Genomic DNA, 141647 nt, shown 5'->3' on the forward strand with positions numbered 1-141647 from the left:
GGATCACCAGGAAGGTCCTCTCACATTCCTTTTGAATTGAGCCGTTCCAGCCAATGCTATCGCTACTGGCTTAGAATGCTGCAAATCTGCCCACTTCAGGAAACCTGAGGGTAGGGACTGCTGCTCAGAAAAGTGCTTCTGGCAGTGTAGACACAGACCATGTTCAGCTTCTCGGAAGTTTAAGTGGATTGCATGTATCCCCTGGTCACACTATGCTCTCAGATTTACAGTGATCAAGCTTCAGAGAAAAGACAGCAATAAATTCAATCCACATGGCTCCTGTAAAAAGGCATCTAGTTGGCTTTTAATACAAAATGAGTCAGAGAAACAAAGAAAGAAAATATACAAGTTACTGAACTAAACAAACAAAAAAAACCCCCGACAAATACATTTCAGTCACATTCCCTGTCTTCAGCCTAGATTAGGAAACAGGAAATGATGAACCAACCAATGTCTGTCCTTTTGAAGAAACATTAAAAAAAAAAAAAAGAGGAAAAAATAAAACAATCCCTAAAATCTGGCAGGTGGTTTTAAGAGGCCACTGGAAGCTTGCCTTAGTCATCCTGGTGAACTGGGACACTGGTGGTTTGGAACATGGCTACCTCCTCCTCATTTCTTGCTGCTAACAATCTTCATCTGAAGGGAGGATGCTGGCTTGGACATCATTTGGTGCCACTTATGCTGTTTGAGGTCTCAGGGTCAAGCAGTCTTCTGGAGTCTTCCATTCCATATCTTCACTGAATCTCCCCCATATACAGTCTCTTGTCACTGGACGCTGAGAGAACTGAGGTGAAGAAAACAGAGAAGATAACTGGAAGTATGAAAGCTCAAGGAGACTTGGTGTTTAAGGGCTCTTATGTCAAGAGGCAATTTTGGTATAAAAGAGCAACTGGATTTAGCTTACATTCCCTTCCTCCTCATCACCATTCACAGGAAACTATAGCTTGGCTTTTCAATCTGAATTCTTTCAAAACTATCAGGATGGACCGTGCTAAGGGAAATATATTATCAGGGTCTAAATCTTGATTTTCCTTGTCAGTCAAGCCTTAAGAAAAAGATCTCAATCATTCTAGAAGAGAAGAATCAATGTCTATGCTAGTCATTTTGTAAATGTGCTTCTGCTTGTTATTCTTAGCCCTGGAAAATTATATTTTCTCAGAAATTCAAGTCCCATTATTTAGCTTAGCTAGCCAATAAAAGGTAAGTTAAGTTCCAGTTTATATCTGAACATTAAGAAACATCATTCTTTTATCCAATTATATCACTGAATCATAGACCTGAAGCAAGTAAACTCCAGTCAGGACAGACTTACTGATGGGTTCATCGGGATGGAAAGCCACTTCATTGATGGAGCCAGCGTGGCCCGGGAGCTTATACAAAATCCTCCTGCTTGTGGTATCCCAGACGTAGACAAACCTGCAAATATCATGAAGAGCAAGGCTAAGGCATCCCGGAACTGAGGCTAAGGAAGAAGTATGGCTTTTTAAGGGAAGTGGAAGCAACCTTTTAGTCACTCCATACTTACTGAACTGTGCTCTGATGTTTAGAAACTAGGAATATAGATTACAAATAAGGCATGGATCTTGCCCATTAACTGAGTGGAGAAACAGGAATAGTTAAATTATTGGTATTTTCCAATAAGAGCTTCTGAAGTAGGAAAGATCCCAGAGAAGACAGACAAATGGTTCTTCCTACAGCTCCCACACAGAAATCTTTAAAGAGCACCCAGGGACTTCCCTGGTGGTCCAGTGGTTAAGAATCCACCGTCCAATGCTGGGACCATGGGCTCAATTCCTGGTCAGGCAACTAAGATCCCATATGCTGCTGCTACTGAGCCTGTGTGCCACCACTAGAAAGAAGCCCACATGCCACAATGAAAAATCCCGAGGGCCGCAACTAAGACCTGATGCGGCCATAAATAAGTAAATATTTTTAATAAAAAAGAGCACCCAATATAATTAGGGTGTAGTTAACTTCATATGTACCTAGGAACGTCTTAAACCCAAATACACACTCGATCCAGATCTTGCACTGAATTCATGGGCAGAAAAATACTGAATTCTAGCATGGGAAGGGGCCAACAGATATTAGCTAGTCTAAACTTATTCTACAGAAAAGAAAACTAAGGTACAGTGACTTCTCCAAGGTTACACAGTTCACCAGTGGCTCAGTGGCAGAATTAAAATTAAAATTCTTAATATATATTCCAATATTCTCCTTTCTCTTACTACCTTCAAATGCCTTGCGTCCCTTGCCACTTCTCACTCCCTCTACCCCTGGCAAAATAAGTTTCTTTGACCTTCAGCCTTGTTTGGGTCATTTTAAGCTGAAAGTAAAATAAACAAATGTTATCTTCACATGACCATGCAAAGAAAATATGCTGGTACATTTAAAAGGCTGATGATTTTCAAACAGGTTATACCAATTATTCACATATTTGTTTTGTTCAATTAATACCTAAAAGCGTATACTCATTAGTACGTGATTATAAAATGCCTAGTTCTGAACATTACATTTTTAGTTTAAAATGAAGGAAAAAAAAAAAAAGAACTTCTTAATTACAGTGTAGCTCACAAGGTTTAGGCTCCACAGGAACTAAATAAAAACTCCATGCAAAGTGGAAGAGAGGGAACCCCATCTGTCTACAGACTCCTTGGCTCTAATGCTCAGGTTTTTCCTAGTGTCTTGTCACACACAGTAACTGTCCTCATTAATCCAGCTAATGCTATGTGGCATAGTGAAAAAGTGTGTTAAGTTCTGGGTTCAAGTCTCAATTCAACTATTTAATAGCTAAGTAGCCTTCAGACATTTATCTAACTTCTCTGAGGGCCCCTTTTCTTAGACATATGATGGAGTAATGATGGAGACAATGCTGATCTCACAGCTTGGTTGAGAGAAATAATGAAATAATGTATGCAAAGTGCCCAGTACACAGAATTAATGATAGCTATTGTTCTGATGAATAAATTGTTACCAAAACACAATCACATGAAATCAATACACTGAATAAATCACTCACAGCAGAGACTGACCAGTCATCTCATAGTCCTTGATAGGAACTCTTGAAAGGTTTAAAATCTGAACAGGAGGAGCTAGGTGAACTACAAGTAGGGAGGAGAAATTTGCCAAATTCAGGCCAAGCTGAAAAGCAGTTTTCTGAGAAGGATACATTATCCAGGCATATAAAAGCCAGCAGAAGCCCAGATCTCCAAGGGTTTACTTTAAGGCCTCACTTTCCATGGCTGCCAATTAGATGCTAAATTTAGAGGGGCCTTATCCTTTCCTTATTCTGAGATGGCAACATTCGGCAGGAATCAGGGTCCTTATGTAACAGAGCGCTTGTTGACTTGAGGCTAATTGGTGAGGTGGCCTGTGAAATGTGGCCAACCCTCAGCAGGTAGACAGACAGGCTTTTCCCTAGACCAGAGCCATGCTTCCACATGCAAGGTTTAAAGGAACAGTGGGGAGGGAAAGAGGGAAGAGAGGACACCAAAAGCTAGAAAGAGCCAGTGTCGGAAACAAACTGCTCAGAATAGCTAGGTAGATATCATTTAAAAGCTTAATCACACAGGAAAAGATACATCTCTGCTGAAAATCATGTACAAATACATAGAATGGTTCTTACTCTGTCAGAATGTAAGACATCTGAGCAGTGGACCTATTTTTCAAGGTCTTCTTTAGAAACCTGGCAACTGAAAATCCTTTAGATTCCCTCTTCAAGGTAACCTGCTAAACCACCAGGACTCAAACCAGCAATGTGGCACAGTTTTACCTGGGTCCTTTCCCCTGCCATAAAATACTCAAATATTCACCCATTTTCCCCTGGCGTTAAACATGCCAAGGGGAAAAAAAGGATTCTGGAATCTTCTATTCAGAATTGTTCACAGGTCAGAAAGGTGTGGGACAAATCAAAGTGAGGCTTCTTTATGGTTGTGCTAGAGCCCCAAGTAGGAGAAAACTCCAGAATATGCTGAAAGCCCAAGCTATCCTGGGAAAGGCTTACTGCTTATACGATGATGCCTGTTTTCATTGAGTAGCAGGAAAATCTCTAAGTTGGGGTTAAGCAGAAGAGGGCTAATAACGTTTCCCAATGGGAGCTAAACCCAGAGTCTGCCATCCGAGTGCCTCGTCATTCTTTTTTTTAAGTAAAATAGTTATTTATTTGGCTGCGCCAGGTCTCAGTTGTGACATGAGGGATCTTTAGTTGTGGCATGTGGGGTCCAGTTCCCCAACCAGGGATCGAATCCGGGCCTCCTGCATTGGGAGCAGAGTCTTAGTCACTGGGTCTCCAGGTAAGTCCCCAGGGCCTCGTCATTATTTACCATCCCACACTGTGGCCCAAAAGCCTGGGCATTTGAATATCCCTATTCAACATGATTCCTTCCCAAATAAGGTCACCGTAAGCATACCAAATAAAATAGCATCTCACTGAAGAATTCCTACCTTCTCTGTTTCTCATTCATCATTTAATTCCTCAGGCAGTTTAAACCGATTCAGCTCAGGGTTAGAAAATATCTAGCCTGCTTTCTGCCTCACTCTCACCAAGCAATCTTGACACTTTTCTCACTGAACTCAGATCCAGCTCTGAATCATCCCCAACACAGTCGGCTATTACTAATAGCTGAGCTGATACGCAGGACGAAATCTGACCATCTTTGAGCTAGGAATTCATTCATGCAATATTGCTTAGAATAGGTCAAGCACTTCCCTGGATTCAGAGATGAGTAAGATTCATTCCCTGATCTCTAGGAGCAAATAATTTAGTAGGGGTTGCCCCACTATATTTGTCTTACTGTAAGATGCAATGACTGCTAATAAAGGTTAGGTGTATATAATGTGATTACAACCCAGACAAAGAGCAATTAGTAATGCCCAACAGGTAAGGGAGAGAGAGAGGGCCAGGTAAGTTTATACATACAATATAGGTAGATTACTAGGGAAATATAGGAGTTTGGATAATGGAGGAGGCAGACGGGATGTAAGAACAGGAGAAGTTCCATGTGAGTGAAGCACTGTGATTGATTGATTGATGGTGGGGGAGGAGTATGTAATAACACAACATGTCTGTGAATGAACTAAAGCATGGCAGAAGAATCTCATGAAGAGAACTGGAGCCAGATTAGGAGTCTGAATTTTATTTCACTGGCAAAGGCAATCTAACAACCAAAAAAAAACTGTATACCTTCCAGGTTTAAAATGTATCCAAAGAGGGTAAAAACGATGTATTTGTCCACATGATCTTTAAACCCTTCAGACTGCACTACATACAGCTTCATCTCTGAGTACAGCTATAACTCAATGTTTGCTCTGGCTCGGTACTGGCACTTAATGTATTAAACATAAGATAGCTGCATAGCTACATCATTCTTTACCTCATGTCCAGTATCCTTACCTGTCAGCTGAGCCAGCTGCTATCTTGCTTCCATCAGGTGACCAAGAACATCTCAGAAGATTCTATAATGATGAACAGGTAGGAATCCAATGAATACAATAATGTACCAAATGTACTGTACCCCTCTTTATTAGACTATAGCATCACTAAGAGATTTTAAATTCTTAAGTACAGTTTTTTGTTTTCTGGTTTTTTGGGGCTGTGCTGCATGGCCTGCAGGATCTTAGTTCCTTGACCAGGGAATGGACCTGTGCTCCCCTCAGTGGAAGTGTGGAGTCTTAACCACTGGACTGCTAGAGAAATCCCCCTTTGAGCAGGGTTTTAAGTATTCTCTGCAACAGATAATCAACAATTGTCTTATATTCTGTGGCCCAAGACAGCCTATTTTGATATATTTCAAACCAAAACTGCTTAATTTACAGTAAATTAACAGTGGAGTTGGCTGTAAAATTTTGTTCTGCCTACTAATGGGGGCTTCCTTTGCTCATTTATCTGGATGCTCATTAAATTTTTTGTTTATCTTGAAGGAAAATAAAAATAAAATCAACTCTAACAAAAGATAAAATTTGATTTATCTTTAAATAAAATTCTTTGATTTTGAAATCAAATAAAAGATTCAGTGAAACCGAACCTTAATGGGCTCTCAAAAGGAAAACATTAGTCTATATTAACAAAATGTCTGGAGGAAAAGCTGCTTTGAAGAGCTCATCTGAGAGTTTAGGAAAAATTTGTCTCTCAGAGCTTGGCCTGTGGTTCTTACTGAGGGAAGGGATGTATCTGAGGACTCTAATAGCTGCTCACTGGGAGGGTGAGGGAGGTCATCTGGGTAGCAGCCATGGGAGTCCAAGTCCCATATGGAACACTGACCTGTGAGAGTCAAAGTTCCCAAAGAATAAGAAGACACAAGCATCTTGTTGAAGTGGAAAGCCCTAAATTTGAGAAGGACTCCATCACTATCTGCCTATGTGATTGCCTCCTTGCCTATGCTGCTGTCAGTTTTATTTCTGGCAAGAGCAGTTTTGATGGACAAAAGTGTTACCAGAATGCTGCTCCTTCTAAGTAGAGCTATTAATCTCTATATCCTTAGCATCATCATAAATGTTTCTTTGAATCAAATGGACAGTAAAATTCCTCTGCTATGCAGAACTCACCTTTTCAAAGTTGTGCACATTTCCTTGAAATATCTTCACACACCGCTCTTTGGGAGCAAACGGCCGGACATCCCAGACCCGCACTGCAAATTTAAACAAACAAAACAAAACAGTTATCAGACAGCAGCCTCCTGAGAACCCAGCTGAAATCAGTATCATGTCAATGACAGATGCTATTTCCTGGGTGGAGAAAGACCAAGGTGGTACAATGCTACTTGATAAGCCTTTTTTCTTTTACTAATAGGAATGAAATGCATCCAAGTTTCATTCATAGGGACTAAAGACACAGAGGTAGGAAGGGAAAATGTCAAACACACTGCTGGGTATTTGCAACAGAAAGTAGTTGAGTGTGATACTGATTTCAACAAAGCATTCTGCAAATGATTCCTCTGCCAATCCTGAGTCACATCTAGCAAAGTTTCAACATGACAATCTAAATACCACTGACTACTGTGACAATCAATTTATAAAAATCAAACTCGGGACTAAGCTTTTCCAATTACACTCACAGGAAAATCTGACAGTTTAACTGTAAACAAGGCCAATATAGAAAAAGTGAACTTTGAATCCAGTCCTAGCTCTGCTATATGTATATGGGGAAAATATCAGGAAAACAGTGAGATTCTCTGTGCTTTGGGTGTCTTTGTAAAATGAGAATGCCACTTGCTCTTTTTAAAAAAATATTTTAAAGATCAAATAAGATGATACATGAAAGGGCTTTAAGATTGGCAGTGATAAATAATAAAAAGAATTTGTAATTTTGATTATATACCTATAATGAGAAATTATTTTTACTTTAAAAACCATGTAGGGAATCTCACCCTTCCTTTTAGTGACTTCCCTGGTGGCTCAGACGGTAAAGCGTCTGCCTACAATGAGGGAGACCCAGGTTTGATCCTTGAGTTGGGAAGATCCCCTGGAGAAGGAAATGGTATACCCACTCCAGTATTCTTGCCTGGAAAATCTCATGGATGGAGGAGCTTGGTAGGCTACAGTCCATGGGGTCACAAAGAGTCGGACACAATTGAGCGACTTCACTTTTTTTCTTTTTTTTATCTTTCCTTTTAACAAACAATGCTAGAATTAGACAATCAAAAATCTACTGAAACAGGATATAAATACCCACAGCAAGCAGTGGCCACAGCCATTGTTAACTAAAGCTGAATGTACAGTGAAATTTGAGTGATGTCATTTTACTTGAGTATGGGAAAAAAAGCCAACAATCCTTGAAGTCAAACAGGCATAAAAAGGTGAAACTACACATGGAAGTTTGCTATTCAGCTGAGAATACAGCCAAAAGGCAAGGATGTTCATTCATTCAGCAAGTATTTATTGAGCACCCCTTGAGTGCTAGGCTCAGTTGGAAAAGAATCTGCCTGCAAAGCAGGAGATCCTGGTTTGATTCCTGGGTTGGGAAGATCCCCTGCAGAAGGGATAGGCTACCCACTCCAGGATTCTTGGGCTTCCCTTGTGGCTCAGCTGGTAAAGAATTTGCCTGCAGTGTGGGAGACCTGGGTTCAATCCCTGGGTTGGGAAGATTCCTTGGAGAAGGGAAAGGCTACCCACTCAAGCATTCTGGCCTAGAGAATTCCATGGACCATGGCCTGTACAGTCCATGCGGTTGCAGAGTTGGACACGACTGAGCGACTTTCACTTCACTTTGAGGGTTAGGCACAGTTTTCATTACAAAATGTTAGTGAAAACATTTTAGTATACCAGAGGGGCATTTCCAAACTCTTCCAATATTAAGCATTTAATCCAAGATGTTATCTTCCTTTTCTGCTATGGAAAACATATCCTCCCACCCAACAACTCAAAAACAAGCAAAGAAAGAACAAATGTCTTAGTGTAAATCCAGAATATTGAGGTGTTTTAATGAGGACCTCTCGTCACATCAATGCTTTTGGAGTAGGGGGGAAGACAGACTGGCAGAAAGAATACAACTGAGATATCAATAGGTCTGTTGATTGTCTGAGCTTGGTACTGTCTACATTATCAGTATAAAAACTGATGCCCAGAAAGAACAAATGCTATGTGTAAAGATGTTCAGGGATTAGATGGAAGATTTGGGACTATCATCCTGGCTTCTTGACCATCTCTTCTAAAGCTTTTTCTATTACAACCTGTTTTCCTAATTGCCTTGGTGGACACCTGCAAGCCATCCTGGGCTCTTTCCTTGGACTCTCTTTTACCCCAGCACATATTTCCAGTACCTAATGCCCATTTTATTTAGGTTCTACAGCGACTGACATGGAGCGCTTTCCTTTCCAAAGTTACCTGTATTGTCCATTGCATTGGACAAGAGGTAAGAGCCTTCAGAACTTAAACTCAGGCCAGTCACTGAATCTGCATGACCTCTCATCGTGTAGGTCAGCTTATTTTGGCGCAGGTCCCAGACCTACAAAACAAAACAAGGTGACACTCCCAGAAATCAAATTGTGAACAGCAAAGAAACAGTTATTAAAGAGTCAACTGCCTGGGAAAATTGGTATCCCTTCTTAATCTGCCTCTGGGCCAAGCACTCCTTTACCACAAAATATAGAATGTCTATCAAAGAAGGAAAAACTCCTGTCTTTCTAAAAACAGAGTTAAAGTTACTAAGTTTGGCTAGAAAAATATAAACTAATGACTGTCAAATATTAAGTTTAACAAAAAATTAGAGGATTTAAAGAGGTTATTTTAAATTCATAACAAAATGTATTAGGAATTAAAAAAACAAAGTAGCTTTTAAAACACAATCTATGATTCTTTGCAACTAGAAACAAACTATTACAAACAACTATATAAAAACAGTTAAATGACTTCATTTGAAAACGGCATTTTGATTGCATGTAAAATGTACAAAACACAGTAATATGCAAAAATAGAGGTTTAAAAATGTTCATTTAATGTCATAATACATATGCACACACATACATCTGATGGAAAAGCATATTTATTAGAAGAAAAATAAATTGTAAGTTCACGGTTTTCTGGCTAGGAAAGGTAAAGGAAACAGTTCAGCTGAAAATAACCTAATGTCAAACAGAAAAAAAAAATGGTTTATTAAGTTATGCCTCATAAACACACTGTAACACAATGAGCGCTTATGCTAGCGTTTGAAGACCAGAGTGGAATGAGTGAGGATTTAGGGCCAGACTGAATCAGTCACTGCAACTTAAAGAGTTATGTATTATATTATTGGGCCACTAACCCTTCTGAGCCTGTTTCTGGTCTGTAAGATGGGGATAACATTTACTTCCTAGGGCTTTTGTGAGGATTACAGATAGAATGCCTGGTACACAGCAGGCCCTCTAACTGGTTGCTATTATTAAGCAAATCCTAAAAACACTCTGAAGATGGAATGTAAAAATGTTTATAAATAAACTATTATTAAGCAAATAAGAAAAACATAAAAGTTATTTATAATTACATAAAAGAAATACATTAAAAGCAATAGAAATGGTCTGGAATGTCATATGGAAAAAGAACAGCAGTTTTGTTAAGGTCACTGTTGTTATACAAAATTTCATCCAAATTTGATTTAATATGGCCACAGTTTTTCTAACTTTAACAAATTTTCTGCTGTCCCTTTAAGCAAGGCACCTTCCTCATCTAGAAATGAGTTTGTCAAAGCAATACATATGGCAGACAACTCCACTTTCCCCATCAATAACTCATTCGTGTGTGGAATCCAACATACTTCATACACAATCATTTTTGTGTCAGGATGTTTGCTGCCTCAATAATCAGGAAAGCTTGAAGTGGCTGACATTTTTTGTTCAAGCCATTGTTCCTTCTCTTCAGAGAAGGCATTGTTGAAACCTTTAGCTCTTTAGGGAATGAAATTCATCATCCTTCACAGCACTTGGGAGCTATTTCCAGACTTACCACTTTGGGGCCTGCACACATTGTTTTGTATACCCAAAATGTATCTGGGACTTGCTAGAGGAAGAGTGAGTAGGGCAGTAATTTAAGCAAAATATTTTGCAGATGTCCTAATCAGCTGTTCAGTGATTGTGGCAGGCACTGTTGGAGATAAAAGAAATGTTCTGTTCTCAAGGAGCTAAACAAGTGATAAGAGGCCTGCACAAGGGGCAATAGCCACGAGGGCAGAGGGATTAATGTTGCCATGGTACATGGATGGGCGTGAGAAAGGGAAGGTTTCACAAAGAATAAAGCACTTGAGCAGGGCATGGAAAAAGAATTTACTGATTTATTGCCATGCCACGCAGTTTGTGGAATCTTAGTTCCCCGATCAAGGACTGAACCCAGGTCCTTGGCAGTGAGAGCACGGAATCCTAACCAGTGGACTGCCAGGGAATTCCCAAGAAGTACTTCTTTATTTAGACAAAGTAGAAGGTTATTCCCAGGCAAAGATGATGCATGAAAGCAGAGGGACATGAAAAAATTGCTGGGCAGAGAGGAAGCAGACAATGCCTGAGTGATGGGCAGGCAAAGGGCAGCTCACGAAAGGTTTTGAATGACTGGCTTGGATTTTACCTCCCTCACTGGGGAGCCACAGAAGGGTAGAGTAGTGGAATGAGTTTATCAGATTCTAGAAAGAGCCTTCTGGCCCAAATAATTGGAAAGGATGAGAACACAGATGCGACTACATTAAAAAAAAAAATCACCAACTGACCTCCCATTCTGACTAGAGCTCAAGATTACAAGAAATGCCAACCAGATCTTCAAGCCACCAAGCAGAAGCACATTTTCTTCTTTTATTCATTTTCCTCTGACTCCACAATCCTATACCTAGGAAGAAAATCTCAAGAGCCCAACAGGAACTGTGTGTTTGTTCACAAATATAATCAGAATTTGCTCACTCCAGATTTTAAGAGGGGCTTCCATTCCCTATTTGTTCCTCCTGTCCCAGAACAGGCAGTGCTCTCTGAGAGACTGAGAAGCAAACAAAAACCAGGCTCTTCAGGAGTGCTTCCTGATGTAGTAAGGCAGTACAGCAGGATTTGTCAAGCAAGCCCAAGACTGGTAAGCCCCTGTCTGCTTAAAGGATACTTGTTAATTGAGCAGAAGCAATATGATAGAGTTGTAAGACTACTGGCCCTCTGGAGAGTCCTGGCTCTACCACAGACTATTTGATCTTGGCCAAATCACTTAACTTTTTAGGGCTTTGCTTTAGTCACCTGTACAATAAGAGAGATAATGAGATGTCTAAAGTCCCTTTCAGGTTTGACATTTTCTGAGTCTATTTCTGATGGAAAAGGAGCCTCCCTTTTGGATTTTTAAAAGAAACTTATGAGGGCCTGAGTACTATTAAGAATCTTTCTGGGTCCAAGAACAGTTACTCATCCCTAAGCATGTCAGAACAGGATGATGTTAAATAGGGAGAAGACTGAAATTCTACGGATGGTTTCACATTTCTCTAACATACCCCTTAGTTATACAGGAGCAAAATAAAATAACTAAAGCAACCTAATTTCAAATAGCATCTTTATTAACTGCTATCATCAAAAAATAACCTGGCAACTGAATCCAAAACATGAACTATACTTATATTTGCTAACACACTGATTTTTATCTAGAAATCTATTCTAAGGAATTAATTAAATATGGAAAGCTTCACACGCAGATATATTGGATATATTGCATATAGCAGCATAATTTGTGATAGTGATACATATGAAAAGCCTGTGCAGCAACGAAGATCCAGGACAGCCAAAAATACTAAATAAATCGCCTGCCCATGCCAGGGACACAGGATGGATCCCTGGTCCAGGAAGATTCCATACACCATAGAGAAACTCTGCCTGTGGGCCACAACACCTGAGGCCCATGCGCTCTAGAGCCTGTGCTCCACAACCAGAGAAGCCACCACAGTGAGAAACCTGGGCACCACCACAGAGTAGCCCTGTTTGCCACAATTAGAGAAAACCCGAGCACAGCAATGAAGACCCAGGGCAGCTGGAAAAAAATAAAAGGTATGTCTGAGCTGATACTTAAAGACAACACTAAGCCAGTCAAGGCAATATCCAATATTGGGGATTCTAGGCAAAGGACTAGCCATATATATGTGTGTGTATATATATATCCCGTATGTGTGGAATCTATGCCACAAATAACCTTATTTACAAATCAGACTCACAGACATAGAAAACAAACTCATGGTTACCAAAGAAGAAAGGGAATGGGGGAGGTATAAATTAGGGGTTTGGGATTAGCAGATATAAACTACTATATGCTTCCTTGGTAGCTCAGCTGGTAAAGAATCCACCTTTAATGCAGGAGACCCTGATTCGATTCCTGGGTTGGGAAGATTCCCGGAAGAAGGGCATGGCAACCCGCTAGGCTACCCACTCTAGTACTCTTGGGCTTTCCTGGTGGCTCAGTTGGTAAAGAATCCACCTGCAATGCACGAGACCTGGGTTTGAACCCTGAGTTGGGAAGATCCCCTGGAGGAGGGCATGGCAACCCACAGGCTTCCCTAGTGGTTCAGATGTAAAGAATCTGCAATGTGGGAGACTCAGGTTCAATTCTGGGTCAGAAAGATCCCCTGGAGAGGAAACAGAAACCCACTTCAATATTCTTGCCTAGAGAACTCCATGGACAGAGGAGCCTGTTGGGCTACAGTCGATGGGGTTGCAATAAGTTGGACATGACAGAGCGACTAACACACACATTATATAGAAAACAGATAAACAATGAGGTCTTACTGTATAGCAGAGAGAACTATATTCAGTATCTTGTAATATAACATAATGGGAAAGAATATGAGAAAGAATATATATGTATAACTGAACATTCTATTTTATACCAGAAACTTGCACAACATTGTAAATCAACTATACCTCAGCTTAAAAAAAAAAAAAAAAGCCTACAAGGCTATGATGACGAGTCATTAAGTGCTGTACACATAGGACTATTTATATATTTCTCATATTTGAGATAAATTTGGACTTCAGAACAAAATTGGTATATATCAACAAAGACTGAGATTAGCTATGTGAGGAAAAAACTGATCCAAGAGACGGTACATCTATGTATCTGAGAAGACATGGAAAACCTTCAAAACCTAAAAAGAAACAGTCCCTTCAGAACTAAAGTACAACTGAATATATTTGTTTATGAAAGTTGAAAGTGCTAGTCACTCAGTTGTGTTTGACTCTTTGTGACCCAATGGACTGTAGCCTGCCAGACTCCTCTGTCCATGGAATTCTTGTCCAGGCAAGAATACTGGAGTGGGTAGCCATTCCCTTCTTCAGGGGACCTTCTTGACCCAGGGACTGAAACCAGATCTCCTGCATTGCAGGCAGATTCTTTACTGTTTGAGCCACGGAAGCATACTTGTTTATAGAAGGTCCCAAACAGTTTAGACAAAGAGCCCAGAATAAGCCCCACTATTTGTTTTCAGAAGGACTTACTAGCACAAGATTATTATTCTTAGGCTTGTCTATCCCCACAGTTATGAAAAGATCAAATTCTCATAGTTTAAAAAGTCAGTCTCAGTCAGTCAGACGTTGTATGATTCTATTCATATGATATTCTGGAATAGAAACTATAGGACAAGGAAGAGATCAACGGTTTGTAGGGATTAGGAATGAGCAGAGGGTTTGATGCAAAAGAGTACTATAAAGTTTTCTGGGGTGATGGAAACTGTCTGTCCTGTCTGTGGTAGTTACACGAATCTGCATAAGCATTAAAATCCATAGAACTGTATACTAAAAAGAGGTTAATTTCATATGTGTCCCCAGTTGCTCAGTTGTGTCCAACTCTTTGCAACTCCATGGACTATAGCCCGCCAGGCTCCTCTGTCCATGGAATTTCCCAGGCAAGAATACTGGAGCAGGTTATCATTTCCTACTCGAGGAGATCTTACTGACCCAGGGATTGAATCTGTGTCTCTTGAGTCTGCTGCACTGGCAGGAGGATTCTTTACCACTATGCCACCTGGGAAGCCCAGGGGAAAGGCTGCCCTGACTGGGAATTGAACCCCGGCTACAGCAGGGAGTGCATCAAATCCTAACCAATAGACTACTGGGGAGCATCTAATTTCACAGTATGTACATTTTTATAATAATAACTTAAAAGTATGAAAATTACCATGGCTAGATGACACTAGTGCACCTCCATGTGTATTAGAAGCTGTCTAGTGATTCTAATAATAGTGGGTTCCCAAACTTCAATCAGGGAAATAATGCATTTGCTATTAAGGTGATCTACTTAAGCACCCACATTCTGACTGTAGTCTCCAAAGAGTTATAGGGTGGAAAAGGGACGTGAAGTTGAATTTTGGAAATGGTGAATTTTTAGGTACTCCAAATGGGGATGCTGAGTAGCTGGCTGTATATATGGGTCTGGATCTGAAGATCTGGGTTGAGAACATAGAGTTATCTGCATAGAAATGACAATTACAGTCACAGAATTAGATGGGAATTGCCCAGGGAAAGGTATATAATAAGAACACTGAGGAAAGAACCTTGGGAAATAACGACATTTAAAAAATGCATAGACAGAATAGCTTGCAGAGGTATCTGATGGCTATGCCTGATGAAAAGGGTAGGAAAGTATATTGTCAGAGCAAGTTAAAAAAAAACCAAAGACTAAAAGGATCTACTAGATTTAGTAACAGGGAGATCATTGGTGACCTTGAAGAGAACAGTGTCAATAAAACAATGGAGGCAGAGCCAGACTGATGAGCAGTGGTCAGGAGACATGGAATCGATAAATGAAAGGGAGATAAGGCATTAAAGACAGTGAGTGTAGAAAATATTCAGGGGATTTCTCACAGGTAATAAGAGCAAGACTCTGGGCCCAAACTCTGGGTTTTGAATCATTGGTAAAATGGCATCGTGTGTGTGCTCAGTTGCTCAGTCCTATCCGACTATTTGCGACCCTGGGAAGCCCATTAACAGCACTTATTTCATAGGTCCATTGTGAGACTTAAAAGAATTATAATGTAAGGCTCTAAGAACAACAGGTGGCACAGTGGTAAGCAATTCACCTGCTGATGTAGGAGATGCAAGAGATGCATGTTTGATCTCTACATCAGGAAGATCCCCTGGAGTAGGAAATGGCAACCCACTCCAGCATTCTTGCCTAGAAAATTCCAAGGACGAGGAGCCTGGCAGGGTTTGCAAAAGAGTTGAACATGACTTACGGACAAACATGCACAGCATGTATTGAGAACAATGCCTGACACACTTAAGTGTTAGAGGATGATGATAACAGTATTATGATTATAACCACTATCACCATCTTTAAAGAAGTTTGGCTGTAAAGGGGAAGACTGACAGGGCAATAACAAGACAATGTGGAACTGAAGGGAGACTCTTTCCCCTACCAAGAGAAGACCTGAGCATGGTGAAATGCTAATAAGAAGCAATACAGTTGGTTAAAAGGATAGGATTTGGGAAAACTGACAGCATGAGGTCCCAGAGACAGGAAAGAAAGGTTGAAATCTTTCCATGTAAGGGACTCCCTGTAGATAAAAGGACATTCCATCCATAGCAACAGCGGAGGCAAGGAGAGAGGGAATACAGTACAATTTCTAGGTAGAAACAACATAAGAAGTTGAGTATTTACCCAATAATTACTACTCTCATGATAAAGCATAAGGTAAGTCAAAGTCTTTGAAATACCTAAGCAAGTCAATAAGTAAAAGCAGAGACAAACTGAGTCGCCTCCCCGTCCCCCCACACATTTCATACTTACTGGCACCTGCTATGTCCAGAAACTCTGCTAGGTGCTCTACTGCATTCGGCTCATTAATGCCCAAGACAACTCTACGCGATAGATATTGTTAACCCCTACTACACACATAAAACAGATGGTGAAAGAAGTTAAAGAACTAGTGTGAAGTCACAAAACATTAGAGAACAGTGGAACTGAGATTAGACTCCAAGTCAATTACTTGAAAGCTTGAGCTATATCATACTATCAAGAAGTCTATTGCCTGTTTTCATCAACATCACTACCTTCTCACATTCTTAGCTATGGATCCCCCAAAACTTCCTTTCTACAGTTTGAAAAACAAAAGACACACTGAGAGATTAGGGTACAGAATCACAAACTGATTTACTGCTATCTCAGTGAAGGCAATGGAGGTTAAAAAAAAAAGTTTCAAATGCTGTTACTCAGGGAATACACTCTTCATTTTTCCGAGTTTCCACACAGGGACTTCTCGCATCATATAAACTGCCTGGTCCCTGATGGACAGGGACCATATAAGTTGTAATGCAACCCTGACATAGAAGTCAATAAAGACAAGACAGAAAGAAAACAAGTTAGTTCTAATTTATCTTTCACTTAGGTGGTATAAAGTGCAAAGTTAAGAAGCTGGAAAGCCTTAACCTCTGTAAATGGAGACAGGTGAAAAGTAAATAGAACATAAACATCTAAAATACCTTGATATCATTGTCTATTCCACCAGAAATAATCTGATCACTTGTATCATTGAAAGTCACAGCTAAAACTTGGTAGGTGTTCTGAAATGTCTGGATGGCCGCTTTCTTGCGGATATCCCAAAGCTGAAAAAGAGGACAAGAGAGTCTATAGTAACAACACTCTAAGAAACAACTGCACAGTACACCCATAAATCTAAGGACTGTGGAAGTGAAAACATCTTTGTAAAGGGACCCTGTTCAGAAATTTGTCTGATTATCCCATCAACATGGTGAGAACTGACTGTAATTTTGCCAACGTATCTGAATGCTGGTAGAATAAATCACTTTGGTTGTATTTTCAGACTTATTTGTTAAAAGTCTGAATACATGTGGTTAATTAAATGCCCTTAGAGTGGACATCTTCACCATGTTTACTAGTTCATTTGTTCTACACAAAGGATATTAGACCAGTGTTTTGAAATTGTAGATCTTAATTCAGTATTCAGCTACAACTTACATTGAAAAAATATATCTACACACATATGGAGAGGAGGTTACATCAGTGAAAATGGCAGAGTACTGAGTGCCCAAAGATTGTCCCTCTAGAAAACCAGAAAACTGGCAAAACTCTGTCAGAATCAATTGCACCAGAACTCTAGAAACTAAAGTTTAGAGCAACTAGGTAAATACTTACTGAGGATAAAAACCAGCTGGGTCCTAGTAAGAGGGCTTTCTAGTGCTTTAACTTACCCTGGCTCCATCCTCACTCACCAACAGCTTTGAAAACAACATGTACTGACCTTTTTGTACACTGATTGAAATGTCAAAACATCCTTGTAAGACATGTATATTACTGTCACTAAAGACTGAGAAACTGAAGATCAGAAAAGTGAACCTAAAGTCATATAATTAAGTAAACACTAAGTCAAGAATCTAATTATTCTTGGATGGTGGTCTACTTTATTCCAAGTGACAACTGTTCTACATGGTTGTAACAGTCTGTAGATTCATAAAAAAAAGAAAAAAACCTCAACTGCTTATTATCTGAAATGTATTTTAAAGAGTGTCTGTTTTGGGAAATGTTTGGTGAAACCAAGTTGTGGAGAGAAGGGTATAGCATAGGTGGGAGGACAAGCTAAGTGTCACATTTGTTACCTCAGAAACCCTCAACAGAGGCAGACAACACCCACCTTAACTGTACCGTCGTCACTGCCAGTGCAAACAAGCTGGGGGCCCCTCCTGGCTGGGTAACAGGAATTCACAAAGGAAGTATGCCCCTTCAGTCTTTTAACCCTCTCGCCTGTTTCACTATCCCACACCGCCACAGTTTTATCTGTGGATGCTGAGAAGAGCATACTAGAAAGCAAGAGGAAGAAAAAAAAAAGTGAAGACAAGGAATAGCAATCTATCTTCCTTACTTGTCAAAATGCACCCAAGTCTTCAAGATCACTAACATGTTGTGCTCTGACAGTTTGGCACCTGCTTCAGAAATGTCTCACCCAATGTACCAAAATCCTAATAGTAGTCTGCTGCTGCTGCTAAGTCACTTCAGTCGTGTCCGACTCTGTGCGACCCCATAGACGGCAGCCCACCAGGCTCCCCTGTCCCTGGAATTCTCCAGGCAAGAACAGACCCAGTTATAAGGTCTACTCTAATAAACGTAAAAAAAAATTTCTCTTTGTCAGTCCCCATGACATACTGTACATCTAATACGGCAGTCTTCTCAATCTTTCCCTCCTTTGTGATATACTACACTCCACACATCCTTCCACTTGAAAATGTATAATCACTCCCTGCTGCAGAAGTAAGACAGATAGTAGCAATTCCTGGCTCAGTAAATCTAACTCTTTCTCTAAACATCAAAGCTTTTATTTTGCCTCTGAGAATGACTTCTAAGTTATGACTGATTTTATAATGATTTCTTCACTCAAACAAGAAAACTACACACAAGGCTATGTACCTAGTTATTCAAGGAACCCTAAAATTTTTAGAGTTAAGAGCTGTAAGACAATAAATGTTACTGAAATACTGAATGGGATTAATTAACTTTGTAGAATTACATTTTCATATAATCCATGGTTATTATAAAGTTATCCAAATGTCATAATAAACAGATAATGACAGTTGAATAATGTTAAGGGTAAAAACAACAGACAAGATTGTGTTGTATAAGAGCTCTTTTTTTTTTTGACTGTGTGGCTTACAGGACCTTAGTTCCCCAACCAGGACTGAACCTGGGCCATGGCAGTGAAAGCGCTGAGTCCTAAACACTGGGCTGCCAGGGAACTTACACAAGTAGTTCTAACACATACAAAAAAATCAAACTGTTTTGATTAGGAAAAAATCTTGAGAAAAATATACCATAATATTAACAGTGATTATCTTTGGAATGGTAAAAATGTAGTATATTTTGTCATTTTCCTGCCTTTTTTTTTTAGTTTTCTTGAAACAGATTGTTTCATTATTTTTATAACAAAAAGTAATTAATTTCTACAGAAGGAAATTACATTTTATGTCTTAAAAAAGAAAAAGTCTGCTGGCTGTTGAAATGTTAGATAGATATTATAAATACATACATGGAACAATGGGCTTCCCTGGTGGCTCAGACAGTAAAGAATCCATCTACAATGCGGGAGACCTGGGTTCCATCCCTGGGTTGGGAAGATCCCCTAGAGAAGGGAACAGCTACCCACTCCAGTATTCTGGCCTGGCGAATTCCATGAACTGTACAGGCCACGTGGTCGCAGAGAATCAGATGTGACTGAATGACTTTCATATGGAACAATAAATACCTTACTTGGGGTGACAGTGATAGGATGATGAAGTGGTTGTTCAAAATGCAGTAATTTTTGATAGCACAATCTCCTAAAAGAAAACTCAGGGATGCAATATGAAAGGATGCCAAGAAAAATTAATATAAGCAGCAGTTGTCATCCACAATGCAAAATACTCACCTGCCGTCTGTGTTATAATGAAGTTCCATCACTGCTCCACTGTGTCCCTTCAATGTAGCATAGTTATCACAGTCACCATAGACATTCCACAACACTGTTAGGGAGACAGGGGTTCTATGAACATTACTAGGCAAAATAAAACTATTACTGGCCATGGAAAGGGTACTTAAGAATTCACTAGAACAACAGTTCTGAAATTACACTCCTTTGAAACACCATTAATTCTATCAGCAATATCAATCTTCTTTACATTAGAACAAAAATAATGCAGCATTTTCACATTTCATAAAATAAAAACATTTTAGATAATGGATATAATTTTTTAAATCTTAATTTTTCTCCCATACTTTTAAAAAGTTGGCACTCACAGCTAGTTGTCTCCTATGAGTAGAAGCAGACTGCAAAATGATGGTACTTACGGGAAACTCTGGAAGCTGCAACTGACTTGAAGGTCACATGGCAATGACTTTATACTACATTTACTTAGTGTACGTGTACTAAATACCTATTCCAAGTGCTGGGGTAAAATAAGGTAAATGAATAGAGACACTTTCAATTTTTAGGGGGCTTGGTCCAACACAGAGTGAAGTTTGGTAAGTATTATTAAGGAACACTATATACATAATAAGTTACTTAAGAGTTATTTTCCTGCTGATAAACCTGCTTCTCGTTTGTTTGATGAAATTAAATATATCAGTAGTTAAAGTATGTTCAGCCAAGATTCCTAAGCCTTCCAGAGACTTGGCCACCAGTAAGTTTAAGGAACACAGAACTAGAAACTGAAATCAAAACAGACATCATTCACCCTGAGGCACAGTTAAAAGAACGGAGTCAAAGGACCCATTTCATTTCACAATGTGGCAAATGATGCCAGAGGAAGAAGTGTCAGATGCTTCTGTTACCTTCTCTTTTGCTTTTTCTCATGACTTCTTCAATATGATTTCTACTTATCTTCCCTAAATGGGTGTTCCTGACTAGAAGCTGAGAATCTGGTAGCAGATCCAAATAAGAGACAAGTACATTATCCAAGTGAGTTGCCATATTAGGATTTCCTCCTTCCCTCCTGAATGCTAAGATTTTGAGGCTATGGATCAAGTGAAGTGAAGTGAAGTCACTCAGTTGTGTCTGACTCTTTGCGACCCCATGGCCTGTAGCCTACCAGGCTTCTCCGTCCATGGGATTTTCCAGGCAAGAATACTGGAGTGGGTTGCCATTTCCTTCTCCAGGAGATCTTCCTGACCCAGGGATTGAACCCGGGTCTCCTGCACTGTAGGCAGACGCTTTACTGTCTGAGCCACCAGCCCTAGCATGGATCAAGAGAGCCTTATATCTTTGGGGAAAAAGTTCTCTCTCTCCTCCTTACTCTCATTAGCCTTAAAGTGTAGATCTTAAAGTTTAGGCTTGCTAAATCGGCTCAAGATTTGCCTCTATGGAGAGGAAATTCCCAAACTAGAGCAACTCACTTTCCAGCAGGTGATATAACTCCTACTGTATTTACCACATGGACCCTAAGTTCTACATCCAAAATCATTCAGTATTTTCATGACTCTGTTTTAGCATATTAGCCACACAGTTCGTTATGTGACCAATTTAGACTGATACCTTTTATAGCACTGAAAGTTTAAAAAATAATCAGTATTTGGCAGACAGCAATTACTCCAGATTAAAAAATTATGCCTTACGTATCAATCGGTCAAATCCTGCAGATGCTAAGGTGGATCCATTGGGGTGAAACTTGCAGCAATAAACTTCCCCTTCATGTCCTGAGAGAAGCATGATTGGCGCTTGAAGGGAGGAACATCTTGGAGGACCCTGAACAAATGAGAGAAGTACAGTGTAGTCATTACATACAAAGGAGACCGAAAAGTTGGGGTACCGGGAGTACAGGGCAAAGACAATGGAAATAATGATGGAGTGTATTTCTCCTGATTTAGAGAACAGCAACTCTTCTCATATAACTTATGCCTCCAATTTGATACTCTGTTGCTGAAGTTTCCAGTGTCTGTTACACTAACTCTCTTCCTTCACTTGCTCTCCCATAGCCAAATTGCTCAAACATGTTAAACTTATTTCTGCCTCAGGATCTTTTGTTGCCCCCGACAGGAGGCCTCTTCCCCGAGATCTTTCTGTGTGTGGTTCCTTTCCAATGCTTTCTCTCTAGAAAGTCGTTCCTGGAACACTCAAGCCCAATCAGCACCCTACCTCTCTTTTGCAGTTGATCAACACTACTTTTTTCCCTCAAAGAACTTATCACTATCTGAAATTACGTTTCTTATGTATTTGTTTAGTTTGTCTCCCCTGCTCTGCCATGAGAAAGGCTCTGTAGTGCAGGAACTTTAGCAGTAACATGACACTGTTCTCCCAGTCTCTAGTTCGTTTAATGAATGAATGATTGAACTAAGGTTTCCAACAACCCTGCAGGGTACAGGTTATTGAAGAAAGTAGTTTTGATTATGGTCTTGGACATTAAGACCAGTTGCAGTCGTGGGCAATTCAAAGAAACCCGGGCTGATATTCTTGCCAGACAGAAGTACACTATTAATAATCTGCAAATCTCCTTAGCAGTTTCCAGCTTACTCATTTACTCAAGAAATACTGTGTCAGGTACTGTCCCAGGCACTTAGGAAACAGTATTGAACAAAATAAAAAATGAAGCTTGTGTTCTAGTGGGAAGGACAAAAAAGAGGGAGGGTGAGCAGAAACAAGTTAAACATATAGACAGTGACGTGTTATGGAGAAAAACAGAGCAGTATTGTAGGTGAGCACAGGGTATGGCAATTTAAAATGGGCTGGTCAGGAAAGTGAAAAAGTGTTATCTGAGCAGAGATTGGGAAGAGCTGAGTGTGTAAACCACGTGGACACTTGGAAGAAGAGTATTTCAGTAGAGAGCACAGCAAATGCAAAGAGTTTGTAGCAGGAGCGTGGAAGCCACTGTGACTGGAGAAAGGTGAGCAATGGAAAATTGGTAGATCAGAGAGATCAAGTGAAAGAGGGCAAAAGATTGTCAAGATTTCAGTTTTACTCTGACTGACGTGAAAAACCATGGAAAGTTTTCAGCAGGGGGTAATATGATCTTATGTTTAGAAGGATTCCTCTGGCTACTGGTTTGGGAATAGACTGAGTATCCATAAACAGAAACAGGAATTCCATTAGGATCCTACAGCAATAGTGCCAGATGAGACAAGTGAAGTGAAAGTGAAGTCGCTCAGTCGTGTCTGACTCTGCGACCCCCTGGACTGTAGCCTACCAGGTTTCTCTGTCCATGGGATTCTCCAGGCAAGAATACTGGAGTGGGTTACCATTTCCTTCTCTAGGGGATCTTCCCGACCCAGGGATCGAACCCGAGTCTCCCACATTGGAGGCAGACGCTTTAACCTCTGAGCCACCAGGGAAGCCCTAATGGCTTAAACCAGCAGCTAGTGATGGAAGTGGTAGAAAGTGTTGGTCACTCACTCAGTCATGTCCAACTCTTTGTGACCCCATCAACTGTAGCCCGCCAGGCTCCACTGTCCATGAGATTTCCCAGGCAAGAAAAAAGGAGTGGGTTGCCATTTCCTTCTCCAGGGTATCTTCCCAACCCAGGGACTGAACCTGGGTCTCCCCCATTGCAGACAGGCTCTTTACTGTCTGAGCCACCAAAGAAGCTGGAAGGTGGAAGAAGCAGTAGCGAGTCTGGATATAGTTTGAGGGTGGTGCCAACATTTGCTGACCAGCTGGTTGAGGAGTTGTGGGGGGCGGGAAGACATATATTTTGTCAGCTGAGCCTAACAGGATAGAGGCAGAGGTGTGATCACTACCTCAATTTTACAGGAAATGTAGTTAAGAGCATGGATTCTGAGTTTAAAAGCTGTTCCTGGCGGTTTAGTCACTAAGTCATGTCTGACTCTTGCGACCTCATTGACTATAGCCTACCAGCCTCCTCTGTCCATGGGATTCTCCAGGCAAGAATACTGGAGTGGGCTGCCATTTCCTTCTCCACGGATCTTCTGACCCAGGAATCAAACCCAGGTCTCCTGCATTGCAGGGAGGCTCTTTACCAACTGAGCTATGAGGGAAGTCCTATCACTTACTATATAACTTTGTTTCCCCGTCTACAAAATAGGATAATACTATTTCCTCTTAGGAAGTTACCGAGATTAATGGAGTTTTCATTGACACAGCACCAGGGCTCAACGTATGGTCACTATTCTCTGGTTATTACTAATACCAGTGCAGAGAAGCACAGGGAAAAGCAGGTTTCCCAAGTCCCCCAAACGGGCCAGCGGCATTCATTTGCCCCCTTCCCTAGTTCATTCATTCATTCATCCATCCAATCTTCCAAGTTTTCTGAACGTTTATCGTTTATTCTACACTGGATCCCTGGAACATTTAAGAAATCAAAACCCTGGTCCCGGTTTTTAGCTCAAGATCCTTAATTCTTAATTCTAACACCTCCTCAACAGGGCGGTCAAGACGCTGAAAACGCGCGTCAAATGGAGAAACGCAGGGAGAATCGCCGGGTGTACGCCGCTTTTACTGTGTTTTTCTGCTTTAACTCCAAGGAGAGAGAGTCCCGCTCCGCCCGGGAGTGCGGGTTAAGGGCCGCGCAGGATCACCAGGTGCTGAGGAGAGAGGAAGATGAGCTGAGGGCCGAAGGCCGCCTGCTCCTTATACTCACCGCTTGCAGCAAAGCTCCCGGCGCCGCCTGCTGCTGCCCGGCTCCAGGGCCCGACCCTGCCGCTCCCAACAGTAATTCATGTCGCGGCCGCTTGACTGGGACCAGTGGCAACTCTGGGCCCTTACGCTTCTGCTGTTCTATCATGGCGGCAGCCGCTCTCCTCAGGCCGCCACTGACCGCGCCGACCGCCTCAGGTACCTCACGATTGGCTCGGACTTAGTCTTTCCCGTAGAACTTCCGGCCGATAGAACCCAATCGACTTCCAATATACCTCTCAGCACCGCCCCCTGAGAAGTTTCCTGTTATTGGCCAGTTCTTTCTGACATCACTAGAGTACGAATTCAGGATTGGTGGATAGAGCTGGAGTCCCGCCTAGGCGCGCTGTGTCTTGTGGGTGGAAGCTCACTGACTGGGTTTTGGTGTTTCGCGCAATGCTGCGAGGGAAAGACCAGAAGCAGACAACGAGTAAGTGTGAGGAAGGTCTGGGAGCGGGTGGCTGTGGGATCTGGAGTGGTCTGAGGCTGGCTCTTCTCAGATGCAGGTTTGACTGCAAGGGGCAAAGGGGGCCCCGAGTTCCTAGCTCTGGTGTGTAGTAGCCTGGGTTCCAAGCCTAAGAGACGCGGGCTCGATCCCTGGGTGGGGAAGATCCTCTGGGGAAGTGCAGGGCAACCCACTCCAGTGTTTTTGTCTGGAGAATCCCACGGACAGGGGAGTCTGGCGGGCTACAGTCCACGGCGTCGCAGAGTCGGACACGACTGAAGCGACTTAGCAAATAGCCTGGGTTCCCTTTCTAGCCTGGAGCAGAGTTTTGGGAGCCTCTGCACCAGCCTGGGGCCCTCGATGGCTGACTTCTTCAACAGTGCTTTCCGTGTAGAGCCCTGGCCCAGGCGATTCCAGGGAGAAAAGGCCCATCTCCTAGCCTCCACCTGGGTCCTCTCTGACTGAAGAGGCGGACTTGTCACTGCCATGATTCCGCAGCCTTTACTAGAGCCTCCTCAGTGCCCCTCAGAAAGATAGAGATGAAGGAAATGTCCGACTCTTGGCCTCCAGAGTAGTTTTGTTGAGAAATTCGGACTCAGAGCTGTGAACTAGGCCTTCTCAGTCGTCCAACTAATATTTAGAATACAGAGCACTGGGGAGACATTGTGAACCAAACATGGTCCCTGACTTCAGAGCTTTAAGTCTGGGGTTGGGGCGAAATAGATGCTCACCAGTGATCTCACTAGGAAATGGGAAGTATGGAAGTGTGTGCTACCTAGGAGAGGTACGTGGTGTTAATGAGTGCCTGAATAAACAGGAAGGCTTCTCTAAGGAAAATATGCCTGAACTGATAGCCTCGGGGAAGAATTATAATTAGTTGGGTGAAGCAAGGAAGGCAGAATGTTCCATCTAGAACAGCATGTGCAGAAGTCCTGTGGCAAATGCGAGGAAAATGAGTAAAAGGCACAAAGAGGCCACTGTGGCCAGGACAGAGAATGAAGGGGAGTGTGGTACAAGATGAAGCTGGAGGCAGGTAGAGGCCAGACTTTGTAGCTTTTACTTTAAGATTAATGGGCAATCACAGGGTTGTGTGTGTGTGTGTTTTTGCTGGGTGGAGGGGGTGGTGTCATGGGGAAGGCAGCTTGATGCCTCAGGTTTAGTAGTGTGAATATACTGGAGGGGAGGTAGATGCAAATAGAGCACTTTGTTGAGAGTTGCTGGCAGTGAAGAGTGGGATATTGGTGGAACTGAGAGCCAGAGATTTCCTGGACTCCTTTGCACCTAATATGAGAATTGAATTTAGAGGTGAGAGGAGGAGGGTGAAAGGTATCCCGTTTTGCTGGTAAATAAAGCAGAGGCTTTTTGGTTTTGTGAGTTTCTGTAGTGAGAGCCATAACTTTCTTATCATCGTGAAAACTGTTGTTTTGTGGGTTAGGAGTTGTTCCTGGGAAGTTCTACCAATACTTCTTATAGCCCTTCCAGTAATTTTGTAAGTCACATAATACCTGGCAGTAAATCCCTTTCTGCTTAACCTAGTTAGAATGGGTTCTGATATCTGCTGGACTCCATGAGAGTAGAGGTGCTGCTGGTTAGGTGAGTTATAAAGACAGAGTTAAAGGGAAGTTAGGCTGTTGTTGGCGGAGAAGGCAATGGCACCCCACTCCAGTACTCTTGCCTGGGAAATGCCATGGACGGAGGAGCCTCATAGGCTACAGTCCATGGAGTCGCTAAGAGTTGGACACAACTGAGTGACTTCACTTTCACGCATTGGAGAAGGAAATGGCAACCCACTCCAGTGTTCTTGCCTGGAGAATCCCAGGGACAGAGGAGCCTGGTGGGCTCCCGTCTGTGGGGTCGCACAGAGTCGGACACGACTGACGTGACTTAGCAGCAGCAGCAGCAGCAGCAGGCTGTTGTTTGAATGTTGGACTATAGAATCTAAGCTGGATAAGGAGGAAACTGAAGAAAAAGGAGAAGGCTGATAGATTGGAAGAAAATAGAGGTCAGTTTAGGAGGTTGGCTTCTTACGTGGCTTAGCGATAAAGATTTTGCCTCTGCCACTGCGGCAGATGCAGGTGTCCATCCCTGGATTGGGAAGATCCCCTTGAAGGAGGAAATGGCAACCCACTTTGGACTGTGTAGTCCATGGAGTTGCAAAGAGTCAGACACAACTGAGTGACTTTCACTTTCAGTATTCTTACCAGGATAATCCCATGGAAAGAGAAACCTGGTGGGCTGTAGTCCTTGGGGTTGCAGAGAGTTGAACACAACTGAGCACGCAGGCATGCATGCTTATGAGGTCAACAAACAGTATTCTCTGCTAGAGGACTTCCATTTATCACTAAAGGTCTACTCAGTTGTCACCTTTTCAACTTTTAAACTTCCTTGTTTCCCCCACACCCTTCTCTTTCTTATTTTCTTAGTAATTTGAACCTAATCACTTTTTTAAAGCACTGATCATGCTGCATTGTAATTGGTCACCATTATCCTTACATGACTAGGAAGTTTCTGAGGACAGAGATGGTGATGAAAAGGAGGTTTAGTAGCAAGTATGTGTGTCTCTTGGCACGGCCTAAGGTTTGTGTCTTTCAGGCTATGAATTTGGGGGCTTCCCTGGTGGTTCAGGTGGTAAAGAATCCACCTGCAATGCAGGAGACCTAGGTTAGATCCCTGGGTCGGGAAGATTCCCTAAAGAAGGAAATGGCAACCCTCTCCAGTATTCTTGCATGGAGAACCCATGGACAGACAACCTTGGCAGGCTACAGTCTTTGGGGTCACAAAGAGTCAGATACGACTGAGTGACTAACGCTAGCTATGAATTTTGGACAAGTTACTTCATTCCTTTAAAACAGAGATACCTACTTTGTAGAATTGTTATAAGGATTGAAAGGAGGTTTATGAAGTGCCTAACATATAAACATCAATGAAGGTGCTGAATTGATAAATTAACTAACAATTTAAAATCAAGTAAAATTAAGTACTTTAGCAATTCAGTTGACAGTTATGCATTTGTGTGTGCTCCATACTGTGGTAAGCACTGACGATTTGAAGGATATGATGTGCAAGACAAGGGCATGCTTAGAGGAAGTTCACAATCTAGGGAAAAAAAAGAAAAAAAAAATTAGTAAATAGGATTTGAATCCCATCTCCATCATTCATGGTTTTGTAATCTTGAGCCAGATCAGTAAGGCGACACATGAAATGAAGTTCCAAAGTGGCTATGTAGTATCTTTCCAATTTAATATTCTATGAACTTCTTATTGCTTGAGAGATAGGAGAAGAGTTTGTGGTTATTTTTTTCCCCAATTGCAGGCACATGGAAAGAAAGCCTGAAAATTTACAAAATTATGCAGGTACAGTACAAAAAACTCTTTTTAATGAATCACTTGCAAGTTAAGTTGCTGACTGTTGCCCCATCACCCATGAATTAGTTTTCCTACAGACGAGGACATTCTTTTGTATAACTATAATATAACTTCTAAAATCAGAAAATTAGCCTTACATAACTACCTCTAACCCTCATGCCTTGCTCTTCCATCCTTGGGCACTGACTCCCCATTGGATTATCCCAATGTGCAGACATCCTCACCATCCTGCTTCTCCCTGCACTGAGTTGCTCTTCTTTACAAATTTCCTCTTCACCCAGCATAGGCTCTAACTTCACTCTGGGCTACCATTCCCCTGCCACACCTCCCATTCCCATTTCCATTCCTGCACTATATTTTTCTTGCTGCCCTTTGTTTTGGGAAGGAGGTAGCGAATAACTGGGTCCCTATTGCTTCCCTATTATAATTGTTTAAAGCAGTCAATGAAACAATTAAGGGAGATTTTCTGTCTTTAGAACTATTGCAAGGCAACTCCAAATGGTGTACCTCAATCCTTGTCAATTTACTAGCTCTTTTAAGTCCACAGATTTGGTCTTATTGAACTAGACTATATCTATCTCAATGTTTTATAAACTTTTTAAAAGCAACAGAACTGTTTTTTTCCCAAATGAAATGTTACATAAAAGCTTGATAGGTAAAGCAGATCAAAGCAGAATATACTGTTAAAAGTAGGCCCCATCCTATAAACCGCCCCCCATCCCCATAACACATCCCAAAGCTGGGAGGGCAATAGGAATCAGCAATAATCTAGTGTTTAGGACTTCCCTGGTGGTCCACTGATTAAGAATTTACCTGTTGATGCAGGGGACATGGGTTCTATCCCTGGTCTGGGAACTTAATTCCCAAATGCTGTGGGACAACTAAGCCTAGCACCCTAGAGCCGGTGTTCCACAACAGAAAAGCCACCACAGCGAGAAGCCTGTGCCACAGCTAAAGAAAGCCCGGGCCCAGCAGGGACGACCCAATCATAAATTAAATAAATAAAACATTTTTTTGTTTTTTTAAAAAAGATGATCAACATCTACTTAATTACTGGGGCGAGGCTCCTTGCTTCCCAACTGCTGGGGTGGGACCTCTCCTAACTCTGATTTTTTTTTGCTTGTGCTCCCTCATCTTTAGTATGGAGACTCTCTTTTGGTTGGTTGGTGTAGGCCTTACTTTTTTGAGGCCCCTAGATATCTCAGAACAGACTTTTTAAAAATGAACTTGAGTTATTGAGAAGCTTCTTGATAACTACCATGCCTGCTTAGGTAGATTTTTCCCTAGGTATCTTATTATTTTTGATGCAATTATAAAGGGAATTGTTTCCTTAATTTCTCTTTCTGATAGTTCATTGTTAGTGTATAGACATACAATAGATTTCTGTATATTACTTTGTATTTATATTAGTTTTGTATCCTTCAACTTTACCAGATTCGTTGATGAGCTCTAGGAGTTTTCTGGTAGCATTTTCAGGATTTTCTATGTATAGTATCATGTCATCTGCAAACAGTGACAGGTCTACTTCTTTTCCAATTTGGATTCCTTTTGAATAACCATTATAAAACCCTAGGTTTCTACAGAATATAATTTGAAAACAATCTAAATGCCATTTTAAAAAATGACAACCCTTTACAGTCCTGAAATTGTAAGCCTGTTACTGTTGTATAATAAGATTTCTCTCAAAAGTGCATCCCAGTTTCCTGCTTAAAGAATTTCATAGGGTTTCTCAAGCTACTGTTCTAAAAAAGGAGCAAATAGGAGAGCTTTAAACTTAGCTGTTCATACTCTTATCATAGCAAAAATCTGTAAAAAATAACTTAAGATTGTATAGCTCTTTCTGTGACTTTTGTTTAGAGAAGAACAGTTGACAGAGTAGGTTGTTTGAATTTAATTTAGATGTCCTAGCTGCTGATGCCTGTATGGAGTCTGTACCTCAGTATTGCCCCAAGAGTTGAAGGGATAATTGAGGTGTCTTGATAGTCATTGGCCTCAGGTTAATAACTTTTGTTTTAGGATATGAAGTGAGGAAACTGGGCAGAGGGAAGGGAAGGACTAGAGATGAGACTGCATAGCTTGGAAATTGGAAGAGGCAGGATCCAATCAGGCTGTGATGCTTAAATTTAAGCTGTTTATCAGCCATTTCTCAGGAACTGACAAATCAGTGATAAAACTCACCTCTGGCTGACCTAAACAAAAAAGGGCAAATTTGTTATAAAGATATGAGTTGTCTTATGGAACTCAAGGACAGGCATGTTCCTGGGTGTTGGAATGTTTTAGAACTAGGGTTTGGAAGGCTGACAGAATTTTCTTTCATTTTTAAGTGAGACCGTTTAGTTAATGGATGGTCATTGTAAATCAGGAAGAGTTTCCAAAAGTAGGACCTGAAGTAATCATCTGAAAGTATAGGGGTGTGCTCAGGGTCCAGAAGAAGATGAAGTATTTGCTTATGAAAACTCAAGGAAAATAGAGTTTCAGGTCTTAATGTATCAGTTCAGTCCCTCAGCCGTGTCCAACTCTTTGCGACCCCATGAATCGCAGCACGCCAGGCCTCCCTGTCCATCACAACTCCCAGAGTCTATTCAGACTCATGTCCATCGAGTCGGTGATGCCATCCAGCCATCTCATCCTCTGTCATCCGCTTCTTTTCCTGCCCCCAATCCCTCCCAGCATCAGTCTTTTCCAATGAGTCAAATCTTCGCATGAGGTAGCCAAAGTACTGGAGTTTCAGCTTTAGCATTAGTCCTTCCAATGAACACTCAGGATGGATCTCCTTTAGGATGGACTAGTTGGACCTCCTTGCAGTCCAAGGGACTCTCAAGAGTCTTCTCCAACACCACAGTTCAAAAGCATCAATTCTTCGGCGCTCAGCCTTCTTCACAGTCCAACTCTCACATCCATACATGACCACTGGAAAAACCATAGCCTTGACTAGATGGACCTTTGTTGACAAAGTAATGTCTCTGCTTTTTAATATGCTGTTTAGGTTGGTCATAACTTTCCTTCCAAGGAGTAAGCGTCTTTTAATTTCATGACTGCAGATACCATCTGTAGTGATTTTGGAGCCCAGAAAAATAAAGTCAGCCACTGTTTCCACTGTTTCCCCATCTATTGGCCATGAAGTGATGGGACCGGATGCCACGATCTTAGTTTCCTGAATGTTGAGCTTTAAGCCAACTTTTTCACTCTCCTCTTTCACTTTCATCGAGAGGCTCTTTAGTTCTTCTTTGCTTTCTGCCATGAGGGTGGTGTCATCTGCATATCTGCGGTTATTGATATTTCTCCCAGCAATCTTAATGTATAGGGGGTCATAAAGAGTCAGACATGCTTATGAGGCCAACAAACAGTATTCTCTGCTAGAGGACTTCCATTTATTCTTAAAGTTCTACTCACTTGTCACCTTTTAAACTTTCAAATGTCCTTATTTCCCCCAGGCTCTCTTCTGTTTTCTTAATGAGTGAGTGAAATTACTCAGTCGTGTCCAACTCTTTGTGGCCTCTTTGTTTTCTTAATACTTTGAACCTAATCACTTTTTTTTTTAAAGCCCTGATAAATACTGCATTGTGGGCTTCTTAGATGGTGCGAGTGGTGAAGAACCTCCTTGCCAATGCAGGAGACATGAGAGACGCACGTTCGATCCCTGGGTTGGGAATATCCGCAGGAGGAGGACATGGCAGTCCATTCTAGTATTCTTGCCTGGAGAATCCCATGGACAGAGGAGCCTGGTGGGCTACAGTCCATGGAGTCTCAGAGAGTCCGACTTACCACTGAAGCAACTTGGCACAGCACACAGCACAGCAGTGATTTATCCTGCAGAGTAAAGAGCCATGGTTAAGAGCCACTAGGTTGCTGGTTTCCTCTCTGTTTAAAACCAGAAAGCTGAGCAAGAGTACCTCTAAGGTCTCTTCCAACTTCAGAGTTCTGAGACTTGATACTCTGGCAGCATCAGTATCACCTGGGAGCTCGTTAGAAATGCCCTTTCTTGGGCACCACCCTAGACCTGCTGAATTGCAATCTGCATTTTAACATGATTCATAAATAGTTAAATAAGTTCAGTGTACCCAGCAATGGGATTATTATATAGGCATTAAAAAAAGATGTGTGTATTTGTGTATGAATTATTAAAATATAGAAGAAAATGGCTATTAACTAAGATTAATTAATGGTTTCATGATCCATTAAAAAACCCACTTATACATATAAACAGTCTGAAAGGATATAAATCAGGCTGAATTAAAGATGATTTTCTTTTCATTATTAATGTATTATATGAACTTTTAAAATGAGCATGCATGTTTTTAATTTCATTAGGGGAAAAAAGTAAGCTATACTCTCTTTTTGAAGTCATTTCAATGCCTGCCGCTGCTGCTGCTGCTAAGTCGCTTCAGTCATGTCTGACTCTGCAACCCCATAGACGGCAGCGCATCAGGCTCCCTGTCCCTGGGATTCTCCAGGCCAAAAATACTGGAGTGGGTAGCCATTTCCTTCTCCAATGCATGAAAATGAAAAGTGAAAGTGAAGTCGCTCAGTTGTGCCCGACTTTTAGCAACCCCATGGATTGCAGCCTACTAGGCTCCTCTGTCCCTGGGATTTTCCAGGCAAGCCTAGTATCATTTTTAAAAGGGCTCCCCAGGTGGTACTGTGGTAAGGAATCTACCTGTCAATGCAAGAGACACAGGTTTGATCCCTGGGTGGAGAAGATCCCTTGGAGTAGGAAATGGCAACCTGCTCCAGTATTCTTGCCTGGAAAATTCCATGGGCAAGGAGCCTGGTAGGCTACAGTCCATGAGGTCACAAAGAGTCGGACACAACTGAACGACTGAGCACAGCACAGCATCATTGTTAAAAGCATGGACTGTGATGTCAGCCAGACTTTAACTCTACCATTTTCTGGCTTTTTGACATAGACCTATTAAGTTGTCCTCTGGAAGCCTTGGTTATCTCATTCATGTATATGATAATTAATTGAACCTACCTCTTGAAAATTTTGAGGATTAAATGAGATATTGGATGTTCAGTACTTAGCACAGAGCCTGAACATAGTAAGTACTTGATAAACATTAGCTCTTATTACTATTATTGTTCCTTTTTTTTTTTACAGGTCCATTCATTGCTTCCCTCCCCCACCCAAAGCCTTCACTTGGCAAAAGAGTAGCAGTAATAACAATTAAAAAACAAAAAACAATAGGCTAATGGCCTTGGGTAAGTATCAAATTGAAAAGGAGTAAGATCAAGGTTTCCAAAACTCCCCATAATTAGAGTGGACAAAAGAGGTTTGAATAAAAGTACATGGTGTTAACTCTAATGATATTATTCTGTAGGGACAACATGTAAATCAGCAACACTTTTTTGTTTATACGGATATGTCTCTAATTGTTGCTTGTTTTATTTCTTTGTGACAGAACACTTCAATTAGCTTTAGCAGAAGAGAAATGGAGGAACCATAGAGCATTAAGGATGAATTCAGGAAGACCCGAGACCATGGAGAACTTGCCTGCTCTTTACACTATTTTCCAAGGAGAGGTATATTCTTTTGTCTTTGAAAACCTACCATTTACACTAAGCATAAATTAAGGGTGAAAAGCTGCAGGGTTTGGAGCTCCTGACTACTTGAGGATGCCTTGAATGTTACAGTTTAAATGGGAAGTTCTAGTAGAACATCTCACTCCCACATGTGCCTCCTCTAAGTTCCAGACTTCTAACTACAGACTTGACACATCTTCATTTGGATAACTCATAGCATCTCTGATTTAAGGGAATTCTTTTTTTTCCTTTGGTCATGCTTCATGGCTTGTGGAATCTCGGTTCCTTGACTAGGGATTGAACCTGGGCCACTGCAGTGAAAGCCTGGAATGCTAACCACTAGACTACTAGGCAACTCCCTCTAATTTATGTTATAAACTGAATTTTTGATTTTCTCAAGAAATCTGTTCTTTCATTATTCCCATCTCAGCAAAAGCACCCGTTATTCATTCAGGTACCCATGCTAGAAATCCAGGCATCATCCTTGATTTCTTCACTTGATTTGATCTTTTTTTCCCTCTCTCTCCAGTCTAGTAGCAAGTCCTATCTTTCTACCTCCCAAATATGTCTCTGCTATCCATACGGACACCTTATGGCACCCTATTTGTTTAACTTTTCCATCTCTTCCTAGCCCTTCCTGGGTTCTCTACATCTTTTGTAGTTCCCTTCCAATCTGTTTTTCCACACTATAATCAGAATAACGTTTTATTTATTTATTTGGCCACAATGCACAGCTTACAGGATCATAATACCCCGACAAGGGATTGAACCTGAGCCCTTGGGAGTGAAAGCCTCGTGTCCTAACCACTGGACCACCAGGAAATTGCCCAGAATGTCATTTTAAAAACAGATTGGGGAGAAGGAAATCGCAACCCACTCTAGTGTTCTTGCCTGGAGAATCCCAGGGACGGGGGAGCCTGGTGGGCTGCCGTCTATGGGGTCGCACAGAGTCGGACACGACTGAAGTGACTTAGCAGCAACCTAGAAACGTATTAGAAACCCTTCCTGGAAAAGGCATGGAATTAGTATATATCATGCTTGCTAAGTGCTTCCTAGGCTTTGTTTGGTAACACATAAAAGTCACAAATCTCACATCATTATATCAAAAAATGAATATCTTTCTCTGTACTTTTGATGTGTATTTAATCATGGATCATACTGTGGATTGTAAAAGCTTTTATTTCAACTATGTGTAAAATCAATACATGGTTATTAATAAAAGTGAATGGCTTTTAGTGTTTCTAAAAAATAAAAACAGATTGGACCAAGCTGCTTTCTTGAAGCTCTTCTCGGTTTCTCACTACAGTTGAATATTTGCAAATTTGTTTTTATGACCCTTAGTTGACTTGGCTTCTTCTTACTCTGGCGGTGTTGTTTTGTTCTACTCTATTCATTGTCTTGTTGTTGTTGTTGTTTAATCACTAAGTTATATCCAACTTTTTTGTGACCCCATGGACTGTAGTCCCTTAGGCTCCTCTGTCCATGGGATTTGAAACTTGGATTCAATCCCTGGGTTGGGCAGATTCCTGGGAGAAGGAAATGGCAACCCACTCCAGTCTTCTTGCCTGGGAAATCCCATGGACAGAGGAGCCTGGCTGGCTACAGTCCATGGGTTGCAAAAGAGTCAAGACATGAATTAGTGACTAAAACAACAACACATCTTTGTCTAGTCACTCTGGTCTTCTTATAGCTTCAAATATTCTTAAGCCTGCTTCCTTCTCAGGACTTTTGTACATGCAGTTGTCTCTAACCATCCCGCGTTCTCACCAACTCCGTATTTTTTAGGTCTCAGCCCAAATGTCATCTCTTCAGAGATCTTTTTCCCACCATAAATAAATGGTTTGCCTTATATTTATTTTGTACTTGTATAAAGTCTGTCTTCCTTCATTTCAGTTCAGTTCAGTCACTCAGTCATGTCTGACTCTTTGCGACCCCATGAATCGCAGCACGCCAGGCCTCCCTGTCCATCACAACTCCCAGAGTCTATTCAGACTCATGTCCATCGAGTTGGTGATGCCATCCAGCCATCTCATCCTCTGTCATCCGCTTCTCTTCCTGCCCCCAATCCCTCCCAGCATCAGTCTTTTCCAGAGAGTCAGCTCTTCGCATGAGGTGGCCAAAGTACTGGAGTTTCAGCTTTAGCATTAGTCCTTCCAATGAACACCCAGAATGGATCTCCTTTAGGATGGACTGGTTGGACCTCCTTGCAGTCCAAGGGACTCTCAAGTGTCTTCTCCAACACCACAGTTCAAAGCATCCATTCTTTGGCGCTCAGCTTTCTTCACAGTCCAACTCTCACATCCATACATGACCACTGGAAAAACCATAGCCTTGACTAGATGGACCTTTGTTGACAAAGTAATGTCTCTGCTTTTTAATATGCTGTCTAGGTTGGTCATAACTTTCCTTCCAAGGAGTAAGCGTCTTTTAATTTCATGACTGTAGTCACCATCTGCAGTGATTTTGGAGCCCAGAAAAATAAAGTCAGCCACTGTTTCCACTGTTTCCCCATCTATTTCCCATGAAGTGATGGGACCGGATGCCATGATCTTAGTTTTCTGAATGTTGAGCTTTAAGCCAACTTTTTCACTCTCCTCTTTCACTTTCATCAAGAGGCTTTTTAGTCCCTCTTCACTTTTGGCCATAAGGGTGGTGTCATCTGCATATCTGAAGTTATTGATATTTCTCCCAGCAATCTTGATTCCAACTTGTGTTTCTTCCAGTCCAGCGTTTCTCATGATGTACTCTGCATATAAGTTAAATAAGCAGGGTGACAATATACAGCCTTGACGTACTCCTTTTCCTGTTTGGAACCAGTCTGTTGTTCTGTGTCCAGTTCTAACTGTTGCTTCCTGACCTGCATATAGGTTTCTCAAGAGGCAGGTCAGGTGGTCTGGTATTCCCATCTCTTTCAGAATTTTCCACAGTTTATTGTGATCCACACAGTCAAAGGCTTTGACATCATCAATAAAACAGAAATAGATGTTTTTCTGGAACTCTCTTGCTTTTTCGATGGTCTTGGCAATTTGATCTCTGGTTCCTCTGCCTTTTCTAAAATCAGCTTGAACATCAGGGAGTTCATGGTTCACGTATTGCTGAAGCCTGGCTTGGAGAATTTTAAGCATTACTTTACTAGTGTGTGAGATGAGTGCAATTGTGCAGTGGTTTGAGCATTCTTTGACATTACCTTTCTTTGGGATTGGAATGAAAACTGACCTTTTCCAGTCCTGTGGCCACTGCTGAGTTTTCCAAATTTGCTGGCATATTGAGTGCAGCACTTTCACAGCATCATCTTTCAGGATTTGAAATAGCTCAACTGGAATTCCATCACCTCCACTAGCTTTGTTTGTAGTGATGCTTTCTGAGGCCCACTTGACTTCACATTCCTTAGAGGATGCTAAACTCCATGAAGTCAGGGCCCTGCTTGTTTTGTTCACTGTTGTGTAGTCTCAGGTAGATGAGTAGAAAATGGTAGGTGCTCAGTACACCTTGATGACTGAATGAATGATCAGCCTTTGAGGGAGAAGGCATTGTGTTTGTTTAGAGAGCAGAGGCTTTGGAACCATACAAAACCTGGATTCCAGTCCTAGCTCTTTTACTTACTATGTAATCTTTGAGGTTGTCACTTAATTTCTTTGAGCCTCAGTTTTCTCATTTGTTAGATGGAGAGAAAAACAACTTTCATAGGATTGTGATGATGGTTAAATAAACTATCATCTATGAAAACGCAATGCCTGAGATACAGCAATTCGTTAATGTTACCTCCCTTTTTTTAAAGCAGACGAGATTGTTTTCAGTGTCTTAGAAGTACCTGTTTTAACCATGTCATTCTTATGGCATTCATACTTTCTTTATGATAGTTGACAAAAGTTTTACCACCTAATAATGTGAGGCCTTTGAAGACAGACTTTGTGACTATTGGTTGATTCTAGATAAATGTGGTTCTAGACTTCTGTTAAGTGGATTCCAGCTTTTAATGTACAAGTCAAGGTAGAAAGGATGATAACATTCTCATAAATAGCAAGCAACTGCTCTTCAGAACCTCTGTCCTCTTTCTTTAGGGCCTATGGTATCCCCAGAGATCAGTGAGATACTAGAGCTCAAAAAGAAGAAATTGTAGCTCAGGAGATAAAACTGATTTTTCTGATCATGAAAACCTCACTTGTCAGGTATTGCACAAAAGGAAGAAGAGCTCTTTCCACAAACTGACTCAGATTTCTAGTAAAGTGGCTCCTAACCTTTATCTTTTTATATGAGACGAGGCTTGAATTAGTGTGGGTTTTATATTTTATTGGTCGAGGATGGATGGGCTAGAGTAGTGTTCAGAAAGAACTTTATAGTTGTAATACTATAGTTCTAGTATTTTAGGAACACATTTTGAAAAATGCCTAGAAGTGACTGGAATTAGAGAAAGAGCAATTGCATGATAAATTAAAAAGAAGAAACTTCAGAATATTCATCCATTAGTTGAGTGCCTAATATTTATAAAGAAGTATTTACATTAAAATTCAAAAAAATTTTGTAAGCCCAATGTATGTCAGCACTTGCACATGTTATATGTCATTGACTTTCTTGGAAGAAATTGTTAATCCCATTTTATGGATAATGAAACTTCTTAGAAGTTAAATAATTGCCCTGATGGTTAATAAATGGCAAGTTCTAAATCAAGTTCTCCAAGTCTGCAGCTGGGGTTGTTCAGTTGTTCATAAATGTGTGGTGGAACCAAAAGATCCGTAAGAGAACTCTTGACTGAATTGGGTAGTATAGGAGGAAGGTGGATGGTAAACTTAGTTGTACCATCATTTGTTTGTGCCTCTATCATGGCATTTATAGTCTGTCTTGTATGTGGTTTCCTGTGTATATGTCTGTCTTCTCCACAAGAAGGTGTGTTACTGGAGAGCACAGGCTATGTTCATCTCATGTATCTTGGTAACTAATTCAAAATTTTTTAAAAATAGACTGAGTATCTCTTTTCTTTATGTTTTTATTTCATGGTGCCTGATGTTGTATCTTGCATGCAAGTGCTTGGTAAATAAATGTTTGAGTTAAATTTGAATCTAAGTGTTTTAGGATCAGTTCCCTTTGAAGAAACTCGTGGTGTGCTGCATATTCTAGCAGTTCTCTTAGCAGGCTCAGCATAGTTGAGGGGCCCAGTGACAAGATTGCTGGGAAGCTAATATTCATCCTTCTCTTGTCCTCTGAGAGGCCTCTTGGTGCCAGAGTCCATTAAGCTTGGTAGGGGGTACAAACATAGCAAAGAGATTTGGGATTTGGCTTAACCCAGCCATAGCCAAAGAAATGCTGAAGCGAGATTGGTGTTGGTGAATTGAAAATAACATTGGACTAGAAGTCAGAAAACTTCTCTACCTGGTCCTGATACTTTCTAACTTTGTGACTTCAGACAGATAACATGTCTCTGAGCCTCAGATTCCTCGTTTACATTATGGGGATAACTACTTTTAAGGCTGATGCAACGTCTGATCTGAAGATGGTAAATTCATTTCACCCGAGCCCTGAGTTCAGTTGAGATAATTACTGAATTTTCTCCCCTGAGCTATTTGATTAATTGTTCTTGGGACACCAGGCAGACTGTGTAATCATCTAAGGCAGGTGCCATTCTGTTAATTTCAAGTCTGACTGCACCCTAAGAGACACAGTGATGGAAACACCTGGTGTTAGAAATGGACAGGAATGTGCTTTCTTAACTAAACAGTAGAGTGCATCCATTCTGGAGCACATTAACCTTCTCTTTTGGGATAGGCCATATTAAGATCTGTTACGATATTGCCACAAAAGATCATAATGTGACAGTGAAGTTTCAGGACTGAAAGGTGATAATGTTTTTACAGCAGTAGGTGATTTAGGCTTCAGTTTGCAGATGCTGCTTTTAAGTTGTTTAGATAATTATGCTCTTAAATAAGATGTTACACAATATGAAGCATTTCAGCCCTCTATCTAGAACCCTGGAGCAAAAGCCAGAGTGCTTTTAGTTGGTCCAGAAAGAAGGGATTTTCTTTTATTGTAGCTAAAAATATTAAGTTTTATCTTCTATATCCATGCAGCCCTTTTTACAGAGAACAACTTGCTTTGTGAACTTGGATAAGTACTTCATGTCTCTGGTTTTCACTTTCTTCATTTGAAAAATGACAGGATTGGATCAGCTAATCTCTAAAGTCCACCTTGCCTTGATTTTAAGTACAGTATCTGCCTTATTGTCCTGTTTCTTTGGGAATACCTCATCTCTACCCCAACATAGTGTATTTGTCATTTTAAAACAGGAGTTTAGAAATGTTGGTTCTTAACCCATTCTTAATGCTGTATCTTGGAGAGTTAGTTTAAGTGCCCATTTAAGAATGAGGAAAGTGGAAGTTTTTATCTATTTCTATCCTAACATTGAAGTGAATAGTGATAATATTTGGTGAACTATGAGGCACTGGATTATGAGTCAAAGGATCTAGGTTCTGTGCCTACTGTATCTAAGTTAATTGTTTGGTGGTTCCAGTAGTCACTCACATTTTTGTGCTTCAGTGTTTTGGACTTTAATAGAAAGCTACAATTTATTGAATGTACTTTGGATGCTGGGTACTAGTACCTAATTTGTTATTTGCAGCAGCAAGGTGAGTACAAATGGGAAAGCAAATTATGTTCAAGATTCCACAGGTAAGAAGTGGCAGAGCTGGGATTAGAAGCTACATCTTTCATGTCAAAGCCTGGGTTCTTCCTATATCTAAACTGTTTTGCCTCATCTGGAACATGGGAGCCCACTATATATACTCCTAAGATTGTTGCCAGGAGCAGATAAGATAACAAATGTCACATTGCTTTTGGCTGTTACAGTTTTATAGTTAAAGGGAACCCATGAGCAGCTGTAGTGTCATTAAGAACTCCCTGGATTCAGATTATAGCTTTGCTACTTATTAGCTTTGAACATTGTATATCTGAACACTTGGTCTCTCCATGCATCAGTTTTGTTATCCATCAAATGAAAGTAATAATAGTCCAACATTATATGGTGTCATGAGGATTATGTAAAGCACTTTGAAGAGTGTTTTGCATGTAGTGCGTATTTAGTATATGTTAGTGAATAGAGGTGCAGCAAAAATTATCTTCCCCTTTCCCTTCTTTCTTCCCCTTATTTTAGTTATGTTTAAGTATAAACAGTGACTGCCCAAGATGAAACAACTAAGTTTAAAGTCATTGGAAAGAACAAAGTTTATGTGTATAACATTGTATTGAATATTTTATAAATAATAATGAATTTAGTGATAAATACAGTATATACTGGCAACTTTAATCCCAATCCACAATTGGAAGCAGGGGGTTAGAGGATAGAGGGGAGGAAAGCAGTAGAGGTAGAGTCTGAGATGATGATTTATTTGACAAGGCTTTTGGGCCTTATGTTTCTGTTACCCATGGCCTGCATATTACATAGATCCATCAAGCCTCTTTTGTTGTTGTTATTCAATCGCTAAGTTGTGTCTGACTCTTTGCTACCCCATGAACTGCACCACGCACCAGACTTCCCTGTCTTTCACTATCTCCCTGAGTTTGCTCAAACTCATGTCCATTGGGTCAGTGATGCCATCTAACCATCTCATCCTCTGTCGCCCCCTTCTCCTCTTGCCCTCAGTATTTTCTAGCATCAGGATCTTTTCTAATGAGTTGGCTGTTCAGCTTCAGCATCAGTCCTTCCAATGAATAATCAGGGTTGATTTCCTTTAGGATTGACTAGATTGATCTCCCTGCTGTCCAAAGGACTCTCAAGAGTCTTCTCCAGCACCACAGTTTGAAAGCATCACATTTGGTGAGCTATAGACCATGGAGTCGCAAGGAGTGGATCATAACTGAGTGACTAACATCAAGCCTATTACTTCTCCATTGTAGGTCAGCTCTGCAAAAGACAACTCTTTCTCTGATTATATCTTTTCAAGTTCTGTCAGATGTTGTCTGTGTAATGACTTTTTCTTTAATTGTCTTCATAAAACCCAAGACTCCGGTTTGGAGTGAAATAGAGCAAGCTGTATGGTCTTACTGGTTCAAAGTTTAGGAAAAAAAGATGCCTCACATGATCCATCCCAAAGTATTAAACTTCTCTATTTGGATTGGGGACCTCCGTTCCAGAGAATATAAACTATAACTTTATATGGATGTGAGACTTGGACCATAAAGAAGGCTGAGTGCCAAATAATTGATGCTTTCAAATTGTAGTGTTGGAGAAGACTCCTGAGAGTCCCTTGGAGAGCAAGGAGATCAAACCAGTCAATCCTAAAGGAAATCAACCATGAACCTTCACTGGAAGAACTGATGTTGAAGCTGAAGCTTCAATACTGATGCAGTGAACTGACTCAGTGGAAAAGACCCTGATGCTGGGGAAGATTGAGGGCAGGAGGAAAAGGGGACGATAGAGGATGGGATGGTTGGATGGTATCAGAAACTCAATGGACATGAATTTGAGCAAACTCAGGGAGATAGTGAAGGACAGAGAAGCCTCGCAAAGAGTTGGACATGACTTAGCGACTGAACAACAAGTACCATTATACCATCTGATATAACTCCAGTCTCATCAGTGTTTTTATTAGAATCACATATACCTGTCAGTTTAAATCTCTAAAAGAACAGAAAGAATGTTTGACAGAATATCACTTTTAGGCAGTTTTGCAACAGACACAGGCAGTCAGTACCAAGTGGAAATTCAAAGAGATGAGGTTAAATTCTATAGGAGAGAGCTCATTTGTGTGACAAAGATTCTTTTTTTTTGTTTTTATAGGTTGCTATGGTCACAGACTATGGAGCCTTTATCAAAATCCCAGGCTGTCGGAAGCAAGGTGGGAACCAATAACTCGAAATTCAGCACTCTCATTTGGCTCTGTCTACTTTCACCTCTAATTATAAGCTCTACTTTTTTTCAGATAGTAGTTTGTTTTTGTTTCTAGCGTAAAGATACAAATACAGACAATTGATTAAAGTTCATTTTTAGGAAGCCTTAACTCTGAAGAATGGTGTTTTTCTGACTTCTGGGGAGGGCAGGGGCCATAACCATTTGTGTTCACTTCTAGAAGTAACTCTTCCCTAAATTTCTCCTGTGATCCTGGTTGAGTCACTTGACCTCTTTGGACTTAGGATTTGGGGGAGAGCAAGCTACTTATTCTCTGAGACTAATATTGTGAGTTTTCTAGTATGTTGCATAGGGAAAGGAAATAGTATTGTAACCAGTACAAATTTATATACATAAAATGCTTTAATTTCTTCATAATTGATAGGTATCTATTGAACATTTTTAGAGAATCCTTTTTGTATCTATAGTCTTATTTGTTTCTCTAAATAATTGTGTTAAGTAGATTCCATAGACTGGTGACCTGCTCAGAATGTTTGAGCTAGGTTATAGCATGGTCAGGACTAGAACCCAGGCTTCCTAATGCAGATGTGTTAAAGATCTTAATGTAAAAGATATACATAAATACATTATTAGGAGAAAATATAGAAGTATTTGACCACATAAAAGTTAATAAACATTTTTAACAGCTTTATTAAGATATAATTCACAGATCTACATTTCATTCAGAGTGCACAGTTCAGTAGTTTTTAGTATCGTCACAGAATTTTGCAACCATCACCATAGTCTAATTTGATACCAGTTTTGTCATACAAAAGAAACTCTAGCTATTATCGGGCTTTCCAGGTGGTACAGTGGTAAAGAATCTGCCTGCAGTGCAGGAGACCCAGGTTCAATCCCTGGGTTGGGAAGATGCCCTGGAGGAGAAAATGTCAACCTGCTCCAGTAGTCTTGCCTGGGAAATCTCATGGACAGAGGAGCCTGGTGGGCTGCAGTTCATGGGCTCACAAAGAGTTGGACAGGACTGCGCATGAGCATGCTTATGTGACAGTTACCTATTATCAATCACTCCAGGTTGCTTATCTCCCTTTCCCCCCTTTAAGGCATGTTCGCATATGCCGATGGCTTCTGAGGTAACTCAGTGGTAAAGAATCCACCTGCTAATGCAAGTGCCGTGTTCCATCCCTGGGTCAGGAAGATGCCCTGGAGGAGGAAATGTCAACCCACTCCAGTATTCTCGCCTGGGAAATCCCATGGCCAGAGGAGCCTGGTGGGCTAAGGTCCATGGGATCACAAAAGAGTCAGACACAACTTAGTGACTTAACAACAACAACATATACTTATGTATTTTAAATGACATTGTGTATATTTAGAAGAAAGTCTGAAAGAATAGTCAACAAATTAGCCGTGGTCACCTCTGGGGAGTTGATTTGCTCAAGGAGAGACAGAAAGGGAGCTTTCACAGTTTGTGTACAGCAGAAATTAAACACAACTTTGTAAGTCAACTATACTATAAAAATTTTTTTTTAAAGGAACTTTTGCTATTTGTATTAAAAAATTTTTTTTTGTTGTTTTACAAAAGCTGACCTTACCTTTAGCTTTGGAGACTACTCTGCTGCAAATTGCATCTTAGCTAATTAGAAATAGCTTACTAATAGTTTCCAAGCTAACAATCGGCAATCTATAATAAAATCTCTCCTTTCATGTTGGCTGAGATTTAATGACATGAAACTCATCCTCATCCCTGTATGGTATGCACCTCTTTAGACTTGAAGACAGATTTTCTTGTCAGTGTACTTGCCATAGCCACCAGTACTTGAAAGTCCCATCCTTACTTGAGCATTTATGTGACACTTTGGTGACTGTGTGAGGATTAAAAACCTGCCACCTTCCAGCAGTTAGTCTTCAACTCACTTATATCCATACCCTGTCAGATGATGCCTCTGATCGTGACTGCCAGTTTACAAGTGAATCTGTCAGTCTAACAACTGTGCTGAGATAAGCTTGAAGGGAGAGGTCAGAGAGCCAAATCATTAGATGGAAACTCCACGAGTTCTAATCCTGGGCACATCTGTAGGTTTATTGGGTAACTTGAGCAGTTGACTTTTCCACAGTATACTTCAGCTTCTCTGCCCTTAAATGGAAGAAGATTATTAAGTACAGTCCTGAGAGGACTGAGTTATGAAATAAATGATCTCTAAATTTTAACATCTGTCAGGAAGGTAGACTCTAATTTGAGTTATTTTTCTCAGATTTCTGTTTTCAGAATTTTTAAATCACTACTGAGTTAAAGACTGGTTCCTAGTATTCAGATCTAAACTAAATTTTCTTTCCCCTCTTATAGTATTGTCTGATAGAACTTTCTGCAGTGATGGAAATGTTCTTTATCTGATGTGTTGTCTAACACCAGCCAGTTCTCCAGGCACCAACTGGTTTAAGAATTAAATGTTTCTGGTCAATAATGTTTGGGTAACAGAAAACATATTAAATATGTCTCCAGTCAGTACTTTGCTATGAATCAGGAGTTCTCTCGACCTCCCCTCTATGAGTTTGATAATTTGCTAAAATGGCTCACAGATCTCAGGAAAACACTTTCCTTTTGTTTGCCAGTTTATTATAAAGGATGCAAGCAGGAACAGCCAAATGGAAGAGATGCATAGGGCAAGATACAGAGTAGGGAGTACACAGAGCTTCCATGTCCTCTGGCATACTGCCCTCCAACAAGTTGGTGTGTTCAACAACCCATAAACTCTCTGGCTGTCATTGTTTAAGGGTTTTTATCGAGCTCAGTCTCCAGCCCCTCTCCCTCTTTCCTGGAGGTCAGTGGAGCTGAAAGTTCATCACTTTCATCACTTAGTCTTTCTGGTGACAGCTCCATCCAGGAATTATCAAGGGTCCCCACAACAAAGTGGGGGCTCTTTAGCATAAGCTCTAGTATGATCAAAAGAGACTTATGAATTACAAAGACACCACTATCTCTAGGGAAATTCCAAGAGTTTTAAGAGTTCTGTGTAGGGAGCAGGGACAAAGACCAAATATATTTTTATATTATACCACATCTGTTGTTTAATACAGTAGCCTACTGACTTTTAAATTTTGTTTGTTTTGATTAAATTCAAACTTTAAACATCTGTAGCTAGTGACTATTGTAGTGGACAGTGCAGCCCTATATGTTTATGCTTTCTTTCTCTACTATCCTCTTCCCACCAACATTGAACTACAAAATTTTGGGAGTAGAGATTATTTATTGTTGCACTTTTAAAGTGCCTTGCTTGTGGTAGAAGTACAAATATTTTTAGCAGTGAATTCAGGTTTAACAAAATGATTACTGAGTTCTAAGTTTCGGTCACTGTGTTACGTGGGAACAGAGATAAGAAAACATAGTCCCTGCTGCTCTCAGATTGTTTACAGTCTAGAGGTATAAACAAATTACAATGTAGTGTAATAAAATGAGTGTAGTTTCAGTTAATCCACTGAGCTGTGTAATAGGCTACTGGGGTAAGTCAGGGCCTGCTACAGTGCCTGAGATATAATGGATGTCAGCGAATTTTATTAAATGAAAAAATAAATCCTAGTCCTAGCTCTACCACTTACTAGCTTCTTGACTATAGCAGGTTGCTTAGTCCTTGAGCCTTCGTTTCCTTATCTGTGAAATGGGACCATGTGTGTTATTTTTAGAGTTTCTTGACTGGCAAGATCATGTCTTAGCTCATCCTCAGATCCATTTTTGCTTATAGTATAGTGGATGTTTAGTAAATGTCTGAATGAATCCCTAATACCACAAGATAAAGGATGTGCAAGCACTTCAATTTATGTGCTTACATTATCGTGAATCGCTGATTGAAGATACTCAGCCAAAAAAGTTCATTCTGAGTTTTTCCATAACAAAATCCAAATGAACTTTTTGACCAGCTCAGTAAATTAACTTGAAAAGTCTAGAGAGGAAAGTCGTATGTCCCAGAGGTAAAGGAGACCTTATTTTGATGTTTTTTGGCTGCAGCTGACCTCTGATGGTTTGTAGTTTTTACCTTTTTCCTTTATTGTCAGTGAACTTTGTAAAATTAATGGTGAACATAAAACAGTTGGGGGAATATTTTTAAGGGAACTGTTATAGGCTCTGTTTTTTTCATATGGCAGTTAAGATTCTAGCTCTTTCCAAGTTGTCAGAATTTTTTTTTTTTTTTTTTTTTACCAGCAGACACTCAGTTGGGACTCATTCTGTTTAAGTATTATATTGGATATATTGAATATGGTGATGGACTTGATATGCCCTTTGGGTATTTATGACTTAATGTCAGAGATCCAGATACAGACTGCTTCCTCCATGTAACACAATGAGCAAAGCATTTGTGTTGATTTCTGTTTTATAGCCTTTGCTAGAAAAGAATTAGATGTGTTTCTACTGTTGCAGATTGTCTTTCTCTTTTTAATTGAAAAGATAACAGATTGATAATATAGAAAATAATGGAGAAGTATCAATATGATGTTGAAGACATTTGAATTGCATTTCTTTATCAGCTCTGTCACTTTGGACAATTTACTTCTAGATTATTTCCTCATGTGAGTCTATGTCACAGGACTAATGTAAGGAAGGATTAAATGGATGCGTGGATATACTGTATTTAGTGAGGTATCCAGTATGAACTGAGGGAGCCTCATGTTTTATTTTGGTTTTCTGCCATATATACTTAATCCAACTATTGGTGGTGTGTGTGGTTAACAATGAAATACTTCCCAAGAATTCAGGCTGAGAATGAAACTAATGATGAATCCCTCATACAGAGTATAGGATTAGCCACAGATAGAAATATACCAGGTAATTGCCTGTAAATCTGTGACTGAAGAGATGGGAACATTCAAGACTTCAGCAAGGTAATCTGAGTTTAATTCCAGGGGAAAAGAACTGAAATGAAATTGCAGTTTAGTAGACTGAAATCTAATTGATTATATCTTTCTACTAGGAAGAGATTATATGAGTAGATATCAATCTCTGGAACATAGTAAAAGAAAGCCTGAGAGCCTGAAGTTGGCAGTGTTTATCTTACCTTATTAAAGAAGAAATGAATCTGATGATAGGAACTAGAGAGATGGATTCTTTTATGAGGAAGTCCATCAAACCTTCATAGACAGGAAACATCTCTCAAAACGTTTGTTTCCCTTTTATTCTTATTCCGTGTTGAAGCAATTTCCAATCATTAATCTGATTTTTAGGTATATGATACTGGGGTCAGTGAGTAGTTTTCCCAGATAAGGACTTGGAACCTTCCAGGTGTAAGAAAAGTATATGTTCTATTGTAAGTTAATAACTTGGTGAATTGTGTGTATCTCTGAACCAATCACTGAATTGACAGTCTAATTAATGTATTTTGGTATATAAGCATCTGCACGCTGAAGACTCCTACACTGTATTTTCAATTCATACCCCTCCTCTGATCTATGGACTTACATATCCAACTGCCTACCTGACGTTTACATTCAAGACTATGGGCTCAACCATTTCTCTTGTTTAATTCACCCAATAAGCGAAGGAGATAAGCCATTAAGTTTCAACTGTAAAAATCCTACACACCAGTATAACAATTTTTGTGTTCCCTTTTCATCTGTGTCCATGAGACATAGTTTTACATAATTTCAATCATAGTGTACGTATCATGTTTAGATTTTGTTTATAAATATATATATTTGGTTTTATAGCTAACATTTTTTATGGTTAAAAATATTCATGCTTATGGAATAATAAGAGAGAACCTACCAAAGCAAATGATCATTACTACCACACAGAGATAGGTGCTGTTAACATTTCAGTGTATTTCTTTATAGTCATATATGTACATAGAAATGAACATACTGAAATTAAGATTATATCCTGTGTATACATTTTGTAGCTTTTACACTAACGAATGTTAAACATTTTTTTGTCTTTTAAAATACTTTTTATAAACATTTAAATGGCACTAGTTTATCATTCACATGTATCACATAATCATTTTAAGTTGTTTATAATTTTTCATTATTAATGCTCTGCAAAATGCCACATTTAAGAGATGCTTGGGCCAAAAAATATCCTACTTTGGAATCACATAGGAGAACAAGTGGTTAACTCATTCTTTCTTTGTGGTACTCCAATAAATAGACCTGTTTCAGGAAAGAAAATGTTCTCTCAAGTATATTAGGTTCAACATTAATTTCCTTCACAACTTCCATTTGCAGTTCAGGAAAAAAAGTGAAGTTTAGAATTAGAGGACAGTTGCAGCCACAAAGATGTCAAAATGAAAGATTTCCCTTTCCTTTAGGGCATCTGAATTTCCTCTGGGTTTTCTAATTAGGTTACTCTGCTCATTACCTGATCACGAAAAAGAAAAGAGCCCAGATTCATGAATTTTATCCAATTTAAAGATTATATGATGGTCTAAAATTTAAAATATGGGTTATATAATATACATATAAGGCATTTTGGCTCTGGCAGTATTGGAAGATAGACTGTCAGCCTCCAGAATCAGCTGAAGTAGGTCTGAGAGACCCAATAACCATGAGCAGAGAAAGGAGTGGCTTCCCACAGGAGCTCCAAACACAGATGGCAGATACTTTGTTACAGGCATGTGCTGACAACCTTGGGTATGCATGTGTGTGAGAGAGATTGAGAATAAAGGTTAGTAATTCTCTCAGGAAACTTCAGGGAGCGCAAGTTTTTAGGACAGAAATCTTTGACTTATTTTTTCTTTAGATTCCAGGTTTATTTTCATTCAGAATAAGTGTTTATTATATTAATTTCCCTCAGAATAGAGTTCTCTATTATTAGAACATTTGAAAGTAAAAAAAATTAACCTGTAATCCTATACCCTAGTCTAACCATTGCTATAGTATTTTGGATTATTCCTTTCTAATTTTTGGAATCTGTTTTAAGCATTTTCATTATTTAAGTGAGAAATGCTGTTTCCTACAGTGCGTGGCACATAGTAGGCAGTCAAATATTTGCAAAAGAATTAATTATTGATATATTTTTATATAATCTTTTGAACATTGTTTTTAATGGGCTGTCAAGTAGCTAGCTGTACTGTAGACTTAGCCATTACCCTATTGCTGGATATTTGGTTATTTCTATTTTTTTCTTCTGTCTTAAAAATACATTGAATATTTTGATGTAAATCACTTTTCTAGGTACATATAGATTTTTCTATGTATAAGATTTTTTTCTTAGTCTCAGAAGTGATTATGGGTCAAGTTAATATTTAGAACTCTTGGTTCTTAGAGACAGAAATGCAGGAGAAACATTTTGTAAATTTCTGGATAATTTCCCTGGGCAGTGTAAGATATTAATAAATCTAGCTTCCATCAGGGCTGGATCCAGTGCTTAGTTTATGCCTTCAGGGCTTTGTCTCTTGTTTATGCAGGCTCTTCTTTGCTTCTGGCTAACTCTTGCCACCTGGTGGTAAAGATGGGCATTGGTAACTTCTCGTAGTTGATAATCCTGACAAAAGTCTTGAGAAAGATTTGATTTAGCTAGTATCTTGTGTCTGTCCCTGAACCACTCAGTTGCTTGGCCTGGTGAATGAAGTACCTTGTTGACTATGCCTGTGTCATACCCCCACAGTTGGGGGTTAGATCAGCTCCAACCAAACTACAAGGAGTGACCAGATTATTTTAGAATGTAAGGAAGGTGGTTCTCCCAGAAGATGACCTTGGATAGACAAGGAAAAGGATGTCTGTTAATTTTATTAAATATTTTTATCACTCTTGATAGCCATTGCTAAATGATTTCTAAAAATTTATGTTAGATTCAGTAGTATTTATTTTACTATATTTGTATCAACACTGGATATTATTCTCTTCTAAATATTTTGCTAATTTAATAGATTAAAAATGGCAACCTTGTTTATTTTTACTTTTTTCACTTAACATCATAATTATTTTTATAACTAATTTAAATGGCTGCTTACTCTTTTACAAAAGATTTATCATAATTTATCAAGCTGTTTTCCACGTATTGATCATTTACATTTTGTCATAATTTTTATTTTTAACCTTTGTAGATAATAATATTGCAGGTATTTTTATATGTCATAAATTTTTGCCTCTGTTGAATTTTTCTTTTGGAAAAATTCCAGTGGGTTTTTTTTTTTTGCATCAAAGGTATAAACATCTTTATGCCTTTTGTTTCCAAAGAATTTTACCAACTTATATTTTTACCAGTATTATATAAATATAGCTGTTGCATCACATCTCTGTATCTCTACTCTATAATTAAGCATTATTTTAAAGAATATTTGTTAGTTGCTTAGGTATAAAAAGTCATCTCAAATTGTTTTAATTTGCAGTTTTAAACTAACAAAAACTTTTTCAGTGAATCCCCAACTCCCATTGTCTCTTTACTGTGTTATTTAGAGTATGAGTATGAGTATGCCCAGTGCTTTTTTTCTTCTTGTGCCCAGGTCTGGTCCATCGAACCCACATGTCATCCTGTCGCGTGGATAAGCCCTCTGAGATAGTAGATGTTGGAGACAAAGTGTGGGTGAAGCTTATTGGCCGAGAGGTAAAGTTCTGTGCATGGTTAGAAACTTCAGCTGGTTAGAAACTGCTAAGTAAAGCTGGGACTTTCTAAGCTTTTCATGGTGATACTTCACGAGTGTGTATATGTTGTTAACTGTGGCTGGTAATCTGACCTGAATTTAAACCTTTTGGCTATCTGTCTGTCATGCAAACTCAGAAGGACAGTTTGAACTGTAATTAGTGTGGTCCAATAATTACTTGTTTATGAGACTTCCTCCCTGAAATTCATCCAAATGATGGATGTGGAGGGGGAAAAAAAAAGAACCAAAAAGAGAGAAGAAAACTTAAATCTATGAGCCTGTCTTTAGTAGAAAAGTTGCAAATACACTTCAATTTGGACCAAAACGAAAAAGAACAGAGTTTACAGTCATTTTTCATAACACCTGACACCATGCTATGTGAGGGAAAGTGAGAAAATGCAGGAGGACCCTGTTAACAGCAGCTCGCTTGAGGGTCTGTGGGTCTGTGCAGACCACCGGCGTGATGTGCATGCACCCTGAGACCTGCTCTTCCCCAGAGGATGGCAGAGGAGACATTCCTGAAAGAGATATTCAACAACATTTGAGTGCCTAATATATACTAGGTCTGAGGGATGCCAGAGTTCGTAGATCAGATATAAATGATTTCAGTGGTTATGGAACTTGTGTAGAATATACATTCTATACAAGAGGAGATAAGTAAAAAGTGAGCAAACTAAAGTAATTAACAATAACTACAGATTACAGCAAGTGCTGTAGTAGAGTCAAACGATGTGGAGGTTGATTTAGATAAAACAGTCAGAAACAGACTTTTGGGGGGATGGTGGTTGTATATGATCTGAGACCCAAAGGAAAAGGAGCCAGTCATGTGAAGAGTTGAGAAAAGCATATTCCAGGCAAAGAGAGTAGCTGATACAGACCCCAAATTGTAGAGGCCTCCAAGTGCTGACAGAAGCAAAAGAAGACCAATGTGGCTAACAACTGTCTTCACATTTAAAGACACTGTTAGTTGACTTCATGTTTAAGAAGCTTTTAGACAAAGTCCAAAAGAGATCTAGTCCACTGGAAAGTTCTTAAATCCATTCTATGCTCATGGATCTCTGAACCGATTATTACACTGAACTATATAAAAAAAAAAATAGCTTTAATTTTTGCCTGGTTACTTCTGCAGGTCCTGGATTTCTGAGCAATCATTTTTGTCTTTCCCCTAAGGAGGGTCAAGAATGATAAGAAAACCATTTCCTGAAATGCCTTTGCCATAGAATTTGCCTGTTAAGCTTGTTAGTACACAAAATGTTCCTAGCACAGGACCTTGACCATTAGAGGAACTCAGTGTTAGATACATGATAAAAACTTCCAATTGTTAGATAATTTTAGACCAGCAGTCCAAATGATGTACTTTGAGCTTTTGCCAATTTTGCTTTTGTATTTTTCAGATGAAAAATGATAGGATAAAAGTATCCCTCTCCATGAAGGTTGTCAACCAAGGGACTGGGAAGGATCTTGATCCCAACAACGTTATCATTGAGTAGGTAAAAGGTTTGGAAAGGTTAAAATAACTTTTCAAACCACAGAATGATATAGTGAATCAGGCCCACCTAAACTCTACTGTTTGTAGACTGTGATATTGATAAATTATGTGATCTTTGGTTTTTAGAGGTAGAAAGTGTTATGTGTGTGTGTGTGCTTAGTTATTCAGTCGTGTCCGACTCTTTGTGACCCCATGGACTATAGCCCACCAGGCTTCTCTGTCCATGGGATTTTCCAGGCAAGAATACTAGGGTTGGGTAGCCATTCCCTTCTCCAGGGTATCTTCCTGACCCAGGGATCGAACCCAGGTCTCCTGCATTGATGGCGACTTCTTTACCATCTGAGCCACCAAGGAAGCCCAGTAAGTGTTGTAGATAACACTAAGATGAAATGGCAAACATGCAGCTCCTAGCATAGAAGTACTCTGTCAATGATTTAGCTTCCTTCCCCTTATTCTTTTTCTGCTTCTGCCCTTTAACCAGTTAGCCATAAAGCATTCATCATGAGGTACTTGTTAATTGCCTTTCCCCTGGCTCTGGGACTGAAAAAAGGCAGAGACCATGTACGAAGGACAATTCCAGTGGGGTTTTAGACTCCTGCATCTTGGGATGTGCTGTGTCCTGAACACAGCACCTTACTTTCACTAGCTCTTCTGACTTTTCATTTATGAATAGAAGATTTTCTGTGTAGGATGCTGTCTGGTGATACACAGAATTTGCTGTCTCAGAATCTTTCTTGAATACAAGCATAGCTCTGAGATCCTGTGGTTTCAGTTCCAGACCACCAAATAAAGCAAATGGCTGAGTCACATAAATTTTTTGATTTCCCAGTGCATATAAAAGTATACTGTAGTCTATTAAGTGTGCAATATCACAGTGTCTAAAAAGCAATATATATACCTTAATTAAAAAATACTTTATTACTAAAAAGTGCTGAAATGATGACAATAGTAGCATCAGAGATCACTATAACATGAAATAATAATGATGATGAGAAAGTCTGAAATACTGCCAAATTACCTCATTTGATACTGAGACATAAAGTGAGCAAATACAGTTGGAAAAATAATGCCAGTAGACTTGCTTAATTCAGGGTTGCCTTCAAATTGTAGAAAACAGAGTATCTGTGAAGCTCAGTAAAATTAGGGTGTGCCAGTGATTTCTAGGGCTTCCCTGATAGCTCAGTTGGTAAAGAGTCCGCCTGCAATGCAAGAGACCTCAGTTCAATTCCTGGGTCGGGAAGATCCCCTGGAAAAGGGATAGGCTACCCACTCCAGTATTCTTGGGCTTCATTTGTGGCTCAGCTGATAAAGAGTCTGCCTGCAGTGCGGGAGACCTGGGTTCGATCTCTGGATTGGGAAGATCCCCTGGAGAAGGGAAAGGCTACCCACTCCAGTATCCTGGCCTGGAGAATTCCATGGACTATATATATAGCCTATGGGGTCGCAAAGAGTTGTGGACACGATTGAGTGACTTTCACTTCACAAGTGGTTTCTAATCAGGGGTTCCTAGATCCTTAATATCCCTTGAAGGAGGCTGAGGGGTTTATGAACTGTTTTCAGTGTTTCAGAAAGCCAGCTAAAATCATATGTTTATCCTCATGTTAACCATGACATTATTTTGTTGCTTCTTACATAAAATATCACATTGTTTATTTCATGCTAATTTGGTGCTCTTAGTGGCCATCATGTTATTTACTTTTTTAAAATAATTTTTAAAAAGTGTTGTTTGAGTGGGGTCTTGGCAATGCAGTGTTTGGAAGCCCTTATGTTTATAGTTCTGAAAAAAAATAATTTTGAATATGAAGGAAGGGAAGTAATATTTATTGAATACATACTATATGTCAGTATTAGGCAAGATGATTCATGCACATTAATGTGTCTTATTCTTATAACAAGCTGCAAAGTGGGTGTTATTTCCATTTTACTTTATTTTCTTAGTTTCTAGCTTGATACTTGGTGATAACTTGCCTGTGATTGTATAACAAGTTATGGTGGGTTGAATCCAGGTCTCTCTGATGTTAAAACTAATATTGTTTTCCCCACATGATGCTTCTAGGTGTTGCGTATGAATTACAGAGTTTTTCATATTATTGTAGTTTAGTCTCTAAATGTTGACAGGTTTGTAGGGCTGGTTTTTTGGGTTTTGGTAGGGCTAATTATTGACAGCTACTTTACATTTGAAATTTTTTATAATTCTGAGCCCAGAAATGTTAAGTGTGATATTTACTGATTGCATTGTAATAAATTACTTCTGCTCCAAAGAATCCCATCTATACAGACACATTAAAAAGCAATGAAATTTCCTAAAGCCACTCTTATAAGGGTAAAAAATACAGAACAAGATAAAAGAGCTGCATCTGTTTCTTACAACGGGGGAAGAAAATCAAAAGGAAAGGACCCCTTGGTTTTATGTTGTACATGTTTCTATGTATGGGCTATTTCTAGTAATGACCAAGTGGCTGAACAGTAACTTTTGTTGTAAACTATTTATAGACTGCATCTAGGAAAGAAGCATGGTATAGTGGAATGATGACAGGTTTTAGAGTTAGACTTGAATCAGGAAGAGCCCTAGTTCTGCCCCAAGCTAGTGTATGACCCTGAAGAGATTACCTAGCTTCTCTGAACCTCCGTGAAGGTATATCTTTACTGTATCAAATGAATGGCACTTACATCTTGGTGTAATAGAAACGATGGTATGGTTTAAATTAAATCTTGTTTAGAAAGAACGTTAGCTTAGAAGGGAAGGGAAAGGCTACCCACTCCAGTATTCTGGCCTGGAGAATTCCATGGACTCTATAGTCCATGGGGTCACAAAGAACTGGATATGAGTGTCACTTTCAGCTTATTGTCTAGTCTATAGTAGAAATTTAACATATAATAACTACTTGTAGTTATTGTTTTAAAATATTTCTTCATTGTTCCTCTAGTATCTGAGATTATCATACCTTTTCTTTTGTTTTTTATTTTTTAATTTGTTTTTTATTTTTTGGCCATTCTGCATGACATGCAGGGATCTTAGTTCCCTGACCAGGAATCGAACTCTGCCTCCTGCCTTGAAAGCATGGAATCTTAACCACTGGACTACCTGGGAAGTCCCCCACACTCCTTCTTTTGAAAGAATATATAAAAGCCATGAGGCAGAGGCCACATCTTATCTTTCTTATCTCACATAATGTATAGTAGTTGTTTAGTTAGTGTATCCATTTACTTATTATTTGACAAATATTTATTGGGCTCCTATTCTATTTGAAGTACAATGGCAATACTAAGATTTCTGTCTAAGGACCTTACTACCTAGTGTATTGAAGTAATTATGCAAATAACTTTGATACAAGGCAACATGTAATAAATATTAAAAGAGTGATTTAAAGGAAGAATTCTAGGAAATAGCCTGAAGAGGAAGAGTTGATATCAGGCCTTGATGGTCAAAGAAGAGGGGACAGTTGAGCTAAGTCTTGAAGAATAGGTAAGATTTTGTCAGCAGGGGAAAGAATAGTATTCCAGGCAGAAGGAACAGTTTGAGAAAAGGCATGAGGCAGGAAAGCATGTGGCACATTCAAGAGTCTTGTTTAAGGGAAGAAGAGGGTATGCTTAGGTACAAGAATGTAGGGCTTGAAAGATAGTTTGGAGTCAGATTGTGGGCAGCTTTGCATATCAGTCAAAGAATATGAATGTTTTTAAAGCCTTTGAGTGGGAGAGACTCCTGAGTAGATGATTCTCTCCAGTTACCCCATTCTCTGGCTTCACCCTGTTAGGCTCAATATCTTCATGTTGTCTCCAGCTACCCACAGCTTGACAACTACCTTTCATTCTCCATCAAAATCTAGTGGTCTTATATTTCATTCCCTCAGGCCCCAATGTATTGAATATTAACAAGGTCATCTAATAAGTGAATCTGCAAATGGAAAAGGGCTAAATACAGTTTCTGGTTGGGTTTAACCAGCATAGTATAGTCTTTAGAAAGAACGTTTATATATGACCACACTGTAATATCCATTTATATATCTCTTTCTACCACGTCCTATCACTTTAGTATACTTCCTCACATCATTAGTACTAGTGTTTGCTTCTTATTAAACTTAAAAATGAAAGATTAATCCAACTATGTGTGCTGGAGACCAGTAAATGAATTATTACTGTTTAAATGAAATGTACTGAAGCCTAAACTAGCTTGATGGCAATAAGGGAGTGAGTGCCATATTTGTTGAATTGAGTGTTAGGTGGGAGGTATGATTTGGCTTATGGTATGTTTGAATCCACAGAGGATTGGAATTGATTATAATGAGGATTTGCTTAGGCTGCAACTCATAGCCACTTGAAACTGAGCCCTACAAATGACATCTGAAAGCAATGGAGTTTTTGTGACTGTTCAAGTTATGTCTGCCTTGTTTTCTTAAATTTAATTTTATTGCAGTGAGAACATTTAGCATGAGATCTACCCTCTTAACAAATATTTAAGTGTATAATACAGTATTGTTGACGGTAGGTACAGTGTATGCATTAGACTGCTAGAACTTACTCATCTTCCTTAACTGAAACTTTATACCCTAGGTAAGTAACTCACTATTTACTTCTTCATGCTCCTCACCTTGGTGTTTGTTCCTCAAGCTTCACTCTTTTCAGTGGACCCTCTCCTGTGACCCATACCAGACAGCTGACCTTCTATCATTTGAGTAAGATTCTTCTAGGGCACAAGGTAGGGATATGAGCAGACTTTAGAACTTAAACCATATGCTTGTGTGGTCTGTCCCTACTGGGAAGCCACTAATCACATAGGCGATTTAAATGTGAATTAATTGAAAGTAAATAAAGTTTACCATCTAATTTCTCAATCGCAAACCACATTTGAAGTGCTCATTAGCCATAAACATAAAGTCAGACGTAAATAGTCAGCAGTACAGACATAAATTTATAGAACTTTACATCTTTGCTTTTTTTTTTGTTGACAACAGTATGCTAGATGGTGTGCTGTCTGCTCAGATATAGAAAAGAACATAACATAGACTTTACTTTTCAAGTCCTGGTTGTGATAAAGTTGTTGTTCAGTTGCTAAGTTGTGTCCAACTCTTTGTGACCCCATGGACTACAGCGCTCTAGGCTTCCCTGTCCTTTGCTAGCTCCAGGAGTTTGCTCAAATTCATGTCCATTGAGTTGGTGATGCTCTCTAACCATCTCATCCTCTGCTGCTCCCTTCTTCTTTTGCCTTCCATGTTTCCCAGCATCAGGGTCTTTTCCCATGAGTTGGCTTTTTGCATGAGTTTGCTTTTTGGTTGTGGAATAAAGGGTGAGGCAAAATATAAACAAATTAGTAAAATAAAGTGAGTATTAACTTTGCCTGTGGTAACAGGGAGCATTTTACAGAAGATGCGATATTTGAGCTGAACTTTGAAGAATGACTGGGACAGAATATGGAGTATCTTGATCCTCTTTGTTTCCTGTTGAGCCCACATAGCCCATAAAACTTGACTATAATTTGTGAAGTGAGTAGCTTTGTTCTGCTTTGATTAACCTGTATTGCTCTAGGTAATGTGGCTCTTTTGGCAAAATATTTCTCTACTTTTGCTGGACTCTGGAGAGACCCGCTAGTGAACAGTTGGAAATGCCTAGGTGAAGTCAGAGTTCAAAGTTAAAGACATTCAGGTAAAGAAAAATATTTTGGATGAAGAACAAAGAAATTTCAGCAAGCATCCATTGATGCTGTTGTTTGCCAAGCCTTGGGCTGAGGTGCCAGGGAAACAAAGACAAGTAAGATATTTTTTAAATGGGCCCAGATCTAGAAAGAAATAACAACTATGTGGTGTGATATGTGCTAGGATTGAAGTGTATATGGGATGCAGTTTGAGTCTGAAAGGAAGAGTGATCAGGGGTGATACTCTTCAGTTAAACATTTTCTGAGAATACTCTGTGTAGGTCCTGTGTATTGTGAAGGTAATAAAAGCTGTGACAGCTGGGGCACTTCGGCTCTGCTGGTAGCAGTGTAGTTGGTAAACACACTGTATGGAGTGTCTCCTGAGACAGATGCCCTGTAACTCAGTAGTTACACTCCTACCTGGAATTAGGCATTTCCCAAAAGAAATGCATGTACATACACAAGTTCACCAAAAGCACCCTCATAGAAAGTTCACAGAAGCACCCTCAGAGTAGAAATTTACAGCATTGAGAATGATCTACAGCCACACACAACACTTAGATGGATCTCACAAAGCAGTGAAAGGAGCCAGATACAGAAGGGTCCGTACTCTGATTCTCTTGATATAACTTGGAAAAATATGTAAAACTAATCTATTCTGTTAGGAACTAGAATAGTGGTTGTTCTTGGAGGAGGCACCGTGGCTAGAGTGGCTTCGGTGGTGTTGGTGATGTTTTGTTTCTGTGAGGATTGATTATGTGGATATTTCAAATTGTGAAAAATCAGTCAAGCTGTATACTTGTGAGTACTTTTCTGTGTGTATTTTATTATTTGGTCATATATTTAGAATTTTTTAAAAGTGTTATGGGACTATGAACAAAGAGATTAATTCTGGGTGAGGGACTTAGGGAGGAGAATTTGATAGAAGGAGGAGCAATAACTGAGCCAAACCTTGAAATGTTTGGGTGTAGTTAGGCGGTGAGGTGGGAGTAAAGAGGGGAAGCAAAGCATTTCAGGAAGAGGGAGGGGCCTAAGCAAAAACAGTGAACCATCTGGGGAAGGTAAAATAGTGTGGTTTGGCTCGAGCATATTGTACAAGTAAAGATGAGGCCAGAAAATTAGATTAGAGACAGGCTACTTTGTCAACAAAGGTCCGTCTAGTCAAGGCTATGGTTTTTCCAGTGGTCATGTATGGATGTGAGAGTTGGACTGTGAAGAAAGCTGAGCGCCGAAGAATTGATGCTTTTGAACTGTGGTGTTGGAGAAGACTCTTGAGAGTCCCTTGGACTGCAAGGAGATCCAACCAGTCCATTCTGAAGGAGATCAGTCCTGAGTGTTCTTTGGAAGGAATGGTGCTAACGCCAAAACTCCAATACTTTGGCCACCTGATACGAAGAGTTAACTCATTGGAAAAGACTCTGATGCTGGGAGGGATTGGGGGCAAGAGGAGAAGGGGACGACAGAGGATGAGATGGCTGGATAGCGTCACCGACTCGATGGACGTGAGTTTGAGTGAACTCCGGGAGTTGGTGATGGACAGGGAGGCCTGGTGTGCTGCAATTCATGGGGTCGCAAAGAGTTGGACACGACTGAGTGACTGAACTGAACTGATGAGAGGCCTTGAATACCAACATAAGAAATTTGGACTTGATTTTCTAAGAAATCTTTGATGGTCACCAGGAGTGACCTTATATGGGTTGTAGGGGACATAGCAAGGTGAGTAATTGTATCTTCATCCCCTGGGCATCAGTGAGATGAAATCTAGTCTTGTTTATAGTAATTAATTCAGAGCCTTGTCCTGAATGAAAAAATTGTCTGGTTCATGTCATTGCTTTCACTGCCTGTCTCCTTAGGCCCAGTGCTTTTCCTTTCTCCCTTCTACACACCAAAAACAAAACAAAAAGCCAACACAGATTATTAACTAGTAGTATCTCTGGCCACATCTCTTAAGAGGGCCAACAGTCAGTATCATTTCATTACAGGCAAGAAGAGAGGCGGAGGCGGTCCTTCCAGGATTACACTGGGCAGAAGATCACCCTCGAGGCTGTCCTGAACACCACCTGCAAGAAGTGTGGCTGTAAAGGTAAGGTGAAGCCTTTCAATTTTATTCTCCGTGTGGTGAACTCTTTACAGGATGAGGGAGGCCACCTAGTGTGCCTTTAGATCACCCTGGGTTTTAGCCAAGTGTTGGCCTCACCTGCTTATCTGCTGTTCCTACTAGACTCACATCCGAGTTCATGACTTGCTGCTTTTTCTGTTTCCTTTTCTGAATGCTGGCCTTGCCGGGTACTGCACTACCACCACTACTCCCCTCCCTCACAGGTGATGGCCTGCCTGGGCAGGGCCCCCATGTACTATGACAGGAGGGGTAAGGGTGTTGGATTATTAACAATCTAAATTTCATCTCTAAGGACCATTATTGTTTGGTTGCAAAAATAAAGTGACTTGGAAGTATATTCCTTAAGGATCTAAGTCAGTCCTTTCTTGCTTATTTTACCTTTCTAACTTCTGAGTTCTGAATATAATATTGTTTTTGTAGTAAAGAATACGGGCTAGTCACTTTCTTTTAGCTTTGTTTCCTCAAGTTTCCTCCAGTCGTACTCAAATATTAAAGAGCTCTTACAGCCTGACTTCCCTTGTTGGACCTATAATGAGAGGGATTCCTATCTTCTCATTTTCAGAGTGACCTCAGTTTGTCACCAGGTCTCCCTAGCCTTTCATCTACCTTGTTCTCTTGACTATGAGTGGTAGCAGATTTGTGTCCAGGTTGAGGTTGTGGGGTTTAAGTCCTGATTTATCATTAATGTAGAGGGAGGAAGGGAAAAATGAAATTGAGAGAACGAATACTTCCTTGCAGGTATTATGGGATTGTTCCAGATATTTGGAAAACTCTATGCTGTATTCTCCTTCCAGGCACCATTCAGCTTTTGGACTCTGAGTTGCAAAGTATTATAGTTTACACATAGCTTTTTGATGATCTCATCAAATTGTTTGTGCCGCTAAGGCAGGGCCTACAAAAGGCTCACAGAAAACCAGCTGTGTAGCGTCTGTTAAAGGGCCCCTTAATAGTAACGTAGGCGCAGGGAGAGTGAGGTTCTCTTACCTTCAGCTTGTTTCTACCAGGTGTTACATGAGGCAGAAAAGAATAATGAAAGATGGAGTTTGGCCCAGGCAGGCCGAAGGTGGTTGGTTTGGGTGCAACAGAAAGAGCACAGGGCAGGGAGACATGAGGCCCAGGGTAAGCTTTAGTTCCGCTGCTGTCAGTGTGACCTTGAGGTACTTCTTTACTCTGGGCCTTCATATCTTCTGCAAATGCAGTGTTGGATTTGATGATCTCTCAGGGCTGGCCGGACCTGACGGGCTGTGAATGTTGACTGCCCCCAGGTGACTTTGCTGTCTCTCTATGTGTTAGCTTGATTGAGTGCTGTGTTCCTGCCTGCCGCCTAAGAGCTGTCTTCCTGTAGGGCTTCTTTGCCTGCCACTTGGCTCCCTCTGGTAGATACTCTGCTCTCTGGAGCAGCCTTTCGTTGTCAGAAATAAGTTCCAAATAGACCTTTAAAACCAATGCAGAAGATGTGGGTTCAGTCCCTGGGTTGGGAAGATCCCCTGGAGAAGGAAATGGCAACCCATTCCAGTATTCTTGTATGGGAAATCCCACAGACAGAGGAGCCTGGCGGGCTACAGTCCATAGCTATGGTTGCAAAAGAATCAGACACGACTTAGCAGCTAAACAACAACAAGACCTTTAAAAATTACTGAACCCAGTTGCAAATGAGGGCAGCACAAGCCTACATCCTCACATTCTTTGCCATTTCCAAAGCAGTGCCAACGTTTCCCACAGCTCTAGGAGCAGCTGCCTGTCTAGCTCTGGTTGAGTGAGCAGTGCCGTCAAGCTGCTCTGGATGCAACAGCTGCTGTGAATGAACTTAGTGACCAGCCAGCCCTTCAGGAGCTTCTGGGGAAGATCCACCTGCTAAGGGGAGAGACTGCTTCTTCCCTCCCTACTTTTTCTACTTTTTTTCTGCAGGCCACTTTGCAAAGGATTGTTTCATGCAACCAGGTGGGACCAAGTATTCTCTGATACCTGATGAGGAAGAGGAGAAAGAAGAGGCAAAGTCAGCAGAGTTTGAAAAGCCTGACACCACGAGAAATTCTTCTAGAAAAAGAAAGAAGGTGAGTGCTGTCTTGTTTTTATGTATCATATTTTTTTGAGTTTTAAAATAAAAATATACTTTTTGCAAAAATTTTAGAAATACTGAGAAACATAAAGAACATTAGGATCTCTTGTAATCTTTCCACCCAGTGAGACTCTTAATATTCTTATATTTTTCTAGGTAAATATATACATAGATAAATATATAATGCTCTATGTAATTGTATATATATATGATATGATTTGTATATCATATCATGTATATATATATGATTTTCACATATATATGTGTGTTTACACATAAACACACAATCATCATCTTGCTAGGTATAGTTTGTATCCTACTTTTTTCATTATATTTATCAAAAGCATTTTCCAGTATCCTAAAATGTTCTTGTGCGTGTTAGTTGCTCAGTTGTGTCTGACTTTTTGTAACCCCATGGACTGTAGCCTGCCTGGCTCCTCTGTCCATGGATTCTCCAGGCAAGAATACTGGAGTGGTAGTCATTCCCTTCTCCAAGGGATCATCCCAACCCAGGGATCAAACCCGGGTCTCCTGCATTGCAGGCAGATTCTTTACCGTCTGAGCCACCAGGGAAGCCCTAAGTATTCTTAAAAACTTGATTTAAGAGCACCATACGATACTTTACCCTATGGCTAAATGATGGTTTATTTAATCATGTTTTTTTGTGGGATATTTTTGAATGCTTCAACCTAGTCTTTGGCCACGTGTCTTATTCCTTTCTTTAGATAAATTCCTAAGTAAGATTGCTGAATAAGGGCTTTAAGACTCTTTATACATCTTATCAAATTGTCTTCCTAAAAAGTACTTATTTTGCACCCAGCAGGGGATAAGAGTGCCTGTCTCACTGCATTGTGTCTTCCATCTATACAATTCATAAAACAGACATTATTGTAGTGCAGGAAAAAACCCAGTGCATTTGTAGCATACAGCACAGAGAGGAAATGGGGGGGGGGGAAACTATGCTATAATTAGGTCAGAAATGGTTGTTCTCATATAGTGTAGTGTTTTTTTAGCTGTGGCCAGTTATTAAGTTTTGGAGTTTTCTTTGGTTTTGTTTTGTTTTAAAGCGTTAGCAAACTTTTATTAAGTGGTCATTTTGTTCCAGGCATTGCAAACCTAGGAACATAAAAATTCTGATAAGGTCCTTACCCTCAGTGGGCATTATTTAAAAATTTAAGTATTTTCTTCATTTTTTGGACAAGGAAAAAGGCCCATTGTACCATTAAGAATTAGCCCAATATATGGGTGATAATTTATCAATCTGTATATTCTTTCCCTGGGTGATCACATCCCTTCTAAGACTTCAGCTGCCCTGACAACTTTGATGTCACTAAGTAATATCCCAGTGGTACCTCAGACTCTGGCTTGGAGCCAGTCAGACATAGTATAAGACCTTTCTGTGCTATTTGCTAACATCAGTAACTGACAAAGTAGGATTGTTGTGGATCTTTGATAATTGTGCTCCTTGCAGAGTGATGCCCAGCTCCTCAAATTAGATATGAAGCACTGACAAGTTTTTAATTAATGTTACCTGTCACGACTATCATTAGCTCTTCTTTGCCCTCCTCCCTGTACACACATTCCTACCCCAAGCACTAAAACACAACCACCAAAACCCTTGCTTCTGTCCTTCTATCTTCTATTTCTAGTTTTAATGACAGCAGTAACCTTCCAGTCTCCAAGAAAGAAACAACGTGCAATTAATTTTTTTCTCCTTTCTATCCCGTACATAGTCACCAAGTTCTGTCTGTGGTGCCTTATAATATCTCAATTCTCTTCCTTCCTCCCCCTCCCACTACTACTGTGCATTTTTGCTCCTTACCTCTCTCACTAATATTCAGACTACTGAACTAGCCCAAGGAGATTTAAAAAAAAATTTTTTAATATTTGGTTTCCCTGAGTCTTCCTTGCTGCATGCAGGTTTTCTCTAGTTGCAGTGAGTGGGGGCTACTCTTGGTTTGCAGTGTGCAGGCTTCTGTTGCTGAGCACAGGCTCTAGGTGTGTGGGCTTCAGTGGTTGTGGCACAGGGGCTCATTAGTTGCAGCTCGTGGGTGCTAGAGCACAGGCTCAATATTTGTGGCGCATGGGCCTTAGTTGCCTGCGGCATGTGCAGTCTTCCCAGACCAGGGATCAAACCAGAGTCCCCTGCATTGGCATGCAGATTCTTGTCCACTGTACCACCAGGGAAGTCCCAGCCCATGGAGATTTTTAAAATACATATTTCCCTTCTACCTCTTGAGTACCAAGTCCACAGGGCCTGGGTCTGGACATCTGATTTTTTTGAAAAAAACAAACAAACAAACAAACCCTTCTTTATCTCATTGCTTGACTCTCTTTCGCCCTCTGCTTTAACTCTGAATGTGGACTGCTCTAAGGCTGTGGCTGTTTTATGACTCCCTTCTCTTCTGTGACTGTTGTTGTTCAGTGGCTAAATCTTGTCCAACTCTTTGCAACCCCATGGACTGCAGCAGGCCAGACTTTCCTGTCTTTCATTATCTCTTGGACTTTGCTCAAATTCATGTCCATTGAGTTGGTGATCCTGTATCTCATCTGTCATCTCATCCTCTGTCGTCCCCATCTCATCTCATCCTCTGTTGTCCCCTTCTCATCTCATCCTCTGTCATCCGCTTCTCCTTTGGCCTTCAGTCTTCCCTAGCATCCTGATCTTTTCCAATGAGTCGGCTCTTTGCATTAGGTGGCCAAAGTATTGGAGCTTCAGCATCAGTCCTTAAAACTAATATTCAGGGTTGATTTCCTTTAGAATTGAATGGTTTGATCTCATTGCTGTCCAAGGGACTCTCAGGAGTTTTCTCCAGCACCACAGTTCGAAAACATCAGTTCTTCAGTACTCAGCCTTCTTTATGGTCCAACTCTCACATCCATACATGACAACTGGAAAAACCATAGCTTTGACTATACAGACCAACAGACTTTGTTGGCAAAGTGATGTCTCTGCATTTTAATCTCTGCTGTCTAGGTTTGTCATAGCTTTCTTTCCAAGGAGCAAGCATCTTTTAATTTTATGGCTGCAGTCACTGTCCATAGTGATTTTGGAGCCCAAGAAAATCAAATCTATCACTGCTACTTTTTTGCCTTCTATTTGCCAGGGAATGATTTCTTTCTGCATTGCTTTGTAGTTTTCAGTGTAGAATTATTAATATTTTTGCCTCCCTGGTTAAGTTTATTCCTAAGTATTTTATTCTTTTTGATGCTATTATAAATGGAACTGTTTTCTTAATTCCTTTTCAGATTGCTAGTTATTAGTGTATAGAAATGAAACTGATTCTTGTATGTTGATTTTGTATCCTGCAACTTTTCTGAATTCATCGATTAGTTCTAATAGTTTTTTGTGGACTCTTTAAAGATTTTCTACATAAAGATTATATCTATAGACAGATAATTTTACTTCTTTAGTAGAGCTTGATTTTAAACTGAATTCTATTTCTATGTTTCATTCTCTTTTAACCTTTTAGAGTTTAAATGGTGTTTGTCAGATTCCTAAAATGGTTCTGTGGTTTTCTCACTGCTGTGGGTCTTTGGGTGTTTTTGCAGTTGCTTAATACAGCTGGTACAATTAGTTAATGCTTTGTTTCTAAAGCTGCTTTGAGATGTGTATTTTAGTTCTCCAAAATAATTATTAAGGATCTGCTAGGTTTGAGGCTCTTTATGACCTGCTTAGTCAACCCATTATCCAACCTTCCGTTGCTCTTTGGTTAGTAGAGAAATAGTCTGATGAACAGTGGCAGTAATAGTCATCATACCTTACTACTTTTTAAAGTACCTTTGTATATATGAACTTCTGACTCATGAGTCCTCTTTGATTAAAAAGTGCTCTAAGGGAATTGAAACGGTAAAATCTCCCCACTTGGTGCCCACTGTTTCTACCAAGAAAGCAGCTAGCACCATTGTCTTCTCACCTTGTCGTTAATCCCTTCATTATCTTTTATGCCTTACGTTTGTTTAGTATTTACAATTTATAAAATATCTTAATTTTTTTTCCTTTTCCTTTTTGGGGGCACTCTGCATGCCATGTGGGATCTTAGTTAACCGACCAGGAATCAAACCTGTGCCCTCTGTAGTGAAAGTGCTGAGTCTTAACCACTGGACTACCAGGGAAGCCTTGTACAAAACTCTGGTATGCATTGGTTTAATTCAGTGCTATACCTATTCATTACATGACAGTTTTCATCCCAGTGTCTGAAAATTGCAAGTCGTTTTTGTTGGCTGTAATTAGAACAAGAGGAACCTCTGTGTTGCAAATGGAAATGGGCCATGAACAGGCTAGTAAAATAGGTATAGAGGCTTTAATAGTGAAGCCCTGGATACTCTTTCCATGAACCTGTGGTCTGTGCTTTGCTAGCCTCTTTCACTTATCATATGCCATCATGGGTCTTTCTAAATCAGGCTCTATTATAAGGAAGCATCTATGTTGGGGTTAGGCTGCCCACTTATTATAGTGAAGTTTAGCTATATTTGATCCAGAATATAATTTTCGTCTTTTGATTCAGGTACTATAATTACTCTCTGCTGTACTATATATAGAAAACAGAAATAGAAAGCCATCCCTTGGCTGCAGTGCTGGCTCTGTTCTATTATCCAGAGAATTTCTGGTGCCTACCTTTGAGAGAGGTTGCCAGTCTGGGCCCAATCTGCTGGAGCACAGAGGGTCATCCAGTGTAGTCCACTCAAAAGCCTTCTATGATTTTCCTTTTTCTATGGAAAAGTCTGAGTTCCTTTAAGACTTTTCATGATTTTTCCAACATCACGATATCATCTCCTTACTAGTCCCTTCTGTCATACACTCTACTCCAACCTCATTCATTAAAAGAATTTCTATTATATGTCAAACTCTGTTCTAGTCATTGCAGGTTCAGTAGTGACCAAACATGTAAAATTCACGGCACTTTCTTTCTAATGAGGGTTACAGACAATGAACTTAGTAAGTAAATACTAACATTTCAAGTACTGATAAGTCCTGTGTGTTGTGTGTTAATCTGCTCAGTCGTGTTTGACTCTTTGCGACCTCATGGACTGTCCATGGGATTCTCTGTCCATGGGATTCTCCAGGCAGAATACTGGAGTGGGTAGCTAGTCCCTTATCCAGGAGATCTTCCCAACCCAGGGATCAAACGAGTCTCTTGCACTGCAGACAGGTTCTTTGCTGTCTGAGCCACCAGGGAAGCCCGATAGGTGCTATGGATAAAAATTTATTTGGTTATGAGAGATAGGGAATAGCAGAATGGAGTAAGGGAACAGGTGACTTCCCATTCTAAACAGGATGGTAAGGGCAGGCTTTTCTCAGAAAGCATCATTTGAGTTGATCTTTGAAGGAAATGGGAAAGCAAGCTACTCAGAGAAGTGGTGAGAGAGCCCTTCAACAAGTATGATAGCTAGGTATTGGGAATGAACTTGGCCTTTTTAAGGAACAGCAAGGAGGCCAGTATAGGAAGTGAATGAGTTAGAGGAAACCAGGGCCTTATATGAGAATATGAGGACTTCAACTTTCACTTAGAATGAGATGGATGTCATTAGGGGTTTTGAATAAAGGGATGACATGATCTTGGAGAAGGCAATGGCACCCCACTCCAGTACTCTTGCCTGGAAAATCCCATGGACAAAGGAGCCTGGTGCACTGTAGTCCATGGGGTTGCTAAGAGTTGGACATGACTGAGCGACTTCACTTTCACTTTTCATTTTCATGCATTAGAGAAGGAAATGGTAACCCACTCCAGTGTTCTTGCCTGGAGAATCCCAGGGACAGGGGAGCCTGGTGGGCTGCCGTCTATGGGGTCGCACAGAGTCGGACACGAATGAAGCGACTTAGCAGCAGCAGCAGCATGACATGATCTGACTTCTCTTTTAAGTGAATTATTCTGGCTACTGTATGGAAATCAGATGGTCAAAAGGCAAAGGTGGAAGAGGCAAGCTAGTTAATAGACAGTATTAATAATCCACATGCGAGATGATGGAGGCTTGTACTAGAATGATAGTAGTGGAGGTGGTGAGAAGGGAGTTGAAGTGTGGATATATTTTGAAGGCAGAGCTGACAGAATTTGTTGAGTGATCAGATGTGAGATAAGGAAGAGAACAATTAAAGATGACTGCAAGGTTTTGCGGAGAAGGCAATGGCCCCGCACTCCAGTACTCTTGCCTGGAATCCCATGGATGGAGGAGCCTGGTGGGCTGCAGTCCATGGGGTCGCTAAGAGTCGGATACGACTGAGCGACTTCACTTTCACTTTTCACTTTCATGCATTGGAGAAGGAAATGGCAACCCACTCCAGTGTTCTTGCCTGGAGAATCCCAGGGACGGGGGAGCCTGGTGGGCTGCCGTCTATGGGGTCGCACAGAGTCGGACACGACTGAAGTGATTTAGCAGCAGCAGCAGCAGCAAGGTTTTGGGTTAACTGAGCTAAGAGAAGGAATGCAGAAGTAAGTTTGGGAATGGAGAGCAGTTGGGTTTAGTTTGGGTTGTCATCAATGAAAATGGGAGAGAAAACTGGAGGGGCGGGAGAGTAGGTTTGGAGGGGGTGAGGCATAGAAGCCTATCCTGTACACACATGGATGTGTAGAGAGAGCAGTTAGATGTGTAGTTTTGGAGTTCAGAGGAAAGACTCAGGTGAGATATAAATTTGGGAGCCATCTATAGATGGATGGTATTTGAGTTCATATATGAGACTGCCTGGAGAGTAAATATAGGGAAGAGAACAGGTTTGAGGACTTGAGCCCCAGAATGTTTCAATTTTTAGAGGTTATGGAGCAAGGGAGCCTGAAAAAGAACAGCTAGGGAAGTTGGTGGAGAGTGAGAGAATGTGGTGGAAGTTAAGTGAGGAGTGTGTTTTATGGAAGATAGACTGCGTCAAATGCAGTTGATTGATCAAGTAAATGAGGCCTAAGGATTAACCATGAATTTGGCCGTGTGGAGTGGAGCTCATTGGTAACTTTGACAAGACCTGTTTCAGTAGAGTGGTGTTAACCAGGTTAACAATTTTAACCTGGTTAAAATTGCTTAGGAGGGTTTTGTTTTTTTTGTTTTAATGGGAACTATAAGAGCACATTTGTTTACTGCTGGGAATGAGCCACTAACGAAGGAAAATTTGATGCAGAAGAGGGACAATTCTTGGACTGATGTCTTTGAGTAAGAAAGAAGTGATGAGACCCAGTACATGGTAAATAAGCCACATGGGATCTTTCAAGCATTTACCTCATCTGTCTTCCCTCTGTCTGGAAGACCCTCACTTCCCTTCTTCCATCAGCATTACCACCACTACTCCACGTGCCAATCCTTGTTCATCCTTTAGAAGTACAGCACATTACCTATCCTTCATGAGACCATTCCAAGTTCCTCAGATACAATTGATTTCTTTCCCTGATGTGTCTGTGGTATGTTGCTTGTACTTTTCTTACATCACTTCCATGGACTGCCTAGTATCTTAATTAGTGTTTCTCCTTGATTAGTGTGTACCTTGAAGGCTTCTGATCCCTGATTTCTAACGTCATTCAAGTATTACAAGAGACAAATTAGTAGATATTCCTGGCTTATAGAAGGTACTCAACAAATATTTGTTGAATGAGTGTACTGTATGGTTATAGGGAGTTATTCTTTCCCTTGTTTGACAAGGTTAGCTCAGGTTTGGAGGAATGGTGCCAGTCACTACTACTGAGCTACTAAATGTGTTTACTTTGCGTCTGCTACTAAGGCTTTAGTAGGTACTCTATTTGTCTGAATTATATTAAAAATCTGTGTTTTCTTATCTCCTAAGCAACATTGCATGTAACTATGGCTTTCTAAAATGCTTTGTAGGTAGTAAAGTTCAGTAAATATTTGTGAGTTGATTAATAAACCTTTTCCTTCCAGTCTTACCCTTTCCAAGCTTTGATAAAGTGGGGCTCATAGGCAAATTCTAACCAGGATTCACCTTCCATCCTACTTTACAGAAATTCACCCTGGAGAATCAGTTTGAGAATCAAATTTTCTCTTGAGAATCAATCATTTCTCAAGAATAAGAGAATAAATAACCAGTGCTTTCTCAAGAGTAGTTCTTAAGAATAAATAGAAAAAGACTTCCCTGGTGGCACAGTGGATAGGAATCTGCCTGCCAGTGCAGGGGACCTGGGTTTGATCCCTGGTCCAAGAAGTTTCCACATGCTGTGGGCAGCTAAGCCAAGGTGCCGCAACTACCGAGCCTGTGCTCTAGAGCCTGCAAGCTGCAACTGCTGGAGCCCACACACTCAGGGCCCACAGACCACAACCAGTGAGGCTCTGTGCTGCAACTACTAAGGCCTGTGCGCCTGCAGCCTGTGCCTGGTAACAGGGGAAGCCACCACAATGAGAAGCCTGCGCACCGCAACAAGGAGCAGATCCTGTTCATTGCAACTCAAGAAAGCCTGTGTGCAGAAACAAAGACCCAGTGCAACCAAAAAAAGAAAAGAATAAAAAAGAATATATGCTTGCTTGCTTGCTTTCTTGCTTTCTGGCTAATCAGTGCCTTTGGTTAAAAAATGCTAATTTAGGTGCCGCCTTTAATATACACGGAGCTATAAAGAACATCTGGTTTGCTCAGTCATGTCTGACTCTTTGCAACCCTGTGGTCTGTAGCATCCTAGGCTCCTCTGTCCGTGGGATTCTCCAGGTAAGAATACTGAAGTGGGTTGCCATTTCCTCCTCCAGGGGATCCTGTGTCCAACATCTCCTGCGTTGGTAGGCAGATTCTTTACCACTGAGTCAGCTGGGAAGCCCATGTGAGAACATCTGATATGAGGCCCAGCCTGAGTTGAATCCAGGTTCTACCACTTGGGCAAGGCACTGTATCTCAATAAACCTTTCTGAAGTTATAATTTTCTTTCCTGAAAATATAGAGATGATTATACCCACTTAATAGGTTTGTTGTGATGGTCATGAGGTATGTACGCTAAGTGCCCAGCCCAATATCTAGAAAATTAGGTACTCAGTAACTGTTAACTGCTGTTATTTCCCCTTTCTCAGTTTTTGTTTTTATCTCACACTAGTTTACTGCTATCCTTTTTCAGAACTATAGAGAATGTGGATGGACTAACTGCTGTAGCACAGGATATGTGCTTTTCCGAGAGAGTGGTTTTGAGGAGTGGCTTCTTTCCCCTGTCCATCTGGCCTGTCTGCCATGAGTTCACACCCCTAGTTCACTATCCTTTACCTTATGCTCCTCTTTCCCATTGAATGCAGTTGAAAAACCAGAAGCTAGTTTTACCTTTGACTTTCCATCTTCGCCTTTACCCCAACTCCCAACTTTCCTCTTGAACTACAACATATGAAGAAATTTTTGTTCTCCAGCTCAAGATTATAGACACACATGAAAATGGTGACAACCTGCTGGAGGACTAGATTTTCTTTGTTCAGGGTGCAAAAGAGCCTCTATGTCAAGACTGAGGTCTAGAAGACCATTTTCCTGAGTGCTGCTTGCTAGCTAGAGGCCACATTCTATTATGCCAGGGTTCTCTAATGATTTGTTCCTCTCTTTCCTCCTTTTGAGCATTCATCATTGACAGAGAGCAAAGTACAAATAATGCCAAACTCTGGATTAGAAAGTTTAATGTTCTTGTCTTTGCTGTGTGTGCTGTGCTTAGTCGCTCAGTCATGTCCAACTCTTTGCAACCCCACAGACTACAGCTTGCTAGACTCTTCTGTCCGTGGGGATTCTCCAGGCAAGAATACTGGAGTGAGTTGCAATGCCCTCCTCCAGGGGATCTTTCCAACCCAGGGATCCAATGCAGGTCTGCAGCATTGCAGGCAGATTCTTTACTGTCTGAGCCACCAGGGAAGCCCAAGCATACTGGAGTGAGTAGCCTATCCCTTCTCTAGGGGATCTTCCTGACCCAGGAATCAAACCAGAGTCTCCTGCACTGCAGGCAGATTCTTTACCAGCTGAGCTACCAGGGAAGCCCTGTTCTTGTCTTTGGTGTAGCTCAATTCACTTCTTTCAGTTGTTTTCACCTCTGTAAAGTGGCAATAATTCCTGAATTTTGACCTTACCAGATTAATATTACTAGATATGAGATGTGGAAAGCTAGATAAACTAAAGTGCTATTTGGTTGTAAAGTAGTATTATTACTACCCTTTCTCATTTATTTATCCAGGGTGGGCCAGGCTTGGGGGAATTGGTGCCAGCCTCTGCACTTGCTTATTTACTTTTCCAGGACTCTGTCCTATCTGAGGGGCAGAAACTGACAAGGCTGCCAAGCCCATATAGCTTGTGATTGGCATCCATGATCTTGCCATCCAGGAGATTGCAACACCATAAGCCAAATCATGGATCTGCCAACTCTCAGCTTCTCCCAGCGATGGTTCCTACAGCCTGGTAACATGGGCCTGGCAAGCTTCCCCTCTTTCTGCTTCACTGGAGACTCCAAGAAAGAATTTTGGTTTAATTTTCTCTCAGAACTTTGACTTATCTGCTGTAGATCCTTGGCCAGACTGTCAGAACATCCTGGGAATTCTCTAACAGTATGATACTTCTGGCTATCACTGAGTACTTACTGTGTATCAGGTGCTATAGTTAATGGCAGTTCTTACCATGTTAATCCTCATAGCATCTTTTGAAGTGGGTATTTATTATTTGTAGTTTACTGAAAAGAAAACTTAAGTTCAAAAAAGTTAAGTCTTCTGTTCTAAGTCACATAGTAAGTGGCAGAGTTGAAATCTGAGCCTAATTCCATCTTGTTCCAAAATTGTTGTTCTGACCACCATTTACCATGAGGCCTCCCATTACTGTACAGGAAGAGGGGCCATGAGCTACAGAGAAAAATTGAGATTTCCAGTCAAATGATCTATATGCAGATCCCAACCCTGCCTATGTGATCAGGGGCAAGTGGTTTTCAGCTTTTCCAGCCACAGATGCTGTCTCTTTAAATCTTCATCATGGCCGTGTGACATAGGTGCTGGTCTTATCTCTGTTTTACATTTGAGGAGACTAGGCCACCCTGAGGTAAAATGACTTGCCCAAGGTTACATGAGAGTAGTGTAAGTGTTAAAGCTAGAATTCAAGTCTGGGTGTAACACCTGGTTCTGTGTTTGGTCCACTGTTTTCTCACAGCCAGCTCCCAAGACCTGGTCTATCAGGCAGACTTAACAGCTCTCAGAATGCTGACTGGAAGCCTATGGGAGGGGCAGCAGCCTTGTCCTCGTCTACTCTTTTTTCCTCCCATAATCTCTTAGGAACCTTACCAAGGCAATATAAGCATTTGCAATCCAAGGAAAAGGTTTATGCAATGCTTAAAAACTGCTCTGAGTATCCTACAGAAGCCCACGGGTCTGTGTCTCATTCTTTGTGTGCATTTGTGCTGTTAATTTGGCAGCATGGTGGGGTGGGTGGAGTGTTGAGAAAATTCTATATCAGTTTACTCTTATAAGGTTGGTTGTGAAAGTTAGAGATGATAAATATTCAAGGGCAGCAGGTAGGGCCTTATTAATTGATGGCTGTTATTTCCCCCGGCAGCTGGGTCTGATAGAAACCAGCCTGGGAGTCAGGAGTCCTCAATCTATTATTCTCGTATTCTCGGACGTGTGCGGTACTGTCTCTTGAGAGACCAGGTGATCTCTAAGGACTTGACTTTCAGCATTAATATCTTGTGCTTTTTAAAAATGAAAGTAGTAAATGCTTATTTAAAAAAAAGGAAAAAGGACAGTGAAGGGCCCCAGCTTCCCTGTATTCAGTTCATTCCCGAGCTAACACTTGTTGCCTGTTTGTGTCCTTTTCACTGTTTTCTGTGATTTTAAGTATATTCAAGTATGTTAAATATGTGTATAATAATTTACTGTGCAAAATATTATAGTTTATATGTGTAAATGTATATTACATATGGTATGTATATATGTTATATACCTTGGAACTTAGAGTACATACTGCATTATGACTTGATCCTTTTCCCTTTGTTTTGAGCACTTTTTCTTGTTAATACTTAAAGATGTAGTTTATTTTATTATGAATGTTTTCTAATTTATTGTTATCCCCTAATGATTACATGCCATGTTTTTTTAAAGCAAATACACATATATAATGTTGAGTTCTTAATTTTTTTTTTCAGGAAAAGAAGAAAAAGAAACATAGAGACAGGAAGTCATCTGACTCTGACAGCTCAGACTCTGAGAGTGATACAGGCAAGAGGGCAAGGCACACATCAAAGGACAGCAAGGCAGCAAAGAAGAAGAAAAAGAAGAAGAAGCACAAGAAGAAGCACAAGGAGTGAGAATGGAGCGTAGAGAGGGTGGCTGAGAGAAGGAATCCGGAGCCTGTGCTTTGAAGCCTTGGCTCTCAGAAAGACTCAGTAGTGAGAATATGGCCTCCCACCCTCTTCTCTCCCACGGGAGATGGCGTCCCCTTGTGCCACAGGCAAGTCTGGGAGTTAGGTATCAAAAGCATCTGCCTGAATGAGTTGTTCCCTTATCACTCTTGGTCCCTTTGCAAGTTTACCCCTGCAGCTCACCCAATTCATTCACCCAGCTTCATTCAGCAGGAGGTCGTATTACCCTCTCCAGCTGCCACTGCCAGAGCCAGATTCCTGTACAGGAGTCCAGGCTAGAGCCACAGGAACTGCTGTGGGGGTGAGTCTGGCTATAGTTGAACAGAGTGATTGGCCCCTACCTATTGGCCTGCCTACCCTGGCCTGATTGGTGGATAGTCTCTGTGACATCCAGCACACGGGCGGAGGGAGATTGGCAGTATGAGGGAGAACATGGTAAGGAGTGGTGCTCACTTTTTCCATCCCCCCAACATGATTCTGCTATGTTAGAAGTGACAGCCAGTGGTCACAGCCAGAAAAACATTGTTTGCAGTGACTTAGCTTGTTTGTGACATTCCATCAGACCACTGAACCAGACAGTTCAAGCCGAAATCATTGCTTTACTTTGTATTTACTACAGTGTGAGTCAGTTGGTTCCATTTCAGGTTTCTGCTTAAAATCCTGGTACTAAATGGAAGTGTGTCTAGTTTTAAACTTACTGAGAGTCCTTATTAGTATAATCCCTCTTCCTGTAAACTTACAGACTTAAAAGTCACTGAGGCTGCATTAGGTGACAGGAAAACATTTAATATGTCACTTTAGACCTTGGAGAGCGGCCCAGCTAAGGTACAGAGCCAGAGGCACTAGCAGGTCACAGCCTTCTTAGGAGATCACTTATAAGCCCTCACTTCTGTAATGATCAGATGACCTCTCCCCTAGGGCTGACTGGAGAACCAGTAAGAATTTGTAACCATGAAAATGGCCTGGCACATGTGCAGAAGCTCAGCAGTCATCTTGGCCAGTGGGTATTTTCTCCCACCACCACTGGCACAAGCTTGGATCGTGTGTTCTGAAGAGAGTCCACAGCATTCCACAGAGAAGAGCAACTGTCCAGACCCACTGGCATTCAGTGCAGGATGGGCCAGGGGTGATGGTTCAGAAGTCCTGTCCCTGAGTGATTATTCCAGGTTGGACTAGCTCATTTGGACTTAGGGAGGGGCCACTGTGAAGGCAGGATGTAGGTACAGCTGTTTTATTTTTTGTACGTGTAAGGTGATCAGCTGTCACTGTCCCTGAGACTGTCCATTTCAGTCTCTCATCCAGTGCTGCTTCCTGAGTAGCAGTCTTTTCAGCCTACTGTCTGACACACACAGAAACTGAGAATCCCAGAATCATGTCACCAAAGGCAGAAAGGCAACTGGGTGGCCTTGGCTCTGCTTTATTGACCTCAGAGCACCCTTTGGATGCAGTTAAAAAAACAAACAGACACAATGAGAATGGAACTGGATCCAGGCTGGTTCCACCTGACCCCAGGAGAATTTCCCCAGTCAAGGTAGATTTATACAAAATGCCAGAGGAGAAAAATGAGGCAATCTGGTGCCGAGTCCAGGAGTAGCCAACTGGCAGAAGAGCAGTCAGTGGAAGGAGAGGGCAGGTCATGCCTCTTTCTCGTAAGTACGAGTGCAAACTGCACTGCCATGGGTGAGTGTCTGGAAAAAAGACAGTCAGATTAGGGCAAGGGCATGGGCATGGAAGGTACTGGGAACACTCCATTCTGATGGGGAGAGCCCTCTACTACTTCATGATAATAATTTTCATTTACTGCCTACCTACTATGTGCCAGGTTCCTGACAGACTTTTTTTTCCTAATGCATATACCAAGTCTTTCTTTTCTTTTTTTTTTTTTGGCTGTGCCACGTGACTTGCAGGATCTTAGTTCAATACCAGGGATTGAACCTGGAACACGGCAGTGAAAGTGCTGAGTCCTAAGCACTGGACTGCCAGGGAATCCACCCAAGTCTTTAAGTTAGGTATTGTAATTCCTCTTGCAGAGATTTGGGAAAATGAGCTTTCAGGGAGGAAGCAACTTGGTCAAGTTCCCAGAGTATTTCTCTTTCCCTTGTACCATTCCTTTCCATCCTTAGTGCCTAAGAAGGTGCCTGGCACATAGTAGATAAAAAGGTGAATAAAAATGTCCAGAGACTCTTGGGAAAGGACTATCTTAGGCCACCATTCTCCATTCTTTCCCTAACCCAGGGCCAGAGGCCAAAGCCCCCATCATCCTTCCAGGCATCATCCAGCCAGGCCCGTGGTTTCACCATAGCCTGATTGCTCAGCGAGTATTTGGTCCTGTATATCACATTCCCACCAGAGCCAGGTACCTCATTGTAAACTGTAGGGACCCCTGCCCTGTGGGAGGGCAAGAATGCAGTGAGCAGGCTACACTGACCCAAGAAGGTCTGCAATGAAGATGCTGAGGTGAAAACCTGAGACCCTACAGAATAAGGAGGCAGAGACCTCAAGTGACTGCTGTCTCTACCCTTGGGGGTGTTCAGTCAAGGCTACATTCTTTGAGTGAGGTCCTTAGACAGAAAGCAACGCCTGGTTGTTGCTTTCAACCCAGGCGTTAGTCAGATACTTGCAATAGGCCAGCCATGGAAAGCAGTCAGAGGAGGTGAGTGAGCCTGGAATGAAGTAGAAAGGACTGTGCTGTCAGAGCCCAACCCATCACCAGCCTGTCCCTGCCCAAAGGGTTAGGAGATGGGAGCCTTTCCTACAGGGCTGGAATCACATTTGGCTGTGCTTTCTACCTCTCCCTGGGCAAGGCAGTGGGCCCATGCAGAGGATGAAATGAAGGCTGTAGAGTGTGCCTACTGTAGTCCTCCCACACCAGGGAGACTCTGTGCTCTGCAACCACTCTCTCCTTCAGACTTCCCAGCAGTCCTACAAGGTTGTCGTTATTAGCACCCACTTTACAGTTGGACTTGGAGAAGGTGACTTGTCCAAAATCATGCACCCTATAAGCTGAGATTTATGCAGAGGCGTGTACAAAGCCCAAAGCCACAGTATTGAGTCCTAATACCACCCAGGCCTGCCTCCACCCTCTGTTGGTCACAAGGCATGACCTTGGCTTTGCACAATAGGCTTGGTTGAAGGGACAATAGAAACCAATTGGGTAAGGCTTCAAAGTTAATCCATCTTACCAGAATGAGTTTCCCGTCAACTATTTCCCGCACAAGTGATGTCTCTTGTCCATTCCACTTTTGCACGTGGACAAGTTTGCCCCCATCCAGTGTCACGATGGACTGTGGGAAGAGGGTAGAGGCCTGAGCTGAGATCTGAGCTAGGGTTGAGGGGCAAGAGGAGGTCTGGTCACTGGGGCCACAAAGGACTCAGCCTCTAACGCAAACTATCGATGGTGTGAGAACCAGAACTCAGCCAGCCCACCTCCAACCTAATCCCATGAGACATCTAGTTCACCACTCCTGCTTGGCTGGAAGGGGGGCCTTCAACTGTTGGGCAAGAAGGGAGAAGCAGGCAGTACAGTGGAGTCAGACAGCCTGGCTCTGAGAAGTGCCACCAGCCTTCAAGATGGGCACTTATCCCATATCCTGGGTGATGCCCACAGCCCCAGTCCCTCTAAGATACAGGAGACGGGTACCAGCCTAATCCCTGGGAAAGACCGGTGAGGAGGAATAATCCTGAGACTCCCTGGTGGTGATCACACATAGTGTCTAAAAGAACCTTGGGGATTGCGAGGTATTGGGAAATTAGACTGTGCCGTCTGTATTCCTGTGCCCCTGGTCCATATCATGTGGCCTCTCCCCTCCAGCTGATAAGTGAGCATCAACTGCCAGGTCCTGGGACTGGGTGCCCTTGGGGTGTTTCACAGCCCTGGTCAAATGTCCACTTCGTCTTCTGGGTGCTGCCAGCCTACATCAGCTGGCTCTCAGCTGGCAACTCTTCCCAGGTCTCTAGAAATTTGGGGGCTTTAAGCCAGGCTGGGGGACCCTGACGGACTAGCAGATCTAAAGAGGCTGTGTGTATGTGTTTGGGGCTAGAGGGGTGGTAGGTGTGCACCCTTACCACCCACTTCCTCCTCATTCCCATTCCTCTAGTTTTTGGTCCATTCAGAGCAAGTTATTTTTAGCCAAGGCATCCCAGAGAGCTACTATTGTGTTTAATTGGGGTTCTTGCCCTTCAAGAAGATAGGCTAGCTCAAGGAGGTGAAGGTATATGGTGGGGTAAGCACTTCTTTCCAAGGTGGGCTGTGATTTTGGGGTACCATCTCCTCTATGCTGCCAGCTTCCTGTGTGATCCTGGGCTGGGCTCCAGCTTCCTCCACAGGGAGGATACTAGACCCTCTCCTGTCCTCGGGGGCAACTGTGAGGAAGAGATAGGGTCTAGTGGAAAGGTGCTGCTAGAGGAACACCTTGTTGAGGGCAAAACCCCTTTGTTCTCTCGCCTATGCCTGGCTCAGGGGCTGGGAGGCCTGAGGCAAGCAGCCAAGACAGCCACCTGCAGACAAGCTGCCAAGAAGTCCTGAGACTGGATGTAGATGTCCTCTTCCTCCCTGGAAGGAGAGGGGTGGGGGCTTGGCGAGAAGATACTACAAACACACCAAAGACAATGCTTCATCCAGAAGATAACCTTTCTTCCCTGTAGGCTGGCAGCACTAGAAATGGTTTCTCAGGGTCACTGACTAAACCCGGGAGGTGGAGGCTGAAGAAGTATCTGAGTAGGTCTCCACCTCTTGTCCTCAGCTGTATCCTTGGCTCCTGGAGGCCAGGATCACCTGTTCAGTTGAGGACCCTGACTTCTGGGCATTGTTCCTAAAGTACTTGAGGTCACAGCCATGTCCACATAACTTCCCCGCCATCTATGGAAGGGGAAGGAACGCCAGAGCAGTTGCATGCCATGTGCAAGGTCACCCAGCTGGAGCTGGTGTAGATGCTGAGGTCAGAATATCCTGGCTCTGTGCAGGCAACAGGTAGATGCTTCCCAAGAAGACAGGGAAGAGAACAAGAGGACAGGAGTCATGCCTTTAGCACTTGGGACATCCCAGCACTCCACAGGCAGGCTTCAGTCCCCCACAACAGCCCACCCCTCAAGGTGCAACAATAGGGTGCTGCCCTATTCCCCTTCAGGGCCTTCCATCCCCCACGGCCCCTTCCTCAACTCACCTTGACCTTCCTGTCATCTGCCGTGGTCTCATCAAACTCGACTCCCAACTTGAAGCTGATCTCTGTGTTCTTGAAGGTGCTTTGTGTTTTTATGATGACTGTGTCCCCATTCACTTCGATGATTGTGGTAGGCTTGGTCATATTGGCTACCTGCCTGGTAGCAAAACCGACACCTGAGGGCAGAGGGAAGGGTATGAGCATGAGCTGGAGCGAGAGGCGAAATACAAGGGGCTCAGTGGCCAACTCAGACCAGAATGTGGGGAAAGGAGAAGAGGCAGGTGAGAAGTTTCAAAGATGTTACATGGCTTTTTGTAATTCAGTTTTTCCCATTAGCTCTGTGCAGTAGAGACATTACTGATTCCGTGAGATGTGAGAAAATGGACAAGTGTGCCTCACAGCAAGTTAGTGGCAGAGCTGAGAGTAGAATAAGCTACTATTAAGTGCCTCCTGCATGGTAAAAACTACACATGTAAGTCTTTCAGTTCTGCAGGATTGATGCTAGTATCTCTACAGATGCAAAAACTGAGAGTGAGCTGAAGCCCAGGGTCACAAATCTGGAATTCAAATCCAGAATGTTTGACTGCAGAGCTCACTTTACTGCTCAGCTAAAAAGGCTGGAGCCCAATGCTCTCGTCCTGGCCACCTGAGCAGCTTTCCAGGCACAGGCTGAGGGAGAAAGAAAAGAAATGGGGACTTTGCCTTCTGGAACCTATGGACAAGGATTTTCCACTTCTGAAAGTTTTTGCTCTGAGATGCACTGGTGCTCATCCCCCATAAATGATAACAAAGACATTTTCAAAACCTCTTATCCATAATCTGGGAGGTAGGCAGGAGGGAGTGTTGGTCTCTTCAGTTTTAGGCGAGGCCTGAAGTGGTAGGCAGTCAGACCTCCAGTCCAGGTCTCCTGTGGGGACTCCCCTCTGGGCCTCAGCAAGGCTTCCCCAATGCTGCAAGAAAGCGTGCAACAAAGAGCCCTGCAGGTCATGGTTTCCCTGATAGCTTTTGCCTCCAACTTCCCCTTCCACCAGTCTCTGCTGAGCTGTTCTCCAAAGGCAGAGGCTTTGGTGAGGTGGTGGGTGGAAAGTCCCTGGATATGCCTGGCTTCATGGGTGGTTTTACTTAATATTTATAAGGGCCCTGAACAGTTGGCTTTATTATCCCCAATTTACAAACGAGGCTTTGAGAGTGAAGTGACTTGTCCAAAGTGAAAGGATGAGTGGTTTATCTAAATTTGAATTTAGGCTCCAAAACTGCACTATTCCTCTTGGGCCACCTTGTCTCCCAGCATGCACTTCATCGAGGTCCTGAGCCCACCAAGTGTGCCCCTTGGCAGCACTAACTGACACTGACTAGGCTGGGCCTCTTCGTCCTCCGAGAACTTTTGGTTTAACATGAGAGAGGCTCAGGCACCCTTTGCAGCTGTGCTGCTGCTGGCCCACCCTGCCTGGCCACTGAGGGATTTGGCCTTGCCCCCTGTTATCAGGGGCTTCCCAGGTGGCGCATGGTAAACAATTTGCCTGCTAATGCAGAAGATGCAAGAGATGCAGGTTCAATCCCCGGGTCAGGAAGATCCCCTGAAAAAGGAAATGGCAATCCACTCCAGTATTCTTGCCTGGAAAATCCCAAGGACAGAGGAGTCTGGTGGGCTACAGTCCATGGGGCCACAGAGTCGGACACGACTGATCACGCACCTGTTATCAGAGTGAGTCAGGCTAATCCCACTCCCCAGCACAGAGCAGGACCTTGTCACTGTGCAAGGAGCTCTGTTTACTTAGGACCTACCCAGAGGTGTGGAGTGTTTGAGGAAGGAAGGCACTGTGGAGTCAGTGAGGGACTGAGCTAAGAGCAAGTTACAGAATTAGGAGACCTGGGAAGAGATAGATTCCACTTAGAAATGAAGCTGAAGCTATTTACTGAGAGCTGAGGAGGGTCTTTTCTCCCCTTTGGCCTCTCATTTTTTTCCATCTGTACAACAAATAGACTGGGTGGATTCTCAGACCTAACCCAAGTTGGGCAAAATAAGGGAGCAAGGGTGCTAAGGATGGTGCAACTCACTTCAGGGACCTAGGTCTTCAGTTCTGTCTGCTAGGAGAGACTGGAGATTGGGGGTGTGGAGCTAGCTCTGGGCATCCCATCTTCCCTAACAACTGCCCTGGGCCTCCTACTTCTCTAAGAATTATTGCCTTCCTGGAGTCATTGGGCATAGTGCTTAGCATAGAGGGGCAGTTGAGCACTTTGGCCTCAAAAATCAACACTTGTGCTTATTTCAGGGGTCAGGAACAGGTGGGAAGTGCCTGGGGTCGAGCCCCAACTCCCTCCCTCCTTGGTTAACTGCTGTAATCCAGCTGTCCGCTGGGAGGAAGGCATGGAACCTACCTCAACCATGAACATTCCAGTTTTCCCCATCCCAGCTTGGGGATCTGGGATAATCTCATAGTTGGAGATTCCAGAGAAGGGATATGACCTTCTCTAGCCCGTATCAGAAGGGGAAGGGCTAAGGTCAATGATGAATTAAGCAGTTCTTATTATTCCCACCCCCAGGGCCTATAGTGGGAACTGCTCTGAGTTGTTGGGATTTAGAAATCTAGGTTCACATCAGCTCTGCTGTGGAGTTGATTTGACAAGTTTCTACTCTTTCTGGATCTTGGCTTCTCCATCTGTTGAAGCAAGGCATGGGGATCTCTGGAGTCCTTCTCTGCAAGATTCTTTGAATCTTCATTCTCCTCCATCCTGGCACCACACCCTCCTAGGCTAAAGACCCTCCCTGCTGTTACTAGCTCTTGGCTTTGCTTCGGGCCTCTTTGCTTTACCCCCTAACCAGATACTTCCCCAGTGAGCAGTTATCCTTGGGCTGCAGCTGATGATGGGGCCTCTTGCCCTACCCTACCATTAGGCTGGTTGGTGAGAAAGGGTAACCTCTAGCAACAATCCTTTACCCTAACTAACCCAACAAAGAGGAACCGAGGTTCTTGCTAACTCTGCAGGCTCTTCTTACCTCCTCCTCAAAGCCTGTTCACAGCTGTTCCCCCTTCCATCTTTCTCCTGGGGACTACCTACTTTAGACCTTAGGACACTTCCCATCCATTCTATTCCCTTTCACGGTTCAGTTTCCAGTTCCTAAACTGCCCATGCTTCTTTTCTTTTCCTCCCTCCTCACCTTCAATCAGTGCTCCTCTTTTACCCACACTCTTACCTCCAGATCATAAGCCCTACTTCCTCGAAAGTGCCTCCCTGGCCCCCCCGCCCCCCGCCCCGACATCGACCGACACAGCTGCCCCTTGGCGCCTTCTTGCCTGCGAATTTCTCTGACCAAGTTCAGATCGTTAAAGTCCCCTCCCAGCATTCCCTGGCGGTCCAGTGGTTGGGGCTCCGCGCTTCCACTGCAGCGGGGTAACCGTTCATCCTGGATTGGGGAACCAAGATCCCACATGTGCCGCGGGGAGGCAAAAAAAAAAAAAAAAGCCCCCTCCCAACAGGCCTCGCATGCCCTAGCCCAGGCTGCCACCTTCTCCGCGTCTCCTGGCGCCCCATCCTTGACCAGGAGGGATGCAGCAGGCATACAGGATCTAGCCAGGGCTAGAGAACTGCTCCGATCGGGCACGCGGCCAGCCCCTCCCCAGCACAGCATCCATCCCAAGTCCAGCATCCCGAGCCGTCCTCACCGAGTGACTTCATGTAGTCATCGAAATTCTTGCTGTCCACTAACTTCCAGGTACCCACGAAGGCGTCCACCATGGTGAAGCTGGGCTAGGTTGGGAAAGAGACGACAGAGAACGCGTACAAGGACTCCGGGACCAGCAGCTCCCAGCCCGCGCTGCCGCTTTAAAAGGCCCCTGTGTCACGTGACGGGGCGTGGCCCACACCCCCGGGCCCGAAATAGGAAGCCCCAAGCAGGCCTTCTCTCCCCCGGGGCTGGTCGCCCATCCCCCAATGCTTCCAGGGGCTAAGTGGCAGCCGGTGGCACCCAGTTTGCCTACGTCAGCGCGGGTCCCGGGCTCCGAGTCCCTGCCCCGGGCTGGTAAGCCCTGCTCCCTTCCCTGGCCTCAAGGCGCTCTTCGGAATCTGAGAAGGAAGCAGTTGGGGGCACGGTGCCCGCGAGCTGGGGCGCAGGCCACCGACATGCGTCCCCTGGTCCCTCTCCGAGCTTGGGGTCAGAACAAAGATGAGAGACCAGAGGAGAAAGGAAACTCGCCCTTGGGCATGATGTCCACGCCGGGAAAGCGCTGGCCGACTCTTGGCGGCGCAGGCATCATCTCGATCTTCATTTTACAGGTGAGGGAAGCCAAAATTCAGCGTGGGGCTGACTAGTTCGCAGGAAATGAGACGGTGAATGGGGAGTCCAGATGGCGAGCCTGGTCTAGCTGGTCCCAGACCCCGTGCTCTCCCACCGCTCCCCACTCTGCCCGATGGCGGGGAGAGGCACCGGGGGCAGCGTGTGCCCTCTGCTCGCCACCGGCAAAAGCGTGACCCTGTCCGTCGCGCCGCGTTTGCCCCACACGTGCTCGCCCCTCCCTGCGGAATGTCTACCGCGCGCCTTTCCGCCCAGCTGTCCAGCTCCCCCTCCACCCTGCCCGTGCGCCAGGCTTTTCTGACCTCTGCGCACAGCTCCGAGCCTTTGCTCCTGTCGGCCGTTGCCTCTTCACTCTCCTTCCGAAATTCCGTCCTTTCAGCCGGCTCTTCAAGGCTCAAGGACAGCTCCGTTCTGCCTGACTGCCGCTGGCCCCCAGCTGCCGTCCTTTCTTTGACCTTCCACCGGCAGGCAGCCTTCCACAGGCAGCCTGCACTTTCAGAGACTGGCGTTAATCTACCTTGTTTGACACTACAGTTTCCAAAGCACTTTTAATAATAAGATCCACCTTGTGTTGTTTTTTTGCATGCTGGGGGCTTTAAGTGCATTGTCTGATTGAACTTTTAAAACCAAGTTCCTGAAGTAGGTGTTATTATTATCCCTTTTACAGAGGAGCAGACTTGAGGTTTAGAGGAACCATTCCTTTTTTTAATCCAACTGTGCCAGGCCCTGGGCTAGGCTCAGGAGAGACAACTGGGAAGATGACACACACTTACGAAGGAAAACGCAAAACGGAAGGGAATGGTGCCCAACTGCACTTGAGCCAGCGGAGACCCACAGGGTGGGGCCTAGGAGCCCTGGGATCCCTCCAGCTCTGCCACACACATACAGTGTGGCGGGCCACCTCCCTGGACCTCTGCTTCTCTATGTGGAAGTGGAGAACATCTGCCTCCCTTCCCCTAACGTTCTGGGAAGCAGGCCAGGGAGGAAGAGCCCTTTCTCCCCCAAGTTCTTGGTTCTGTTGGACAGGTCCACTTGCCAGAACTGAGCGGGCCTATATTTCTGCCAAAGCTGCAGGGACAGGCCTCAGGGCTGGGCACAGAGCCCCAGTGACCTCACTGCCGGAGCAGGTGCAGGAGGAGGAGGGGATTGAGCTGGTTTCCAACTCAAGGTCATAACCTTTAGACACAGGGCCGCCTCCTCCCTCAGACACAGAGTGGCTGGAGAGCCAGGGACCAGAGTGCTCTCCCTACATGGTCCTTATGAAGCAGTGCTGGAGAGCTGGGGTGGGTGAGCAGCTCCTGGCAGATAGATCTGGGTTCCAGTTCTGATTCCAGTGGGTGCTACCTGTGTGGATGTGGGCAATTCACTTAAGCCACACTGAATCTCAGCTTCCTCTCAAAAATGGGGGAAATGACAGTATTTACTACATAGAGGTGTTGGAGGCTCTTAAATGCTAAGCAGGATAGACTGAATCAGTGTTCAATGCTGCTGCTGTTACCACCATTATAGGATAATTATTATTATCTCCATGGTTAGTGCTGGATTCCTGAGACCTGCTCTCAGCTCTGCTCCTGACCTACCGAGCCACACAAGGCAGATTGCTTTGCTTCTCTGATCCTCAGTTTTCTTATTTATGAGACAGGATTAGAAACTGCTATAGCTGTGAGGAGGGGGCAGCTCTAGAGATCTTCAGAAGTCTTTTGCATCCTCTCGTGAGCCCTGTCTAAGCTGAGCAGCACGGTGCTTTGAGAAACTAGACAAACCCCAGACCCGTTATTCTCACAGCTCTACCCCCATCTTCACCCGCCCTGCTCAGACCTGGCTCACTGGCATTGACTCCCAAGCCACACCCTGTCTCCTTACTCTTATCTTCCCTTTTAGATATGTGCAGCCTTGTCCTCATCTCTCTGATTACCTGCATCCTCCCCGCCCTCTTGTGCTCACTACACTGGGGGAAAGCAAGACAAGGGGCGGGAATGTGTGAGCCCTGTCCCTTTCCTGTCCCCTCGTTTTGTCTCCCTTGGTAAATCCGGATGTGGATTTAACATCTGGCAGGCAGCAGGGACCAGTCCCTGCCAAGAGCAGCACCACCCCAGCCCTCGCCCTATAGTGATGTCACTGTTCCGTTTCCACAGCAACCACAGGCTGGAAAGATGGAGAAGAGGAGAGATGAGTAACCAGGAGAGAGCCAATGAGATGGGCCGGCAGCACCGGATGATCTGTGGGGCCATGGGAAGGCGGGCGGCGGAGGCCTACTCAGCATCTTCAGCTGTTCCCTGGCCCTCTCTGCCATCTGGACGCCTCTGCTAGGGGAGGTGCTGCTGGCACAGGAGAGATGCGAGAGGTAGAGGCCGAAGAAGCTGAGCTCGGAGGCTCCAGTGACCCAGGGATATGGAGACCCTCCCTTTACCCCTTCAGGGCCTAAGTCTGTGGATGCTGACCACCCTCAGCCCACCCCCAATAACTGGGAATTTTCCTCTTTGGCTAGTTATGGTGGTGAGGTTCTCTGCCTCTGCCTGCCATGAAATCAAGTCTTGAACAACCTTTCCCTCCACACCCTCATACCTCTGCCTTGGTTCATGGTCTGTTCAGAAGCAGTATCTTTGGGAAGAGGCCTGGCTTCTAAATCCCAAGCCTGCCACTTACTAGCTAGAGACCCAGAACTAGTGCCTTCCCCCTTTTGAGTCTCCTTTCCTCCCAAATGGAGGGAGGCCATCTACTTTTCTGAATTGTCATGAGGATGGAAAGAAATAACAGATGGTAAGCCTCATACACACTAACAATGAATGGTGACCCCTCACCCCTTCTCCTTTCTGAGTCTCCTCCCCAGGGCAGTTGACCCAGCAGTGCTCAAGAATAAACCAAGGCTCTTTGAGACCCATAGGAGAGGATCCAAATATATCTATTTCTCTCCTCTGATGTCACTGAGTGCCTTCAGATGTTGCAGAGGAGTTTCCTCATCTCTCCCTTGCTATCTCTCTCAATACATTGAGCATTGCCTGTGCCCAGCACTGTGCTGGGCTCAGTGGGGACCCAGGGGGAACAGGAGAGCCACAGCTGTGCACTCCCTGAACTCACAGTGTGGTGGGGGGACACTGCCACGGTGGGAGGAATGGAGTGTTCTTTCTGCCACTAGGAAATCGCTTCCTCGTTCCCCTAGAGTTCTAGATACTGTGGGTCTGAGAGAACAAATGATGGCAGATGACAGAGGTTTACTCAACACTGCTTTGCTTTTGAGAAACTGCTGCCTGTGGCAGAGTGCTCCCTGGAAGGAGAACAATGGCTCTTCTTGTGGAAGGTTGGGTGGGGTGGGGTGGATGGGATGCAGCTCCTGGTGGAGGGCAATCACTCTTCCTTCTCAGAAACTGGCCGTCCTCCCTGTTGCTGGTGTAATCAGCCCAACTCTTTTAGCCTTCTCTCATTTGTTTCATGAGTCTAATTTATTACTCAAGTGCTGCTCTAGGGGAATGCCTGGCAGATAGTAGGCATGAATGAATGACTACTGAATACTGAGGGAGTGAGTGAGTGAACGCATGAGTGAGTGATTGACTCTGTTTCCCTCCCCAGCTTTAGGGTCTCAGGAGTGAGACTCGCTTGCATTCCTATCCTGCCCTTGTTATTTATCTACTAACTGTGGCCTCAGATCACCATCTCGCTGGGTCTCTTTCTCCATCTGCAAAAAGCAGTCCCCACCCAGCTGACCTCCCAAGGACTCTGGGAAGATAAGGTAGGATTGGGAATGCAATTACAAAGGTTAATTATTTCTCTTCTCAGCCTGCTTGGAGAGGCAGGCCCCACAGTGCCCATACACAGCAGCCACTCTGCCCTTTTTGTGCCTTGAAGGGGTGCCATGTTTCTCGCTTGCTATCTGCCTAGAATACTCTTCCATCCCAGGCCCTGCTCTTTTTTATTTTATTTCCCAAGTTTTATTTATTTGGCTGCACCCAGTCTTAGTTGCGGCATGCAAAACCTTCAGTCTTAATTGTGGCCTGTGGGATCTTTTTTTTTTTTTTTTTTAGTTGCGGCATGAGGGATCTAGTTCCCTGACCAGGGATTGAACCAAGGCCCCTGCACTGGGAGTGTGGGGTCTCAGCCACTGGGCCACCAAGGAAGTCCCAGGCTCTGCTCTTTTAGTTAATTCCTGTTCACTTTTCAGCTTTTACGCTTAACTCTCTTTGCCTCTAGGAAGCCCTAAACCTCCCTGTCATAGCACTTACCCTACTTTCATGGGATCCTTTTGCTTCAGAACCTGTCTTCCTATTGGGGCTTTCCAGGTGGCGCTAGTGGTAAAGAACCCACCTGCCAATGCCAGAGATATAAGAGACTCAGGTTCGATCCCTGGGTCAGGAAGATCCCCTGGAGGAGGACACGGCAACCCACTTCAGTATTCTTGCCTAGAGAATCCCATGGACAGAGAAGTCTGGCGGGATACAGTTCATACAGTCACAAAGAGTCGGACAGGACTGAAGCGACGTAGCACGCACAGACACTGTCTTCCTATTAAGCCAGAAACCCTGTGAAGGCTCTCCGCTGTGCCCACAGGGCCTGGTGCAGGGACGGGCAAGGCTTTATAGAGTAGACAAACGATCCTTTTCCAGCAAAGACAGCCACTTGTCCTCGTCAGTGCTCTCTCTGTTTGAAGAGCCCCCTCCCACCCCCATCTCGCCTGCTGCTCTCGGCTCTCTTCCTGCCAGAGTATCCCATCTCCTGGCCTCTTTATTTTCTCATTCCATTCCTGAGGGCCATTTCCGGTGTAGAGTAGGGCCCAAGTCCTCTCAGAGGAGAAGGGCCCTTTTGGACACATAGGTGGAGCCTGAGTCTCTCTGGGGACAGGGAGGCTCCCAGGAAATAAACCAGATCCCAGACTTGGGGCTGCTCCTGGCTTCTTCCCCAGATTACTCCTCTATCAGATGAAAAATGTGCCTCTGAAAAATTACAGATTATTAAGATTGGATTAGGTAAAGTATAATTAGAAAGGTGAAACTAGTGCTTATAAAAGAGCACCTCACACCACCCTGAGCTCTGGGCCATGTCCGAGTGCCATGTGACCTGGCACCAAACAGGTGGTTCAGTGGTCACTCCCTCGAGTGCATTTCATTCAGGAGTAGCTTGCCCAAGATTCTGGGAAGGTTCAGCAGCTCCAGGAGGCCCAGGGAACCTGGTTGGTGCAGACGTGTAACCGCTGTATTGCGTCCTTAGGTGAGGAGAGCTGGCAGGCCATGGCAGGAGGCCTGGCAGGGAGTTGCCGTTGGCCTCGGGAGTCTGGGGCCAGGCGTGTTCCAGGAAGCAGATACAGAGCCAAGGCTGTCAGCCTGGCTGGGCCTTTTTTTAGGGGCCTGGGATCCTGGGGTTGGCTGAGGGTCAGTGAAGGGCAGCACCCCAGTGAACAGAGACACTAGACAGGAAAAGGAGAGAGACTTATGTCGGAAGGGCTGGGTCGGCTCGGGGACAACCAGGACCAGAGCCCACAGTGAGAGTTTTCCCGTTCTGGGGCGGGTGGTGGCAAGACTAAGAATTAGAAGGTTGGGATCAGAGGCAGGGGGGATGTCAGATGAGCACGTTAGTCTTCCCTGCACTGGGGTCATCCAGTGCGGGGGTAAGACAAGCCCAGGGAGGTGTCAGGAGCCAAGGGCCGGCTCTCCATGTCACCTTCTCTGTTTGATGAACCAGTGTATGAACTGTCAGAGGCAGGGGGCTGGGTATGGAAAGACCGCTGGTGGGCGCTTGAGACATATCAGCTGTGTGAACTTGGCCAGTCCGTGTCGGTGCCTGTTTCCTTCTCTGTGTGAGGGGGCTCATAATAGCTACCTTTCAGGGTTGCTGGGAGGGGCAAACAAGACTGTGGGTGCTGAGAAGCTTTGTATGCTGTAAACTGTGGTGCAGAAGATGACCTCTAAAGTCAGTGCAGCCCTTACTAAGTGCCAAGCACTGGACTTAACAACTTTCTGTCTTTCAGCTCTTACAACTCTAATGACGATTCAGGGATGTGGGTGCATTGTTTCCATCACCCGTTTACACATGAGAATGAGGATTTGGACCCAGGCATACTTTCTTTGGAGTTTGTATGTTGTTGTTTAGTCGCTCAGTAGTGTCCGACTCTGCGACCCCATCAACTGCAGCACGCCAGGCTTCCCTGTCCTTCACCATCTCTCGGAGTTTGCTCAAACTCATGTCCATTGATTTGCTGATGCCATTCAACTCAACTGTCTCATCCTCTGTTGCTCCCTTCTCCTCCTGCCTTCAGTCTTTCTCAGCATCAGGGTCTTTTCCAGTGAATCAGCTCTTCGCATCAGGTGGCCAAAGTATTGCAGCTTCAGCATCAGACTTTGTGTGGCTTAACTGCTATTCCACATCGCCTTTCCCTGCGGCCATCTTTGCCCTGTCTTGCTCTGCAGCCTTGGGCCAGGCTTTTCCCTTCAGTGTCCCCAGCTCCATGGCAGGAGTTGGGCCAGGTGATCTCTTTAATCCTTCAACCTTTGGCAGCCCGTAGTTCAGGAAGGGAACTTCCAAGTGGGGAAGAGGGTGAGGTGGGGCAAGAGGGATGAGGGGACAAACTTTCCCAGCATCTCTGCCCCAACCCTGCCCCTCCTTAGTGGATGGACTGGTAGTTTCTCCTTTGCCCTACAAGTTGTGGGGCCAAGGGAGCAGGTGATGTTTAGCCCCAGCCTGAAATACTTGCTGGTTGCTGAAGGGGCGGTCACTGAAATCCGAGCGCCAGGACGCCTGACAGCAGGCAGGCAGGGCCCATCTGCCTTGGCTTACAGACCCTAGAGGACAGCAGGGCCACAGCCCACTAGAGCCACACCTCTCCACCCACCCATCCCGGGCCCCCACCTCCTTACTCAGGGTCAGTCTATCTGGGCACCAGGCCTGGCCTGGGGCTTGGGATAGGGCTATTTCTAGGCGTCCTCTTTGTCTCCTTGGCCTGGGCCTTCAGCCAACTCAGGGCACCCACATACACCACACACACACACTCACACCCTGTATCCTTCTCTCTCTCACTCATTGAACTTGACTGCCACTGGCATGATGCCTGGGCCTGTGCAGGTCACTGACAACCAACAGATATCCCAGACTTAACTCTCATTCTTGAGAGATGGGAGAAGTAGATGCATCTACAGATTATGACAATACAGAAAGACTGTCACTATTCCTGTGGGCTGTACACAGACCATGAGAGACCACAGGAGGGAGCCACTCATTCTGCCAGTAGGGCCAGGGAAGGCTTCCCATAGATGGTACCCGCTTTGGGCTGGCTCTTGATAAATACATCAGAGTCTTCCGGATAAGGGGAGAGGAATTGGGAAAGCAGGGGAAATGGGGAGAGTTAAACAAGGGTGAGGTTTTCCTGCTGATTGATCTGGGAAGGGAGGATAGCTTAGGGCTAGGCAGGAGAAGGCCTTGCCCATCATGGAGGAAGTGGCTTTTCTTCTGAAGGAATGGGAAACCATTGAAGGTTTGGGGGCAGGGCAGCACCACGATCTGACTCATATTAAGGGAGGAGTTTTCTGGCACTCGTGTGAGGCTGTGGCAGCCGTCAGTCTGCTCACTCATGCCGGCAGACAGCCAGAAGGGGCAAAGCAGAGTGGACACGCCTCTCCTAATTAACGGCGCGACCTGACGGCTACACACACCTCCTCTCTCTGGGTTAGATGTTAGCCATGCATCCACGTGCAAGCAAGACTGAGAAACGTGGTTGTTATTCTGGACTGCCTGTTAGTCTAGAAACAGGAGAGAATGGGTATCGGGGGACTAGAGGTCTCTGACACAGTGGTTAACAGTCTTTCTCTGAAATCAGACTTCCTGACTTTTCAGTCCTGCTTTGCCACTCACTGGCCATGTGGGTAGGTCACTTGCCTTCTCTGTGCCTCACCTGAGGGTTCAGTGAGCTAACACACCATGTCTTGGAGCAGAGCCTGGTACATAGTGAGGCCCAGGGCTGTCTTTGGCTTCTGAGAGAAGCGAGTGTTTGGGGGACAGGTGCTGCCTGAGTCCCCTGGCAGAGCTGAGATCCCTCTGGGGGCTAATGTATAGCTGGGGCACCCAGGACTATTTAGCCCCTTTAAACTCCATGGTTTAGCTGAGGCAGAGGATGCTGGGAGCAGGACAGGGGGGTCCTGGGAAAAGAAAGGTCAGTCTTGGAAGGAATTCAAGAATACGTGGGCCAAGAAAAAGTACCCCTGGGACCTAGGAGCTCCAGAGGCAGCCCAGCGTGGAGTCCCACTTGCAAGAGTAGATCTGCCAGGACCGGGAGGAGGGAGGTAGTTTTGAGTCCAGGGCACTTGAAGCAGGGCTTATGGACTCCGCCTCATAGCTGCTCTGTCACTCCAGGTTTCCAGCCATCTTTACCCTTCTCTGGACCTGGGTCTTTCCATTTGGAAGCTGGGGATCACTTATCCCTGCCTTCCTGCATTGTGACTGTGAAGAGATGTCGGTCCTGGCTCTGGAATCTGGGTTGCACCTGCAGGGCTGAGCTCCTGGAGGGATGGGTGGCTGTGGATGACAGTGCGCCCCCTCCTGGGAACTGGGGGCATTGCAGTCTGGTCCTGCTGGGCCACTTGCCTGTCCTACCTCTTCCCTTGTTTGGCCTGTGCTCCTTTTCCCAGGCTACTGGCTGTGAAACAGGGTGGGATAAACGCTGATGTGGGAGGGAGAGGAGAAGAGCCTAGAAGGATTGGAGTGGGAGGGAGGAGTGGGGAGAAGATACAGCAACTTCAGGAAAAAGGCAGAGTGGTAAGATTGAGGGCTCCTGGGCAGGGATGAGAAGCTTAGTGTGAGTGGCGAGGTGTCTAGAGTTAGCTTTGGAGAGACTCCTGTTCCCCATATTCAGGCCCAGATGCAGAGCTTGCTGAGGGCAGGCGCTGCGCCTCCCTGATCCCTCTGTCCCCTTCCAGGGCACCGATGGTCCCCCACAGAAAACAGCTCTGCTGTCAGAGTTCGTTGGTTGACTCAGCACCCACCCTTGGCCATCATGAAGCTCTCTATGCGCCCCCTGCTCCCTGCTGCCCTAAACACACACACACTTCCAGACTCTGCTTAGGGGAAAAATCTGGGAGGAAAGAATGCCCTGGAAGGCAGGAGATGGGGTCCAGACAGGGCACCCTCTGCTCTGTGACCTGGGACAAACCACTTGCCTTCTGGAGTGGTCTCCCCATCTGAATAGCATGAGGGGGCAATGTGGTTTGGGAGCCATTTTACAACAGAGAACACCGCAAACAAATTTTTAGGTAGAAGTCCAGGCTTCCCTGGTGGCTCAGACGGTAAAGTGTCTGCCTACAATGTGGGAGACCCGGGTTCGATCCCTGGGTTGGGAAGATCCTCTGGAGAAGGAAATGGCAACCCACTCCAGTACTCTTGCCTGGAAAATCGCATGGACGGAGGAGCCTGGTAGGCTACAATCTATGGGGTCGCAAAGAGTCGGACACGACTGAGCGACTTCACCTCACCTCACCAGGACATGAAACAAGTAAGAGGGAGCTGAACTGGTGGAAGCCAGGAAGGGGCCTGGAATGTACTTGTGTTTTCCAGGGGGCTGGCGAGGCTGATGTAAAGAGTGCCAGGGTGGACACTTGGATCCCTGGGCCTGGCAGGGCTGGCTGCCCCACCCCTGCTCATTCTTCCTGCAGCCTGGAGGTGGGGGCAGGGATGGTGGTGGGGAGATGGGTGTCTAAGGAGTTTTGGCAAAGAAGAGGCAGAGCCCATCCAGGGTTACCTTTCTCAGCCCCACTCCCAAAGATAGAGTGTTCCCTGGGCGCGCCCCCCCCCCCGCCCCCCGCCCGGGGTCTCTGTGCTGGAGGAAGGGATTTGGATTCCAGGGTCTCTGGATGCTTACCTGGGTTTAGAGTCCCATGTAAGAGGATGAGAGGAGAAATGAAGGGGAGCCACAAGATTTGGTATCAGGAGGCTCCTGGAACCCCCAGTGGTGATCTGGAGCAGCCATTGCCCCTCTCTGGGTCTCATTTTTCCCATCTGTATGATGGATGAATGCAGTGATGTCCTTAAAGCCTCCATGACTGGAGGAAAGGTGGGGGTGGGGCTGGAGCTGGTGCTGGGTTTCCCAAGAGAGATGGGCTCCTACTTGGAATTCAGAGGCAGGGATGGCGGGTGTGGCATCAGAGGCTTGGAGAGGGTGGGGTGGGGTGAGGCGGTCTGGCAGGAAGATTTACCCTGAGCCTGGGCTCTGCAACTAAACTGGTGTGTTTTATTTCTTCTCAGGGGCTTCCCTCATGGCCCAGTGGTAAAGAATCTACCTGCCATGCAAGAGATGTGGGTTCGATCCCTGGGTCGGGAAGATGCCCTGGAGAAGGAAATGGTAGCCCACTCCAGTATTCTTGCCTGGGAAATCCCGTGGACAGAGAAGCCTAATGGGCTACAGTCCACAGGGTTGCAAGAGTCTGACGTAAGTTAGCAGCTAAGCCACCGCCACCACATTCCCTCTCAGGACCACACTTTCCCATCTGTCTAAGGGGACCGGGTACTGTCAGATCCAGGAGTCAGTGACTATCTAGGTCAGACTGGGCAGGGATTTGGAGCTGGCCCAGGTCAGAGTCCCACTGTGCAGAGCCGAGAGTGGCCATCACAGGCCATGGGAACCCAAGAGTCAGGTAAGATGCAAATGCTGAAGAGAATTTAGGGGTTATAACAGCAACTTTTTGGGGTTTCCAGAAGGGCAACCAGGGTCCCAGAATGAGTTGGGGACAAAGCCAGGGACTCCTGATAACCTGTTTCAGCTTTTCTCCATAAGAAGCCCTGATCAAGAGGTACAGAGCGACCTGGGAAGTGGGGAGACTGGCCCTTCCCTGATCTCTGGGGCTGGGGAGGTGGGGAGGACAGCGGTGACCCATCTGGGGATGATGGCGCATAATGTTAGCCCAGCCAGCACGGCTTCCGCTTCTCTCTCCCTGGGACTGGTGATCTAGAAGGTCCACTGCCCTTCCTATCTTCCCGCAGGGGCGGGAGGAGGGGTGCTGTGGGACACTGGAGTTTTGCAGAGACAGAGGTTGGGGGGTGAGTCTGGGCTGGGGGGTGTAGGGAGGAACTGAAGACAGGCTATTCATTGTGTCTGGGGTGGGGTGGTTACCTCCTTGTTCAGTTCAATTTAGTTGCTCAGTTGTGTATGACTTTTTGCAACCCCATGGACTGCAACATGCCAGGCTCCCTGTCCATCACTAACTCCTGGAGTTTACTCAAACTCATGTCCATTGAGTCGGTGATGCCATCCGACCATCTCATCCTGTCATCCCTTTCTCCTCCCTCCTTCAATCTTTCCCAGCATCAGGGTCTTTTCCAGTGCATCAGTTCTTCACATCAGGTAGCCAAAGTATTGGAGTTTCAGCTTCAGCATCAGTCCTTCCAATGATTATTCAGGACAGATTTCCTTTAGGATGGACTGGTTGGATCTCCTTGCAGTCCAAGGGACTCTCAAGAGTCTTCTCTAACACCACCGTTCAAACACATCAATTCTTCGGCTCTCAGCTTTCTTTATAGTCCAACTCTCACATCCATACATGACTACTGGAAAAACCATAGCTTTGACTAGAAGGACCCTTGTTGGCAAAGTAATGTCTCTGTTTTTAAATAGCTGCCTAGGTTGGTCATAACTTTTCTTCCAAGGAGTAAGTGTCTTTTAATTTCATGGCTGCAGTCACCATCTGCAGTGATTTTGGAGCCCAGAAGAATAAAGTCTGTCACTGTTTCCACTGTTTCCCCATCTATTTCCCATGAAGTGATGGGACCAGATGCCATGATCTTCGTTTTCTGAATGTTGAGCTTTAAGCCAACTTTTTCACTCTCCTCTTTCACTTTCATCAAGAGGCTTTTTTAGTTCCTCTTCACTTTCTGCCATAAGGGTGATGTCATCTGCATATCTGAGGTTATTGATATTTCTCCCGGCAATCTTGATTCCAGCTTGTGCTTCTTCCAGTCCAGCGTTTCTCATAATGTACTCTGCATATAAGTTAAATAAGCAGGGTGACAATATACAGCCTTGACGTATTCCTTTTCCTATTTGGAACCAGTCTGTTTTTCCATGTCCAGTTCTAACTGTTCCTTCCTAACCTGCATATAGTTTTCTCAAGAGGCAGGTCAGGTGGTCTGGTATTCCCATCTCTTTCAGAATTTTCCACAGTTTCTTGTGATCCACACAGTCAAAGGCTTTGGCATAGTCAATAAAGCAGATGTTTTTCTGGAACTCTCTTGCTTTTTTGATGATCCAGCTGATGTTGGCAATTTGATCTCTGGTTCCTCTACCTTTTCTAAAACCAGCTTGAACATCTGGAAGTTCACGGTTCATATATTGCTGAAGCCTGGCTTGGAGAATTTTGAGCATTACTTTACTAGCATGTGAGATGAGTGCAATTGTGCGGTAGTTTGAGCATTCTTTGGCATTGCCTTTTTTTGGAATTGGAATGAAAACTGACCTTTTCCAGTTCTGTGGCCACTGCTGAGTTTTCCATATTGGCATATTGAGTGCAGCATTTTCACAGCATCATCTTTCAGGATTTGAAATAGCTCAACTGGAATTCCATCACCTCCACTATCTTTGTTCGTAGTGATGCTTCCTAAGGCCCACTTGACTTCACATTTCAGGATGCCTGGCTCAAGGTGAGTGATCACACCATCGTGATTATCTGGGTCATGAAGATCTTTGTATTCTTCTGTGTGTTTCTGAAATTCTCACAAAGACCACCATTCTAGTCCCAAGTCCAGAGGAAGAGACACCTCAGACACACACTGCTGGGACCAGGGACCTGAGACCCTTTGTTGCAGTGCTTATACCTGGACAGATGTCTCCTCAAGCGACAAAATACAAACTATAAGAGACTAAAAATAACTGTGTACATGCACAGTTGGGGCAAATTATTAAAACAGATACAAAAAGGCCAGAAACCCAGCTGCTACATCTGAGGTGTCAAGAGCAAAAATCAGGGTGTTATGCATGGTCCCTGCACACAGCACCACCAAGGGGGGTGAGCAGACCACCCAAGCCACCCCTCTGACCTGATCCATGAACCCACCCCTACCCTCACCCCATTTAAGGGACCAGCTTGCCATCCCTCAGGAAGGGCTCCCTCCTGTTGCAGCACAAGTCCCAGTAAAACTTTGCCTGAATTTCTCATCTGGCCTCTTTATCTGTTGCTATAGATTACACAGTCCAGGAACCTGTCAGTAACTCAGCTGCATGTGACCTCACATACATACCCAGACGCCTGCTCACATATCCCCAACCCTTGACTGGTGACATAATTGGTGGGGCCCAATGCAAAGTGGGCCCCTTGTTTAAAAATTACTAAGAAAATTTAAAAAGAAAAATAAAAATTAGAATTCCAAGCATTAAACCACAAGGAAGGCCCTTCTGAGTGTGGGGCCCTGTTGGGCTGCATAGGTCTCACACCCAGAAAGCTGGCTGCATGCCTCGACCCACCACCACTGAGGCACACACACCTCTCCCTCCAGAAACACACAAGAGCACCGACCCCTGGGTTGTTGAGCTTCACAGCTGGGTAGGTCCAGCCGCCCTTCATCTGGGCTGCATAATCTCTCCTACCCTTCCTACTCCACACAACTCCCCCCTGCACATATACCACTCTGCCTGCGGGCTTGGGGGTGAATGATAGACGGTGGGGCAAAGCCAGCTCCTCTACCCATGCTGTGTACCAGCCTGCAAGGGCACAGCTGATGTTGAAATGCCAGTAACAATAATACCTAACACTTGTTAAACATTTACCGTGTGCTAGGCACTTCTAACACTTTATATTCACTCATTTAGTCCTCACAGTTTGACGAGAGGTATGGTCATGTATCACCATTTTACATATAAGGCAATTCAGGCACAGAAAAGTTGAGTCACCTGTCTGAGATCACTCAGCTAGTAAGGGTGCTGAGATTTGAGGCCAGGCTATCTGCTCCAGAGAGCCTTCTCTGTCAGTGGTTGCTGTGGTGCTGGACCAGGAATGTACCAGGCACTGTGGACCCAGGACTCTTGGGGCCTCTTGTGAAATGAAGAAAAAAGATGATTATGATGGAGCATCACCTTGACTGGGATCCATGGGCAACCCTGGAAGCCCCGTGATGGTCACCAGGTTGCAGACACATAGAGTTGACTGTCTTTGTTACAAGCTCACTATATAGAAGATGTCTGAGCTAGAGACTTACTCCTTTTCAAAATCTTGTTGCAACGAAAACCATCATATATGTAGTGAGGGCATTTTCACCGACAATGGTGAAAGTTACATGCTTGGATGGTAGACCCCACATGGTGGCCAATTAATCTAGAAGACTTTCTCATGAACTGGAATGAAGGGAAATCCGCCCTGCCAGTGAGTCCTGGGCACCCAACTGGCCTCCTTAAATATCACTTAAGAGTCTGCACAGCCCCTGCTCACTCTCCCCACTCAGTGTGGCCCTTGAGGCCCGGTCTGAATCCTTGGCCCCGCCCACCCATACCCCTGGCCTTGACTGATTGGTCCAGGAATGCCCACACGCTCCAAGCCACCCAATCAGATCCTTTGAGAATTGTGGACCCGCCCGTCAACCCACTCAGGATGATCTCTGACCTAAGAACAGGTAAACTTGTAGACTAAACCAGCTGCCTGCACCGTCACTGTTTGCACAAAAGAAAAGATGCAGGAAGCTGTGTACAGGGGCAGAGAAGGATGAGGTAGCCTCCAAGGGATGAGTGGAGGGAAAGGGGAGCTGACCCTTCCGCTAATGGCCATGATTTCTCTTCCTCCCCTACTTTCGTCCTTAGGATAACTCTTGCTGTCCTGTCTGTTAGCTTGAGAAATGGCTGTTACGTGCAGCCAAATAGCCTTATTTAAGTTTAAACTGGAAAACGGCAAAGTACCACAAAGCCCCTGAACGTGTTGGTCTTATAGTCGTTGTTGAAGAGGAGACATCCCAAAGCCACAGAGCTACCCTATGTCCTGGGAGTGTCCCCAATGGAAGCGTGAAGTCATCTGTCTTTTGTCTTGAAAATGCTTCCCATTGTGGAGAGGGCTTCCCCAAGTGGAAATGAAGCTGAGTTCTCTTGCCGAGTTTATGATTAATCTCTCTATCCAAAACTTTTTTCCTTCTTGTTCCCTCTGACCTCAATCCTGTGCTAATTGAAAACTCATCAACCAGAGTCAGATGACTAAAATTGCTGTCGTCAATAACATTTTGTTAATGTACTACAGTTGCCATTACAAGATATGCTCATTAATGCACAAATTTAGGTTGTTTTTCCAGGGTAAGATGAGTCAACTGACCGCTACCTCCACCCCAGCTGTGGACCACCTGGTCAAAAAATCATAAACTAGAGACACCTTGACTTCTGAAACTACACTTAATTAAGAAATGCTACAGAACCATCACTGAAAGTGAAAGTCGCTCAGTCATGTCTGGCTATTTGCGATCTCATGGACTATACAGTCTATGAAATTCTCCAGGCTAGAATAGTGGAGTGGGTAGCCTTTCCCTTCTACAGAGGATCGTCCCAACCCAGAAATCCAGCCCAGATCTCCCACATTGGAGGTGGATTCTTTACCAGCTGAGCCACAAAGAACCTTCACTAGGCAATGATTAATCCCAGCCTCTTTGTTCTTCTGCTTTAAAAAGAATCCCTAACTCAAAGACCATGTTGGGGTGGATCTAAGTCTTGTCTCTCCCTCTTTCCCGATGCCCTGAAATAAACCCTTACTTTGCTGCAAACTTCCTCTGTCAGAGTTTGTCTTTCTGCATTGCTGGCACACAAGCCCTTTGCTCAGTTTAAAAAATGTGCTTTGCAAAGGACTTTATTAAACTTGGGCTGTCCAAGGGTGTACCAGCAAATATTTGACAACTGGTTCTTCAGAAATCCAAATGTATACATTATATACATATACACATGTTTGTTATAAATTTTACTGACGAAATGGATGTGCAGAACACAATGTGCAAATCGTGCAATGTAGGAGCTCTTGATTGTAAATTCCATGTAGTCAATGGATTCTCCAGGTTTTCATTTTTGCTGAACTCCTGTATGTCTAGTTAATCTGTGGTTGCAATTCAACCACCGTTTGAAATGGAGTTGCATTTTAGTCTGCTGGGCTAACTCTCCTCCCAATAAATTTATTGTCATTAAATCTGATATGTGATCTACTGTTACACTACTCTCTCTCAGTTCAGTTCAGTTCAGTTCAGTCGCTCAGTCACGTCTGACTCTTTGCGACCCCATGAATTGCAGCACGCCAGGCTTCCCTGTCCATCACCACCTCCCGGAGTTCACACAGACTCGCTTCCATCGAGTCAGTGATGCCATCCAGCCATCTCATCCTCTGTCGTCCCCTTCTCCACCTGCCCCCAATCTCTCCCAGCATCAGAGTCTTTTTCAATGAGTCAACTCTTCGCATGAGGTGGCCAAAGTACTGGAGCTTCAGCTTTAGCATCATTCCTTCCAAAGAAATCCCAGGGTTGATCTTCAGAATGGACTGGTTGGATCTCCTTGCAGTCCAAGGGACTCTCAAGAGTCTTCTCCAACACCACAGTTCAAAAGCATCAATTCTTCGGCGCTCAGCCTTCTTCACAGTCCAACTCTCACATCCATACATGACTACTGGAAAAACCATAGCCTTGACTAGACGGACCTTAGTCGGCAAAGTAATGTCTCTGCTTTTGAATATGCTATCTAGGTTGCTCATAACTTTTCTTCCAAGGAGTAAGCGTCTTTTAATTTCATGGCTGCAATCACCATCTGCAGTGATTTTGGAGCCCCCAAAAATAAAGTCTGACACTGTTTCTACTGTTTCCCCATCTATTTCCCATGGAGTGATGGGACCGGATGCCATGATCTTTGTTTTCTGAATGTTGAGCTTTAAGCCAAGTTTTTCACTTTCCTCTTTCACTTTCATCAAGAGGCGTTTTAGTTCCTCTTCACTTTCTGCCATAAGGGTGGTGTCATCTACATTCATTAAACCAAGACCTCTTTCAGCTTCAGCACTTTTGTTAATATTTTGTCCATCACTTTCTTTAATCCAGAAAGTCAACAAAACAGCAAATCAAGTCCCAATTTATACCATTTGCCAATTCCCACTGTGGCCAACTTCAAGTTACCAGTGTAATGAATCACCAAGCTGACTTTGCAAAGAGGTGTGCAGATGTACATCTTTATGCCAGAGTTCCGCTATTCAGCTACAGTGGATGCAAATAACCTTAAAAGAATAGTAAAGTGTAGTAAAATCATTAGGAAGTCAGGAGTTTTGTGTATTATCTTTATTTTAACATTTCTTCTTTTTAACTGAATTGTAGTTGATTTACCATGTGTTAATTTCTTCCATGCTGCAAAGTGATTCAATTTTATATATTCTTTTTCATTCTGGTTTATCCCAGGATATTGAATATAGCTCCTTTTGCTATACAATAGGACCTTGTTGTTTATCTGTATTTTAATATCTCTTAATTGTAAATTCATATCATTTAATTTTTTAAGACAATGACTCTTCAACAACCTGAAATTGCAGAATTCCCAAAACTCTAGCAGCTGACTGCTGTGAGCTGGTGTGAGCCAGCTTAGTGTGCCGCTTTTCTTGTCTCATCCAAACACATCCCATGGGACATTGCCAATAAAACAGGCCCCATGACTAGAGAGACTGTGGTGAAGCTGTTTACCCTGGAAAATCTGAGCTGGTTTGTGCCTTGGAGCAGAGGAAGAAACTTGAAGCAATGACTCTGTCAAATTCAAGGCCACATAGATGCAGCTAGTTTGGCTTGGCCATTTTGAGTCCTTCATATCAAGATATGAGGTTTTTCTTTCATTATTAAGGCTCACGAGACATCTCTGACCCTTGACCTCAGCCCCTCTCTGCATCTCACTCTGTGTCTGAGACTCACTTCACTTGTCACAGTCTGTTGATACCTATTTTCAACTTAGGCACCCAGAGAAGCCCTTTTTGTTAGATATTTCTGTCTCCATCAACAACTTGCTTGTCCCTCTTTCCCAGGTAAAAGCAGAATTTTCACTAAGATCACTATCTTTGCACAAGCCAGTGTGACAGGAAAAATTGTTTAATTTTAGAAGAATTCAGTACCTGTTTTACTCATCCTCACTTTTCAAAACCCTACTCACATGTTACCTCCCTTCTGATGTTTCATTTTCCAACACTGCTACGGCTATGACTTGTCCATAGTCTTATCGTCCCTGTTCAGACAAGAGTGTGAATGTTTGTTTACTAATCAGTGCCCCTGACTTGGCTGTGAATTCTTCCTCAAGCACAAGGATTGTGTCTGTCTTATATGCTATCGTATGACCAGTGACCAGTACAGGGTCTGGTCCTAGGCGAGGGTTTTTTCAGTATATATGTCAGATTAAAAACCCTGAATATATATTCAATGCCATGTGACCCTCTATATTGGAGAAGGCAGTGGGAACCCACTCCAGTACTCTTGCCTGGAAAATCCCATGGACTGAGGAGCCTGGTAGGCTTCAGTCCATGGGGTGGCGAAGAGTCAGACATGACTGAGCGACTTCACTTTCACTTTTCACTTTCATGCATTGGAGAAGGAAATGGCAACCCACTCCAGTGTTCTTGCTCGGAGAATCCCAGGGACAGGAGAGCCTGGTGGGCTGCTGTCTATGGGGTCGCACAGAGTCGGATATGACTGAAGTGACTTAGCAGCAGCTTAGCAGACCCTCTATAAGCCCTGGGAGATAATTTTGACCTAGTCTTTCCTTCAAGGAAGCTCTCCTTGGGGACCCTTGCACCTCCTCTTAATCTCCCTAAACACATGTTTCCCACTTAGATCCCTAAATGTCAGAGCCAGAGAAGTCCTGAGACCATTTGGTCCCATCAGCTTGTTGTGCAGATGAGGAAACTGAAACCCAGGGAAGTGTGGGAAATTGCCGGAGCTGACATGGCTCATTAAGAGTTTCCCAGGTGACGCTGGTGCTAAAGAGCCTGCCTGCCAATGCAGGAGACATAAGAAACATGGGCTCAATAGGGTTCAATCCCTGGGTCAGGAAAACCCCCTGGAAGAGGGCATGGCAACCCACTGCAGTATTCTAGCCTGGAGAATCCCAGGGACAGAGGAGCCTGGTGGGCTGTAGTCCACGGGGTCGCAAAGAGTCAGACACGACTGAAGCGACTTAGCAGACATGCACACAGCTACTTCGAAGGATGGAAACCAAGCCTTATGCTTCCCAGATCAGGCTTCATCCTGTAACTGCCGTCCTTAGAGAAGCAGGCCCAGAGAGAGGAAGGTGAGCACAAGCTCACACAGCGATTGAGGAGCAGAACCAGGGCATGGGAATTCTCCTACCCAATCCAGATCTCCTTGGGACCTTTCCCTTCCTCTGAGGCTTGACAGTGAGACTTGTGGGTGCCGCCTCTACCTACTCAGGGTCAGGGATCAAGACTGGGGAGGGGCAATTCTGCAGGTTCTCACCTGGGAACTGAGGGAAGCATGCATCAGTTTGTCCACTAGGGGGCAATAGAGAGCCCAACTAGGACAGCTGTCCACTGAGCCTCCAGCCAAGGTTCTTGTCTACTTGCGCCCAGTGGGAAAACTGAGGCCCTGGGAGGAGAGGGACTTGCCGAGGCCACTCTGAGCGCCAGAGGCAGAGCTGGCACTTGATCTGGGCTTCCTGAGACCAGTCAGGTGCCTTCCCTGGACAGCTGACTGGTTCCTGGAGGGGGCGAGGCTTCTCTGCCCTTTTGCTGACCACTTAGACCAGGCTGTGCTGCGCCACACCCCCCAAGTGGCATGACATTGCACGTCTCCCTGCAACACACTGGCCAGGGCTGAGTCACACTCTGCTTCTTTCCTGTTCTGTACGGCCCGCCCTGCCTCCACCGCCCCGCCCCACTGCCTCCGGTCACTAGCACAGGTCTTTGTGGTTTAGAAAACATTGTCACTCTCTGCTCACCCAGGGTGGGCCTGGGATGAGGTGAGGTGGATTCCAGTCAGACCAGCCACTCAACCCCAGACCAGGTTTGTTTTGTTGCAAGTCTTTTTGGGCCTCAGTTTCCTTATCTCTCAGGGGTTTTGAGAGGCTTAGATGAGATAGCACATAAAGTTCTTCCATGCTTTTTATCAAGCCTGAAAACTGAATAGCATCTGGGAGAAAGTGCCTCCCCCTTACAGATAACAGACTGAGATGCAGAGAGGTCAGTGAGCCACAATGACGCAACTTCCTAGCTGAGGGCCAGGTATGGTTGCCAGGCCAGGACTCAAGGGGGTTAGAAGTAGAACTTTCTCTTTCGTTGGCCCAGGGTTGTGTCTGAGTTGGTTCTGGGGAGAGGAGTGTACAATAGAGCTAAGGCTTGGGTAGGCCCCTGGGTCTCCCAGCCATGAGTCTGCATGGGTTGCCTTGGTGCCTTTGGGGGCCAACATCCCTCTCCACTTCTTCCGTGGAGGGCACAAGAATCGTTCTGCTGAGTTGGGCCACACTGTGGTCTGGGGGTCCTTCTGGCAGGTCCTCCTTTGGGCTCTTGCAGGGACCTCTCAGCACCCATGATATCTCTGCTATCATCACTCTGTCCATCCTTCCTCTCGTTCTAGCCTTGGGAGGTCTTCAGTCCGCTTAACAGCTTCTCTTGCATGGGGAGTGGGGAGAATAGGAAAAGGGAAGAATATTCAGAAACAAAGAGATCAGTTACATCAAAACCTATTGCTGAAATGGCTTTTCTGTACAAAGCATGGTTCTGGGCCCTGGGGTTGCAGGTATGAGCAAGCCAGACACAGGCTCTCCTCTCAGGGGGAGTTGGGGTGGGCAGACGGTGATGGTCAAAAGGGCTACCATTTATGGAATCCTGCTGTGTGTCTGTGCCATCTCACTCCTCCCAACAACATAATGACATAAGTGTTACTATTATCCCCATTTTATAGGTAAGGAGAAAGAAGTAGAGAGGTTCAGAACTTGCCCCAGCTAGTAGATAATAGAGGGTAGGATTCTGAGCCTGGCAGTCTGAAAATTAAACAAGGTCATGGAGTGGAGTAGGGCTGGCCATGGGTCCAGCTGGAGTGGACCCTTCCAGCATTCCCAAGTGAGGAGGTGGAGTTTGAGGCAAGACCCCACTAAGGGTAACAAGCAAGCAAGCCTGGATCTGGGGGATGAACATTCCAGGCAGAGAGAATAGCAAGTGCAAAGGCTCTGAGGAGAGAATGAACTTGACTCATCAAGGGCCAGAAAGAAAGTCACTGTGGCTGGGAGGTCAGGAGGTGAGGGGAGGAGTAGACGGACCCAGATTGGCAATACTAAACTCCATGGGGTGGAGGCGGATTGCAGCCATCTGGCCTCTTCTCTTGAACTTGGCAGGGCCAAGTGCTATGCCTATAAACCCCAAGAGGTCATTATCTCCTGTCCTTGCAGGCAGCTGGGACCCCCCCCTCCCCCGGCCAAGGCTTCTTCTAACCTCTCACTAGTCCTGGGACCCTGAGGACTATCTAGCTGCCAAGCGTGGGCTGGAGTGGGGGGCCTGGGGCCCTGAGAAGCCTTGTTGCTGCTAGGGCACCAGGCAGGAGGTGCAGAGCCCTGAGTCAAAGCCCTGACGTCTGTCCCGGCGGTGGCAAAGTCATTTCAATTGGAGTCATTAAGATCACTGAGCCCTGATGGCCTAGATTTGAGCCACGCTGTCCTCACCTGCTCCCCTCGACTTCCTGGCCTGACCTCTCCAACCACCCATGACAGGAGAGGCCCCTCTGGAGGCACTATTTAGCACCCCTCTTCTGGATTCCAGGGCTTTCTCCCTGCCCCCAGTCAAGGAAAGAGTGTCTTTCAGAGAGCAGCCATTGCCTCCCTCTCTTCCCCCCGGAATCCTGGGGTTCAGCTGAGACCAGTGCAACCACATTTCCCAGGGCCTCCTGGTCCTTCTTGCCCTCTGGAAATTTTCACCCATGGCTGCCTTTGCCCACGCTGTCCCCTCATTTGGAATGTTCTTTCGACTTCTGTTTACACTGAAAATTCCTCCTACCTTATTCCTCAAGGATTATAATAGGTGAATTTCTTTCTTCGTTCATTCCTTCCTTCCTTTCATTCTTTCTCTCTTCTTCTTTTTCTTTCCCCTTCCTTCCTTTCTTCCCGTGATTCATTGATTTTATTCATGCATTTTGAATAGTCATTCATTCAGCTTCCACCAGGCACTAGGGCACAGAGAGGGTAGGACAGATTATGAGGTCAAGGAGTATATTAACCTGTGTGAGAGGCAGAAGGTAAACAAGCAAGACAGACTACATAATGGACAGGTCCCGGTGCAAAATTAACATGTGAGACTCTTTGTTAAAAAACTCATTCAGAATTTCAAAGTGTCGACAGCATAGCATTAAACCAATTGAGAAGCCCTTCCTAACCAGGGGGTTCTTCTTCAGAGGTTGTGTGCCCAGGAAGGTGACCCCAAGAACTAGTGATTCCATCAGACTGTGATGGAATTCACAGATTCCATCCCTGAATGCATCAGTGATTCCATGCAGTGGGCAGGTGAGCCTGGGCATTATCCAGGAGGAGGTGTTGTCCACAAATGGCCAAAAGCAGCAGGGAAGTGGAAGGACTCTTGGGTACAAGATTTCTTTTTGGGGTGCTGAAAATTTTCTGGGGTTAGATAGTGGTGGTGATTGTACAACCTTGTGATTGTACTAAAACCCATTGTTTGTCACTTTAAAACACGTGGATTTTACGGTATGTGGAATATATTTCAATAAAGCTGTTTTTTTTTTTTTTTAAATCATGAATATAAAAGGGTGAAGAATTAGGGTGACCAGCTGTCCCAGTTTTCCCAGAACTAAAGGTTTTCCTGGGACATGAGACTTTCAGTGGGAAAACCAGAAAAGTCCCAAGCAAAACAGGACAAGTTGGTCACTCTGCACAGAATACAAACTTTACATTTATTTGAGTGATCAAATGTAAGAATTTAAAGAAATTTCCTGAGAGGTAAGTCAGGGGAAAGTTTAAGGTGCACTGACCTAAATGTCTAACAACAGGAGATAAATTCATTCATTCATCCAATTCATTCGTCATTCATTCATTCATTCCCCAGTGACGTGTAAAGGTTTTTGTCTTTTTATTCACTGCTGTGCTCTGAGGAACCAGGACTCTGCCTGGCACACAGTCCATGAAGGTTTGGTAAGGGAAGCTGTGCGCTAGGTGCCAGCGGTTCCTCTTGTCCTAGGGCTTAAACTGCCTCATGGCTAGTTTTATAAGCAGGCCAATAAGACACAAGTGAAGGGGACTTCCCTGGTGGTCCAGTGGCTAAGACTCCAAGCTCCCGATGTAGGGGGCCTGGGTTTGATCCCTGGTCAGGGAACTAGGTCCCATATGCTGCAACTAAGACCAGGTGCAACCAAATAGATAGATAGATAGATACATTAAATGCATTTTAAAAGGACACTAGTGAACAGATAAGGGGATAAGATAATTTCAGATAGTAATACCTGTCATGAAGAAAGTAAAGTGATTGAGTCCCAGGAGCCTTGCTGAGAAGGTGACTTCTGAGTGAAGGACACCCACTGACAGAGCCACTCTCAGTGCTGTTAAGAAAACATCCTTTCTTTGGAAAAAAAACAAAACAAAACCGAACAAACAATGCATCAACTTTCTATTTCACTGACCAGAACTTCCGATTCTCTCTGATGCTGCATTTAAAATCTTCAGAGTTCCCCCAAATAGTATCCAGGCTTCCTGTATCTGGAGGCAAGGGCCCAGAGGCAAAGAGAGTCAGGGGCCAGGCAGTGGCAGACATTCCTGAGCAAAGTCTGTGTCAGTTTTTAACGGAAATGCCCTTAAGCTCTCCATCCTGAAACTTTTCTCAATGGCATCTGTGGCAGAAATACACTCATCTCTTTTGAGGGTATACACAACTCCATGGGAGTAAGGGATGGACATTACACAGGTGCCAGCCAAACTTCTTATTCAGCCAGAAACTAGGCTTCTGGCTCAGTTTAATAGCAGGGAGATGAGCAAAACTGTGGTGAGTGTCCTGGCTCTTCCACAAGGTGAGCTGGGCTGAATGTGAGCACTGCCCGTGATAGAGCCGAATTCGACTCTATAAAAAAAAATAAAGTTGCTCCTATCTCTATGAGAAGTCTATGAGCTGCTTCCAAGAACCCAGGGGTGCCCGCATCTCATACCTCATCCAGACACGGCCAGTTCCTCACGCATAGCTACATGTGAAGCAAAGAAACCTGTTGAGACTTCCCTGGTGCTCCAGTGGTTGAGATTCTGTGCTTCCAACACAAGGTGCATGGGTTCGATTCCTGGGCACATGCTGCACAGTGTGGCCAGAACAAACAAACAAAGTCTGGCTTAAATAAAAATATCTTTTTATTTAAAAAAACAAAACAAAACACTTTTTGCTGACTTTGGGGGATGGGAATTGGGCCTGGGAGAGATGCAGGATGGGTTTTTTATTTCCCCTCAAAAAAAAAAAAAAAAAAACCTATGTATATACCCACACACATACATATCCATGTTCAAGGATGTTTTTCTTCCATGACTATGCTGCTGCCGCTGTTAAGTTGTGTCAGTCGTGTCCGACTCTGCGACTCCATAGACGACAGCCGACCAGGCTCCCCCGTCCCTGGGATTCTCCAGGCAAGAACACTGGAGTGGGTTGCCATTTCCTTCTCCAATGCATGAAAGTGAAAAGTGAAAGGGAAGTCGCTCAGCCGTGTCCGACTCTTCGAAACCCCATGGACTGCAGCCTACCAGGCTCCTCCATCCTTGGAATTTTCCAGGCAAGAGTACTGGAGTGGGGTGCCATTGCCTATAGGACCCCAGAATCCAGCCTTCCCCCAGTCTGAGAGATGATGCCTATTAACTGCACAGATCTGGCATATGAGCGTACTGTACAGGGCTTCCCTGGTGTCTCAGTGGTAAAGAATCTGCCTGCCAGTGCAGGGGACACAGGTTCAATCCCTGGTCCAGGAAGATCCCACATGTGGCAGGGTAACTAAGCCCATGAACCACAACTACTGAGCCTGTGCTCTAGAGCCTGGGAGCCACAACTACTGAGCCACGTGCCACAGCTACTGGAGCTTGTGTGCCAAGAGCCTCTGCTCTGCAACAAAAGAAATCATTGCAATGAGAAGCCTGTGCACTGAAACCAGTGTGCAGCTCACAGCAACTGGAGAAGGCCCGCACACAGCAATGAAGACCCAGCACAGCCACAAATGAATAAACCGTAAAACAAAAACAAAAACCACATACTATGTAAGGCTCTTGTGTTGTCTCACAAGCTGAGAGGACAGGGGCAAAGGGAGTGGATACTCATGGGAGATTTGCTTTCTGTCTAAAATCCAGTTTACCTGGCAACACTCTTAGGAGAGGTTCTGTGGGCAGGGTGCAGTGGGTGACCTGAGGGTCCCAGCCCCCTGCAGTAAGAAAGGGGTGACTGAGCAGGGACCAAGTAGCATCCCTCATGAAGTCTCTGTGGGCTCAGCTTCTAAACACCTTGCAAAGGCCTGGCTGAGCAGGCTTCACTGACAGAGGCTAGGAAGGGGGCCCTGTGTGGGGAGAACACCAGCCCAGTGGCGCCCTGGGAGTGTGCAGCGGTGCTGGGGACACGGGGACACGGCTTGCACTCCTGGTGTCCACAAGGGAAACAGTCGCTTCTCATCATCAGAGACAAAGACTTCCCTCTGCTGAGGATGCCAAGCCAGGGAGGCAGGAAGGTAGGCAGAGGCACCGCAGCCGGTCTGTGCTGTTGGCTTGGGATGGGGGGATCCCGCAGTAAAAGTCTGCTGCCCTGGCTGCAAGAAAGAAACACGGAGTCCCTCGCTAGAGTAACGGGAAATACAAAAGTTACCAAGTATCATGAATACATTGAGCTTTCTTTTTGTGATAGCTCAAAACTGATCTTTGGCTTAAGCCACAGTGAGCACATCATAAATCTCAACTATTACTGGGTTGGCTTCTAACACTGCTTGAAACAAGGCTTCAAATGCTATTCAGAATGATGTGAATTACCAATAAATGAAAAATAGTTTAAAAAAACATGGAGTCCTGGTGGAGAGAGGCAGCAATACAGGTGACCTGCCCAGAGGGAACTCGGTCTGGACTCAGAGCCATCTGCTGAGCAAGGTCCCGGATCTTGTTGCAGAAGCCTTTGTTCCCTCTGACAGCTTGTGTGCCACAGCCCAGGACCCTGTAGACACGACGCCATCTGCTCATGCTTGTAGAACTTGCTGCCTGTGAGTACCTCATTCTCATCCAGTGCCCACAATTCAACAGCACCTGAGCTGGAAGCCACTAGGATACCTCTGGCTCTGATGGTATCAAGTGAGGTCAGCCACTCTGGCCTCTGTCTGGACTCCAGTGGAGTAGAAATCTTCCTTGGGGGCAGCACAAGTGTCCATAAATGGCCAGAGGGAGCCAGCCCAGCAACTGGCTGCTCAAGCTGGAAACTCAAGCTGGAAACTGGAGCAGGAATACCCGGTCTGACCAGTACCTCACAGCCTCCAATGGATGCTCCATACAGGTGGACACATTAAGGGGAAGATTCCACTCCCAGGCCGCCAGGGGCACAAGGCTGGGTAAAGTTTCCTTCAGCTACTCCATATTTCCAACGTAGTCCAACTGGAGGACTGCCAGAAATTCAGCTCCGCCAGACCCCCCGTGGTCCCTCCCCAAGAAAACATCTTAATGACCAGGAAAATGCTCATGGTGAAATGGTACATGAAAAAGTCAGGACACAAAACTATTCATGTAGTGAGTGCTGATCTTTTTTAAAAATTGTGTTTAAGTGTTACTAGCGCTTAGAATGGAGAAGGCAATGGCAACCCACTCCAGCACTCTTGCATGGAGAATCCCAGGGACAGCGGAGCCTGGTGGGCTGCCGTCTATGGGGTTGCACAGAGTCGGACACGACTGAAGCGACTTAGCAGCAGCAGCAGCGCTTAGAATAAGATATATTACTTTCAGACACATGCACCCTTATGTTCAATGCGGCACTATTCACAATAGCCAAGACATGGAAACAACTTCAATGCCCATCCACAGATGAATGGATAAAGAAGAGATGGCACATATATACAATAGAACACTGCTGCTGCTGCTGCTGAGTTGCTTCAGTCGTGTCCGACTCTGTGCGACCCCATAGATGGCAGCCCACCAGGCTCCCCCATCCCTGGGATTCTCCAGGCTAGAACACTGGAGTGGCTTGCCATTTCCTTCTCCAATGCATGAAAGTGAAAAGTGAAAGTGAAGTCGCTCAGTCGTGTCTGACTCTTAGTGACCCCATGGACTGCAGCCCACCAGGCTCCTCCGACCAAGGGATCCTCCAGGCAAGAGTACTGGAGTGGGGTGCCATTGCCTTCTCCTCAGTTCAGTTCAGTTCAGTTCAGTCGCTCAGTCATGTCCAACTCTTTGCGACCCCATGAATTGCAGCATGCCAGGCTTTCCTGTCCATCACCAACTCCCGGAGTTCACTCAGAATCACGTCCATTGAGTCAGTGATGCCATCCAGCCATCTCATCCTCTGTCGTTCCCTTTTCCTCCTGCCCCCAATCCCTCCCAGCATCAGGGTCTTTTCCAATAAGTCAACTCTTCACATGAGGTGGCCAAAGTGCTGGAGTTTCAGCTTTAGCATCATTCCTTCCAAAGAAATCCCAGGACTGATCTCCTTCAGAATGGACTGGTTGGATTTCCTTGCAGTCCAAGGGACTCTCAAGAGTCTTCTCTAACACCACAGTTCAAAAGCATCAATTCTTCGGCACTCAGCCTTCTTCACAGTCCAACTCTCACATCCATACGTGACTACTGGAAAAACCATAGCCTTGACTAGACGGACCTTAGTTGGCAAAGTAATGTCTCTGCTCTTGAATATGCTGTCTAGGTTGATCATAACTTTTCTTCCAAGGAGTAAGCGTCTTTTAATTTCATGGCTGCAGTCACCATCTGCAGTGATTTTGGAGCCCAGAAGAATAAAGTCTGTCACTGTTTCCACTGTTTCCCCATCTATTTCCCATGAAGTGATGGGACCGGATGCCATGATCTTTGTTTTCTGAATGTTGAGCTTTAAGCCAACTTTTTCACTCTCCTCTTTCACTTTCATCAAGAGGCTTTTTAGCACCACCATAAGGGTGATGTCATCTGCTTGTCTGAGGTTATTGATATTTCTCCCAGCAATCTTGATTCCAGCTTGTGTTTCTTCCAGCCCAGCGTTTCTCATGATGTACTCTGCATATAAGTTAAATAAGCAGGGTGACAATATACAGCCTTGACATACTCCTTTTCCTATTTGGAACCAGTCTGTTGTTCCATGTCCAGTTCTAACTGTTCCTTCCTGACCTGCATACAGATTTCTCAAGAGGCAGGTCGGGTGGTCTGGCATTCCCATCTCTCTCAGAATTTTCCACAGTTTATTGTGATCCACACAGTCAAAGGCTTTGGCATAGTCAATAAAGCAGAAATAGATGTTTTTCTGGAACTCTCTTGCTTTTTCCATGATCCAGCGGATGTTGGCAATTTGATCTCTGGTTCTTCTGCCTTTTCTAAAACCAGCTTGAACATCAGGAAGTTCATGGTTCACGTATTGCTGAAGCCTGGCTTGGAGAATTTTGAGCATTATTTTACTAGCGTGTGAGATGAGTGCACTTGTGCGGTAGTTTGAGCATTCTTTGGCATTGCCTTTCTTTGGGATTGGAATGAAAACTGACCTTTTCCAGTCCTGTGGCCACTGCCGAGTTTTCCAAATTTGCTGGCATATTAAGTGCAGCACTTTCACAGCATCATCTTTCAGGATTTGAAATAGCTCAACTAGAATGCCATCACCTTCTCCTACCCAGCCATAAAAAGGATGAAATTATGTCATTTGCAGCAACATGGATTCAGCTAGAGGTTATAATAGTAAGCAAAGTAAGTCAGAAAGAGAAAGACAAATATACAACATCACTCATCTGTGGACTCTAAAATGTGACACAAATGAGCTTACCTATGAAACAGAAATAGACTCACAGACACACAGAACAGACTTGTTGCCAAGGAGGAAGGGGATGGGAGAGGAATGCTTTGGGAGTTCGGGATTAGCAGATGCAACCTAGTATATGCAGAATGGATAAGAAACAAGATCCTCCTGTATAGTATAGCTCCTCTGTCCATGGGATTCTCCAGGCAAGAATATTGGAGTGGGTTGCCATACCCTCCTCCAGGAGATCTTCCCCACTCAGGGATCGAACTCATATGTCTTAAGTCTCATGAACTGACAGGCAAGGTTTTTTACCACTAGCTCACCTGGGAAGCCTGGATAGTATCGAGAACTATATTCAATATCCTGTGATAAACCATAGTGGAAAAGAACGTGAAAAATAATGTGTATATATATGTATAACTGAATCACTTTGCTGTGCAGCAGAAATTAACATGACATTGTAAATCAACTGTACTTCAATAAGATAAATTTAAACAAAGTATAAGATACATTAAAGCATGTTGAAGGTGGGAGACCACAGGTGATTTATTTTTTTAAAAAAGTATCCCTGTATTTTCCCAATGTTCTAAAATTCATGTATTCAGCCTGGGTCATGCCCTGCCTGACACAAATCTGGGAGATGGGATCCTGGGGTGAAACAAACAGATGAGGTCCCTCTTTCCTGTGGGACAGGAATATTTTATAACTGGGAGGAAAAATCCTGGAGTAAAGGAGAAAGTTATTTTTTTTAAAAAAAAATGGAAGAAATTGCACTGGAAGGGGTGCCAAAGAGCCAGCTGGAAGCTGGAGTCAGGTTTAGGAGGTGGAATGGGCAGCTGGGGGTGGGGGTGGGGGTGAGAGTGGGGCTTGCCTGGGAAGGAGCAGAAAGTCAGGAGGCATCTCTCAACACTCACCCATTGTGTGCACGTGTATAAGTTCCTTCTACATCTCAGCCTTGGTTATCCCACTTGTTAAATAAGAGCAGACACTAGAAGTGTTTTTTTGTTTGTTTTAAATAACTCTTCATTGCACTCTCTCCCAGCCCCTGGAAGCTCTCTTTTCATTTTATGTCTTTATGACTTTGACTACTCTAGGGACCTCATATAAGTGGAATCATATACTATTTGTCCTTTGTGCCTATTTCATTTAGCACGATGTCGTCAAGATTCATCCATGTTGTGGCATGTGTCAGAATTTCCTTCCTTTTAGAGACTGAATAATATTCCACTGTATGTATTTCTATACGTTAGGTGGTTCTGAGTTTCCTTTAGCTCCAGCATCGCAGGATTCCCAGTTCCAAGCGCCTGTCCTTGCCGGAGCTGATGGCTGCCTGGTGGGTGAGGCCCCTGGCTTCAGGCAGACTTTCCCTCTTGCCTGTGTCACTAGGCAGCTGGGGGGTGGCCCTGAGAATGAAAGGCTTTGACTAAATACCTGTTGCCTTCTCTCTGGGGTTTCGGGAGCCGGTTCAGGGCCTGGGGCAAGGCGGGGGATCTAATGATGGCCTACAGGAGCTTGGTCGTCCAGATGAACCAAACCCTGCTCCATGGCCCATCCTGATTACAGGGCACCCTCCGCTTCCCCTCCCCAGGGCCAGGCCTGGCCTCAAAGCAGCTTCTGCATGCCCAGCTGTTCCGGAGCAGCTGCAGAGACGGGCAGGCTGAGGAATCTAGGGTAGCAGCTGCCAAAATGCGCTGGCTTTGGGGCCAGAACAACAGATACAACTAACGGTAAAGCCAGCTGGCTTATGCATGGTTCTCATCTGGTGTGACTAGTAGTAACAGCCACTGTTGCCTGAGGTTTGTGTGTGTGTATGTGTAATTTTGGCTGCACTAGGTCTTCATGGCAGCACACAGGCTCTTCATTGTGACACGCAGGGGCTTCTTTAGTTGTGGTGTGCAGGATTTAGAATGCGTGGGCTTAGTTGCCCCATGGCATATGGGATCTTATTTCCCCAACCAGGGATTGAACCCACATTCCCTGCCTTGGAAGGCGGATTCTTAACTGCTGGACCACCGGGGAAGTTCCTGCCTGAAGTTTTAATCTGTTCATCACGGGTCAAGCACTGGCCATGACTTACTTCATTTAACCTCACACAGCCCTAGGAAGTTGATACTGTTAACCCTCTTTCACAGAGGAGCAAGCTGAGGCTTGGAGAGCCATGCACAGCTGGTAAGTGGCCCAGCCTTGTTCTATGCTGGAGCCTGATCTCTTAACCCCTGGTTCTGCGATTGGGTGGGACTTCCTTTAGCTCTTTGGTGGATGGGAAATGAAGGGGTCCATTGCCTGGATACCTATTTGCCATCCCTGCATATTATTGACTGGGGCAGCAACTCTCGTTGCTGCTTGAGTTTCTGCTTCCAAACAAGTGAAAGCCACTGCTGTAGTTGACCTAGATCCGTTTACAGGTGGAGAAACTGAGGCCCTGGGATGGGCAGGGAGCTGTCCAAGACCATTCAGACAGGATCTATGGCAGAGCTGGGATTAAAACGCAGGTCCAGCTTCCCAGCCAGGCTGTCTCTGGTACCCACGTGGCCTCCTGGATCTTGTATGTGATCCACACAGGCAGAGGGGCATTCTAGGACCTTCCATGCTGGGTCTGCTGGGCCTGGACCCTCACCTACAGTGACGGCCCCTCCCCCCGCCCCCTTCGGAAGGTGGGACGCTCGAAGGTGGCCGGCAGTGGTGCAGAGAACAGAACACAGGCCGGAGCTCAGTTCTGACTCTGCTGCTGCCTTGCTGTGCGGCCTGGGCAGCTCGCTCCCTCCAGGCCTGTTTCCCCTTCTGTACAATGGGAGTTGCTGACCGTTTGAGCCTACAGGCACTGGGCAGAGGAGGAAGGCGGTTAGACAGGAGGCAACAAGCGTGTGGGGAGGAAGGGAGGCGCCCTGGGGCTGAAGGACACCCAGCCTTGCCCCACTCTCCTGGGGAAATGCCTCAGCTTCTGCCGCCCACACTTCCACTACTGGCCAGGGGACGCCGCTTGGCCTGAGCGTTTCCAAGCCTTAGATGACAGAGTTCTCGGTCCCCAAGGCTGCCCTGGGGCTGGTGGTTGCCCTTCCCTTCTCCCGGCACAGTGTTGGCTTCATGGGGGTTTCGAGGAGGCTGTGCTCCTGGGTGGGCTCTCCTGTGGGCGTTAGCCTCACCTGCTCATGTGTGCTCACACCCCTACATGTGCTTGTATACACATGCACACATAAGTCCACACGCACACACCGTACAGCAGGGACTCTCACAGGCTGAGAGGCCCGAACCAGTCCTGACTTTTGAGGCTCTTGGTTAGTTAAAAATGAAGATATGCTGAAACAGGTTGGCTACACACATTTTTATTTAATAAATTAATATCTTTAATATGCACACACACTCACAAATCCAATGCAACTGAGAGATTCATAAGATAATTGCAAGAATTATAAAAGAAGAGTTCACAGTGCTGTGTGGTCTGGCGATGGGATAGTTTCAAACTGTATGAGGAGAGTCCTCTTCTTTCCATCTTGTGCATGAGTCCCTGGAACTCGACATCCAGTCTTCTTGGTGTGTACATTGTTTTCTAACATTCTATTATGAAAAATTTCAAGCATCTAGAAAGATTGAAACAATTGTACATTGAACACCGATATCCTCACCTTCTGAAATCGACAATGAACATTTTCCAATCTTTGCTTTATCACATATCTATCTTTCCATTCACCCATCAGTCCATCTGAATCCATCCATCCATCTATCCATCATCTCTTTACCCCTCCACCCATCCATCTGTCTTTTGATGTATTTTTGAGGCTCATGAATGTGAGGCCTGGGTCTAATGATGGTCTTTTCCCTCCTCCTTTTCCCTGACAGGAACACACTCTTGCTGTCCACACACTCATATACACTCACACACACACCCCTACATGCGAAGCTCATATACACACACCACACACGATTCTCCCATGTTCTCTAATTCAAGCATGTCCTCTCCTTATTGACATGAACTCACTCACATATACAAATATCACACATAATCACCTGTGCACACACACGTACACACATACACACACACACCCACCCACACAGTGCCTCCATGTGCATTTGTGGCAGACTTCTGATATCTGTGAGGGAAGCACCCAGAGACCTTCCAGACCTGCAACCCTCGGAGAGTCTCTTACCTCCGGCAAGGGTCGGGGGTCCCCAGAAGCTCTGCATGTCCCACTTTTCTGTCTTGTCCCTCACCTTCCAGCCGCATCCCAAGAAGAAGACCTCCCACAAAGGCTCACATTTGGGTACAAAGCCACCACACTGTCGCTCCAGGAGGGCACGGATGGTGTTGACCTTTTCACACCACATGCCCTGACCTGGCACCCAGCAGGCCCCCTGGTCAATTGGAAAAGGAAGAAAAGTGGCAGAGCGGTGCATCTCTGGGCAACCTCAGGGGCATCTGTGTCACACACACTCACTGCCAGGCACATACAACACACTCTACCTGCATCAACACACTCTAGACTCACAGGTGCACCGTGTGTGTGTGTGTTTGTGAATACACACTGTGTCTCCCACCTGTCTGCTTGTCTTCCCATTATCCAGATGGAGACACTTCCAGCACCACCGTGTGTGTGTGTGTGTGTGTTTGTGAATATACACTGTGTCTCCCACCTGTCTGCTTGTCTTCCTATTATCCAGATGGAGACACTTCCAGCACCTGAGTCCTTTCCTAAAGCCTTGGTCGTTGAAGACCACTGTGAGCACATTTGCTGGAATGTGAGGTCCAGGTGTGGCCCCGTGACCATGTGCTCCTGAGCGCGGCCCCATGCATATGGGGGGCACCAGTTAAGAGGACCAGTTCTGCAGTCTGACAAAACCTGGATTCCATCCTTGCTCTGCATGTAATCACTGTGCAGGTTTCACATATGACTTATATGAGTGTTAATTCTTGGAGCATCGATTTCATCTGTTAAATGGGAAAATAGTTCCCATCTGAAAAGTATCTTACAGGAGATGCTCTTAGTAGGGTGCCTGGTATGCTGTAAGCACTTAAAAATGGTTGCTGTGGATATTATTATTGCGGTTACTTCAACCTTTGCCTCAAACTCCCAAGCACCCTTTGGGAGGGAGGGCAGCCTTGACAGGGGGCTGTGTGGGGGGACAGTAGGTGGATGGTGTCTTGTTAATGCCTCTCCCCAGATGCTCCCCCAATCCCAAGCCCTCATTACCTACATGAATATTCATAAGGGATAACTTCAGCCCTGCTCTGTAAATGGGTCAGAAGCAGGAAGTGGAGGCCAGTGCAGAGAGCGAAGGCAAGGGGACAGGAGGCTCAAAGCCAGAGTGCATCTGAGTCCCCATGGACGGGAGGATGGTGAGAGAGACGGGCAAGGATGGTTGGGAGATACTAGGGGGTACCAGGGGCTTGATCAGGGGATTATTCCCATATTGCACATTTGAAAACTGAGCCCCAATGAGATCAGATAAGAGAACTCTCGGGGTGAGTGGCCCAAGAAGCCGGAGCTTGCTTCCTTGGGATCTGGAGAGTTTAGCATCTTGGCTGGGTGATGGGCACAGGGGGATGGACCCAATGATCACTGCAGTTTTCTCTCAATGGGCATAGTTTACACGGCATTATATGGTTGGAGGAGCTGTGGTGAGCCTGAATCCCAACCCTCCAGTGAGGCTTCAACAGAATGGGTGATTGGCCAGAATCACACAGCTGCTGACTCCAATCTTGCCCTTGGAGGTGTAAAAGCCAGAGTGATTCTGGTCCCTTGCAAGAGATTTAAGACTGGGAGAAAGGTGGGTAGGTTGGTCAGGATACCGAGGAATGAAGCGTCTTTATCCACCTCCTCACTAGCAGAAACAATTATCTCCATTTTACAGATGAGAAGGATGAGGCTGGAAGAGGAGGAGGCACCAGGACAAGGCAACACAGTGAGTTTACTGCATGGGGTGGGGAGGGGTCTGCCCCTCTGTCCAGGGCAACGCAGGGATGTGAGAGCCCAGTTTGGCATCGTGGGTAGGGTGAGGGCACGACCTCTGTTTTTCCTGTTTTGGAAAGCTTCAATCTAAAAAAGTCAGAAGGGGCTGTCTCTCTACAGTTGCAAGCATATTAATCCCTCCGTCTTTTCAGATAACTGCCTATTTCTTAAAATGCTTTCCAGACACTCACAACTGTTCTGTGAGGTTAAGCAGGATAATCACGCTGAATTCAGAGGAGAAGTGACCTCCATGACAGCAGAGGGTATGAGAGGTGGTGACAGAACCAGGGTGTCAGGTGTTGCTTGTTGAGGTCTTGGGCGATTTCTTTTATATTTATTTATTTTTGGCTGTGCTGGGTCTTTGGTGCTGCACTAGCTTTTCTCTAGTTGCAGCCAGCCAGTGAGCAGGATTCTCTTCAAGGCGGCTTCTCTTGTTGCAGTTCCCAGGCTCTAGAGTACAGACTCAATAGTTATGGCCCCCGGGCTTCGTTGCTCTGAGGTCTGTGGGATCTTCTTGGATCAGGAATTGAACCTGTGTCTCCTGCCTTGGCAGGCGGACTCTTTAGCACTGAGCCACCAGGGAAGCCCCTTTTTTTCTTTTTTTAGAGAATATTTTTATTTATTTATTTGGGTGTGCTGAGTCTTAGTTGGGGCACGCGGGATCTTTTCATTGCCACATGCAGGATTTTTGGCTGCGGCTTGCAGGATCTAGTTCCCCAACAGGGATCAAACCGGTGCCCCCTGCATTGGGAGTGTGGAATCTTAGCCACTGGACCACTAGCCATTTTCTACTAGACCAGGTCTTGGAAAGGGAGTGATTGAGGGATGGAAAATTTGACCCGTGGGGCAGAAATGTCAAAAGGAGATGACCCTGGGGTGGGTGGCCATGAGAAGGATTCACTTCAGACTGCTGAGTGGCAGAATGAGGACACTGGGCTTGTGGGAAACATTCAGTTCACTCATTCATTTGGGGGACTTTCACTGCCTAGCTGTGCCCAGGTCAGGGGAGGGACCCACAAGAGGTGAATCAAACAGTCCTTGGGTGGCTCAGAGTCGCTTAAGGGTCTCAGACTAAGGCTGAAGACATGATTGGACAGAAAAAGAGGCACACTGGGTGCCACATCTGCTTTCACCCAGAGGCAGTAGGATGTCAGGGACAGGCCTGAGGTTCTCAGACTGGGGCCAGATTGGGTGGTCTTCTAGTGCTGCCCATCTGAGCTGTGTGGCTTTGAGCAGCAATAGTAGCAACCACAATAGTCATAGCTGATTTGTATTAAGTCCTCAGTTTACATCTAGCACGTCACTTTACTTCTTTGAACCTGTTTCCTCATCTGTAAAATGGGATGAAGTGGGAGTTAATCTACTTCTCAGGGTTACTGCAGGCCTTGGATGGGACCATGTAGGTGGGAGAGTCTGGGGCTTCCAGGTGGCTCAGTGGTAAAGATTCTGCCTGCTGATACAGGAGCTGCAGGAGACACAGGTTTGATCCCTGAGTCTGGAACATCCCCTGGAGGAGGAAATGGCAACCCACTCCAGTATTCTTGCCGGGATAATCCCATGGACAGAGGAGCTGGTGGGCTCCAGTCCATAGGGTCACAAAGAGCCAGACATGACTGAGCACGCAGCATGCAGGTGGAAGAGTTTGGTATGAGCTTAGCTGTGTGGTAACTTTAGCTATCTATGAGGCCATAAAGGAGTCCCATGTTTTAGAAACGCAGAGATGCAGGAAGCTAGTTATCCCTACTGGGGCCAGGTAATGGTTTCAGGGCAGTGGCTGCCCTCTTCACCGAGAAGATACGGGATAAGACCAAGAGTTTGAAGGGTTGCTGCTGCTGCTGCTGCTGCTAAGTCGCTTCAGTCGTGTCCGACTCTGTGCGACCTCATAGACTGCAGCCCACCAGGCTCCCCCGTCCCTGGGATTCTCCAAGCAAGAACACTGGAGTGGGTTGCCATTTCCTTTTCCAATGCATGAGAGAGGAGGATAAAAAGGACTTTTCAGGGGGAGGGTAACCTGTGAACAAGTGTGGAGGAGGGAAAGTGTAGGGTATGTTTGCAACACAATGAATGGCTCAGGCTGGCACCCACCAGGTGAGTCATCAAGGATGTAGGCAGGCCCAGATCTCTGACCCTGGGGCCAGCTTCGAGGAACACAGATTTCTTCCCTAACATTATCCCACCTGTGGTTGGGTGAGGAGAGAGGGCTGGAGGGTGAAGCGAGTGTAATTACAGAGCCCTGCTTCTGGGTTTCTCCCACCTCTCTGCGGGATGGTCTGGCAGGAATGTGACCCACCCATCCCTCTGAGCTCCTTAGCTGGGGGCCAGGTTTGGGTGTTTCTGGGGGGAGCATGTGGTCCAAGCCAGGAGTCAGTCGAGCTTGAAGAACAGGTGTGTCCTAGAAGCGGGGGCAGGGAGCGCACACCTGATTCTGAAGAAGGTATCCTCAGACGGGGAAACTGAGGCTCAGAGAGGTGAAGTGACTTGCCCATTTCTTTGTCCAATCATGCAACACTTCGGTATTGGGCAGAGGCTATGCCAAACGCAGAGGAGTCCCGTGTGACCATCTCTTGGGGTAGGGAGAAGTGTTGCTGAGGTCGTGTTGTGGCCTCGCCGGGAATCGAACCCAGGTCTCCCTATTTCCAAACCATCAGTTTGTATCCGGACATGAGTCCAGTTGCGCGGCTTGCGCGGCAGCTGGAATCCCCGGTACCCGCATTTTCCTTATGGTCCCGCCCAGCGCACCTGCCCCAGGTGAGTCCCAGGAGGCCCCAACATAGCCGGAAAGCGGCGAGCGGTTTCGGCAGGTGGGGCGGAGCCGGGCCGGGGCGGGGCAGGGGGCGGTGTAGGGGCGGGGCCAGCCCCGGGCGCCTGGAGCCGGACGGGAACCCGCACCTCTCGGCCCTCGGCCCGCGCCCCGCACCCCGCGCCGCCGCAAACATGGGGGCCTGTCTGGGCGCCTGCTCCCTGCTCAGCTGCGTGAGTCCTGACCGCGTCGCCCGCCCGCGCCGCCTGCCCCTTCTTCGGGCTCGTACTTTTGTCCTGTTTTCTTCCTCCAAATAGTTTCTTCTTTTTCCTTCCTCCAAACTTGTCTTTCTGGGCCCGCACCCCGCCTCCTCGCTCCTCGGGTACCCTGGCTCATCGAGTCCTCCCACCCCCATTCCGGGCCCGCGGGCGCCGGAGACGGCTGGTGTCCGGCGATCGGGTTACCGCGGGGGAAGGGGTGGGGCGCCCCGGGGCGGGGGGAAGGGAGTGTCCTGGGCGGGCGCCCCTCCAGGGAACTGGGGAGACTGAGGCCCAGAGCTCAGGGCGGGGATGGGCGCTGCAGCCCCAGTTGGCCCAAGTTGGAGTCGTCCTGGGAGTGTGCTCGTCTGCCTCCCGGAGGCTCTCTTTGTGTGCCTGCCGGTCCCTGCCCCTCTCTGCCGGGTGTCCTCTGTTTGTCTGTGTGTCAGTCAGGCTGTCTGTCCCTGCCCGTCTGCCTCAGTTTGTCCCTCTGTATGTGTCTCATATCTGTCCGTTCGTTCGTCCGCCTGTCTTTGTCTGTCTGAAGCCTCTTCACATCTGTCATTGTTCCGTGCGGGTCCGGGCTGTCAGTTTCTCCGAACCTTGTTCCTGCTTTTCAGTCTGGCTCAGGCCAGACTCCTTGGCACTTTTCCAGTGAACCCCAGACCTTTCCCTCCTAGTCCCCAGGGCAGAAGTGGGGGGTGGGGAGGAAGACCCTCTCTGCCTTTCTACGCCGGTCTTGAGCGAGCTTGAGTCCGTCTTGCGGGTTACGGCCAACACCGGCCCAACTCTGGGTGGGGAAACCCAGAACCTGAGGGAGGTTGGGGTGTGTGGGGGCGGGGAGGGACTACCTGGTCGTCTGCTCGGAACCTGGGGAGCAGCCAGCGTCTGTTGGCGCTGCTGCCAGCAGAGGGGAGGAGCGTCAGCCAGACCCCGGCGGGGAGGCCCCTTCTCCTTTTCCCAGCCCCCTTTCCTTTCCCTCTTCCCTTCATTAAATCTGAGGTTCATTCAAGGCAGCCCCCTCCCCCTTTGCCCTACACAAAGAGGAGCCGAGAGGAAGGGGGAGGTTCTGGTGGCTGCTGAATCCCAGACTTAACTTTCCTTTGTCCCCGATGTGTGTGAATGATAGGATGGGGGTGTTGGGGCCCACAGCTGGGGATCTAGAGAGATGTACTTTACAGCTATTTTCTGAGAAGGGTGTCTGCACAGAGAGGCTATAGAGTGGGTCCCTGGACCCTTGTCCCCTCTGGGCCTCCATGTTCCCATCTGTGAAGGGTGTCTGTGTGTGTGTGTGTGCACTCACGTGTGCATGTGCAGGAGCTGATTCCTGAGATCTCTTCCTGCCCAGTGACACCAAAGTTTGGGTTGGAGCTCTGGCCAGAAAGGGTTTGCTTCCTGGTGGAGGAGGGAGAGTTTCCTTGGAGTTGACTAGAATTCCTTCTGGCTGGGCTAGCTTGGGGGTGGGGGAGGTGGTTGAAAGGAAACCTGCCATTTCTGGGTGCCTCTGTCTCTCTATCTGCCTCCCTCAAGATTTAAAAGTGCCCCACCTTGTTCTTGGCACATAGTTAGCTCTCCAAACAGGAGCTATTGTTATTATCATTTTTAAAAGGTGGGTGGAGAATTCCCTCTGGAACCAATTGCTGGTCTCTGAGTCAGGCTCCTGCAATGCTGAATCAGAAGGCACCAGACAGGCCATGGGTTATAGATGAGGAAGCTGCAGCCCAGAGAGGTTAGCCAACTTGCTTAAGGTTGCACAGCGAAAGGAGGAAGATCGGCACAGTCAGGATTAATATCTGATCCCTAGTCTAGGCTTCTGCCCACGTCTCCCCTCCCTTCATATTCTGGGTGCTGAGGGGCAGGGTTGGCCCAGAGTAGAATTGGGAGGTTCGGGAGGTTGCAGGTATCTAATGTCTGCAAGGGACCTGCCCCTCCTGTTAGGAGCCTCCCCTTGGCATTCTGACCTCTGATGTTTACCGGGTACTTACTGCATGCCAAGTGCTGTGCTGAGCCCTTCACCCATGCCATATAATTACCTACCTACCCCACTCCCCCCACAACCATGACAGAGTTAACTTATTTTGGAGATTGTGATACTGATGATAGCCACCATTGACTAGGTCCTTACTGTAGGTCCAGAACTCAGAGCCCAGCAGTGTAGTGAGCATTTTGTATATATCCTTTCACTTAGTCCTCACAGTGACCCCAGTGAGGAAGTTAACATTATTCACAGCTGAGGAAGCTGGATCAGAGAGAGAAGACGATTTTCCCACAGCCACATAGTATTAAGTGGTGCTGTTGGGCACTGCTGCCTAACCAGTAACAATGTTTCAATGGACACTTGCCTGAGAGGACTGAAGTTCTAATGAGGGGTTGTCAGGCATCTTTAGGGGGAACATTTTGGCATACGTGTGTCCCCTTGGTCAGATGCAAATCTGTCGCAGCAAGTAAGGAATGCAAGTGGCTCTCTCTTTTATTAAAAAAAAAAAGAGTTTTATTTATTTATTTACTTTTGGCTCTGCTAGGTCTTCATTGCTGTGTGGACTTTTCTCTAGTTGCAGAGAGTAAGGCTACTTACTCTCTAGTCACCAAGTAAGGGCTTCTCATTGTGGTGGCTTCTCTTGTTGCGGAGAACGGGTTCTAGGCAAGAGGTCTTCAGTAGTTGCCGCACACACGCTCAGTAGTTGCAGCTCACGGGCCCTTGAGCGCTGGCTCAGTAGTTTTGGCACATGGGCTTCGTTGCTCCGTGGCATGTGGAATCTTCCCAGACCAGGAATTGAACCCGTGTCCCCTTCATTGGTGGGTGGATTCTTATCCACTGCATAACCAGGGAAGTCCACAAGTGGCTCTCTTGGTCAGTGTTTGTGCTGGACTGAAGGTGAGTCCTGGCCAGGAGGAGACAAGATAGACCCACTGGAGATGGGAGTCACCAAGCAGGTCAGCACAGGGTGAGTTGGACGGTCAGCAGATACTTAGGGATGGCCTTCTACAGGCGAGGGAGTATGAAAGACCTTTGCATCAGACTGGTTGGTCTGGATCCTGGCTTCATCTGTTCTCAGCTGCGTGACTGAGAACCTCTCTCCTTGTCTGTAAAGTGGAGAGCACCGTGGTACCACCTCTCAGCATGTCAGGAGGGTTCTGTGGAACTTAGCCTGAAGCTGGCATGCAATAGCTGCTCTGTAAGCGCCCACCAGCGGTAAAGCACCGGACACCACATTTGAGGAAGTGGGGAAGCTGCTGAAACCCATGGCTGTCTGATGGGCAAGCTGCTTCACCGCCCTGCCTGGAAGCCCATTTTATGGCTGAGGAAACTGAGTCCCACAGGGGCGAAAAGAGACTTGTCTAAGGTCATCCTGCCAGCTGGCGGCAGGGGCACAACAGGGCCCTCTCCTCTTCACATTGCGTCGGGGAAAGAAGTGTGCTTGAAGTAGTCTTGGGCTGCCCTCTTCTCTCCTGTGTTTTGTCTCGGGCTAGGGTGGTCAGCTCGGAGAAGGCGATGGCACCCCACTCCAGTACTCTTGCCTGGAAAATCCCATGGGTGGAGGAGCCTGGTGGGCTGCAGTCCACGGGGTCTCGAAGAGTTGGACACAACTGAACGACTTCACTTTCACGCATTGGAGAAGGAAATGGCAACCCACTCCAATGTTCTTGCCTGGAGAATCCCAGGGACGGGGGAGCCTGGTGGGCTGCCGTCTATGGGGTCGCACAGAGTCGGACACGACTGAAGCGACTTAGCAGCAGCAGCAGCAGCAGCAGCAGCAGCAGCAGGGTGGTCAGCTAGCTTGGGGGTGCCACAGAACCTTGCAGCTTATAGACGATCCGGCCCGGGGTTTTCTGAGTTCTGAGTTCTCCTTTCTGAGAATCTGGCTGGTGCTGAGATTCCACCAGTCTAAGTTCTGGTGCTTCTCCATTGCTGCCTTTCCCCTGAGCGCATTTGGGGAGGGCTGTGTTGTAATCTGAGTGTAGGAATGGTGTAATAGCCTACCTTGGCCTTTCACGTTGCATCTCAAGCATAGCCTGTGTTGCTGTCAATCTAGAGATTTTCATCTTTCCTGCTTCTGTACCATTCCATGGGGTCAGTAATCCACCACTGTCTGCTGGTGTGGGGCAAAAGAGATCATTTGCAGTTTCTTGATATTCTAATAAGCTGATGCAACCTAAAGCTTCGTGCCTATTTTAGTTTTTTTTTCTTAATTTAAAATTTTTGTTTTTTCAATAATAAAATCAACTTTATTGGGGTATAATTTACATTTAACTGTATTTAGTTTCATATACCTATTTAAGTGTTACCAACACAGCTGCTCCATCCAGTAGAGAGATCCCTCTTAGGGGAGTACCATGGTGCAGTGATGGGCATTTAGTTATTTTCAGCTTTCCCCTATTGTTTTCCTCATGTGAACAGTGTCACTGTGAACATCCGTGTGTATGTACGTGTGCAGGTGTCTGCTTTTACTCTGCGGGCTGGTATTTGTGTAGGAAGAAGTTGTGGTTGGAGTGATCCCCAGAGGTGGGGAGTAGAGATCAGAATGTATGAACAACTGCAAGGGTGCTCCAGAAGCAGCCAGGGTGGGAGGAAGGGGCTGTGTGTATTTCTGTCTCCCAAACCTGGTCTCTCTGGCTACCAGCCAGGTCCTTGGAAGCCTGAGATTTCAGGTATCAGAAATACCTGGATTTTTATCTCTAAGAACCAGAGTAAATTGAAAGGCCAGCCTCCCTGACTGCAGTGTGGCAGTTTTTCTTGTGTCTCAAATGTCTCAGATGGAAATGGTAACAAGCCAGAGCCCAGCTTGACCTGGGTACTTGGGTACTTGGTTCCTGAAATCAGTGCCTGTTGTTGTTCAGTTGCTCAGTCATGTCCGACTCTTGGTGACCCCATGGACTGCAGCACGCCAGGCTTCCCTGTCCTTCACTATCTCCCAGAGCTTGCTCAAATTCATGTCCATCAAGTTGGTGATGCCATCCAGCCATAACATCCTCTGCCGTGCCCTTTTCCTCCTGCCTTCAATCTTTCCCAGCATCAGGGTCTTTTCTAATGAGTCAGCTCTTTGCATCTGGTGGCCAAAGTTTTGGAGCTTCAGCTTCAGCATCAGTCCTTCCAATGAATATTCAGGATTGATTTCCTTTAGGATTGACTAGTTTGATCTTCTTGCAGTCCAAGGAACTCTCAAGGGTCTTCTCCAACACCACAGTTCAAAAACATCAATTCTTTGGCACTCTCCCTTCTTTATGGTCCAACTTTCACATCCATACATTATTACTAGAAAAACCATAGCTTTGACTATACGAACTTTGTTGGAAAAATAATGTCTCTGCTTTTTAAGAACAGTGCCTGTTGGCCTCCCTTGGTTTTCTTGGGCACTGGAGGAATTGTTTTCATTGCTGGGGTGTTTTGAAATTAAACAAGACTGCCATCCATGACTTAGCAGACCCTGGTGCAGACAGACTTGATCTCAAATCCCAGCTCCTCAGCTTACTTGCAGCGTAACCTTGGTCATGCCATCTCCCTGAGTTTCAGTTTCCCCGTTTATACATGGGAGGTTACAACATACTTCATAGTGTCAGTGAGGCTTAGTCTAGACAAAGTGCTCACTAGTTTCTGGGACAGCGTAACTCATCATAAAGGGAAGCCATCACTATTATTATTGCCATCCACTTGCTGTGTGATTTCTGGCAAGTCTATTAACCTCTCTGATCTTAGAATGCTCTTTATGGCTTATAAAACACTATTTTTGTCATTTGCTTATCTTCTCACCACCCCACCCTCCAAGTAGCCATGGATAGGAGTCAGGGCTATGGGCGGGGTTTGCAAGATACAACCAGAAATTGATGGATGGGTGGATTGTTATGATTTGGACCCTGAGGGAGAATTTTATTCTGCAGGCATTTCATTTAGCATCCAGGCTGTGCTTGGCTTTGTGGGTAAGAGAGATAGGTTATAAGGGGCATTCCCAGGGGCCTTTCCAGTGTGAGGGGAGAGGAGGGAGGAGACGGGAAGGCAGCTGCACCGCAAGCAGAGTGTGTGGTGCTGCTGTGACCAGTCCAGAAAGCGGGGGACAGGGTCTCAGGGGAGCAAGGGGCCCTTTCAGCCTCTCTCTGCAAAGCTGGTCACTTAGTAGAAGGCTGTTCCTGTCTCTCTCCTCTTTGGGAGGTGGTGACCAATGGCAATGGAGGCCCGTTGCTCATAGGAATGAAGAATACCAGGGTCTTGTACGTGGCTGCCAGGCCCCACCAGCCTGGCTGACCTCATTACTCACTTGCTCTTGAAGCTTTGACCACAAGGCCTTCTTTTCCTTCCTCCAACACTCAGCTGCTGTCCGTCCCCAGAGCCACTGCAGGCTCTCTTCCTTTTGTCTGGAACACTCTTTCTACGTCTTGGCCAGGAGAGTGAGTCCTCACTGTTCAGCTCTCAGCTTAAATGGCATCCCTTCAGGGCAGTGACTCGCCACCTCCCATCTAAACTAGGCCCCCGGCGGTCACTCTCATGGGAGCACTTACCATGACTGGTGTAAGGATGTGGTGAGAGTTGCTTTCCTGCCCTTGAAAACTCCAGGAGGGTGGAACCTGTGTCTCTTGCCCTCCCCACTCTCACATACCTGAATGAAGAGTCAGAGCTGTCTGGAGGAGGAGAAACAGTGACCCACAGATATCTGGATGTGGGCCTGTTTCCTCCAAGGCTGGGCTGAGGAACTGGCTTCCATGGGCTGAGGCTATAGCTACGACCCGAGTGGCATCACCAGCCCCTAAGTGATTCCAGCCAACCCCCGGGAGGGAGGGGCTGACAGAGGGCAGAGGTGCCGAGACAGAAGGGGCTGGACATCTCTGCCATCCAAACTGGTGCAGCCCCAGGGCGGGAATCCCAGCCTCTTATATCCTTCATTCCGTTCATTCAGCAGATGTTGAGTGATCAGCGCCTGCTGTTTCTTGAGGTCTTAACATATGTCTGGTACCACGCCAGACACTTTACACTCATTCCACAGACAGTCCCCGAACTCCCAATGATGTGTCAGGCCTGCTTCCCATTTCTGGCACCTCCACGGCGAACAAAACAGACAAACCCCCCTGCCCTGGTGGAGCTCACATGTTAACAATGAGAGGCAGGCACCATGAGTCAGCTGTGAAGCCAGTCAGGTGGTTGTCTAAGTCCTTTGGAGAAAAATAAAGCAGGGAAGGAGGACAGGGAGCCTGAGGGAGTTAGAATTTAAAATCCTGATTTTATTCTTAAAACTGCCATGTGAGAACCAGGTACCCTCTGATTTCCATTTTATGAAAGAGGTTAAGAGAGAGTAAGTGAACTGTATAAGGTTACATGGCTAACTAGTGACAGGCTTGGCCTTCTGAATTTTTTTTTCCACTCTGCTTCATCTGAAATAAGAAACAATGTGACCTCAGCTTTCTCTCTCCGAAGCCACAGTAACCCCTGAGGATAGATCCAGGTTTGAATCTGCATTCTGTTGCTTGCTGGCTGTGTGTCCTTGGGCAACCCAGCCTCTTCCAGCCTTGGTCTGCTTGGCCTCTCCCTTGGGCTTGAAAGTTAAATGGGGTGACATCTGGGGAATAGGTATCCTTCCATAGCGTGGCATGGGAGGGCTCTGTGTAGGTTTGGAGATACTGACCAGGCAGCAGGCAGTGAGCCCAGGAGGATGCCGCGTGCTCGGGCCGGGAAAGGGAGAAGAGGCAGAGAGTAAGGTGCCGTCCCCACCCTCCGTGCAGGCGTCCTGCCTGTGTGGCTCTGCCCCCTGCATCCTGTGCAGCTGCTGCCCCTGTAGCCACAACTCCACGCTGAGCCGCCTCTTCTTCACGGTCTTCCTCTTCCTCGGGGTGCTGGTGTGCGTCATCATGCTGAGTCCTGGCGTGGAGAGCCAGCTCTACAAGGTGAGCTGCCTGCAGGACCTGGCCTCTGGCAAAGGCTCAGCTACCAGGGGGCCCAGCTGATCAAGAGGTGGGCAGGACAGGGAGGGTTTGGAGTGAATCACAAATGAAAACCAGTGGACCGCTGAGGATGAAACCCCCTCCGTGTTCCCTAAAGCCCACCTCCCCCTTAGCACCATTTGCACACCCCACCCCCACCCTGGCACCATCCTTGGCTGTTAGCCCCTCTGTCCATAAAGGAACACGACTACCTTGTCAATTACCAGGGAACCTGGAGATTCGTTTTAGCCAGACTCCCAGTTTTCAAGAAACACCAGTTTGATGAGCCCGCGGTGCAACTGCTTATAAAAAAGCCGAAAAGTTAAAAAAAAAGAGAGAGAGAGAGATGGGCGAGAGTGTCTAGCGCACCAATGATCCAAGCTTGACATTAGGGGGGTTGTTTCTTCACATTGGGAGGAGGGTTTGATCCTCCTCACTTCTCATAAGCCATGGTCCCCGTGGGGAGTCTCATGAATTGTTACTGCCCCCGCGCCAGACAGTGGCCCAGGGCAGGCTCTCCCCACTTTGATGCATAAGCCCAGTTTTGAGGGTCTTGTCTTCCCTCCATCTCAATATTTCATAGCCAGTGACACAATGAGGCCAGAGGTTTTGACATGCTAGTGTGCACAGAGGCATGAATCCCCTGGGGAGTGTGCTAGAAATGCAGAATCTCAGACTCCACCTTAGAGACTCTAGTTCCATAGGACAGGGTACCTCAGCGGATTCTGATGTAACTGGTAAGGGGAGAGCGCTTTGGAAAACCCTGCCTCGGACAGTGCGGTATAGTCATGGGGTTGTGAGATGATAGTAGGGAAATTAACAAGATCTAACTGGATGTCTGTCCCTGGGGGGCTCACTCACGGGACTTGAGCAGCAAAGGTGGGTGGGAATGGAGATGGGTGGTGGATGGAGGTGAGAGGGACAGACTGCCGTGTAGCCCAGGCCTCCAGGGAGAACCTCTTGCCTTGGTTGGGGGAGGCCTGGGCAGGGTCACCTTGCGTTCTGGGTGGGGTGGGGTGTTCCAGCTGCTCTGTCTGTCTCCACAGCTGCCCTGGGTGTGTAATGAGGGGACCGGATCCCGCGTCTTCCTGCAGGGCCACATCGACTGTGGCTCCCTGCTCGGCCACCGCGCCGTCTACCGCATGTGCTTCGCTATGGCGGCCTTCTTCTTCCTTTTCTCTTTGCTCATGATCTGCGTGCGCAGCAGTCGAGACCCCCGGGCTGCCATCCAGAACGGGTGAGGAGGGGGCCCCACCTGTACCCTGAGGCCCTCTCACAGTGGATTTCCCCATCCTCTGCCTGTCTCCAGACCCTACCTTCAGACTCAGGAGCTGCCGAAGCCAGGAGGACACAGCACAGAGATCCAGTTCATTGAGCAGTACCCATTTCTCAGATGAGGAAATAAAGCCCAGGAAAGACAATACATGCCTCTGGTTTCACAACAATTTAGTGGCGTAGTTGGGGCTAGAACCTGGGTGGCCATCCTCACCCCTAATTGGTCCTTCCCTCTGCCCCTCGGGACTTTTTTAAAGGCCAGGACAGACTCTCTGTGCCCATCAGATCATCGGAAAGTCCCTGCCATCTCTCCCAGTGCCTGTCCTGTGGGGATGGGATTCTGGGGGGCCAGCTTTTCCTATCCCCCTACTCAGCTCTCTAGTCTGACCTACCCATTTCTGCACCACAGGTTTTGGTTCTTTAAGTTCCTGATTTTCGTGGGCATCACTGTGGGCGCCTTCTACATCCCTGATGGCTCCTTCTCCAACAGTAGGTGGCCTTGGTGGGGAGGGAGGGGGGCTACCAAGAGGACCAAGCACTGGTGGGTACTGCTGTTTGCACCCAGGAGACAGGGCTCTGGTGCTTGGCCACGTGGCCTTTGGGCAATTCTGGGGGTTAAGGGGACCTGCCTTGATACCCAACCTGTACCCTGCTACAAAGCATCTCTGTGTGTGGCCTGGGTCTCCCTGAGGGAGGGGACATCAGTACAGGGTGTGGCATGAATGACTGTTGAATGTATGAAAGTGAGTGTGAGATGAGACCCTGGAGGGTGCCTCCCTAGGCTGCTGCCCACGGCCGGACCCCTTGCTTCCCTCCCCTCTCCCCACCCAGTCTGGTTCTACTTCGGTGTCGTGGGCTCCTTCGTCTTCCTCCTCATCCAGCTGCTGCTGCTCATCGACTTTGCGCACTCCTGGAACCAGCGGTGGCTGTGCAAGGCCGAGGAGTGTGACTCCCGCGCCTGGTACGCAGGTCAGTGCTACCCCGTGGCCTCGTGCAGGGGCTGAGCTAACTGAGGAGGGGGCTCCCTGAAGGACGGCGACCTGGAGGGCATCTCAGGCTGCCTCCTGCCTTAGGACAGGAACTGAGCCGTCCGTGGCAGATGGAGAGAAGGGTATGTGTGGGCAGGGCGGCTAATCCGGGCGGCTGAGATGGGTCAGATGAGAGCTGCACTGGAGGGCCCTGGAGGGGGCTGGTGGAGCACACCCTGCAGAATTGACCACACCCAGCCCGACCAAACTTCAAATGACCCCTGGTTATTGAATCCCCAGTAGCAGAATGGGTTCTTCCTCAGATCGATTTTCTGAACCTGTCGAGAAGAAAGGCTCACTTGGGGTTGGTTTGGTTGTCACACCTCCCTGATCACCACGCATCTAGTTCTTGCTTTGAAAGACTGTTGTCTATTCATTGTCTTTATATTTATGGTGACCGTGTTTGTGGCCCGTGAATCATTTTAGTTCAGGGTCGGGTGGGAGCTCACAAAGATTGGATGAGGACGGAAGTTTAGCAGGCACTCCTTGGAGGAGGAAGCTGGAGCCCGAGGCCAGATGACTGCCCGATGAGGAATGGGGGTCCTTGTGCCTCCAGACCCATCTGCTGCTGCCCCTCCCTCCCAGGCCTCTTCTTCTTCACCCTCCTCTTTTACGCGCTGTCGATCACGGCCGTGGCGCTGCTGTTCGTCTACTACACCCAGCCTGGTGCCTGCTATGAGGGCAAAGTTTTCATTGGCCTCAACCTCACTCTTTGTGTCTGCGTCTCCATCATTGCTGTTCTGCCCAAGATCCAGGTGAGAGCCCTGCCTGTCTCTGCCCAACCTGAAACCAGGCCCCTCGGTTTGTGGGACTCCTTGTAGGAACCTTGGGGGCTGGGAGCCGGGTCTCTCCATCACAGAGGCTGGGTGCAGTGTGGGCTCCCAGGTCAGCCTCCTTTGGTTAGAGTCTTGACTCTTGCATTTACATGCTGGCTGTCTTTGGGAAAGTGCCTTAACCTCCCTGTGCCTCTCTCATCTCAGATGTTAAATGGGGACAATAACACTTTTTGGAGTTATTGTCAAGATGGAGACCATGTTTGTGAACACAGAACAGTGCCTGGCCTATTGATATCCATCAGACATTGGCTGTTGTTATCATTATTTCAATGTTATCAGTTTTTAGTGCAAATCAGGAGAATATTAGGAAAGGGCACTAAGTCACGATTCCTAGACACCTCAAGAAGTGGTGTTAGGAGGTGCGGTTCCAGTTTCCAGTCCCAGACTATCTGGGATAATGGGTGGGGGCTGCCAAGGCCATCTTTTGTTCTTCAGAAAGGAGGCCTTCTAAGTCCAGTGATATTTCATTTTGGGATATCAGCTCATCAGTGGTTTCAGAGGTAGCTTAGATAGTCTTTGAGGGTCCTCAGCAGAAAGGTTGGGAACCTTCCTTTTGGCCAGAGCTTCCTTTTGCCAGTGAGAAATTGGAAGCTCAGAGAGGGTGATGCCTCTGTTCCAGGTCCCACAGCAATCAGTACTCATTCAGCAAATACCTCTTGGGCACCCACTTTGTGCCAGGCACTCTTCTAGATGTTGGGGATACAGCTGTGAGTAAGAGGAGAAATAATAATAGCTGACCATTAACAGCATCTATTATGTCATTTAGTCCTCACCCCATCATCATCCCCACTTGCCAGATGAGGAAATAGAGGCTTAAAGAAGGAAGGAGACCTTGCCTAAGGTCACATGGCTAGTAAGGGGTGGAACTGGGATTTGAACCCAGGCAGACTGGCTCCAGAGCCTGTGCTCTTAATCATAGAGTTCAGATTGGTATTTTCAAGTATGTGTGTGTGTGGTGGGGCCTGGGAAGGAACAAGCCAGGTGAGGAAATGAGGCCAGGTGAGATAACTTTGGGTTGTAAGTGCTATGTAAAGAATGGAATGTGGGGTGAAAGGGAGGTGGGCTGGCAGGGCCAGGGGCATCTGCACTCAGGGTTTTCAGGGCCTTCTGGGGGGTCTTGTTTAAGCAGAAGCCTGAATTCTAAAGAGGGGCTGTCAGGGCAGAGATGTGAGGGAGCAGCATGTTGGGGGGAGGGCACGGTGAGTGCAAAGGCCCTGAGGTTGGCGAGGACTTGCCGGAGGCTGAGACAGAGAGGTGGCCACTGTGGCTGAGGAGCAGGTGGCGGGGACAGGGCGGGGCGGGGGGGGGGTGGCCAGGTGAGGACGGAAGTGGGGTAAAGGGAGGAGAGCTTTAACTTGAAGTGTGAAGAGATGCTGCCCTTGAAGGGTTTTCTCAGTGGGGGAACAAGTCGGGTAACGGTTAAGAGAAAAAATTAGGGCTTCACCTTTGGGTGGGCAAGGTTGGGCAGTGGGTGGCCCAGATGGTATGTTCTCCCAAAGGGTGTGGGGTGGGATGGCCCCAGGGTGGTGGGGGTTTCTGAGGTTCCCCGGTTGGGTGTGAGTGGGCTAGGTGCGGGTGGGGTGTGGGGTACTGGGTTTGTCAGGAGTCACACTGATGGGCTGCTCTCGCCAGGATGCCCAGCCCAACTCGGGTCTGCTGCAGGCCTCGGTCATCACACTCTACACCATGTTTGTCACCTGGTTGGCCTTGTCCAATGTCCCCGGTGAGTAGACGCCTGGGTTCTGGGAGGCCTGGTCTTCTTCCTAGGCTGGGGACCTTCACAGATGTCAGGGACACACCAGCCCCTGCCCATTCCAAGACTCAGTCCTTCTGGGAGGCGAGAGGACCCCATCATTCCTGGAGCTGTCTCTGTTGTTTTGTCTAAGTGCTGTCGCTAGGACTTGGACGGTTGGATGTGTGTCTGTCTGTCCATCTGAGCCCATCCTCTGGGCTCCCTGGCTGATCAGACCTGGCCTGCATGGGCTGAGGGTGACCATGCTCCCATCCCCAGATCAGAAATGCAACCCTCACCTGCTGACCCACTTTGGCAACGGGACGGTCCTGGCAGGCCCTGAGGGCTACGAGACCCACTGGTGGGATGCGCCGAGCATCGTGGGTCTCGTCGTCTTCATCTTGTGCACTGTCTTCATCAGGTAAGCGGAGGGTGGGGGTAGGGGCTGGTCTCTGGGAAGGAATCATGATTGGGAGCCCTGAGCCACAAGTGAGGGGAGGGTGTGGGAGCCAGGACACCAAGCTCAGCAGGCGGTGCTTTCTCAACTTGATGGAGTGGGCTGGAATCCACGTCTTCGTTTGCTTTTTTTCAAGATATGTGTTGGGTCTTCAAAATTGTATATGTGTCTCGAACTATTCAATATAGTTAAAAATGTCAAGACCTCATTATAGAAAAGCAATGATAAAAAAAATCATTGTTATTTTTATTATGGAAAGGAGGCAATAGGTAACCCTACTTCCTTAAAATGAATAAAAGGAAACCAAATGTAACAGGAGGTGAGCATTATTGCAAACAGTATTAATGAATGTAATACGTGGGATGAGCTTTTGCAATACTAGGTTCTCAACACATGCTTATCGAAATGGCAGGTAAACAATCAGAATAACAGGGGCTGTTTATTTGGTGTCTACTCTGTGCCAGGCACAGTGCTAGGGGTTCACACTGATATTCCATTTAATCCTCACCACCCCTGTAAGGGAGGTACTATTATCTTTGATTTTATAGACAAGGAATCAGAGGCTCAGAGAGGTTAAGTGTCTTAACCAAGGTCACACAGGACATAGGGGTAGAATTGAGAGTCAAGGCAATTTGTTAACTCCAGGGCCGAGGGCCTAACCACCAGGCCACCGGCTCCCGAGGCTCGGGGACCCTGGTGCCCATGGTCACTGTGACCAGTGCCGTGGTGTGTGAGGCTCCCTGGTGCTGCCCAGTTGCTCACCTTGGTGGTGCTGGTCTGACAGCTGTACCCACACTCTCCCCCCACCTCCCATAGTCTGCGCTCCTCAGACCACCGGCAGGTGAACAGCCTGATGCAGACGGAGGAGTGCCCGCCCGTGCTGGACACCACGCAGCAGCAGCAGGTGGTGGTCTCTGAGGGCCGGGCCTTCGACAACGAGCAGGACGGTGTCACCTACAGCTACTCCTTCTTCCACTTGTGCCTGGTACTCGCTTCTGTCCACATCATGATGACGCTCACCAACTGGTACAGGTGCGTGGATGGAGCCTCCATGCCCACAGTGTGCCCCATGCCTTCCCCTCCGGCCCTGTGCTGGGGCTTTCCTGGGCCCTGCTCAAGACTTGGGCAGGGAGGTGTCTCTCTAGGACCCTCCAGGAAGCCTGCCCCATCTCTGCCTCAGTCTCCCTGCCCGTGCCTGGTCTGCTCAGTAGCTGGTACCTTCGCTGAGTGCCTGAGAAGAGGGGCTCATGGGAGGTGAGGCTGGGCCTGGGCAGGGCAGACCGAGTTTGCAGATCAGGCTGACTCAAGGGATGTGAATTTGAGCAAACTCTGGGAGATAGTGGAGGACAGAGGAGGCCTGGCATGCTGTGGTCCGTGGCGTTGCAGAGTCAGACTTAGCAATTGAACGGCAACCCAACCAGGCCAAGTGTCAAATATATCAGAGATAGGACTAGAGCTACAGGGTAAGAGCCAGAGGTGAAGTCAGGGGTCACAACTGGATCCTAAGGTTGGGGCTGGGCTCACTGGGATGATGGTGTGTTCCAGACCCGGTGAGACCCGGAAGATGATCAGCACATGGACTGCCGTGTGGGTGAAGATCTGTGCCAGCTGGACAGGGCTACTCCTCTATCTGTGGACCCTGGTAGCCCCCCTCCTCCTGCCCAACCGCGACTTCAGCTGAGGCAGCCCCCTGCAGCCCATCCAACCTCGGGGCTGGTGACAGCAGGCTGAGCCCCCGCCCCCCTCCAGGGCTTGCCCCTGTACTGGGCCCCTCTGTTCTTAGTGCCTTCAGGGATGATGAGCATCAGATCCATCCCTGCCACTGCCCCCAGCTCCCCCCTCCAGAGCCACCTCCTCCTTGCCCCTACTTGCCCACACTCACCTTCTTGCAAAAAAAGGGCCCCTTGTTCTAAGGCTCCCCAGGAGAGGGTCTTGAAGGAGAGAAGCACTGAGAGCTGCCCAGAGCAGAAGTGCTCACTGCAATGGGGTGCCCGGCACTGAGGCCCCAGTCTTCCTGACCACACGCCCCGGGACGGCCCATCCCCTTCCTGGACTCCATGCCTTACTGAATCTCACAGGCTCCGCCAATAAAGAAGCCAGTGCGTGTGCCTCCCATGTCTTTGCCCCTTCCCCCTCAAGGTGGGTCCCTTCCTGACTGGGGACCACTCTGGCGGCTGGGAACAACGTCAGGGCAGAGGGGGCTGAGGAGCCAGACCATGAGGGACCTCAAAGGTCAGAGAGAAGGGTCCTGGCTCTGCGACTCGGTCACGGAGAGCCTGAGGGTGGGGGCTATAGAGGAAGGAGGGGCTTTGGGGAAAGGGAGCCTTGGGGGGTCAGAAAAGGGGGCCCTGGAGCAGTGTTAAGTGATGAGGCCAGAGTCAAGTTGTGGGGGAGGGGGTCATGGGGGTGGCTGAGAGGCTGCCTCTCTTGTTACCAGCGCCCACCCTGAGGTCTTCCAGGGTCTGCTGAAGCACTGTCACTACGCTCCACTTCTTCCTGCTGTAGACTTGGCACCTGCTCTGGGCCCCAGGGTGCAGTGGGGAAGAGTATGTCCTCTAACGTTGGCCAAGCTGGCCCCGATCCGCTAAACTGCAGAAGCTATGGGGCTCCTGTGGGCCTGGGCAAGTCATTCCCCTATAGGCCCTGGCTCCTCATTCAGCAGATGGAAAAGACAGCTGTCAGGCTCAGATGAAACAGCCTGCTCATCTCTGAAGGCACACAGCCAAGTGCAGGGGGATGAAGAAGCTCCTAGCTTTGGGCCCCTGAGTCTGGTTCTTGCCCTCGTGATATCCATCGCCAGGTCATTGGCCCCTTCCATCTGTGGGCATAACAGATAGATATTGATGTGCTGGGGTGGTTCACTGGGGGCTGGGATGCGGTGGCCAGGGACACAGGCCAACTGTAAGGAGCTCTAAGTCTAAGGGGCGGCATCAGTGCATGGGGGCCCCAAGCAGGTGAAGCCACGGCACCTGTCAGCGGGAGTCGGCTGGATCAGGAGTGAAAATGCCCACGAGAGAGAGGACATGGCGTGTGAGCCAGGGAAGGGGAGCAGGGTGTTCAAAGACCAGTGAGAAAGTAGGGAGGCTGGTGTGCTGAGAGTGTGTGAGGGTCAGGAGCGGGTGTGGGCTTTAGAGAGATGGGCTGGGCCTGTGTCGCACAGGAGACCAGATAATGTTCTCAGGATAGAGGGGAGCCATGGAGGGTTTCTGAGCAGGGAGAGGTGGGGAAGATGAGAGCTGTTCAAGAGGTGGTGCAGGAGGGTGCAGAGCAGAGCGGTGATTTTCCGGGATGAAGCAGAGGGTGCAGCTGCTGGAGGCAGGTACCGGGACCCAGGGCAGAGGCAGGGGAGCCTGGAGTGGGGCCGGGGCTGAGGAAGCCTCCTCTCACCCCTGAGACACGCGTTATGCGTGCTTTTGTCCCTGGTAGCTTTCAGCTGAAGGAGACCCCTCTCCATGGAGCAGCCTGGCCTGCCTCCCCACAACACAAGAGATTTCATTTCTTTCCGTATTTCAGTTCAGGGAGAAAAAGCCCACACTGTGCTCCTGATAACCTTTTTCAAGCGTTTGTTGAAGTGGGCACTTTTAGCCTGCTTTTTATCTCTGTTGCTCAATTATTCATTCAACAAACACATACTGAGCGTGAGTTGTCCCAGGGTCTGGGCTGGGATGGAGCTGGCAGGGAAGGAGGCAGGAGTGAAGAGCCTGAATGTTGGTAAAGGAGCTCCAGGCCCCAGTTTGGCTCTGAGAAGCCACTTCTGATCCCCCGAGGCGGGGAGGGCTTTCCCTCCATGCTCGCTCTGCCCCTGTTCTCTCTGAGGAGACAGTGGTCACACTCCACCAGCTGGCGGTCAATGTGGTGTCAGGTCTGAGCCACTGCCTGCCCAGGGCTTGGAAGTCCACTCGGCCTATTGGCCCATTTTCCATGTCCCCCTCGTCCCCTGCTGCAGCACCGTGGCTTTCTCCCATCCTCCCCCATCCTTCCTACTTCTTCTTCACCTCCTTCCTCAGGTCCTTCCTACTTCTCTTCATATCCTCTCTCCCCTCTCACTCTCCTGCAAGTCGGTCTGCAAGACTGGGCTGGGCTTCCCTGCTGTTCTGTTCATGAGGAAGTGGCTGCTCTCAACCCCCAGGGCCTATGCTCTGTCCCTGGACACTTGTTGCCCAACACCTGGGCTGCGGTCCCTGCAGAGATACCAGCCGCAGCCTCAGCCAGCCTGCCCTGGAGCAACCTTGGACCCACTTTTAGAACAAATATCTGGGCAGAGCGAGGGCAGAGCTCACAGATCACATGGGGAAACAGGCAGGGTGGTAGGCTGGGAAGGGCTCTGACTCCAGTTCTGTCTCCACAGCTATCCGATCACTATTTCACCGCCTGAACTTAGGCGACACGGTTCTCTTTGGTCCTCAATTGCAGCTTCCGTAAAACAGCACTTGTAGCTGTTTTGTAAACCACAAAACATGGTGCTTTCATGAGCCAAACACTGTGGTTTACCAACAGACATTCCCAAAACCCTTCTCCCTTTCCTGTCTCCTCACAAAGGTGAGGAAAGTCAACTGTCACTTTGCAGCTTCCCTGAGAGTTAGGAGGGGGTACCTGAAAATACTGGGCTCCCCAGGTGGTGCTAGTGGTAAAGAACCTGCCCGCCAGTGCAGGGTATGTAGGAGATGCAGGTTTGATCCCTGGGTCGGGAAGATCTCCTAGAGGAGGACATAGCAACCCACTCCAATATTCTTGCCTGAAGAATCCCGAGGACAGAAGAGCCTGGTGGGCTACAGTCCATGAGGTCTCAGAGTCAGACATGACTGAAGCAACTTAGCATGCACACACACACCTGAAAATATTCTGGCTAATTAGACCCAAGCTCAGTTTTAGGCCAATGCCTCAACTTGCAGTGTGGAGGACAAAACTTAGGGGAGGACGTAACTCCTCTGGCTTGGCTTTGTTTTTCCCATCAGTAATATAACGGAGAAGGCGATGGCATCCCACTCCAGTACTCTTGCCTGGAAATATCCCATGGACGGAGAAGCCTGGTCGGCGGCAGTCCATGGGGTCACTAAGAGTCAGACACGACTGAGGACTTCACTTTCACTTTTCACTTTCATGCATTGGAGAAGGAAATAGCAACCCACTCCAGTGTTCCTGCTTGGAAAATCCCACGGATGGAGGAGCCTGGTGGGCTGCCGTCTATGGGGTCGCACAGAGTTGGACACGACTGAAATGACTTAGCAAGCAAGCAACAAGCAAGACTAAAGCACTGGACAGTTAAAGCCTGTTCTACTTTGGCGGAATGGCCCTCAGAAGCTCTGGTCCAGGTCCTCACAGAAGAAATTTCTGTGATGGCTTCTTTGATAATGCCTCCTTCTTCTGGTCTTGAGGGCCTGTTACTTCTCCAGCTGTGTGTGCCCCATCACACATGTGCACAAATGCACACAAGCATGTACACACACGTACACATGTAACCGACAGGCACAAATGCACACACATGCAAACATGCACAGCACACATACCCGCAGGGACGCATATGCATGCACACGTGACGCACACAATGGACTGTCACTCATATCCACTCACCCCTCCTCTCTGGACCTGTGGTAGTGCGGGAGCTAGAAAGCTGAAAACATGTTTCCCAGACTCCCTTTCACTTAAAACTAGAGTTCTGGGTGTGACTTAGCTTCAGCCAGTTGGAGGCACTTACATGACCTTTGGAAGGTGAAAGTGAGTTTCTGCAGACAACCATTGTCTACAGATGTGTGTTTTTTTCTGAGGCTGTTTCCAGCTTGTGGGCACCAGGTTTCGAGACAGGGCTGGGCAGTGCTGCTGGCAGTGGTCAACTGGTGGTGCCAATCCATGGTGACAGGCATGGCGTGACTCTGCAGTGGTGACTGCAGGGCCTCCCTGATCCTGGTGGCTTCAGCAGGGGTACACAGCGAGGGCAGCTCTCTTGGTAACCTGGTTCCATGGTGTGATTTTGGGAGTCAGTCCTGAAAGCTCAGTCTGAAATTTGTTTATTTCAGGTCTCTTATTTAGGGCTTCTCTGTGGCTCAGACAGCGAAGAATCTGCTGGCAATGAGGGAGACTTGGGTTTGATCATTGGATGGGGAAGATCCCTTGGAGAAGGGAATGGCAACCTACTCCAGCATTCTTGCCTGGAGAATTCCATGGACAGAGGAGCCTGGCAGGCTACAGTTCACAGGTCACCAAGAGTCAGACATGACTGAGCAACCTGGTGACCTTTGGAGGGCAGGAGGAGAAGGGGACGACAGAGGATGAGATGGCTGGATGGCATCATCGACTCAATGGACACGGGTTTGGGTAGACTCTGGCAGTTGGTGATGGACAGGGAGGCCTGGC

General features: G+C 45.6%; 4 protein-coding genes, 2 long non-coding RNA genes and 1 pseudogene across 15 annotated transcripts; 4 read left to right on the top strand and 3 right to left on the bottom strand.

The window, feature by feature from the left end:
* Positions 1–277: 277 nt before the first annotated feature.
* Positions 278–24714, bottom strand: SNRNP40 (small nuclear ribonucleoprotein U5 subunit 40). Its single transcript, XM_040227970.1, has 10 exons — positions 24477–24714; positions 21502–21631; positions 19820–19913; positions 18056–18221; positions 16887–17009; positions 8821–8941; positions 6544–6626; positions 5393–5454; positions 1313–1416; positions 278–784 (listed from the first exon to the last, which is right to left on the bottom strand). Exons 1-10 carry the CDS (start codon positions 24618–24620, stop codon positions 735–737), a joined length of 1077 nt encoding a protein of 358 aa, XP_040083904.1. The 5' UTR covers positions 24621–24714; the 3' UTR covers positions 278–734.
* A 129-nt stretch (positions 24715–24843) lies between these two features.
* ZCCHC17 (zinc finger CCHC-type containing 17) lies at positions 24844–76279 on the top strand. 3 transcript variants are annotated; one of them, XM_040227971.1, is made up of 8 exons: positions 24844–24941; positions 33724–33844; positions 42612–42669; positions 51107–51207; positions 52639–52730; positions 60345–60445; positions 62390–62535; positions 74600–76279. In XM_040227971.1, exons 2-8 carry the CDS (start codon positions 33779–33781, stop codon positions 74759–74761), a joined length of 726 nt encoding a protein of 241 aa, XP_040083905.1. In that variant the 5' UTR covers positions 24844–24941; positions 33724–33778; the 3' UTR covers positions 74762–76279. The 3 variants fall into 3 exon arrangements, with proteins under 3 accessions (XP_040083905.1, XP_040083907.1, XP_040083906.1); XM_040227973.1 differs by having other exon boundaries at positions 24872–24938; positions 74600–76276; XM_040227972.1 differs by lacking the exon at positions 24844–24941 and adding an exon at positions 33424–33523 and having other exon boundaries at positions 74600–76276.
* Positions 76186–84737, bottom strand: FABP3 (fatty acid binding protein 3). 2 transcript variants are annotated; one of them, XM_040227974.1, is made up of 5 exons: positions 84571–84737; positions 83640–83724; positions 79978–80150; positions 77998–78099; positions 76186–76503 (listed from the first exon to the last, which is right to left on the bottom strand). In XM_040227974.1, the coding sequence occupies exons 2-5, from the start codon at positions 83710–83712 to the stop codon at positions 76450–76452; spliced, it is 402 nt and encodes a 133-aa protein (XP_040083908.1). In that variant the 5' UTR covers positions 83713–83724; positions 84571–84737; the 3' UTR covers positions 76186–76449. The 2 variants fall into 2 exon arrangements, with proteins under 2 accessions (XP_040083908.1, XP_040083909.1); XM_040227975.1 differs by lacking the exon at positions 84571–84737 and adding an exon at positions 83955–84467.
* LOC120854186 lies at positions 83724–87271 on the top strand. The gene is made up of 2 exons (XR_005718919.1): positions 83724–84249; positions 86404–87271. It is a non-coding gene; the product is annotated as an uncharacterized LOC120854186 (long non-coding RNA).
* A 7338-nt stretch (positions 87272–94609) lies between these two features.
* Positions 94610–99572, top strand: LOC120854187. The gene is made up of 2 exons (XR_005718920.1): positions 94610–94872; positions 99484–99572. It is a non-coding gene; the product is annotated as an uncharacterized LOC120854187 (long non-coding RNA).
* Positions 99573–109481: 9909 nt separating this feature from the next.
* LOC120854755 lies at positions 109482–117444 on the bottom strand (annotated as a pseudogene).
* A 1541-nt stretch (positions 117445–118985) lies between these two features.
* SERINC2 (serine incorporator 2) lies at positions 118986–137411 on the top strand. Of its 7 annotated transcripts, none has more exons than XM_040227980.1 (11): positions 121935–122039; positions 124148–124220; positions 129771–129932; positions 131015–131205; positions 131653–131732; positions 132075–132212; positions 132857–133026; positions 134740–134830; positions 135119–135260; positions 136113–136328; positions 136842–137411. In XM_040227980.1, exons 3-11 carry the CDS (start codon positions 129897–129899, stop codon positions 136975–136977), a joined length of 1200 nt encoding a protein of 399 aa, XP_040083914.1. In that variant the 5' UTR covers positions 121935–122039; positions 124148–124220; positions 129771–129896; the 3' UTR covers positions 136978–137411. The 7 variants fall into 7 exon arrangements, with proteins under 7 accessions (XP_040083911.1, XP_040083913.1, XP_040083914.1 ...); XM_040227981.1 differs by lacking the exon at positions 121935–122039 and adding an exon at positions 122296–122829; XM_040227977.1 differs by lacking the exons at positions 121935–122039; positions 124148–124220 and adding an exon at positions 118986–119019.
* The last annotated feature ends 4236 nt before the right edge of the window (positions 137412–141647 follow it).

Source organism: Oryx dammah, unplaced genomic scaffold (genome assembly GCF_014754425.2).
Source record: "Oryx dammah isolate SB20612 unplaced genomic scaffold, SCBI_Odam_1.1 HiC_scaffold_27, whole genome shotgun sequence".
In the NCBI taxonomy this organism is placed as follows: Eukaryota; Metazoa; Chordata; class Mammalia; order Artiodactyla; family Bovidae; genus Oryx; species Oryx dammah.

Excerpts from the sequence above, each read along its gene's own strand:
- SNRNP40 (XM_040227970.1), bottom strand. The coding sequence starts at position 24,620 with ATGATAGAACAGCAGAAGCGTAAGGGCCCAGAGTTGCCACTGGTCCCA. Across the intron at positions 19,914-21,501 it reads AGGATTTGACCGATTGATAC|TGTTGTGGAATGTCTATGGT; the intron begins GTAAGGCATAAT and ends TCTCCCTAACAG. Across the intron at positions 17,010-18,055 it reads GTGACGACGGTACAGTTAAG|CTTTGGGATATCCGCAAGAA; the intron begins GTGGGTGTTGTC and ends CCTCTTTTTCAG.
- ZCCHC17 (XM_040227971.1), top strand. The coding sequence starts at position 33,779 with ATGAATTCAGGAAGACCCGAGACCATGGAGAACTTGCCTGCTCTTTAC. Across the intron at positions 33,845-42,611 it reads ACACTATTTTCCAAGGAGAG|GTTGCTATGGTCACAGACTA; the intron begins GTATATTCTTTT and ends TTGTTTTTATAG. Across the intron at positions 52,731-60,344 it reads CCCAACAACGTTATCATTGA|GCAAGAAGAGAGGCGGAGGC; the intron begins GTAGGTAAAAGG and ends ATTTCATTACAG.
- FABP3 (XM_040227974.1), bottom strand. The coding sequence starts at position 83,712 with ATGGTGGACGCCTTCGTGGGTACCTGGAAGTTAGTGGACAGCAAGAAT. Across the intron at positions 78,100-79,977 it reads CAGATGACAGGAAGGTCAAG|TCCATCGTGACACTGGATGG; the intron begins GTGAGTTGAGGA and ends CTCTTCCCACAG. Across the intron at positions 76,504-77,997 it reads TTGACGGGAAACTCATTCTG|ACACTCACCCATGGCAGTGC; the intron begins GTAAGATGGATT and ends TCTTTTTTCCAG.
- SERINC2 (XM_040227979.1), top strand. The coding sequence starts at position 122,001 with ATGGGGGCCTGTCTGGGCGCCTGCTCCCTGCTCAGCTGC. Across the intron at positions 122,040-129,770 it reads CCTGCTCCCTGCTCAGCTGC|GCGTCCTGCCTGTGTGGCTC; the intron begins GTGAGTCCTGAC and ends CCCTCCGTGCAG. Across the intron at positions 129,933-131,014 it reads TGGAGAGCCAGCTCTACAAG|CTGCCCTGGGTGTGTAATGA; the intron begins GTGAGCTGCCTG and ends CTGTCTCCACAG.